The sequence below is a fragment of the Eleutherodactylus coqui genome, chromosome 1, assembly GCF_035609145.1.
Source record: "Eleutherodactylus coqui strain aEleCoq1 chromosome 1, aEleCoq1.hap1, whole genome shotgun sequence".
Taxonomy (NCBI): domain Eukaryota; kingdom Metazoa; phylum Chordata; class Amphibia; order Anura; family Eleutherodactylidae; genus Eleutherodactylus; species Eleutherodactylus coqui.
The window spans coordinates 329,979,497-330,123,675 of record NC_089837.1 but is presented as its reverse complement, the minus strand read 5'-3'; the positions used below and the strand labels follow the sequence as shown (position 1 = coordinate 330,123,675).

General features: G+C 46.0%; 3 protein-coding genes across 7 annotated transcripts; 1 reads left to right on the top strand and 2 right to left on the bottom strand.

The window, feature by feature from the left end:
* Positions 1 to 28,173: 28,173 nt before the first annotated feature.
* LOC136576168 (N-acyl-aromatic-L-amino acid amidohydrolase (carboxylate-forming)-like) lies at positions 28,174 to 65,979 on the bottom strand. Of its 3 annotated transcripts, none has more exons than XM_066575243.1 (7): positions 65,916 to 65,979; positions 50,508 to 50,749; positions 47,433 to 47,622; positions 44,777 to 44,876; positions 35,240 to 35,347; positions 33,792 to 33,901; positions 28,174 to 28,639 (listed from the first exon to the last, which is right to left on the bottom strand). In XM_066575243.1, the coding sequence occupies exons 1-7, from the start codon at positions 65,916 to 65,918 to the stop codon at positions 28,430 to 28,432; spliced, it is 963 nt and encodes a 320-aa protein (XP_066431340.1). In that variant the 5' UTR covers positions 65,919 to 65,979; the 3' UTR covers positions 28,174 to 28,429. The 3 variants fall into 3 exon arrangements, with proteins under 3 accessions (XP_066431340.1, XP_066431347.1, XP_066431356.1); XM_066575250.1 differs by lacking the exon at positions 65,916 to 65,979 and adding an exon at positions 60,414 to 60,530; XM_066575259.1 differs by lacking the exon at positions 65,916 to 65,979 and adding an exon at positions 56,337 to 56,434.
* A 1,078-nt stretch (positions 65,980 to 67,057) lies between these two features.
* Positions 67,058 to 78,634, bottom strand: MDH2 (malate dehydrogenase 2). The gene is made up of 9 exons (XM_066575199.1): positions 78,473 to 78,634; positions 77,163 to 77,331; positions 73,291 to 73,374; positions 72,678 to 72,787; positions 72,219 to 72,344; positions 71,525 to 71,602; positions 70,522 to 70,621; positions 68,994 to 69,145; positions 67,058 to 67,456 (listed from the first exon to the last, which is right to left on the bottom strand). The coding sequence occupies exons 1-9, from the start codon at positions 78,536 to 78,538 to the stop codon at positions 67,325 to 67,327; spliced, it is 1,017 nt and encodes a 338-aa protein (XP_066431296.1). The 5' UTR covers positions 78,539 to 78,634; the 3' UTR covers positions 67,058 to 67,324.
* A 108-nt stretch (positions 78,635 to 78,742) lies between these two features.
* Positions 78,743 to 104,586, top strand: STYXL1 (serine/threonine/tyrosine interacting like 1). 3 transcript variants are annotated; one of them, XM_066575224.1, is made up of 9 exons: positions 78,743 to 78,916; positions 90,634 to 90,740; positions 92,399 to 92,460; positions 95,741 to 95,840; positions 96,483 to 96,616; positions 97,524 to 97,669; positions 100,673 to 100,767; positions 104,087 to 104,199; positions 104,411 to 104,586. In XM_066575224.1, the coding sequence occupies exons 2-9, from the start codon at positions 90,638 to 90,640 to the stop codon at positions 104,540 to 104,542; spliced, it is 885 nt and encodes a 294-aa protein (XP_066431321.1). In that variant the 5' UTR covers positions 78,743 to 78,916; positions 90,634 to 90,637; the 3' UTR covers positions 104,543 to 104,586. The 3 variants fall into 3 exon arrangements, with proteins under 3 accessions (XP_066431321.1, XP_066431310.1, XP_066431329.1); XM_066575213.1 differs by having other exon boundaries at positions 78,743 to 78,926; XM_066575232.1 differs by lacking the exon at positions 78,743 to 78,916 and adding an exon at positions 79,147 to 79,163.
* The last annotated feature ends 39,593 nt before the right edge of the window (positions 104,587 to 144,179 follow it).

Below are 144,179 nucleotides of genomic sequence, written 5' to 3'. Positions count from 1 at the left end.
ATTTGCCTGTAATACCAAGCCAGGCCACTGCAGTGGAAATGGAGCTGTCCGCTTCCTGCAGAAATCAGCTCAATGCAGAAGCACACTGGCCAAAAGAGCAGTTGATTGGCAGGGATCCCAGGCAGCAAACCAATGCTGATCTCCAGCCTGCTCTGCCTTCATTTACTCATTGATGGCCGCTCCTCTGTGAAAGCACTGTAGCGACCATTGCTGGATAGCTATCGGGCACTGTAGTACCTGACACTTGTCTCATGTAATAGGGCTCTATTCACAACACATTTGCAGAAGTAATATATATTATTATATACTTAAAGTATTAACATGTATAGCAACTAGAGATGAGCGAGCATACTCGCTAAGGGCAATCACTCGATCGAGCATTGCCCTTAGCGAGTACCTGCCCGCTCTGAAGAAAAGATTCGTCCGCCGGCGGCGGGTGAGGAGTGGCAGGGGAGAGTGGGGAGGAACGGAGGGGAGATCTCTCTCTCCCTCTCTCCCCTCCAGCCCCCTCCTGCTCACTGCCGCAACTCACCTGTCACCCGTGCCGGCAGCCGAACCTTTTCTTCCGAGCGGGGAGTTACTCGGTAAGGACAATGCTCGATCGAGTAATTGTCCTTAGCGAGTATGCTCGCTCATCTCTAATAGCAACATATGTGTATCAATTTCTATCTGCTTTTGTAGATGCACAAAGGAAAAAGTTTGCTACCATGTTAGCCAGTTGAAAAAAGTGTTATTAAAGCGCCTGATGAAGAGACCCAAGTTGTCTTAAAAGCATGTTGTTTATGCATTTGCACTTTTAACGGTTAATAAAAATAAATTATGTTACACATTCATGCTCATCAACACCCTTTGACAAAATCCTTCATAAGCCCCATATCTTGCCAAGTTCATGGGTGGTTTCCGGTTTAAGACATTTATACCTTATCCACAGGATAGGGGATACATTTATGATATCTGGGGGTCCAACCAGGGGTACCCTCAGCGATCCTAAGACCAGCACATCACAATGTGCCATGTGAATGGATTGCGTGACCATATTCACTTTTGTGGGACAAGATGAGAGAAATCTGCTAGTAATCTTCCTCCATTAAAGTTTTTGCCTCAGACAAGAAAAATATGTTTGAAGTCATGCCCCCCCCAAAACTACACCCATCTTACCTCGGACAGAATTGTTTTGGTGAAAAAGATGGCAACCCTACAACTGTCAATGTAGAGGCATAGTACCAGTGCGCTGGCACGGTAGTGTAGAATTGGGAGGCATAACCAGTGTCTTTTCACATTAGAACAGGCTGGTTGCACAGATATTATTTATATATATAGCAATGTAGGACGTCCATTGACATGCATTATGGAAAAAGAAACTAGCTGTGAGAGGAGCATCTGCAAATTGGTGTCTAAGATGTGCTTCCTTTTACAATGTTAGACAACATTCTCCTCTGACAGATGTATTTCATTATCTTGCATTAGCTGATAACAAAGTCCCCCTGGGTGAAGCATTAACATAAAGTGATGAACACAGGGTATTCATTTAATGACTTTCCTTTTTTAGAAACTCAGAAGTCCATTAGTTTATAGGGAACTTTAACCCAATACTGCCAAATTCACAGTAAGAAACTCATTTTGTATTAAAAAATTGTCTTACAAACTAACAGGTGACAAGTGTAAGATGAAGTATTGTTCACAATCTATTTATGTACCAAGGAAACAATAAGCTAATAAGAAGAGCACAGGTTACATTGTGTGAAAATGATAAATATTCTTGACATGGCGTACTAAAGCTATGAGAAACTAAAGACTGCCATACACAACTAGCTTTATAGGGACATTTCTATAGGGCAGAATTAGGAGGCAGGACGCACTGCAAGACATAGTAAGCTTCTCCACCAAAATCCATAGGATACCTGATACGGATTTTGATGTGGAATTGAAAATAGCTTAAAACCTGTCTGCAATTTTGCATCAAAATACGAAGTTAGACCTGAGAGTAAAGTGGAGACAAGTCCAAAGTAATAACAACCTTTTTCATGGCCTGACCTTACTTGATGCTGAAGATAAAAGTAGTGCACAATGTGTTTTTAAAAAACAGTTATGAAAAACACACCCATGTAAATCAGGGTCTGGCTGGCAAATTTTATCCTGGGGGCAAACACTGGCTGGTGAGTAGTGGTCCACTCTAAATTTGGAAACACACGGTGCAACTTTCCTCACCCAGAAAAAACATGGCCATATAATTTATTGGCAGGTGGGCATGGTCTGGCTGTGTGCGATCAGCCATATAATGTCCTTTCATCCTTAAAGGGGTTGTCTCGCGGCAAACCTCAAAATTTTACCTTACCCCATTCCCCCTGTCACCCCCCTGGCATAAAATAGCAAATTAAAGCGGTTTTTAAACCGCTTGCTACTCACCGATCCGACGAAATAAGGACTTTAAAAAATCTTCTCCCAAAGATGGCCGGCGGTCCTTTCCCAGGGATGCACTGCGGTTTTCTCCCATGGTGCACCGCGGGTCTTCTCCCATGGTGCACCATGGGCTCTGTGCGTTCCATTGCCGATTCCAGCCTCCTGATTGGCTGGAATCGGCACACGTGACGGGGCGGAGCTACGATGACGACGCGGTGACCAGCTCTCCGGCACGAGCGGCCCCATTCACCAGGCAGGAGACCGCATAGCGCAAGCGCGTCTAAAAAAGCAAGAAGACATCAGAATTAGACGGATCCATGGCGACGGGGACGCTAGCAACGGAGCAGGTAAGTGAATAACTTCTGTATGGCTCATATTTAATGCACGATGTATATTACAAAGTGCATTAATATGGCCATACAGAAGTGTATAACCCCACTTGCTTTCGCGAGACAACCCCTTTAACTTTAGGCCTTATGTCCACAGGCGGGTCAGCTTCCGCATATGGGAGCCCGCAGCGGAACACTGACCCTGCCCGCGGCCGCAGTACAATTTTTTTTTTTTACTTTTGCATTTCCGTGGAATCCGTGGCCCATCCACAATGCTTCCCTATGGGCGGCTTGAATTGCTGATCTTCCGCGTGGGTGCCCCACGCGAATTCTGCAAATCAAATCCACCCGTCGACATGAGGCCTTATGTAGTTAACAAAATACAGCACCAGAGCAACTTTAACACATAAATACAGAAAGAGAACCAAGCTCATAACATAAATGCAGCACTAGAACCAAGCTCATAAAGTAAATACAATAGCAAAACCAAGCTCAGTATGCAGACATGGCACCACAACCAAACTCATAACATAAATACAACACCAGAACCAAGCTCAGTACAGAAATACAACATCGGAGCCAAGCTAATGCAATAAATACTGAACCAAAACCTGGAACTATATTTCAGATGAGTGTGTTAATGGCTCATTTTTCAGATGAGTGTCCCCAGAGCTCACAGCATGATCAAGATTTATCATAAGGCCTCACAGCAAAACTTAGAATTTGCTCTCCTCCCACATCGTCTGTTACAGCAATCGAATCAATCAGTGCCATAACATACATTTGCAATGTACAATAACTAGAGATGAGCGAACACCAAAATGTTCGGGTGTTCGTTATTCGGAACGAACTTCCCGTGATGCTCGAGGGTTCGTTTCGAACAACGAACCCCATTGAAGTCAATGGGCGACCAGAACATTTTTGTATTTCGCCGATGCTCGCTAAGGTTTTCATGTGTGAAAATCTGGGCAATTCAGGAAAGTGATGGGAATGACACAGTGACGGATAGGGCAGGCGAGGGGCTACATGTTGGGCTGCATCTCAAGTTCACAGGTCCCACTATTAAGCCACAATAGCGGCAAGAGTGGGCCCCCCCCCCCCCCCCAAAAACTTTTACTTCTGAAAAGCCCTCATTAGCATGGCATACCTTTGCTAAGCACCACACTACCTCCAACAAAGCACAATCACCGCCTGCATGACACTCCACTGCCACTTCTCCTGAGTTACATGCTGCCCAACCGCACCCCCTCCCCCCCACAGCGCACACCAAACTGTCCCTGCGCAGCCTTCAGCTGCCCTCATGCCACACCACCCTCATGTCTATTTAGAAGTGCGTCTGCCACGACGAGGGACCGCAGGCACACACTGCACAGGGTTGGCACGGCTAGGTAGCGACCCTCTTTAATAGGGGCGGGGCGATAGCCCACAATGCTGTACAGAAGCAATGAGAAATACAATCCTGTGCCACCGCCATCAGGAGCTGCACACGTGGGCATAGCAATGGGGAACCTATGTGCCACACACTATTCATTCTGTCAAGGTGTCTGCATGCCCCAGTCAGACTGGTTATATGCACCTTAACAGTAACCGCGTTGGTGGTAATGTGGTGGTGACTGCGGACCTAGTACCACGGTTGTATTTTGTTGGTTTTCGGAATGTGGCCAGGATTAAGTGGGCCGTGGCGGGGGGATGGTGGGGGGGCTCTCTTGTAGTGTCGGTAAAGGTGAAATTCTTGGACTGCCACCAGACGAACCAATGCAAAGGCATTTGCCAACAATGTTTTCCCTGTTGGAGGAGGAGGGGGATGTTTTTGAGGCACTACGTGTCCTCTCCACGTGTCCGTGGTTATATGCACCTTAACAGTAACCGCGTTGGTGGTAATGTGGTGGTGACTGCGGACCTAGTACCACGGTTGTATTTTGTTGGTTTTCGGAATGTGGCCAGGATTAAGTGGGCCGTGGCGGGGGGATGGTGGGGGGGCTCTCTTGTAGTGTCGGTAAAGGTGAAATTCTTGGACTGCCACCAGACGAACCAATGCAAAGGCATTTGCCAACAATGTTTTCCCTGTTGGAGGAGGAGGGGGATGTTTTTGAGGCACTACGTGTCCTCTCCACGTGTCCGTTCCATGTAAGCAATAGTAGCACTCAAGACAGGCCCCAGTAACAATTCTGAAGCAGCAGTATAGCGGGAGCGCAGTCTTCGTTCCATGTAAGCAATAGTAGCACTCAAGACAGGCCCCAGTAACAATTCTGAAGCAGCAGTATAGCGGGAGCGCAGTCTTCGTTCCATGTAAGCAATAGTAGCACTCAAGACAGGCCCCAGTAACAATTCTGAAGCAGCAGTATAGCGGGAGCGCAGTCTTCGTTCCATGTAAGCAATAGTAGCACTCAAGACAGGCCCCAGTAACAATTCTGAAGCAGCAGTATAGCGGGAGCGCAGTCTTAGTTCCATTTCAGTAGCCTTAGTATAGCCAAGGCACAAGTGACATTTATGTAGCTAAAGTGTAGGCCAACCCCACACACCTTTCTGTACCATGAGTGCAGGCGAAGAACATAGAAATTACTATGATTACACTGTAGGTGAGGGCCCCAAAAAATTGGTGTACCAACAGTACTAATGTACCTCAGTAAAAATTGGCCATGCCCAACCAAGATGGCAGGTGAATCGCTTTGGTTAATGTGGCTTAAGTGGTAACTAGGCCTGGAGGCAGCCCAGTGTAACGAAAAATTGGTTCAAGTTAAAGTTCCAACGCTTTTAAGCTAATTGAAACTTATAAAAATTGTTCTGAAAAATTATTTGAGTGAGCCTTGTGGCCCTAAGAAAAATTGCCCGTTCAGCGTGATTACGTGAGGTTTCAGGAGGAGGAGCAGGAGGAGGAGGAGGAGGAATATTAGACACAGATTGATGAAGCAGAAATGTCCCCGTTTTGGATGGTGAGAGAGAACGTAGCTTCCATCCGCGGGTGCAGCCTACGTATTGCTTAGGTATCGCTGCTGTCCGCTGGTGGAGAACAGAAGTCTGGGGAAATCCAGCCTTTGTTCATCTTGATGAGTGTTAGCCTGTCGGCACTGTCGGTTGACAAGCGGCTACGCTTATCTGTGATGATTCCCCCAGCCGCACTAAACACCCTTTCCGACAAGACGCTAGCCGCAGGACAAGCAAGCACCTCAAGGGCATACAGGGCTAGTTCAGGCCACGTGTCCAGCTTCGACACCCAGTAGTTGTAGGGGGCAGAGGCGTCACCAAGGATGGTCGTGCGATCCGCTACGTACTCCCTCACCATCCTTTTGCAGTGCTCCCGCCGACTCAGCCGTGACTGGGGAGCGGTGACACAGTCTTGGTGGGGAGCCATAAAGCTGGCCAGGCCCTTAAAGACTGTTGCACTGCCTGGGATGTACATGCTGCTCGATCTACGCACATCCCCTGCAACATGGCCCTCGGAACTGCGCCTTCTGCCACTAGCGCTGTCGGCTGGGAATTTTACCATCAGCTTGTCCGCAAGGGTCCTGTGGTATAGCAACACTCTCGAACCCCTTTCCTCTTCGGGAATCAGAGTGGGCAGGTTCTCCTTATACCGTGGATCGAGCAGTGTGTACACCCAGTAATCCGTCGTGGCCAGAATGCGTGCAACGCGAGGGTCACGAGAAAGGCATCCTAACATGAAGTCAGCCATGTGTGCCAGGGTACCAGTACGCAACACATGGCTGTCCTCACTAGGAAGATCACTTTCAGGATCCTCCTCCTCCTCCTCCTCCTCCTCAGGCCATACACGCTGAAAGGATGACAGGCAATCAGCCGGTGTACCGTCAGCAGCGGGCCAAGCTGTCTCTTCCCCCTCCTCCTCATCCTCCTCATGCTCCTCCTCCTCCTCCTGTACGCGCTGAGAAATAGACAGGAGGGTGCCCTGACTATCCAGCGGCATACTGTCTTCCCCCGCCCCCGTTTCCGAGCGCAAAGCAGCTGCCTTTATGGTTTGCAGGGAATGTCTCAAGATGCATAGCAGAGGAATGGTGACGCTAATGATTGTAGCATCGCCGCTCACCACCTGGGTAGACTCCTCAAAATTACCAAGGACATGGCAGATGTCTGCCAACCAGGCCCACTCTTCTGAAAGGAATTGAGGAGGCTGACTCCCACTGCGCCGCCCATGTTGGAGTTGGTATTCGACTATAGCTCTACGTTGTTCATAGAGCCTGGCCAACATGTGGAGCGTAGAGTTCCACCGTGTGGGCACGTCGCACAGCAGTCGGTGCACTGGCAGCTTAAAGTGATGTTGCAGGGTGCGCAGGGTGGCAGCGTCCGTGTGGGACTTGCGGAAATGTGCGCAGAGCCGGCGCGCCTTTACGAGCAGGTCTGACAAGCGTGGGTAGCTTTTCAGAAACCGCTGAACCACCAAATTAAAGACGTGGGCCAGGCATGGCACGTGCGTGAGGCTGCCAAGCTGCAGAGCCGCCACCAGGTTACGGCCGTTGTCACACACGACCATGCCCGGTTGGAGGCTCAGCGGCGCAAGCCAGCGGTCGGTCTGCTGTGTCAGACCCTGCAGCAGTTCGTGGGCCGTGTGCCTCTTATCGCCTAAGCTGAGTAGTTTCAGCACGGCCTGCTGACGCTTGCCCACCGCTGTGCTGCCACACCGCGCGACACCGACTGCTGGCGACATGCTGCTGCTAACACATCTTGATTGCGAGACAGAGGAGGAGGAGGAGGAGGGTGCTTTAGTGGAGGAAGCATACACCTCCGCAGATACCACCACCAAGCTGGGGCCCGCAATTCTGGGGGTGGGTAGGACGTGAGCGGTCCCAGGCTCTGACTCTGTCCCAGCCTCCACTAAATTCACCCAATGTGCCGTCAGGGAGATGTAGTGGCCCTGCCCGCCTGTGCTTGTCCACGTGTCCGTAGTTAAGTGGACCGTGGCAGTAACCGCGTTGGTGAGGGCGCGTACAATGTTGCGGGAGACGTGGTCGTGCAGGGCTGGGACGGCACATCGGGAAAAGTAGTGGCGACTGGGAACTGAGTAGCGCGGGGCCGCCGCCTCCATGATACTTTTGAAGGACTCCGTTTCCACAACCCTATACGGCAGCATCTCAAGGCTGATGAATTTTGCGATGCGGACGGTTAACGTTTGAGCGTGCGGGTGCGTGGCGGCATACTTGCGCTTGCGCTCCAACAGTTGCGCTAGCGACGGCTGGACTGTGCGGTGCGAGACATTGGTGGATGGGGCCGAGGACAGCGGAGGTGAGGGTGTGGGTGCAGGCCAGGAGACGGTCGTGCCTGTGTCCTGAGAGGGGGGTTGCATCTCAGTGGCAGGTTGGGGCACAGGGGGAGAGGCAGGGGTGCAAACCGGAGGCGGTGAACGGCCTTCGTCCCACCTTGTGGGGTGCTTGGCCATCATATGCCTGCGCATGGTGGTGGTGGTGAGGCTGTTGGTGTTGGCTCCCCGGCTGAGCTTTGCGCAACAAAGGTTGCACACCACTGTTCGTCGGTCCTCAGGCGTCTCTGTGAAAAACTGCCAGACCTTAGAGCACCTCGGCCTCTGCAGGGTGGCATGGCGCGAGGGGGCGCTTTGGGAAACACTTGGTGGATTATTCGGTCTGGCCCTGCCTCTACCCCTGGCCCTGGCCACCGCACTGCCTCTTGCAACCTGCCCTGCTGATGCCCTTGACTCCCCCTCTGAAGACCTGTCCTCCTGAGTAAGCGTTGCACACCAGGTGGGGTCAGTCACCTCATCGTCCTGCTGCTCTTCCTCCGAATCCTCTGTGCGCTGCTCCCTCGGACTTACTGCCCTTACTACTACCTCACTGCAAGACAACTGTGTATGATCGTCATCGTCCTCCTCACCCACAGAAAGTTGTTGAGACAGTTGGCGGAAGTCCCCAGCCTCATCCCCCGGACCCCGGGAACTTTCGAATGGTTGGGCATCAGTGACTATAAACTCCTCTGGTGGGAGAGGAACCGCTGCTGCCCAATCTGAGCAGGGGCCCGAGAACAGTTCCTGGGAGTGTTCCCGCTCCTGAGCAGGTGTCATTGTAGTGGAGTGAGGAGGCTGGGAGGAAGGAGGAGCAGCAGACAGAGGATTCGGATTTGCAGCAGTGGACGGCGCAGAACTGCGTGTTGACGATAGGTTGCTCGAAGCACTTTCTGCCATCCAGGACAGGACCTGCTCACACTGCTCATTTTCTAATAACCGTCTCCCGCGTGGACCCATTAATTGGGCGATGAATGTGGGGACGCCAGAAACGTGCCTCTCTCCTAATCGCGCAGCAGTCGGCTGCGACACACCGGGATCAGGAGCTCGGGCTGTGCCCACACCCTGACTTGGCCCTCCGCGTCCTCGGCCGCGTCCACGTCCTCTAGGCCTACCCCTACCCCTCAGCATGCTGTATTACCAGTGATTTGATTTAACAGGCAGGAAATAAATTGGCGCAAGACTGCAGGCCAAATATAATTTTTGCCCTTTTGGGAAAACGAAAGGCCCCACTGCCTCTAGTGAATGAATAATCTAAGTTTAATAACTGTGCTGTGTCCCTGCTTATGTGTCACAGAACGTGAGGGTAGCAGAGTTATTATAACTCTGGCAGAGCAGGTATTTTTTTTCCCAATTAAGGAAAGCAAATGGCGAAGCCAGCAGTAAAGCGTAGCTGGGTGCGTATGATTTAGCAATGTTTTTCACGCAGCTCACACGTGTCCACAGGCGTTAGGACGGACAGAGGCTGGACAAATAGATTTGTTTTCAGTTTTTTCCCACAAACAGGCAGCACTGCGTATATTCAATGAACATGAGAAGTTTAATAACTGTGCTGTGTCCCTGCTTATGTGTCACAGAACGTGAGGGTAGCAGAGTTATTATAACTCTGGCAGAGCAGGTATTTTTTTTCCCAATTAAGGAAAGCAAATGGCGAAGCCAGCAGTAAAGCGTAGCTGGGTGCGTATGATTTAGCAATGTTTTTCACGCAGCTCACACGTGTCCACAGGCGTTAGGACGGACAGAGGCTGGACAAATAGATTTGTTTTCAGTTTTTTCCCACCAACAGGCAGCACTGCGTATATTCTATGAATAATAACTGTGTTGTGGCCCTGCCTATACAATTCTTTCCCTGCAGTATCAATGGAGGGTGCAATGGTCTGCAGAGGCGATTTTGAGAAGCCCAAAAAAAATGCAGCACAGCTAACAGCAGCCTGGACAGTACTGCACACGGATAAATATGGCCCTAGAAAGGACCGTTGAGGTTCTTGAAGGCTACACTCACTCCTAACACTCTCCCTGCCTATGCAGCACTTCTGTCCCTAATGCCAGGTGCAACGGTCTGCAGAGGCGATTTTGAGAAAAAAAAAAATGCCACTGCTAACAGCAGCCAACACACAGCTATCAGTGGCCCTAATAAGGACCTTTGGGGGGTCTTGAAGCCTACACTAACTACAAATTCTTTCCCTACAGCAGCTCCGGTATAAACAGCACTGTCCCTCATCTAACTCACACCGCATCTGAGGCGAGCCGCGGGAGGGGCCGACTTTTATATTAGGCGAACACCTGATCTCGCCAGCCACTCACAGCAGGGGGGTGGTATAGGGCTTAAACGTTGCAGGGGGAAGTTGTAATGCCTTCCCTGTCTTTCAATTGGCCAGAAAAGCGCGCTAACGTCTCAGGGAAGGAAGTGAAAGTAACCAGAACACCGCATTATGTTCGTTACGAATAACGAACATCCCGAACACCCTAATATTCGCACGAATATCAAGCTCGGACGAACGCGTTCGCTCATCTCTAACAATAACCATCAGTCGCCATAGCATTTCTCCCATTAAACATCAGCCTTCCATATCATCTCTGCAATTATAGCATAAACCCAACTATACTAAGTTTGCGTTTTATCTTCCTAACACATATATATTATCAGCAATATCTGGAATATGTACACAAATTCTTCAGAAAACAATATGCTCTCAGGAATGGTTTGGGTAATATGAAGTTATCGACAAGTTCACATAGTACACTAAAATCTCCTCGAGCCAGATAAAAAAATCAGATCAAATAGAATCCATCAATAATATATAGAGTTCTCTCAGCAACATCAAGCAGCATGGGCTACACATCTGAGATATCTCCCGCACTTGTACGTCATAGTAAAAGCTTCTGAAATAAAACAATCTTACAAAGAAAATGAAAATATTGTTTGTCCTTGAAGAAATCAATACATCACATATTAATTATTACTACTGTATGCCCAAAAACCCTCAAATATATCTTGAATGATGGAGTTCTAAGTGTATACACCTCTTGTGTCACTGCTGTCTGTAAACTCTTGTGAACAGGGCCTTCACCACTATTGTTCAAATTGTATATTGGTTTAACCCCTTCAAGATCAGAGTGTTTCAGTCCTAAAGGACCGGACACTTTTTATCGATTTTACCCATGTGGTGGTTTTATGGCTTTAATATTTTTTCTAAGTGCAAAAGTAAATGACCCCATATGTTTTGTACCTAATCTAATTCTCTAACATCCCACTGTCATACAAACTTAAAATGTGCAGGTTCTAAATAGGAAAAGTAAAGGTGTCGCTACTTGATTATTCAATTCTAAACGTGAAATTAATTGACCCTCTATGTAATGTAACTAATAACACATATCTGTACCGCACAAACATGAAATTTGTCATGACTATTCTTTAAGGCTAAGAAGGGGCTGCAACCTCCAGTCTTGGAGTAAATTTGAATAAAAAGGGGCGTTATCTTTAAGAGTAAAAAGTGAGGAGAGTGGAAGGGGTGGCACATTCTGCAGAGGGACATCAGTACAGGCAGTCTGAGGAGAATCTAACACTCCTCTATGTGTATACATATTTTATTCCTCAGTTCCTCTGCTTCTTCCCAAGCAGATAGGTTGTGATCACCTAACCTCTTCCCATACAAGAGGAAGACAGGAATACATTTTTTTTATTATAGGGGTGGAAACATTTACAAAACATGGTATGAAAGAAGCTTAAAGTGGTTGGCCACTTCTTAACAATTGATAACCAGGATAGGCCATCAAAATATAATTGTCGGGAGTCTGCTGCTCTGGACCCCTGATGATCACCTATTTGTCAGGTCACTGTAACACTGTACAGAGCCAGAAGCTGACATCTTCATACACATTGCAGTGGCCTGGGTTGGTATTTCAGTCACTGTTTCTATTGAATTCAAAGGCGTTCATGTGTCAAAAGCTGTACACATGATGAGTGCCATGAGACCAAATGTCCTTCAGCCAAATACCTTGAAATGGTTCTGACAGACACAGGGGCTATAACAATAGTGCCACCTGTCTCTTGATACAAGACAACAAAACAGTTGGAGCTGCTCATGCTTGTCGGACAATCAGATGATCCTCTCCACTGGAGATCTGTTGAGGCTGTCCTGAGCCCGGTTGTCCTGTGTGTGTATCCTCATGCATCCTCTGATCCCAACACCTTCTAACTATCTGGTCAGAATGGCCCAGGTTGCAAGTAACTTGTCAATTTGACCATTCTGCTTCTGAAATTCCAATAATGTGCCCCCTCTCAAACTCTCTTAACATGGGCAAAATCTTTGATTGCATCATACAGGCATCTAGTGGTCAACGAGCTCTACACAAGCAAAAAAATAGGTATACTAGACACAAATAGTCTCTGAAAGCCTATTTATAGGCTAGGGGTAGAACCACTTATAGGGTCTTAGGTGGCAAAACCATTCATCTAATCACACCACAACTCTAATCAATTGTATATCTGCCTGAGATGTAACGGCATGAAAAGTTTTGCAGCAAAACAACATCTCCTTCTAGGTGCTTGATTGTGTTTACAAAGAGTAAGTAGTTATAAGGTAGAGCCTCCACTGATTGGACTCGGTCTGCAACAATGTTTACATAGGCGTTAAAATAAAACATAACCTGGAGCATCATATTGCTTCTGCCGGCTTGCCTTCTTCCTATAGTATATCCTGACACTTTTCTATCATAGCCAGCAATAAAGGTTTTTTTCAGGGAAATACTACCAATGAGCTATTCTCAAAATAAGTCATCAATAGTTGATCCACTGAGGACTGCCACTCAAGACACCGGTCAATCAGCTGATTGGGCACTCCCTGTCAGTGCCGCAACACACAAGGGTACAGAGCAGAAGCTGTTGCTTCGACCCTTGTGTAGTGGGTGGCACTTGTAACTGCAGGTGCAGCTCCCATTTATTTTAATCAGAGCTGCACTGGCAATTGCAAGCACCAGACACTAAACAAGGGTCAGAGCAACAGTTTCTGCTGTATACCCCTGTTTCTTGCGGTGCTAACAGCAGACACCTGATTAGCTGATTGGCCAGGGTCCCAAGTGATGGACCCCAGCCAATCCTGAAGATAGGTCATCAATAGTATTTCAATTGAAAACCTCTTTTTTCAGCAATTTATACTACAGTAGGTCTTCTGTGGAATGGGACTGGAAGGGCTAGCCTTCACTTCCCATAGGCATCAATGAGCCTTATGCACTCATGACCATGTCACTGGTTAACTAGTGAGACTTCCTTGGACCACTTTTGGTAGGTACTAACCATTGCTTACTGGAAAAACCCCAGAAGAATTGCTGTTATGGAGATAATTTAACCTAGTCGTCTAGCCATCCCAATTTGGCCCTTATCAAAGTCACTCAGATTCTTACTCTTGTAGCCTAATATATCCCAAGTGCCACTGTCACAAAATAATCAAGGTTATGGCTGAATGGTGAATATACTCGTATAGAGTCAGTCCTTTCCATCCATATTGACATTAGTCTTTCTAACTGAGGGAATGTTTTCTGAAAACATAGCTTCAGATAGGATTATGGGTAGTATCACATCTGCGTTGGGGGTTCCATCTTCTTGCTCCCCTATGGGAGCAGGAAAGGGGAATCCCCTGGCCAAATGGATCCATCTTATGACGAAACCAAACACCACTGAATAGACCGTATTAACTATAATAGGGTCCGCTTGGTTTCTGCTCAGTTGTCTGGCATTTTATCGGACAAAAAAGTCCTTGTTAGAGAAATCTAGTTGTTTCAAAAGGCTGATGCCTTGAAGACATCAGACAGGTTATTTTGACCTCTCCATGGGCCTTCAGTTAATTATAATCACGTTCTTTTCTCGAAATTGTGGAGACATATTGATTTGCCAACTTATAGTCAGAAATAGACCACAGAATGTCAAATATGTAGGAGCGATGTTCTCCATTGTCCAACTCTTATGAAATTTAGAATTGTTATCCGCAGCTGTTAACTTGTTTATACCAAATATGGTTTTATAAATGTAGAACATTCTTTTAGCCTGACAAAATTATTTTGTAGCCAAGAATGTATGTAATTATATACCTTGATTATGTATTTTGTGTAAGCCTTCCCATTTCTATATGTATTGTTACACATTCTTTTATTCATTATAAAAGATGATAAGGGGCAGTTCCCGTCCAAATCAGCTACCTTTGACTGCAATTCAGATCCGTTTTGTCTGAGTTCTTGTTAAGGATGTAGTCTCATGCGACTCCTAACTATTAATTTTACCTGATCTGGTGACTTCTTTAACATCCTGAATGTAGGACTTTTTCCTCCTGTATTTTGTACTAGATCTGCAATAGAACCTCCAAAGCAGGTTCCAGAGCAGGTGTGAAATCAGCCTTATGTCTTTAAAAAGCAATGATGGTTAAAGTTTAAAACTTTGCAGATGTGCCATTGGTTTCCCTCCAACTTCTCAGACAGCAGGGATTGAGCTGTGCTGCAGAAATATAACTTAAAGAGGTTGTACGACATAGGCAGAGAGGGGACGGGAGCTCAGAGCACTGCTCCCGGCTCTTCCAGCCTCCTCTCCCTCCAAAGAGAGATGCCGTATATCGGCTGGGCGTGAAAACCCAGCCAATATACGGTTGTCTGAATTCACCCTCAGGCTGGGTTTTGCAGCTGAATTGCTGCAGAATTTCCGTGCGGACATTCTGCACAAAAATTCCGCATGCATTCTTAAGCCTGGGACTAAGCAGCAAAGTGGATGAGATTTGCAAAAATCTCCTCCATGCGCTGCAGACAAGCTGCGTGGAAACTGACATGCGGCGTGGAATTCAAATCTGCAACATATTAATTGTACATGTCATTATTTGTGCTGTGGGCCATGTTCTCCCTACGGGAATAGGTTCCCGCAGCGCAATACAGGCAGAAAAGACGCTTCAAACCCACGCCATTTGAAGCAGCCTTTCCACTGCATCAATCTTGCAGAATTTCCATGCGGCCCCGCTGCAGATATTCCGCGAGATTTCCATAGGACCTTCATTCTGTGGGAACACAGCCTAAATGGAATCTAAGCAGTCCCTCAGTAAACAAGTATTTCATTTAAAGAAACAGTAAACTATAAAAGAATATAGTGAAGGCTATTAATCATGTCTTCTCCTGGGATCTTCCTGAACACACAGTAAAAATCACATTCCGTTGATTAATAACTGAAAGGAAAATGAACCATAGGGTGTTTAGTATACTAAGAAGTCATCAATAGAATACAGTTAGTTATGAGTGAGGATGTAATATACACAAGACTGGAAGATATAGAAAAAAGAGAGGGCGGGGGGATAAAATAGGAATAGTTTGCATATTTGTATGTATGCCCTATGTGGCTGGGTTAGGGCACATTCACACTTGCACTTGTGCCTCCACTTGATTGCCATTGTTAGACTCCATCATTGTGGATACAATACCATGCTGCTACTTTGTCAAGGACTTTATGCTGCATCTGTAGATGTGAACGTGCCCTTACCCACTGCAGCTCTCTGACAATGTTGCAGCCTCCTCTGTTTTATTATTTGGGTGAGAAGCACTTGAATACACTGCATGTTAAAACTTCATCTGGTCTACATCCATGGATGATGGATACTTTCAAGAAATTAGCCTGTGTATTCCAAAATCAAATCTCAATGAATATTTCAATAGAGCCAGAGTATTCATATGAATAAGACTAGTAAGCCTTGGATTCAATGTACATAACACTTGGTCACTGGTACTCTATGTGCCAGGCATATCTTCTGTAACTAAGCAACAGCCCAAGCATACTGAGTTCACTGTGGAAACTGAGTGTCCGTGAAAATATATATTTGAGAATCTTAACGGCAATAGGAAACTCTTAATAGTAGAAACATCTCATATTTGAGAGAAAAAAATATATGAAGGTATACATAAGGGTATATCTTTTGTGGCAAGCCGGGTTTCTTGCCTTTGGATCGCCACCTTTGTCAGACCAGAAAATGGGCACTACACGTGTATAAACAGGCTACAGGAGACTTGAATTGCCAGCATTTATGCAGCATCACAGCACAGCAAATACAGCATATGAAACAGTCCATAAGTTTAGGGTTCACAACCCACATAGCCACAGTCACTACCTCGCCGGGGACGTCTTCCTCCTCCGTCAGATGGGTGACGGTTCCCAAACAAATATGCCCAGGATCTCACTGGTCCCTACTGGACCTTTGGCTAGCAGCCCTACTAGCACCACTGAGCTATAGCTCTCCTCTGAGTCTGGCAGGAACTGCTCCTTTAATATCTCCTCCTGCCACAACCATAGCTTTTAACCCTTTCTATTCCTTTTTTTCCCCAGGTATCAGAATGCCTGTTTAGCACCTTCTGCAGGTCATTCTGATACTAATATATATATAACAATTAATTTCTTCTGTCTGTTCTTTATGCATGACCAAACAACTGGACTATTCTGCACAAAATTTGCCACATATGTAAATTAGGCACTTTGAAAGGTTTTAGCTGGGTTTCAGCTCTCTATGACCCACTGTTCTCAACATATTCACAAACAATCAGATGTTTAAGTGCCCCAGCGGTTTAGAGACTTTTTGTGCCTTGCTTGAAAAGTGGATATAGGTTAACAGGAAGGCAGCGTGACCTAAAATGCAACATGCACCAAAATTTTGTTGTCAACGTTGGTGTGAAGTTAAAAGATGCACCAAATTTATCATGCAGCATAAGTCACTGTGAAAAATTTGGGGCATTTTCAGACTGTTTAGTCTCAGTTTATACTGTCTAACTGTTAGGATTAATAAATCTGCCTCAATGTTTAATAATCTGGTTCAGAGGCGTAACTTGAAGCTCCCGGGCCCCAATGCAAAACCTGTAACAGGGCCCCCAACTATAATGCTTTATTCATAGTACTGGGCTCCCTATATGGAGAAGAGAGGCCTTATGGGCCCACTAAGGCTCCTGGGCCCGGGTGCAACCGCATCCTCTATAGTTACGCCCCTAATCTGGTTCCTGCAATACTCAGGGACCTTTGGGACCCCCTTTTCCTATGACTATAGGATCTCTACTTAACCCAAGAATCCTGTGCCCTAAACTAGTTGCCTTTTTGATTCCCTGCATAACATCTAGCAGAAGTGGAACCTGAACATATGGGAACAGGTTGATGGTATGTAGGTTAAGGGCAACGACAGCAGAAGCTCAGCATACCAGAAGTCCAAAACACTGGAGATAGAGGAGTAGACATAGTCAGACTGGCTGAGGTTGGTAATGGAGGTATAGTGGAATCAGGATGAAGTAGCTTACAGCAGATAGTAGCATAGCCAAAAAAGCCGGGAATGCAGTAATGTGGGAAGTCAAAATATAATTCAGGGGTGCCTTGTTATTATTCAGGAATCCCTTGCTATAACAGGTTGGGTCAAATTCGAGTTCACAGTACAGCAGATAATAGCACAAGGCACAACAGGGGTTGAATACCTATAATTGACGGGTAGGCAGACCAAGACTGACAATCTGTTGATTCTGTCAGTTTCTAGCAGGACTGCTCTAAGTAACTGTAGTAGTCTCTTGTTTTTGTCTCTTCTACAAATACAAATCAATAGGCCCAATGTAGCGATAAAAGGACATACAGTAAATCTGCTATGGATTAAAGGATGTGGTCATGACTCCTGAGACGTCTATCTACACGGCCTCTGAAGCTGCTGCAGCCACTAATGACTTTTAGCTCAGGGAAGGGCAATTCTCACACCTAGAAATAACTGACAAAGATAGAAATCTGCCCTTTCATTTCAATATTTTCTCTCTCCTGACTGAGGAATATAGGACTAGAGTGACAGTAGTCAGATATCATGTACTAATTCCTCAAAGCTAACAAGTGTAAGGGAAATATTGTAAAATTTGTGTAAGGCTGGGCTCACATGAGCATATCTTGCAATCCATGAAGGGCTGGCAGAAGACTGTAGACAAGTGCAGAGGTGATGAGACTCGTGTATTGGCCCAGAACATACTTTCCTGGCCCCCTCCATGATGTCATACATGTATGTCTTATGTAGATGCTCTGTGCAAAACTGTCTTGTCATTCTGTTATGTGTACTACACAGCTGCAGCAAATGAGAGGTTAATACCTACAAAGTGTGACCTAACTGTCTGGTAAATGTATCAATTTATGTCCTGTGGTATGAGTGAGGCTATAAATGCGAGTGTTTGAGAGCGGGAAAGGGCTTCCGTCATGTGTCCTATCTTCAGTTCCAGCTGGGAGAGCAGAACACAGAGACACAAGAGGGTACTTTCAACCCTCGCATGTTGAAGATGGAAGAAGAGGGGAGATTCCACTGAGTGTGTGTTCCTGGAATGAAGAGAAAGTGAGCCCCCAAAGAGAGAGAGAGTAAGCAGCAAGTGAGTGCATCATTCCAAGGCCTAGTGCAGAGGTACTCATCTATAATTCTTTTCACACCCAAGCATCCTGTAGTCTAGGACTGACGGGTGGAGGTACTCTATGTTCATTGTTCACACTCAAGGGTCCTGAAGTCTGAGTCTGCTGAGTGGAGGTACGCGTCTTTAATTAATCACACACAGGCATTCCAAAGTCTGGGCCTTCCGTGTGGAGGTACTCTAGCTTATCTATTGCCTGCACTTTCTCAGTCTGTAATTTGTGCCTTGTGTATTGCGGAAGTTTCCTTCAAGTAAAGTTATTTCAGGCGCTGACTGTTCCCGGGGCCCTGATGTAATACCTCACTGTCTGTGGCTCATTTATTTCCCCGACGATGTTCAACCACAATCCCTGTTCTACTATCTATTGGGCATCCCTATCCTAGGGGTGTCCAGAAGAGGCCCAGTGCTGCCCTGGCCTTGGCTGCCTGCATCCCTCTGGGAGGGAGTGTAGTAAGTGCCGCCGTAACAAGCCAGCATCTTGCCCTCCCAGCACCTCAGCATATTCCAAGTGTCCAGAGTCCCCCTACAGGATGCTGCAGCAGGACCCTACTTCTTCTTGGCGTCACTACGAACAGGATTGAAACTTTTGTGCCACACAGTCATGCCTGCAGTAATGCAGAGGTACTACCGAGAAAGAAGAAATGTTCAAATAATTTACAAATGTTTGCACTGTACGTTCCACCCGGAAATGCTCAAAATGGCACCCAAACTCTAACACTTTCTTCTCTTCAGCTCACTCCCGCTAAAACCGCCCCGCCAGATCATTGGCGCCAAAAAGACCATGCCTTGGCCAGGCACAAAGTAGGAGGGAGAACTATCCCCATCAAAAACATTTTACCTTTACTTCAAGACAACCCAAAAGAGGAGGAGTTACCTGCCACTGCAGACTCCTTATGCCGAACTCCCACAAACCTCCACCTGAACAAGATGGATCCAGTGTGCAGACACCTGAGACTACACCCTATCTCCAAGACTGCAGCTGGATCGTTCCTCAGGAGGCAGCCATTGTACTGGGAGGAGGATCCCCAACTAATCTGGCCATGGATATTGAGCAGGGGAACCTCAGGCCTTGCCCGGCACATCCATGCGACCACCTCTGAGGAGACTCGCTAGGTTTCCCTTACCATTGTGGGCACTTCATCCTCCAATGGGAGCTCCATGAAAGTCTTACCTTCCACCGCCAGTGCGGTAATATCAGATAGAGAGGAGGAAAGGGACCCAAGTCTGTGACGCGGACTGTCAGAAGGTTCTGTAGTGGAGGTGCCAGTAAGTACCCGATCCCTGTCCGTCATCTCAGTGTCAGACTCTGACAGCAAGGAGAGTCAGAGATTCCTGATCGGTAGACTGTTACTACACACCAACAACTTCCATTTTCCATTAAAAAAACTCTTTACATAAGAGACTGTGTTTTCCCCAGTTACGCCCCTCTACAACAAGGACTCTAAAGTTGTCCCTTTCCATAGTCCAATTCATGCTCTTCTTTTTTATATTGAAAAGTTTGATATTTTTGCAACATTATAATGCCTAAGTAGTGTGCAGGAGGAGGTTTAATACAGCGCTTATTGTTTGCTTCACTTGCTCATGCCTAATTTAAAGTAATATATTTCTTATAGATGTAATATACTAATTTAGAAATGCTTAGCTTGAAGCCGCGTGTAGGGTATGCATGATTTATATGTATGGCTGGAGGTTTCCTGTGTCCCCCATGCCGCGTCTCAGTGCTAGCTGTCCATCTGGTCTGTCCCAGGAGGTGGGGCCTTCCTTTCACCTAGTTCTACTTTTTCACAGAGAGTGATGGTCATTCCACTCGTCTCTTGTTTTTCCTGCCAGTCGCCCCTTCTAATTTTTGTGATGGTCACAGTGTGTTTCGTCCTCAATAGAGAAAGTGATGGTCATTCCACTTATCTCAGTTCTTTACTCTTTGGAGAGAAGATTTATGAATGTGTTCCATAGCAATATTAGTGTCCCTGAATTCTATTCAGCCTAGTAGAATTTCTAAATGTACTTGCAAGTCATATTCCTTACACGCTGTCATAAACAAAAAGCCATACACAGGAATGACACTTCTTGTAGTCTCAGTACACCTGGAGTGGGTTAATCCTTCATATAGGCAACCAGGGGTAGGTGATGTGTTTATAGGTTTCACCTTGCACACTCCATGTCTGCGCAGAGGCCTCTCAGATGAACTGGAAGTCACACATTGAAAATGACCCGACTCCAGATTCATACACTCTGTTTTGGAGGCACCGGGGTTGGCTTACTTTTAAATAGGGGGGAACTGTAGTGGCCCAGTACATGCTTTCCTGGTCCCCACCATAATGTCATACATGTATGTCTTATGTAGATGCTCCGTGCAAAATTGTATTGTCATTTTGTTATGTGTATTACACAGCTACAGCAAATGAGAGGTTAATGTCTGCAAATGTGAGCTGACTATCTGGTAAACCAAATCACAGTGGTATAGAGATCTATATAAATTTAACTGAAACCCTTCACAGATATAGATTAAAATATAATGACATTTATTGAAAATTTCTAAAATTGTGGGCTCACATATAACACTTATAGACAATACGTAAAAAGGACAGGTAACATATAAGCAAAGAATAGGCCCTTATGGATATATGTAAGACAACGTATCTCTCGGATAGATTTTTAGAGATAGCTGCCGCTCATACAAATGAGAGAGGATAGAGCTCCAGAAGGTGAAAGAGTGATATCCACGTCTAAGGATTATTTGCACTTAGATGTTGATATGGTACAGGAATTGGTGCCTGTACTAGGGCACAGTATTCTTATGTGTACTCTTGTTGCTAGAACACTTTTTTAATGACTTCCCATTGGTAGCACAGTTATTGTGTATACAGGTGTTAAACACATGGGCTCATTGTGTGTCAGTGATGCTGACCAGAACGTTTCGGAAAGCTCGCTCGACGCGTTTCCCTACCCATGTAGGGGGCAGTTCCTCAGGAGCGCGGGTAATTATTGCCCGAAAAGTACATAAAGATAATAGAGCAACAGGATTAGTGCGGCAGGATATAGTCCTGCTGCAGTTTGATACTGCTAAGGTGATGCCACCTGTTCGATAGTCACCTCTTCTTGCTTGTCACTTCCCGTGCGGTATCTGTGTTGGTACCGCTATCGGGCTCTCTATTTGAATATTCAGAGAGGGAGAGGGTCATTCATCCCATCTGGCATATAAGATGGTATGTGCCAGTATTTGAATGCCTCAGATAGCACTTCCGTGTAGCAGATGGCGCCCTTTAATCAGGCTTAGTCACCGGCTACTACGGCAAGGCCAGGTGATACCCTCCTAGAGAATTCCTGCAATATCCATTAGGGTACTTGCATTGGTCTGTAGATTTCTGTGACCAGTGTGGATTAATGCAATACCCAGATGGAAATTGTTCTGTCTCTCAGTGTTTTTTAAAGCGAATGCTTCTCCAGGATCTATGGCCGACCCTTCTCACACAGCTGGTAGTTATCCCGGCTGTGTGTGATGAGGGCACTGCCTACACAGATGAAGCTCAGGTAAGTAGCAATATAAGTCTCAGATAGAGTTAGCTTCAGAGAATATAGGGTTGTTTCGGCTAGACCTGGGGGATAATACCCCATTCAAAGTTCTTTCATAGAGACCAGGAAAGACAGAACCCCTACAGTGTCAGTCCTAGCTGGATTAGACAGGGGTAAGAGGCAGGGACAGAGCAAGAGAGGTAGCGCCTGCGGCTCTGATGGTGAGCGGCCGCCTACATGGGTAGGGAAACGCGTCGAGCGAGCTTTCCGAAACGTTCTGGTCAGCATCACTGACACACAATGAGCCCATGTGTTTAACACCTGTATACACAATAACTGTGCTACCAATGGGAAGTCATTAAAAAAGTGTTCTAGCAACAAGAGTACACATAAGAATACTGTGCCCTACTACAGGCACCAATTCCTGTACCATATCAACATCTAAGTGCAAATAATCCTTAGACGTGGATATCACTCTTTCACCTTCTGGAGTTCTATCCTCTCTCATTTGTATGAGCGGCAGCTATCTCTAAAAATCTATCCGAGAGATACGTTGTCTTACATATATCCATAAGGGCCTATTCTTTGCTTATATGTTACCTGTCCTTTTTACGTATTGTCTATAAGTGTTATATGTGAGCCCACAATTTTAGAAATTTTCAATAAATGTCATTATATTTTAATCTATATCTGTGAAGACTATCTGGTAAATGTATCAATTTATGTCTTGTCACGTGGTATGAGTGAGGCTATAAATGTGAGCGCTGCGGAATAAGTTGGCACTATACAAATAAAGATTATTATTGAGTGCTTGAGAGTGGGAAAGGGCTTCCATTGTGTGTCCAATCTTCAGTTCCAGATAAGAGAGCAAAGCACAGAGACACATGAGGGTACCTTCAACCCTCGTATGTTGATGATGGAAGAAGAGGGGAGATTCCACCGAGTGTGTGTTCCTGGAATGAAGAGAGAGTGAGCCCCCAAAGAGAGAAAGTAAGCAGCAAGTGAGTGCATCATTCCAAGGCCTAGTGCAGAGGTACTCATCTATAATTGTTTCCACACCCAAGCATCCTGTAGTCTGGGACTGCCGGGTGAAGGGACTCTATTATCATTGTTCACACTCAAGCATCCTGAAGTCTGGGTCTGCTGAGTGGAGGTACGCGTCTTTAATTCATCAAACACAGGCATCCCAAAGTCTGGGCCTTCCGTGTGGAAGTACTCTAGCTTATCTATTGTCTGCACTTTCTCAGTCTGTAATTTGTGCCTTGTGTATTGCGGAAGTTTCCTTCAAGTAAAGTTAATCCAGGCCCTGACCGTTCCGGGGGCCCTGAGGTACTACATCACTGTCTGTGGCTCATTTTATTTCCCCGACGATGTTCATGCCGGTGGGTACCGGAACGGTGGCATCATCCGTAACAACTACAATTCCTGTTCTACCATCTATTGGGCATCCCTATCCTGAGGGTGTCCGGAAACGGCCCAATGCTGCCATGTGCCTTGGTTGCGTGTGTCCCTCTGGGAGGGAGCGTGGTAAGTGCTGCCGTGATAAGCTAGCATCTTGTCTTCCCAGCTCCTCAGCGTATGCCATGTATCTAGGGTCACCGCAGCCACATGACGCTTCTTAGGTGTTGTTATATTTTTTGTATAAATGGTGCAGGCTTTCCGCGGCTGATCTGCTGCAGAATGCCTGCTGGGGACATTCCACTGCAAATCAGTCCTTGTGTGGACCCAGCATTAAGCTTAAATAACGGCCCCTCTGCATTTTGTAAGCAACGTTTTAGCCCAAAGTACATCATAGACACTTGTATAATATAGGCCCCCTGCACACGGGCGGAAATTCCGCGGTGGGATTTCCCGCAGAATTTTCGCCTGTGCCCGCCTGCATAGGATTGCATTACAAAATGCAATCCTATGCAGACAGCAGTGATTTGTCCGCGTGAAAATACACGCGGAAAACAAATCGTGGCATGTTCTGAGACCCGCACAGAAATGTCACTTCCGAAATGCCGGCTCCGCTCTGGGCATGCGCATGCTGGGCAGCAGCCGGCACATCACAGAGCCATAACCGCGGGAGCAGGTGAGAGCCGCACTGGTCCCTGCAGGGGTGCGGGTCCGGTCCCGCTGCGAAAATTCTCGCAGGGGATCCGACAAGGCCGTTTGCAGGCGGCCTACCTGTATAAATAATGTGAGCTGTTTTACAACGTCACTATTTAAAAGCAAGTAGTTGTCATAAATTGACGTTTTTGGAAGGGAATATGAAAATAAAAGTGCATTATCATGAAATGTTGGGGATCAAAATATGTGGACTGTACTGACAGAAAACAGTTAGTTGCTGCATTACTAAGTGGATACATTTATAAAATAAACAATAGTGACATCTTGTGGTTAAAATACAGAAGTGCAAGAATGCAGAATTCGGGCATAAAAAAAAAAAAAAAATCACAATCTGGTGGGAGATGCAAGTCCTCTGGGACCCCCTCTGAACATTTACAGCATCGTCTTCATGGTTTTTCCTGCACAGTGTTGCTCACTGGAAAAAACTGAGGATTTGGTGGAGTTCCCTACAGGCAAAACTCCAGCCATCGCAATGTGATGGCATATCCCAGCAATTTGCCTTCACTTTCTATGATCAAAAGTCAGAATTATGACTTTTTGTCTCAGAATTATCACTTTATTTGTGTAATTTTAGTTTTTAAAACATGACCCCAGGACTCTTCTGTATAAGGCCGCCTGCACATGGGCAAATTTGCAGTGCGACATCCGGAGCGGGCGTCCGCCTCCGGATTCTGCAGCAAATCCAGCTCATAGCATGCTATGACAACATGAGATTTCCTGCCCATGAGCCTGAAATTGATTGCAATGTTCTGCTCAGGTGGAAGAAATCGCGGCATGATGTGATTTTGTGCAGACTATGCATGGACGGCTTCCATTGAAGTCAATAGAAGCCTTCCGTCCCGCGGCCATTTTGCAAGTTGCGGGAGCCGTGTCATCACCACTGCGTGGCATCATCTCTACTGCTCATGTACGCCAGCACATCTGCAGCAGAAAAGAGAAGACGCCGGAGAGGCTGAGGTTGCCTGCCGGGCACCAGGTCAGATCCCGCTGCGAGGTCCAACCCACCCGTGTGCAGGCAGTCTTGATTTGAAACATTGCTCCTGTTTTTCAGCCAGCATGCAATATACAAATAACAATGATACATTTTCATTAGTTTGTGTGATTTATTGATCTGCTGTCTTATTCTGTGACATGAATGCCATTTCTTGTTTTATTGGTACTTATTGTGATCTTTGCTGTGCACTTTTTTCTTTTCTCTTCCAATAAACATTACTTTAAAATATGATTAAAGCAGTTATACTTCACTAAACATACACTATACACTATATGGACAAAAGTATTTGGACACTGCATGTTTTTCAGAACAAGTGCTTTATTATTGTATTAAGTAACGTGTCGGCCCTGCTATTGCTTGTATTGTAGCGGCAACACATCGAGGCAGACTTTCCACAAGTTCTCTGTAAGTCTGGGCAGGAATAGCTCGCCATTCCTGATGCAAGGCTGTGAGAAGAGATTGTTGCATAGATGGGCGTAGGTGGGTTTTGTCATACCCGTCGCTCCAGTTCATCCCAGAAGTGCTCGATGGGATGAATGGTTATTACAAAATGAGCAGCTTTTTATTTTACCCATGCCCTTCCCAGCATGTTGTTTGGGAAACTCAGTATTTGCCTATTTGCTGATTTTCTGCAGTATCCAAATAGCTTTGTCCATATAGTGTATAAGTAGACTTGATGGAAATCAGAGATGAGGATACATATGAATCCTGGTGGTGTGGTGACGTGGCAAATTGTCAGAAGTTCAACTCTTGTAGGCAGTCAAAGGACTCTTTCCTGAACAGACTATTTGCCTGAAAGGCTCAGCACACAACGCAATTATTTTATCATGCAAAGGACATTGTCTGATGGCCGGTAATATTTAGGAAGATTTAAAACAGACAATGTATTTATTAGGAGTCTAAAAAAGCAATGCAGTACAGAAATGAAATGCAAAATGTCCTAGAGGAATAATAATAATTTTCATAAATATCCCCTTAGTGATTGCTAGCAAGCATTCCAAAGCTTGGTCAACTGCATAGATAAAGAAATGTCAGTAAATACATCTGTGATATATATGGCTTTGGTGTGGAGGTAGGCTGTTTAAAACGGGGCAATCCACATGTGAACAAAGTTTGACATAAGTTTCCAGCACTCATCTTCATATTAAAAAGTAACCTTTTATTTATCCAAAAAACATGTTTTAAAAAGCCATATGCACCCCAAAACTGATGACGTGTTTTGAACAAAAAGTGTTCCAAGTATGCCAATTTTTTTCATAAAGGATTACTTTTTAATATGAAGATGAGTCCCGGAAACTTTTGTTGAACTTCGTTCACATTTCGATTGTCCTAGATAGTGCAGCAGGTTCCTCCCTTGCAACATCACTTCCCTTGTGAGGATCTGAACAGTTTCCAGGTGAGCTAAAATTGCCTTATCTGTGTTTCGTTGGCTGTTTATCCCCTTATCACCACAGTAATACATTTACATTCTGGGTATCTGGGGTTTATATGGAGTGGGATCACGAGCCAATCCGGCTCCATACAAGGCGGGTGCCAGCTGTCTATGACAGAAGACATCTGCCTGCAACAGCCATGATTCCTGCATCCTTAAGGGGTTAAAACACCTTTTTCAATTTATCCTTTTTAACATCTTTATCATTAAGAATTGCAAGACAGGATTTATGGAAAGTCAGGTGTTCTGAGTAGAAGGTAGATGCAACTGTTGGTCATATTACAATAAAGTGGTCCCTGAAGTTACAAAGAAAAACTTTATGGAAGACTAGTATTTTTTTTCTCAAAATGAGAAAAAAAAAGGTGTAAAGAAAAATAAGCAGATATTTACAGAGAAAATATGTTTTTACATATAAAAGTCAGAAATGACTGCTAGAAGCTGTAAATCACTTTCTATGATAACAGGAGCATATTCAGGGTAAGTACAGCACACAATATATCAAAAAGATAAAATGCTACATGGTGTCTAAAGGATCCTGACACAAGTAAAGAGTAATGCAGAACATGTAGTACCGCACTATACTGTAGATAGCCAATCAGTGATAGCACAGTAATACAAAGGTTTTACAAGTCAAAGGCTTATGCTGATTGGTTGGATCTTCTCTCCAAAAGCCAGGCAGCAGGGCGGACACCAGGCAGACCCCATTATAGTCGATAGGGGCCTCTCAGCGCTGTTTGGTTCTGTTCAGAGACAGAACCATTCAGCCGCAGGGATTCCCCTTTCCTGCTCCCCGAATGGAGCAGGAAAATCGAATCCCCAGCTGCACAAAAGTATCTATCCTTAAAAATAAAGCAAGACTTACTGCATGTAGCTGCTCATATTCATAATATACTTAATTAGTTCATTGCCTTTACTTCCTAAATTGTTTCAGCATGGACTACTTGTCCATTCTGTACATTGTCCATAGAATGCAGAAAAACAGACAGAGCAGTTCACGGACTACTAGACATCGCATGTTCAGTACAAGAGCCCTGGTGTATGGCTCCTAGTGAGTGAAAAATATAACTTAGTTTCCTGTATTGAGTTTTTTCAAATGAGAAATCGGCCAATTATATTTGAGAATATGTAACTGGGCAATTCCTGCTTTATTTCTGAATATAATGTGAGGTAGTTTTTACGCTGGAGTTGGACACATAAGAGGAATACACTGTAACTCATGCAAGATCAGTAAATCAAAATATGGCCAATTTTACGCAAAAGAATACTAAGATTTTAACTGTGAAACAGGGTAATTTTCTCCTTTCAGGAGTGATCATTCAGCTAAATATTAGGTCCATGCCGCCAGCACCGTAGAAAAAACAGAAGAGCCCTCCCTAAGGCTGCATTCACACGAACGTATATCGGCTCGGTTTTCATGCCGAGCTGATATACGTCGTCCTCATGTGCAGGGGGGGGATGGAAGAGCCAGGAGCAGGAACTGAGCTCCCGCCCCCTCTCTGCCTCCTCTCCGCCCCTCTGCACTATTTGCAATGGGGAGAGGCGGGGCTAATTCACGAAACTTAACCCCGCCCCTGTCCCACCTCCTTTCATTGCAAATAGTGCAGAGGGGCGGAGAGGAGGCAGAGAGGGGGCGGGAGCTCAGTTCCTGCTCCTGGCTCTTTCATCCTCCACCCCCTGCAGAAGAGAATGACATATATCGGCTCGGCGTGAAAACCGAGCCGATATACGGTCGTCTGAATGCAGCCCCCAGGAATAAATCAACGCATTCATCACTAAACTCAGCATTGAGAAAATTATAGTCTCAATGACCTGTTAAATGTAAAAAAAAAAAAAGGTAGCATAGAGCAATGCAGAATATGTAACTATATCTGTCAAGAAAATATTTCATCATTATCTTTGGCATGAATTCAGAATCTGGAATATTTTCGACATATTACAATGCTGACGCTCCAGTTAAACAATGGCACTTAATTTTGAGATCAAACATGGTGTTCTAGGGTTTCCAGTTTTAATGCAGGGACTTTCCGGCTGACTTTCTCTGTCAGTATGAATGCAACTTTTTTCTCATAATAAGCTGCTTCATTAATGAAGGTTGGATAGACAACAGTGTCTCCATTACAATGCAAAACTTCTCCATTTATAGTCGTGAAGATAGGATCTCCAGGCTTCAAAGGAACATAATCTTTGTCCTATTTTAGAAACACAATGTGAATATTTTTTTTATTGGATGTAAAAATACATTAAAAGCCCTTAAGATACACTAAATTTATATAACAAAATCTTCCCCATTTCTCTAGGATCATTTGTGCAGCAGCTGCTGCTCTCATGCTGACACGAGAAGGAAAGGACCAAATCTTTCAAGTACTACAGAGGTGGAAAAAGTAAGTGCACTGTTCAGAATTACTTGGATGATTGCAGTGATTACTCATAAAAATGTGGGCCGATTGTTATAGGAGTCACAATTATAGGCAAACACAGTCTAACTAGACTAATAACTCAAAAATAGTTGTTTATTCTTTTGTTGAGCACATTGAGCAAACATCCACAATGCAGTGGAAAAAGTAAATGAACCTCTGGGTAATAAAGTATACCTGCTTTTTCATTTAACTTCATAATAAGATGCTATGTAAGTACATGAGGAACAACACTATCTAGGGTCATTATATAACTTGAATTTAGTATTTATTACCACTCTTCCCCTTTGCAGCCTGTATCTATAATTCTCAGTTCTCTCTGAGCTGGTGAGAGGAGTCTACAGTAGCTGCTATCCTATCTTCTATACACTGTACATGGAAAAAAATAGGATTTCTTCTCCTATGACTCTCTGTAGCTGTCAGGTTTGTGCTGCTGAGATCTGTTGTTCTAGAGGTTTCCAGGAGCACAACTTCACAGGTGTGGAATAATTGTGTTGGCTGGGTGTGGACCTCTCCTGCCAGCCAATCTCCATGGGTCTGTTGCGTATATATATATATATATATATATATATATATACACACACACACACATATATACACACACACACACTAGTCCCTATGCAAGAGGAAGCTAGAATCCCTTCACTCTAGGATTTGGTTTTCTTGCATGCCTGTTATGTCTTGTGTGTGTATAGGTGTGAGCAGTGTCAAGGTCAATGTCTGTGCAAGTGGCCGGACATCAGGTTTGAACCGGCATGTTCAGTGTATATGTGTCGGTCGAGACAGCATCGTGGAATGGTGGCCTGGATGCAGGCCAAGACCTGTTGCCTTGTTATGCTAGTGCTGTCTCTCTTTGCTGCATGATGCATGCTAGATTAGTTATGTCTGGGAGAAGGTTGGAGGTGGGCTTCTCTAATTGCTATGCTTTATATTCTCACCCCTCCTTGTGCTCAATGCTGCTTATTCAGCTCCATAGAGGAGTATTGGAGTTTGGAGTTCCTCTGTGTTGGGTGTACTGCTATGTCCAGATAAGTTGCTGCTGTTTACTTTTCAGTTGTATTTCTGTTTTCATGTCTGTTATGCTTTGCTGTTCAGTTCATCTCTCCAGGGTCTTTCTAGGGAGAGTCAGGACTGTGGGGCTTCCTCTACTGAGGCGATTACTCTGCTTCTAGGCAGGGACCCTTCAGCCCCCCTCCCCCCTGCTAGGTTAGGGACAGGCTTCCTTCTCCCTGGAGTGGTGCTACTGCTCAGCATAGTGTGCTGCGCACTGTCTTATAGTGCATGGTATGTTTAATGCCAGTGGTTGTGAATGTCACCCTGCGTCCGTGCTGAGCGTGGTGTTTGTGTGCCGCATGGACCTGACAATGTGTGTGAACAGTGACGTGTTCTGCGTGTCTTCACAGGTGCCCCGACATTTGGTATGAACTGTCCTGTTCTGTGTTGCATGCTATCCCTAGTGTGTTGGTGTGAACTGTGTCTTGTCTTGCTGTGGATCGTTTACCATCTTTCGGCGAGTTAGGTCCTTAGGTTCCAGTGCAGGGCCATCTTTATCAGGATAATTGCTTTGCTTGCAGGCAGGTTTCCTGGGGGTAGTTGTCTCATTAGAGTAGGAACCCGCGAGACAACAAGGACCCTTGAAGTGGGCTTGCGGGCTTAAGTGACTTGGCCAATCCATAAAGTAATACCTTGCACTTATGATAGCTATTCCATCTGGTTATGAGTGCGGGTATGCAAGGTGAGTGCTTTGGATGTTCGACAGTCCTCATGTTATGTCTGTCCGTGAGTTATGCAGTTCACTGTCCCTTTGGTGTTCCATGTGTGCCAATGCGCAGTATTTCCGGTTGCAGAACTAGTGCGTCCGTGCTGTGGCGAGATGCGCCTGGCGGACGTAACAGTAGCACAAACACACAGATATAATACCATAAAGGAGGACAGTGTACAGCAGATGCGATTCTAGTAACTGTGATGCAGTAAAACTTACCATTAGCTGCAGCCAGACCTCTATATGGGTCTCTGCTTTTTTCCTGCATCCTCTTTCTTATCACTAGACTTCTAGGACCAGCAAGAGACATCAGGCTCCCTCACTTCCTGTTATTTTATTTTTTTTGCAATCTGTTGCTAAAAATGGGCATCACTTGACAACACACAGTGGGCAACAAATTAGAAGGAAGGCAGACCCCTGATGGCAAGCATTTTATAGTAATTTTTCAGTACAAAAATGATATTTTAGGTAAATAAAGTGATTTGCACTTTTGCTATTACTCACATTATTTACTGTATTAACATAAATTTGTTTGAAAAGTCAGTGACCATTTAATAATTTCTCCAATAGTTAACCCCTTAATGACACAGCATATAAATTAATATCCTGTGTGCTTGGGGTTTGCATGGAGGGGATTGAAAGCCAATGCTGCCCCATGCAACGTGGGAGCCGAGTGTTTCTTACATCTAGTACCAATCAACAACATCCATGATCAGTGTGAATGCTGTTTGGGGCTGTTAACCCTATGAATGCCACTGTTAGTTCTGACAGCAACATTTAAATTCCCTGATCAGTTTTGTGGGGTGCCATTCTGTTGCCATAGCAGCTTGGGGCTTTCTGGAGGCCCCCAGCCCTACCATGTCTTATTGCTTATCAAGCTATGCCTGTGGTGCTGTTTAATAGAATGCTGATTGCCTGGTAAACCCTGCCCCCCCCCCCCCCAACAGTAATTCAGGGACCATAAAACTTTCACTCCCTTATCAGTGTATAGTTAAAAATGTTTGTATTTCTGTTGCAGTATTCCTTTGAGTGCAAAGCAATCGCATCGATGTATGTGCCTTGTCATAAGCATGTATAAGTGTGTATAAATATTCATGCCTCTTTAAATCTATTTCATTTTATCCTGAAGAAGAACCCTGCGTTGGTTCAGAAGCTCGCTATAACATCGTGTATTTTTGTTAGCCATTAAAAGGTATCATATCTACAAGATTACTTGGTTTCTCTTGCTGGGAACAATCACATTTTGCTCTACTGGCTAACACCGTACCAAACCTTTTGTTTTACATGGGAACACAACAGACGTTTCTGAAAGGGATGAGAAAAACACTGAACACTGTACAAACTACCAAAACTATCTGAAGTTTTCCTAAGACCACCAGGATGTTCTACAGTGTTTCTGTGAAAATGTTCTATAGACAGATGAGAAGTGGAACTCTTTAGAATAAATGCACAACGTTTGGAGGAAAAAGAACACTGCACACAACATGAAAACCTCATCCCACGTTTGAAGTTTGGTAGTAGGAACATTGAGGTATGGGAGCTGCTTTGCTGCCTCAGGGTAAATGACAGCTTGCAATCACTGAGGAAACAATCTACAGTAGTCTAAGGTGTGATGAAAAAGCAACATAATGTTTATATTTGGCATCCACTGTGTTAACTTTGTTTGAAGAATGAAACTCATTGAACCTGCATCTCACATACTCATCCCCATGGTGCTGTCCTGGTTCCCTTCCTGGTTTCTGTTTCTAATCAGTATTCTGCATAAAAAAACAAAAACCATGATGGGACCAGCACTAGACTCACAAAGCGGTCTGAATTAAGCCTTAGACATTAAGAGAACACAACCCAAAAAGTTAGGAACTAGCAATAAATTCCTAGGCATTATTAGCTCCCTATCTCCCAGCCTTGAATAAGGTTAAAGGGGTTTTGGCATTAGCAAAAAAAAAATAAATAAATCAATACTTACCTATTCCTCCCCCCTCAGTCTTCTTACCTCATCTTCTCCTCACAGATCTTATCCTGGCTCCTGCAGACCCCTGGATCACGTCACCTCCAGCCAGCCGGATCCTCTTCCTCCTGTTTTGGAGCATCCATTCTCTGCATTCTTCTTCCGGCAGGTCAGTGCAGGTTACACTACTAGTAATGTAGCGTGCCTAGCAGGGAATGCTGAGCTATTGCCGCGAGTGATCTTATACTATTGTCCCGAGACAGTGCGCATGCACAGTCTCGGCAATAGCGTGGCATAGGAGTTGGCATTCCCTGCTAGGCAGTGAACACTATGTCACTAGTTTTCAATTTTAATGTGGAAAATTGGCAGCCATTCGGCATCCATTGTACAATGAAACATTGTGAGCCCTAGTGATCAGAGGACTTTATTTCTGAGGGTGAACAACAGTAATTTGTATTATAATGGATGGGTTATGTACTGCTTCTAAATTGCACATCCAACCTTAGGACTCTCACATGAGCATTTTCTGTGGACATATTTCCCATGCGGCGGAGAGCACACAGCAGTATGCAATGCCGGCAAATCCCCATACACCATCTTGATGTGTATGCGTGTGTAATACGTGTCAAGATAGAACATGTCACTTTTTTTTTGTGCGCTGTGTGTGTGTGTGTAAACGCATGTGCGTAATATGTGGTAAAAAACGCCTGTGTGAGAGAGCCCTTAGTTTGTAGAAGTTTGTTCTGGGATTGCATTATACAGTACTAGACATGTGCAAGTTGTGCTTAGCCCCTGCAGGGACCAGTGCAGCTCTCATCTGTTCCCGCAGCTCCGTCACTCTGATGTGCCGGCTGCTCTGATGTGCCGGCCTGGGAGTGACATTTCTGTGCGGGCCTCTGCGAGACCCACACAGAAATAGAGCACGCCGCGATTTGTTTTCCGTGTGTGATTTCACGCGGACAAATCGCGGCCGTCTGCCTAGGATTGCATTTTCTAATGCAATCCTATGGCAGCGGCCACGGGCGGAAATTCTGCGGGAAATCCCGCCGCTGAATTTCCGTCCATGTGCAGGGGACCTAATACTAGGCCTCCAGAATGGGTACTCACTACACACAGATATGCCGAAGATGTTCCTCACTGTTTAGTATTTTCTCTACTTTAAGTATTGACTTTTTTTTATAGATTTTAGAAATATTTAAGAAGCATAAGAATCCTACCTGTAGCCCACTGTGGATAAAAGCTGAAATTTCTCCACTATGATCTCGTGGATAGTCCACCCTGGTCAAAACTTTGTATATATCAGTTTCAAAACTTGGAAACTCCTTACCTTTAGGAGTCAACATGAAAAAAAACAACAGCTTATGATTATATTGTAACAAGAAATTAAGGGTTAATATTGGGGATTAAAAGAATGTGTCAATTAAGCATCCTCCTGCAGACTATAAATGTAATTTATGAGGCCTTAGTCACACGGGCGTTTTTTCACGCGATTTGCGCATCGCATGACGGATGCGCATGCGCAAATCGCGTGACCGGCGCCGAAAAATCGCCCGAAAATCTGCTCCTAGCCGCGTTTCATTAGAAACGGGCCGGAGCTGTCCAGCGCATTGCATTCAATGGAGCCGGCAATACAGCCGGCTCCATTGAATGCAAGCGCTGCGGGCGAGTGTGGGATGAATTGTCGGGAAGGGGTTAAATATATAACCCCTTCCCTGCAATGCATCCTGAAAAGTGAAAAAATAAAAAAAATGTATGTACTTACCTGCTCCCGGCAGCCGGAGATCCCCGCGGCCGTCCTGCAGTGGGTGTGAAGGGGGTGTGACTCAGGCTTGCCCCTGATTGGCTCAGCGCTGAGCCAATCAGAGGCAAGTCTCAGTCACACCCATTCATGAATTCATGAACGGGTGTGACTGAGATCAGCCTCTGATTGGCTCAGGCTGAGCCAATCAGGGGCAAGCCTGAGTCACACCCCCTTCACACCCACTGCAGGACAGCCGCGGGGATCTCAGGCTGCCGGGAGCAGGTGAGTACATCCTTTTTTTTAATTTTTTCACTTTTCAGGATGCATTGCAGGGAAGGGGTTATATATTTAACCCCTTCCCGACAATTCATCCCGCGCACGCCGGCAGCCCATTGCTTTCAATGGAGTCGGCTGTATTGCCGGCTCCATTGAATTCAATGGGCAAACAAATGATTTGCCTTCTATATGTTCTCAATGGGGTCGGCGCTGCTGCCGCCGGCCCCATTGAGCGCATATAGAGAAGAGAACAGGAATCGCAGATCGCAGATAGGTGCGATCTGCGATTTCTGTTCTCTAATTTATCGGACGAGCGCATAAAAAGCGCTCATGTGTCCGATACCATTGCAAAGCAATGGTTTTAAAAAAATCGCCGGACGTATGCGCATGCGCAAATCGCGGCAATAAATGCCCGTGTGACTGAGCCCTAAGGGTGCTTTTACTCATAGTGGAGCATTCTGCCACATGGAAGAAAAGGGACCAAAATCTGCATGTGCAATATGTGGTTTTTAACATGGATTCACAAATGTCTAAAATCTATAGTAAATCCATGTCAGAATCTGATTTTGGCATTGATCTCCACTGCAGAATATTCCACTGCTTATTGCGGATTATCTGGTAAATGTGAAAGTGTCCTTTATTTATTACCTTGATTAAAAAGGTCAAGGAAGTCTAGACCACAGTTAACAAGTTCTCTCATCCTAGTCAACACATCCGCTCTGATGACTCCTTGAGGCTGAGGTCCGAGTTCTAAACCTACAAAACAAAAAGAAGATGACATCTGTCAAAGCCTTAACCCCTTAATGACGGAGCTTTTTTGCTTTTTTCCCCATTTTCGTTTTTTCCTCCACCCTTTAAAAAAATCATAACTCCTTTATTTATCCATCGAAGTCACTGTATGAAGGCTTGTTTTTTGCAGAACGAGTTGCATTTTTCAGTGGTGCCATTTAAAGTACCATATAATGTACTGAAAAACTTTAAAAAAATCTAGGTGGAGAGAAATGGAAAAAAAACAACATTCCGCCATCTTTCAGTGCGTCTTGTTTCTAGGGCACAAAAACTGCAACAAAAATGACCTGATAACTTTATTCTATGGGTCAGTACAATTACTACGATACCAAAGTTATATTGTTTTGTTTTTTTTTTGCTGTACTACTTCTGAATAACTTCTTTATTTTTCTCTCGACGTAGTTGTGTGAGGGCTCATTTTTTGCGGTACGTGCTGTAGTTACTGTTGTTACCATTTTTAAATAGATACAACTTTTTGATCGCTTTTTATTAGCTTTTTTCTTGGAAACAGGGTGACCAAAAAAGCACATTTCTGTCGTTCTTTATATTTTTTTTTTTGGACATCGTTCACTGTGCGCGGTAATTAATGTATTACTTTGATAGATCGGACTTTTATGGACGCAGTGATATCAAATATGTATTTTTGTTTTATTATTAACATTTTGCTATTGTAAATATGGCAAAAGGGTTTTTTTTTTACTTTTATACCTTTTTTTTTTTAATAAAACTTTTTCTTCTGATTCGTACATTTTATTTTAGCCCCCAGGGGGCGCCACAACATGCAATGCTCTGCTTGCTCCTGCAGTATGATATAATGCTATAGCATTACATCATACTGCATTCTGCAGGCAGCTTATCAAGCCACCCCACATGGAAGGCTTGATAGGCCTTCTGCCATGACATCCCCGGGGCCATTCAGAAGACCCCTGACTGCCATGACATTCGCACGACTCCCCCGATCTCATCAGATTTGACAGCGGCATTTAAAGGATTAACAGTCCCAATTGGCAGCGCAGCTGAACGAAGCTGTTGCCCGCAGGAGTCAGCTGTAATAAACAGCTGACACCAGCAATGTATTGAGATAAACAGGATAGGGTGGTCACTAAGGGGTTAAATACTTACCTGCATGTGTATCAACAAAAGATAAAAGGGGAGTGCACCCTAAGGCCCCTAAGCGATGCGATATTGCTACAAAACGTATGTATGTGAAGCCCATAGTTTCTAATAGGTTCTTTCAGGCTACAAAAAATCTCTCATGTGAAAGAACCCATTGGAAACCATGGGCTTCACATACAAGCGTTTCGTAGCGATGTCACATCGCTACTAGAGATGAGCGAACGTGTTCTTCCGAGCTTGATATTCGTGCGAATATTAGGGTGTTCGTGATGTTCGTTATTCGTAACGAACACCATGCGGTGTTCGGGTTACTTTCACTTCCTTCCCTGAGACGTTAGCGCGCTTTTCTGGCCAATTGAAAGACAGGGAAGGCATTACAACTTCCCCCTGCAACGTTTAAGCCCTATACCACCCCCCTGCTGTGAGTGGCTGGCGAGATCAGGTGTTCGCCTAATATAAAAGTCGGCCCCTCCCACGGCTCGCCTCAGATGCCGTGTGAGTTAGATGAGGGACAGTGCTGTTTGTACCGGAGCTGCTGTAGGGAAAGAATTGGTAGTTAGTGTAGGCTTCAAGACCCCCCAAAGGTCCTTATTAGGGCCACTGATAGCTGTGTGTTGGCTGCTGTTAGCAGTGGCAATTTTTTTTTTCTCAAAATCGCCTCTGCAGAGCGTTGCACCCTGCATTAGGGACAGAAGTGCTGCATAGGCAGGGAGAGTGTTAGGAGTGAGTGTAGCCTTCAAGAACCTCAACGGTCCTTTCTAGGGCCATATTTAACCGTGTGCAGTACTGTCCAGACTGCTGTTAGCTGTGCTGCATTTTTTTTTACTTCTCAAAATCGCCTCTGCAGAGCATTGCACCCTCCATTGATACTGCAGGGAAAGAATTGTGTAGGCAGGGCCACAACACAGTTATTATTCATTGAATATACGCAGTGCTGCCTTTTGGTGCAAAAAAACGGAAAATAATTCTATTTGTCCTGCCTCTGTCCGTCCTAAGGGCGGTGGACACGTGTCGGCTGCGTGTGCAACCTTTAAAAATCAGACGCACCCAGCTACGTTTTACTCCTGGCTTCGCCATTTGCTTTCCTTAATTGGGAAAAAAAATACCTGCTCTGCCACAGTTAATAACTCTGCTACCCTCACGTTCTGTGACACATTAGCAGGAAAACAGCACAGTTATTAAACTTCTCATGTTCATTGAATATACGCAGTGCTGCCTTTTGGTGCAAAAAAACGGAAAATAATTCTATTTGTCCTGCCTCTGTCCGTCCTAAGGGCGGTGGACACGTGTCGGCTGCGTGTGCAACCTTTAAAAATCAGACGCACCCAGCTACGTTTTACTCCTGGCTTCGCCATTTGCTTTCCTTAATTGGGAAAAAAAATACCTGCTCTGCCACAGTTAATAACTCTGCTACCCTCATGTTCTGTGACACATTAGCAGGAAAACAGCACAGTTATTAAACTTAGATTATACATTCACTAGAGGCAGTGGGGCCTTTCGTTTTCAAAAAAGGGAAAAAATTATATTTGGCCTGCAGTCTTGCGCCAATTTATTTCCTGCCTGTGAAATCAAATCACTGGTAATACAGCATGCTGAGGGGTAGGGGTAGGCCTAGAGGACGTGGACGCGGCCGAGGACGCGGAGGGCCAAGTCAGGGTGTGGGCACAGGCCGAGCTCCTGATCCAGGTGTGTCGCAGCCGACTGCTGCGCGATTAGGAGAGAGGCACGTTTCTGGCGTCCCCACATTCATCGCCCAATTAATGGGTCCACGCGGGAGACGGTTATTAGAAAATGAGCAGTGTGAGCAGGTCCTGTCCTGGATGGCAGAAAGTGCTTCGAGCAACCTATCGTCAACCCGCAGTTCTGCGCCGTCCACTGCTGCAAATCCGAATCCTCTGTCTGCTGCTCCTCCTTCCTCCCAGCCTCCTCACTCCACTACAATGACACCTGCTCAGGAGCGGGAACACTCCCAGGAACTGTTCTCGGGCCCCTGCTTAGATTGGGCAGCAGCGGTTCCTCTCCCACCAGAGGAGTTTATCGTCACTGATGCCCAACCATTCGAAAGTTCCCGGGGTCCGGGGGAAAGAGGCTGGGGACTTCCGCCAACTGTCTCAACAACTTTCTGTGGGTGAGGAGGACGATGACGATCAGACACAGTTGTCTTGCAGTGAGGTAGTAGTAAGGGCAGTAAGTCCGAGGGAGCAGCGCACAGAGGATTCGGAGGAAGAGTAGCAGGACGATGAGGTGACTGACCCCACCTGGTGTGCAACGCTTACTCAGGAGGACAGGTCTTCAGAGGGGGAGTCAAGGGCATCAGCAGGGCAGGTTGCAAGAGGCAGTGCGGTGGCCAGGGGTAGAGGCAGGGCCAGACCGAATAATCCACCAAGTGTTTCCCAAAGCGCCCCCTCGCGCCATGCCACCCTGCAGAGGCCGAGGTGCTCTAAGGTCTGGCAGTTTTTCACAGAGACGCCTGACGACCGACGAACAGTGGTGTGCAACCTTTGTCGCGCAAAGCTCAGCCGGGGAGCCAACACCAACAGCCTCACCACCACCACCATGCGCAGACATATGATGGCCAAGCACCCCACAAGGTGGGACGAAGGCCGTTCAGCGCCTCCGGTTTGCACCCCTGCCTCTCCCCCTGTGCCCCAACCTGCCACTGAGATGCAACCCCCCTCTCAGGACACAGGCACTACTGTCTCCTGGCCTGCACCCACACCCTCACCTCCGCTGTCTTCGGCCCCATCCAGCAGTGTAGTTCAGCGCACCGTCCAGCCGTCGCTTGCGCAACTGTTGGAGCGCAAGCGCAAGTACGCCGCCACGCACCCGCACGCTCAAACGTTAACCGTCCGCATAGCAAAATTCATCAGCCTTGAGATGCTGCCGTATAGGGTTGTGGAAACGGAGTCCTTCAAAAGTATCATGGAGGCGGCGGCCCCGCGCTACTCAGTTCCCAGTCGCCACTACTTTTCCCGATGTGCCGTCCCAGCCCTGCACGACCACGTCTCCCGCAACATTGTACACGCCCTCACCAACGCGGTTACTGCCACGGTCCACTTAACTACGGACACGTGGACAAGCACAGGCGGGCAGGGCCACTACATATCCCTGACGGCACATTGGGTGAATTTAGTGGAGGCTGGGACAGAGTCAGAGCCCGGGACCGCTCACGTCCTACCCACCCCCAGAATTGCGTGCCCCAGCTCGGTGGTGGTATCTGCGGAGGTGTATGCTTCCTCCACTAAAGCACCCTCCTCCTCCTCCTCCTCCTCTGTCTCGCAATCAAGATGTGTTAGCAGCAGCATGTCGCCAGCAGTCGGTGTCGCGCGGTGTGGCAGCACAGCGGTGGGCAAGCGTCAGCAGGCCGTGCTGAAACTACTCAGCTTAGGCGATAAGAGGCACACGGCCCACGAACTGCTGCAGGGTCTGACAGAGCAGACCGACCGCTGGCTTGCGCCGCTGAGCCTCCAACCGGGCATGGTCGTGTGTGACAACGGCCGTAACCTGGTGGCGGCTCTGCAGCTCGGCAGCCTCACGCACGTGCCATGCCTGGCCCACGTCTTTAATTTGGTGGATCAGCGCTTTCTGAAAAGCTACCCACGCTTGTCAGACCTGCTCGTAAAGGCGCGCCGGCTCTGCGCACATTTTCGCAAGTCCCACACGGACGCTGCCACCCTGCGCACCCTGCAACATCACTTTAAGCTGCCAGTGCACCGACTGCTGTGCGACGTGCCCACACGGTGGAACTCTACGCTCCACATGTTGGCCAGGCTCTATGAACAGCGTAGAGCTATAGTCGAATACCAACTCCAACATGGGCGGCGCAGTGGGAGTCAGCCTCCTCAATTCCTTTCAGAAGAGTGGGCCTGGTTGGCAGACATCTGCCATGTCCTTGGTAATTTTGAGGAGTCTACCCAGGTGGTGAGCGGCGATGCTACAATCATTAGCGTCACCATTCCTCTGCTATGCATCTTGAGAAATTCCCTGCAAACCATAAAGGCAGCTGCTTTGCGCTCGGAAACGGGGGCGGGGGAAGACAGTATGCCGCTGGATAGTCAGGGCACCCTCCTGTCTATTTCTCAGCGCGTACAGGAGGAGGAGGAGGAGCATGAGGAGGATGAGGAGGAGGGGGAAGAGACAGATTGGCCCGCTGCTGACGGTATACCGGCTGATTGCCTGTCATCCTTTCAGCGTGTATGGCCTGAGGAGGAGGAGGATCCTGAAAGTGATCTTCCTAGTGAAGACAGCCATGTGTTGCGTACAGGTACCCTGGCACACATGGCTGACTTCATGTTAGGATGCCTTTCTCGTGACCCTCGCGTTGCACGCATTCTGGCCACGACGGATTACTGGGTGTACACACTGCTCGATCCACGGTATAAGGAGAACCTGCCCACTCTCATTCCCGAAGAGGAAAGGGGTTCGAGAGTGTTGCTATACCACAGGACCCTTGCGGACAAGCTGATGGTAAAATTCCCAGCCGACAGCGCTAGTGGCAGAAGGCGCAGTACCGAGGGCAAGGTAGCAGGGGATGTGCGTAGATCGAGCAGCATGTACATCCCAGGCAGTGCAACAGTCTTTAAGGGCCTGGCCAGCTTTATGGCTCCCCACCAAGACTGTGTCACCGCTCCCCAGTCACGGCTGAGTCGGCGGGAGCACTGAAAAAGGATGGTGAGGGAGTACGTAGCGGATCGCACGACCATCCTTGGTGACGCCTCTGCCCCCTACAACTACTGGGTGTCGAAGCTGGACACGTGGCCTGAACTAGCGCTGTATGCCCTGGAGGTGCTTGCTTGTCCTGCGGCTAGCGTCTTGTCGGAGAGGGTGTTTAGTGCGGCTGGGGGAATCATCACAGATAAGCGTAGCCGCTTGTCAACCGACAGTGCCGACAGGCTAACACTCATCAAGATGAACAAAGGCTGGATTTCCCCAGACTTCTGTTCTCCACCAGCGGACAGCAGCGATACGTAAGCAATACGTAGGCTGCACCCGCGGATGGAAGCTACGTTCTCTCTCACCATCCAAAACGGGGACATTTCTGCTTCATCAATCTGTGTCTAATATTCCTCCTACTCCTCCTGCTCCTCCTCCTGAAACCTCACGTAATCACGCTGAACGGGCAATTTTTCTTAGGGCCACAAGGCTCACTCAAATAATTTTTCTGAACAATTTTTATAAGTTTCAATGCGCTTAAAAGCGTTGGAACTTTAACTTGAACCAATTTTTCGTTACACTGGGCTGCCTCCAGGCCTAGTTACCACTTAAGCCACATTAACCAAAGCGATTCACCTGCCATCTTGGTTGGGCATGGCCAATTTTTACTGAGGTACATTAGTACTGTTGGTACACCAAATTTTTGGGGCCCTCACCTACAGTGTAATCATAGCAATTTGTATGTTCTTCGCCTGCACTCATGGTACAGAAAGGTGTGTGGGGTTGGCGTACACTTTAGCTACATAAATGTAACTTGGGCCTTGGCTATACTAAGGCTACTGAAATGGAACTAAGACTGCGCTCCCGCTATACTGCTGCTTCGGAATTGTTACTGGGGTCTGTCTTGAGTGCTACTATTGCTGACATGGAACGAAGACTGCGCTCCCGCTATACTGCTGCTTCGGAATTGTTACTGGGGCCTGTCTTGAGTGCTACTATTGCTGACATGGAACGAAGACTGCGCTCCTCCTATAATGCTGCTAGTGATATGTTAGTGGGGCCTGTCCTAATGCTACGGCTGAAATGTTACGAATTCTGGGCTCTGCCTATACCGCTGCTAATGGTATGTCTCTGGGGTGTGGAAACAGAGGCTTCCCAAAGACATGATGGCGGCGAGGCCATTTCCCACCAACGCGGTTACTGTAAAGGTGCATATAACCACGGACACGTGGAGAGGACACGTAGTGCCTCAAAAACATCCCCCTCCTCCTCCAACAGGGAAAACATTCTTGGCAAATGCCTTTGCATTGGTTCGTCTGGTGGCAGTCCAAGAATTTCACCTTTACCGACACAACAAGAGAGCCCCCACACCATCCCCCCGCCACGGCCCACTTAATCCTGGCCGCATTCCGAAAACCAACAAAATACAACCGTGCTACTAGGTCCGCAGTCACCACCACATTACCACCAACGCGGTTACTGTTAAGGTGCATATTACCAGTCTGACTGGGGCATGCAGACACCTTGACAGAATGAATAGTGTGTGGCACATAGGTTCCCCATTGCTATGCCTACGTGTGCAGCTCCTGATGGCGGTGGCACAGGATTCTATTTCTCATTGCTTCTGTACAGCATTGTGGGCTATCGCCCCGCCCCTTTTAAAGAGGGTCGCTGCCTAGCCATGCCAACCCTCTGCAGTGTGTGCCTGCGGTTCCTCCTCATGGCAGACGCACTTCTAAATAGACATGAGTGTGGCGTGGCATGAGGGCAGCTGAAGGCTGCGCAGGGACACTTTGGTGTGCGCTGTGGGGGGGAGGGGGGGCGGTTGGGCAGCATGTAACCCAGGAGAAGTGGCAGCGGAGTGTCATCCAGGCAGTGATTGTGCTTTGTTGTAGCTAGTGTGGTGCTTAGCAAAGGTATGCCATGCTAATGAGGGCTTTTCAGAAGTAAAAGTTGTTGGGAGGGGGCGGGGCCCACTCTTGGCGGTATTGTGGCTTAATAGTGGGACCTGTGAACTTGAGATGCAGCCCAACATGTAGCCCCTCGCCTGCCCTATCCGTTTCTGTGTCATTCCCATCACTTTCTTGAATTGCCCAGATTTTCACACATGAAAACCTTAGCGAGCATCGGCGAAATACAAAAATGCTCTGGTCGCCCATTGACTTCAATGGGGTTCGTTGTTCGAAACGAACCCTCGAACATCGCGGGAAGTTCGTTCCGAATAACGAACACCCGAACATTTTGGTGTTCGCTCATCTCTAATCGCTACTAAATCTAGCGATTTTGTAGTCTGTGTGAAAGAAGTCTTAGGGCATGTTCACACGGGTCGGGAATGATGCAGATTCTTCACAGTGGAAGTAATTGCGGAAAATGTACAGCATTTACAGTACAAGCATTGTGGGTGGAATTTTAAAAATCCCATCCATTTGCTACTTCAAATAAATCCAAGACAAAATATGCAAAATTTGGTGCACATTGCTGCTGCTGACATAGGGCTTACACAGGTGGGCGCATGCGCTAATACGCTCGCCACTACAGAGCATATTAGCGCATAAAACGGGTTTGGTGTTTTTTTGGCTATTCAAATTCTATGCTATTGCATGCGAGTTTGAAAAAAGAAAGTGGGAAGATAGAAAAATTATGTGCGAGAAAGATAGGGCAATCCCAATAGTGAAAACGAAGCCATTGAAATCAATGGTTTTATTTCGTCCCATTTTTTAGCCGTGATTTCCGTGGTCACAAAATGGGTAAAAAACACACCCCTGTGTTTATGTCCTTACTGTGGATTTTTCACAGTGGAAAATTGGTAGCATATCCACTTCTTAAAACCCATTAGGCTTGTCCCCAGGAATTTTCTATAAGTTAATAACTAGTTTAAAGTGTCAAAAGTGAAATCCTCCTGTGTTTAATACAAAGATCAGCTTAGAAATGTCTAGAATATAAAACACCCTACTGAGGTCATGCTGTTTTGAAGGCCGAATCACATAAAGTGTATGGATACCTTTGATTTTTACTTAAAGGGCTATTCTGGAGACTGGGCAAAATTTTTTACATTTCCCTAACATTTCCACTTACTGCCATTATTGTAAAGATCCATCTAAGTGCAGTTTCACACGTCCGAGAAAAACAGCATGAGATTTGTGCATTGAGAGATGCACAAATCTCGTGCGAATATGAACCCAATTCTTTTGAATAGAGTCATATACACAGACTTTTCTTGTTCCTTGTAACGCATCGCCCATTGATTTTTAAATGGGACCTTTAATGCCTCGCATGCGGTTTTCCTATTAAACTCAATGGGAAACACTTTTGATACTCTATCGCACTTGAAATGTGTGCAAGAATTGCACAGTACATCTATTTGCTTTTTTGTTTACATTTCCCGCGCTGTCACTTAGCTATGACATGTGTACCCGCAGTCCATAAGGGTATATACTCAACAGTAGAGAACAATGGGGGTCTATCTTGTGTATGTACACGGCAAAATAGAAAATACTGCGTTCTATTTTGCACTCGCAGATTATGCAATTCCTACACGCTAATGTGAGTGGAACTGCGTAAGGCAAGGTAATTGATTGCATGCGAACTACAGGATATAACGGTTTAGTATATAATAGTTATGCTTACACAATGAATGTTTTCCTATATTTTGGAGGTAAACATTATCCTTCTTTGGTATATCAATGAGGTAGTTATAGCATGGCATAGATTGATTCCCACTACTGCTCTGGAATAGAGGAGAGAGTTAAACATATGATTTATACGAATCAGCTTCACATCTTAGATCATGTTTACATATAAGATAAGATCATTGATGCAATAATAATATTCATATTGAAGTATTATTTGAAGTGACCCTCCAATTTCAGGACAAAATGCTGTCCCAGGACAGGAGAGAGAGAAGGGCATATTACCTCCAGTTGTTCTTCTCTGCCGTTCCCCCAATCTGCCAGTTCTACGCCCTGTTTTTGGTTGTCCAAGATAGTTGCAACAATTTTCTACCTATCTAATACTCAACTACCTAGTGCTTACTTGCGCTGTTCTCTGATTGGTCACTGCTGATCATATGGTCAGCTCTGGCCAATCATATCATATACAGGTATAGTGCCTTGGTAGTCTAACACTACTACTGCACTGTGGGGGACTAGGTAGTCTAAAGATTGTGTCTGCCATTTTGGAAAGCCAAAAACAGAACCTAGAACTGATGGATTGGAGGAATGATAGAGAAGAACAAGTGCAGGTAATATACCCCCCTTCCTCTTTTTGTCCCAGGACGGAATTTTGTCTCGAATATCAGAGGTTGCATGATGTATCTTCCTTACATCTCCCCAAGGCTAGCATACACATGCACAAACGTTTTCCATCAAAATGTGGCACATATCACTAAAAAAAAATGGGGCTTCAAAACTTCTCAGAACTGTTAGACATCATGTCCATGGCACATGCAAGTTTTTAATGCGGATATTCGCAGTGGATTCATGCTTGTGGGAGATCGCGGATTGCGTTTTTTTCCCGAGTTGATGTTCCGCAGTGAAAAAATCTGCAACCCCACCTCCCAATCTCTTCCCCACCTCCCTAATTGATTTCAATCTTCAAATCCACAGTGCATTTGCAATTGTATTTACATGTATTTGCGGATGCACTGTGGATCCTAAGCTACCATAGAGATGAATGGAGCCACATCCGCACGTGATCCGTGATAAAATGGAGCATGCTGCGGTTTATTATCCGCGTGTGGCATCCGCAAATCATTTAAAATCAAATCCGCCCATGAACATTAGGCCTTAAGGTAGCCATAGAGAAGTTTCAAAACAAAAAACAGAAGTCTTCCATTTTTCCCACACTATGTGTTACAATAGAAGTTTCTCCTGATGCGTAATACAAAATCTATAACAAGAAACCTAAAACCAATAATACTATTTATAATGCTGTCCTCTTATGTGGCAGAAAAGATGTTGGGCCTCTTATGCACAGGCATCCTGCCCCAGGTGCAATGTGGCACTACCAGTAGTGGTTATGCAGAGACCGAGGCGCAGGGCCCACAGCTGAGAAGATGGCGGGGTAGCTGTTAGGGATGTCACAATGGCACTACCGTCTCCACCCCTGAGGAGCACGTGCAACCCTTTCCAAGGTCTGACAGGCATCTCCAAACATACTGGTGGTACAGTTACCTGTATAAAAGTCTGCATTAAAACTTGGGTATTTGTCACGGGTGACACCACCATTCCATCCACTGTGGTGAACTCCGATGATGGTGCAATAAATAGTCCACACACAGGGCTGTACTTTAAATAGACTAAACCGGGAACGGTCGCTAAAGCCTTTCTTTACTAGAACATCCAGCAGGAATAATATACAACATTTCTTGCAATGGAGGATTGGCTTTAGGACAACTTCTATTTGTGAGGAGGCAGGGAAGCAACTCGGGGGATCTGGGTGCATACAGTCCTGGGTATCTGTAGGATCACTCTCTACTGGCCAAGACTCACTGTTTAGTTGTTTTTTAGGGCAGTCTCTCAATCCTTTCATGGTAGCTCCATTCTCAGTAGATGGAATATAGCTCTGCTTCTTCCATATTGGATAGGCCTAGGTGGGGCTTTCCTCTTTCTCTTACACTCCTCTTAAGGCTGCCTGCAGACGAGCGGGTCGGATCCGGCGGCGACAATTCTCGCCGCGGGACCCGACCCCAGCGCCTGCAGAGACGAGCGCGTACTCACCCGCGCCCGGCGGCCCCGGCTCTTTCATGTGCCGGCTGCCGGGCCGCCGGCGCATGCGCAGACCGGAGCCGGCGGCCGGGTGAGTGACGTTTCTGTGCGGGGCTCGCAAATAGGACATGCCGTGGTTTGTTTGCCGCGCGAGATTTCGCGCGGCCAAACCGCGACCGTCTGCATGGGAGTGCGTATTGTAATGCACTCCTATGCAGGCTTTCAGTGGCGGAAATCCCGCGGGAAATCCCGCCGCGGGATTTCCGCCCGTGTGCAGGCGGCATAAAGCAGATTGTAATCCACAGGTAGACTTGCAGACACACTCAATTACTGTAAAGACTGCCTGACTTGCACACCTTGCAAACAAATATATCTTTCATGAATACACACAAACTGTTACATTTCCCAGACATTAACCTCTTAGGTGCTGCAGCTGTGCAATCCACATTGAAGACATGACAAACATTTAGGGACACATCTATTGGACATTTATGAACAGTTATGAAGGGGCCAGATATGTATACTTCGGGCCACTACAGTTACACATACCTTTTGTTCATGGCATTTCTAGTGCTCACCTGTAAGTATTTTGCTAAATGCAGGGACAGAATATCATCCTCTGAGCAGCGTAAAAGTGTAGCCCCCATATTGGAAGTTGTGTTGTGCAGATCAAACACAAAATCAAATAGACCTGGTCCAGAGCCATATTTCTGATTCAGTTCTCTTGCTCGTTTAAACTCATATGGATCACTCTCAGATTCCGATGAGCTGAAAGAAGAACACATAAAAACTTGATCAGTATGTTTCTAAGGTACAAAAGGTTCTTAATAATGTTTTATGGTTCTATAAAGTGTGTTCAGTAGTTGAAAGTGCAAAGTTATGCCACTTACTTATCTGCATGTGAGGACATGCAGGTAACAAGGCAACACAAAGATCATGTTTTTTTCCTGCTACTGAACCCCACTAGTGTGAAGAAGGCATATTTAGCCAACTATGTGCAAACTATATAAAAAAGAACTACATAAAGAAAAGATGATAGCAAAGTTCTCTAAATTCATACATAGCAGTAGTAGACATATTCTGGGACAGAAACATCATGTACTCATGCAATAGTATGTTATGATCACACAAGATCATATGCTACCCCAATAGCGAAGCTACAATTAAAGTGCTTATCCAGGTCAAATAAATGTTTGCAAACCTGCTAATAATGGTGAAAAATCACAGTAGTCACCTCACCCGATCCCCCATAGCTCCTGTTCCAATAGTGCCTGGTGAGAAGGTCTCCAAACATATTTGCCTGGGTAACCCCTAAGGCTACCTTATCACATGATGTCTGAGCTGCGGAAATTCTGTTGCGTTTCTGCAAATGGCCAGAGCTAACAAGCCTTGTGGAATTTGCTACGGTTTATGTCACGGATTTTCTATATGCAATTGCTTTTTTTTATGTATGGATTTTCTATTGAAAAGGCATTGCTTTTTGTGGTATGGTAGCTCCTGTACAGAGTTCACACTGGCAAAGTTTATTCTTCAACATCAAAAAATGCAGATTTTTAAGCAGAATTTCTGTGTTTCTGCAGTAGAAATGCTTTAAAATTCGCAACAAAACTCTTTTTTTAAATTTTTGATGAAGATTTTATGTTTCCCATTGATCTCTGTTGAGAAAATCCACAGCAGATAAGTGCAGTTTTCATAACATGCTGCGGATTTCAAAGCTGCAGCATTTTTCAAATTTCATGCTTTTCCGCCACAGAAAAAAAATCTGAGGTGTCAAGGAGATTTATCAAATCTTATTCACTTGCCTTGTACTGTAAATGCTGTGAAATTTCTGCAGCGATTCCGCTAGTAGAAATTACGCAGCATTTACTACCTATTTGAAGAATGCGGCCCTATTTTTCATTTTATTTTTTTCCTACCCATTTTTAAAATATCTAAATAACTCTTTTTTTATCCATTGACATAGCTGTTTGACTGCTTGTTTTTTGTTGGGCAAGTCATATTTTTCAATGGTACTATTTAATCGACCATATAATGAAAAACTTTAAAAAAAATTCTAAGTGGAGTCTTGTGTACACACTGTAGCAAAAATGTTATGATAACTTTATTCCGTGGGTCGGTATGATTACAACAATATCAAATTCATAGGTTTTTTTGCTGTACTAGTTTTAAAAAACAAAATCTTTGGAAAAACCAACTTATTTTCTGCTGCCATCTTCTGACACAACTTTTTTATTTTTTTTTCGACATATTTGTCAAAGGACTAATTTGTTGCGGGACGTCCTGTAGTTTCTATTGGTAGCATTTTAGAGTACATATGATTTAGTGATCACTTTTATTACATTTTTTCTTGGAGATGGGGGGACTACAAGTATAACAATTCTGGTTTTGTGTAGGTTTGTTCCGGAGGACGGTCACCGTGTGGAATTAGTAATGTATTATGGCGCTTGGCCCTGGGTTTTAATCCTAGCTGATAGTAAATATACAGCACAGGATTAAAGCTCCTGCAATCTCGAAGGAGCAGGTCGGGTCCTTGGTTGTCAATGATAGCCGAGAATCTGGGAGAGAAGGCTGAAGTGTTTAACAGCCCATGCCTTCTCTTTTGTGGGCTACATAGCGCTCAATTAGTTAATTTGCTCCGCAATAATGAAAAATCACAGAGTGTCCTATTCCTGGGCGATTCTGTTCAGGAATCACCTATTATTTCCTATGGGAGCCCCACCCCCCCTAAAAAAAAAATCACATCACAGTTACATGTAAGTGTGATGTGCTCTTTCTATTTTTACTATGAAAACGACATGTAATTTTCATGCTCGTAAAAACCGCAAATAGTAACGCATTTTCCTTGCTAAACGCATGGCCATCACAGAAATAAAATCAAACATTTCTAGTGCGACATCTGTCTGAGTTTCTTGGAATGATATCGCTCTTGCCTGTGTAAATACATTCTTAGGCTGGGTTCACACAGGGCGGATTTGCTGCAAAATTTCCCTGTGGCCGCTAATCCGGGGTTTAGCCAGCCATGCGGACGAGATTAGTCAAAAATCAGCAGACAATCCGTCGCGACAAAGCTGGTGCTGCCGTGCGGATTCCCAGGACGCAGCATGTCAATTTTTTTTTTTATTTCCGTTACAGCAGCGCTCCTCTTTATGGGAGAGCCGGCTACAACGGAAAAGCATGCGCCAAAGCTGCTCCAAAACCCGCGGTTAAGTGCCGCAGGTTTTGAATCTGTGCTTTTCCAACAGAATTCTCACAGATTTTTCGATGCGGCCAAACCGCAGGAATTCCGCTGGAAATCCATCCTGTGTGAACCTAACCTTAATTTTACAGACGCAGACATTTCCGGCACGCTTAGGGCTCATGCACAATGGCACGGAGCCTGTATAGGTCCTTTTATTTGATGCCATACAGGCCATTCACTCCGATACAGGATACGGTACTACATCTACATGGAGATAGCTTTCCCTAGAACACATGCAAACTCAGAGGCAGGACCAACACCTAGCAGACTTTTTTGGGTTATCTTTCGGATATGCCATAAAAGTTCAGATAGTGATACCCCTTTAAACGTAATAGGTCCTAACAAGTCTATAATACAGACATGTACATGAGACCGGAAATGTTTGTTACAAGAAGATGTGATACAACAGCCTCACCTTAGTACTTCCTCAGAAAAGGAGCGATTAAGGTCACTGTCAATATACCGTACACATTTCTCTACAGCAAGTGGATTGGCAAGGCATGGTTCAGGCTCAAACGTTTTCCTATGTAGTTCAGAAGGATCCTTCAGCCAGTGTTTAACCAGAGTGACACCTGACATCTCATTTCCATGAGTACCTCCAAAAATTACCACACGGGAGACTGGTGGACACTGGATGGGCGAGCTCATCATTTCTTTCTGAAATGCAACAAAACACCATAATTATAAAGTATGCTAAAATGCTACATTGTGACTTCATTTATAATGTGATTGCTCTCAGTAAGAGAAACCAAGTCATCTTATAGGTATGATACCTTTTATGGCAAACAAAAATACATGTTACAGCAAGCTTTCGAACCTACTTAGAGTTCTTAAGTAAGTTCGAAAGCTCGCTATAACGTCATGTATTTTTGTTAGCCATTAAAAGGTATCATATCTACAAGATTACAAGTAGTCCCCTACTTGCGAACAGGTTCCGTTCCAGGAGCCTGTTCGCAAGTACATTTGTTCGTATGTCCGAACAAATGTTTGTATGTAGCAGGATCGCGAATGGATCCCACTCCATACAACGTCGGGTGCCGGCTGTTCTTACAGCAGACACCGGCGGCAGCAGTTCCAATGAGCCGCGCCGCTCATCGGAACTGTTAACACTTTAAATGCCGCTGTCAGAATAGACTGCGGTATTTAAAGTGTTAACAGTTCTGACGAGCAGCGCGGCTTGTCGGTACTGCTGCCGTGGGGTGTCCGCTGTAAGAACAGCCTGCACCCGACGTTCAGGGGTCCCGTACCCGTACAGTGTCCCGCGATGAGATCGTGGGACGCTTTGCGGTTGCGAGGCAGCCGAGGGCCTTCTGAAAGAAGCCTGTCCGGTGCCTGCACTGTATAGCATTACATCATTCTGTGCATGGCAGATTGTTCGCAACTTGCGGAGTTCGTAACTCTCTTGCTGGGAACAATCACATTCTGCTCTACTGGCTAACAGCGTACCAAACTTTTTTCATTTGTCAATTATAATAAAATGTTCTATTTATATGCGCTGTTTTTGCTGCCATTAATACAAATGATCACAGATAGAGTAAGGCCGGTTTCACAACTGCTTCGTAACCTCCCGAGGTTCTGTCACAGATCTAGTGCTTTTTCTTCCATGCCAAAGTCGAACAGCTTGACGGAAAGCCGACAGACTCCATGATAATCAATGGTGTTTGCCCGATGCTGTTCACTTCCGTCCACAGACAGAACCATTCAGCTCCAAGGATCCCACATTCCTTTCCAAACAGAGTAGGAAAGTGAAATCCCCAGCGCAAGTGTGAAAGCACCCTAAACAACTGTGCAACCACAGCTTTTCAACAAAACTCTGCACAAATGTGGAAAACAATAGCACAAAAGTCACATGTGAACATACCCTTAGGGCTCACGCACACAGCCCAGCCATGGGCAAGGAGCAGGAATATTGAGCCAAACAGCCTCCATCTCTATACATACAGAGAAGCAATGATTGTAGGGGAGTATGCCACCATTCAGTGGAGTCCAATGCAGAATGATAGAAGTTTTTTTCTGCTGCATTTGGATGGAAATTGGCAGAATAAAAATCTCCAGTAATTAGGCCTCCCTCACACAGGGCGTTTGCAGAAACGCAGCGTTTTGCAACGCTGCGTTTGCTGCAGATTCCGCCCCGTTTCAGCAGCGCTGGCATACTTTATGCCAGCGTTTTGGCTGCGTTTTCAGCTCGGCTGAAAACGCAGCCAAGAATGCTGAAAAGAAAAAAAAAGCAATACTCACCTAGCCGCTGCAGTCCGGGTCGCGGCCGCTGGTCTCTGCAGCTGATCCGGGTTTCCTCGGCACTCCCAAGTCTACTGCCGGAGGCCAGGTTTGAGAACCCCGGCTCCGACAATAGAGTGCTGTGATTGGTTGTCGGCGCTTGCTCGATGCCCAATCACAGCCCTTCATTGACTGTCTCAGCCAATCAGCGCCGGCAAGCTCTTCTACCTAGCCTAGCTGGGACTGATTTTCGGGGTAGGGCTTCTATTGCAAGCCCTCACCCCGAAAATCGGCGAGCGGTTAACGCTGCCAAAAACGCGGCACCAAGTGTTCCCGCGTTTTCAGCAGTGCTAAAACCGCTGCCCATTCATTTCAATGGGCGACGCAGGGCTGAAAACGCCCCAAAATAGAACATGCATCGCTGTCAAAGTGCAGCGTTTGGAGACGCTGCGTTTTCAGCCCTGTGTGAGCAGCCCCATTGAAATGAATAGGAGTGTTGTACAGCGTTTAGCGCTGGGCTGAAAAGGCAGCGCTAAACGCTGTATAAAACGCCCTTTGTGAGGGAGGCCTAAGGGTCCATACATTGGGAGCCATATTACAGATCCATATATCTCAAAGGCTGTACAGAGCAATAAAGCAGCTGTGTACGTTAGCCCTATGCAACAAACCTAGCAAATATGAATGATAGAATTTACAATTTATAATATACAGGAAATAGATTCAGCCGTTTTGTTCTAATTTTCTGCATCATTTGTTGCATTTTATAGTGACAAGGCTATGTTCACACATACAGGATGTGCTATAGGAAAATCCAACATGTATTTTTCAAAAAGTTCACTGCTAAAATCTGCGGCTAAAGGCTCATTCACATGGGCATAAGCATATTTCGGTCTGTGAATACGCAGTGTATTCACGAACAGAAAAAAAATGACTATTTCCTGCGTATTTCATCCCTTCTTTGGGTTTTTGTATGCGTAAATATGCAGCATATTTACATGTACAAAAAATACGCAGAATGGCCCATTGTTTTCATGCGCAAATACGCAGTAAATACAGGTTTCATGCGTTTTCACTGTGTATTTGCGTTGGCCCATTCATATCTATGGCCTATTTTGGTGCCTAATATGCACCAAAATAGGGCATGCTGCAAATTTTTTCACGCAACCAAAAATCACATGCAATACCTGCAGATGTGAATGGGTTCTATTCAGTGCACATTACACGCCTAAAAAATACGCATGCAATAAGCAGCATATTTACACCCGTGTGAATGAGTCCTAACACTCACATTTCTGACACGATGTCCCAACAGATACGCACAAAGATTAGCCCTATTGTAATGATACAGTTAATTCACAGCTGTTTGACAGATCTGCGGTAAGGCCTCAATCAGATGAGCGTGTTTTGTGCACGCAAAAAAATGCGCCATTCTCGTGTGCTAAAAAAAACGCGTGACCGAGCAATGTTTCATATGCACATCGCATGAAACATTGCCTATTCACTGGAGCTGCTGCGCTTGGAGAAGCGCATCTGCTCCAGGAAGAGAGAGAAGAAGCCCAGCAGGGCTTCAGGGTTTTCCCAAAGCAGGGAGAGTGAGCAGAACTATGAGGGGGTTTCCCCATAGCACGGAGAGACTGAGCGGGGTGAAGGGTTAATCCCCCATTGCTGCGCTCCATCCCTTGCTATGGGGAAATCTCCCATAGGTCTGCTCACTTTCCCTGCTCTGGGGAGATCCCTCATAGCTCCGCTAAATCTCCCTGCTATGGGGAAATCCCGAGGGATATCCCCATAGCGGAGAGTGAGTGGGCAGGGCTTGAAAGAGTTGGCGGAACTATAGGGATTCTCACAGAGCAAAACATAGGAGGTGGGGCTAGAGGGTGATCCATCTAGCCCTTCCCCATCCTCCCATGCTCTACGGGAAAGCCCTTTAACCCCACCCCTTCTTTCTCACCGCAATAGGAAAATCCCTTGCAGAGAAAGGTGAGGCGACTCCCCTCCTGCCCCCAGATGCTGGGGAATTTCCCAGCAGGTGTGCAGAAGGAATACCCCACTGCTTACAGCGTGACATTTAAAAGGTGCTTCTGGCCAGAAGCACCTTTTAAATGCCCTGCTGTAAGCAGCAGGGAAGCTATTCCGTGCGCAGAAGTTTCCATTAACTCCTGCTCCCATAGGAGTCAATGGAAACTCCTGCCGTCACGCATGTTCTATCTTTCTTAGGTGAGCAGTGTTTTGCGTCCCTAATTCTGTACATATGAACGCTTCTGTAGGAACTCATTGGTTCTTTTAGAAGCATTCACTTTGCACCCGCAAAAAGCACACTCATCTGACCGAGGCCTAATAATGAACATGCTACAGATTTTAAAATCCACAATGCTGTCATTATTCAGTAGGAGTTTTCCCCCTTCCGTGTGAGTAGGATATGCAATACAACCTTCACTTACACAAGCCATGGCATATTGGTCAATAAGAAAAGCATTTAAAGGGAGTCTGCCACCTATATGTAGCCCTATTAGCTAAGCTTATGGGCTGATAGTAGGTGACCCATGGAGTCTGGAGATGTAAGTGTTATACTTACCTTCCCCGCCGTTCCCCCAGTGTCAGCACTGGAAGCCTCCACTCAGTGCATTGAGCAGCACTGCTAAGTAGTCCATTATAAAGTTAGAACGGGTGGATTACTTAGTGCGCCATTGAATGAATGTCAGCTTTCATGGAGGGAACGTCGAGAAAGGTAAGCATAACACATCCTCTGACTCAGCGAGTCACCTACTTACAGCCCATAAATGAAGCTTATAAGGTTAAAAGTAGATGACAGAATCTATGCCTATATCAGTGGTGGCGAACCTATGGCACGCATGCCCGAGGCGGCACACAGAGCCCTCCCTGCTGGCACGCGTCACCATCGGCCGCTCACCACATTAGTGAATGCCTGCAGGGGCCGCGGCTCCCCTGCCGGCATTCACTTAGCGCTGCTATCTGCGCTGATCCCGACGCACACTGTGACATCAGTGTGCAGCCGGGATCCTCCTCCCCCGTCCCCTGACGTCTCCTACTTGGTTCTGCGAGAGCAGGGAGAGGAGGCATCCGGCAGCACACTGATGTCAGTGTGCACCAGCGATCAGACAGAAGAGGAGCGGCGCTTCCACGAGGAGGAGGGGTAAGTATGTGGGGCTGGGGGAAGGGCATTATTACTGCTGGGGGAGCCGCTGGGGTGAAGGGGGGCATTATTACTGCTGGTAAACCGCTGGGGGAGAGGGGGCATTATTGCTGCTGTGGGACTGCTTGGGGGGGCATTATTACTGCTGTGGGACCCCTGGGGGGCATTATTACTGCTGGGGGGATGTCCGCTGTGGGATGTCCCTATTATTGCTGGGGGTCACTATTATGGCTTTGGGGAGGGTCGCTATTATCGCTGGGGGGGGTCACTATTACCGCTTGGGTATGTTTACATGCGGCTGAAATGGACAGGGCTGTTTCAAAATGGACAGCGTGCAGATTTTGACTACTTATTGGATGCAGAAATGCTGCAGAATTTTCCACAGTATTTTCCGCTGAGGACATTCTGCAGTATTTCCGCATCCAAAAAGCAATTAAAATCTGCACCCTGTCTATTTTGAAGCGGCCCTGTCCTTTTTAGAATGACGGGGGTAAAATCATGTCGCGATAAGCCCCGCCCCCTTACGTGTTGGCACTTTGCGATAAATAAGTGGGTCTTGGGTTGCAGTTTGGGCACTGGATCTCTAAAAGGTTTGCCATCACTGGCCTATATCCTCAACAAATACCCAATATATGAATATTGCCTTAGTGATGATTGTCACTATGTCTTTCTAAAGAACTTGCACTGAAGGGAATTCAAAAAATATTTCTGATAGTTTACAAATTTCCCTGATTTTTTCTAATCATGTAACAGACAATACATTCAGCTTTATTTAATTTGGCATCAGTTAACATTTTAGATCACTTGACAACCATAAACAAGTAATTAAACTGTACTTCTCATGTTGCAGAACCTCCAGAAAATAAATATTACCTGCTACACCCTTGTTATTCTTGATAGAACTGCAATTGACTTTCCTCCTCTGCAGGCAGCACATAAAAAAAGTATGTAAAAATAAACAACTATATCTCTAAAGCGGCTTGCCGTAAAAATGGAAGTATTTACTTTAAAAAGTGTTCAAATGATTTTCCATGCTTCCAGTCTCAGGCATCACAAAGAAAATAAAGAGAATGGGATCTTCTGTGATCTAAGCTGCAAGTTCAAAGTTCAACATTTCAGTATCTTCCCTTAGTTAATCAGTAGAAGGAAATTGAAAAAACTGATTTCTGAACTTTCAACCTACTTTGCACACATCAGTAGTACAAGTGAATAGAAGAAACCTGGTAACATATTTTTCACTTGTGGAAATACTCTGCATGCGCAGATTAAGGCCCCTGCGCAGTGACGGAATTTGCATTGCGGAACCCAGAGCGGGCGTCCGCCTCCGGATTACGCAGCAAATACCTTTTTATGAAAAAGCATTTTTTTCTGTACATGAGCGGAAATCAATCGCGATTTTCGTTCTTGTCCAAAAAATCGCAGCATGTTCTATTTTAGTGTGAATTCCACACAGACAGCTTCTATTGAACTCAATGCACGCTGTCCGACCCACGGCACTTCCTCAATGACCTTGCACCTAGCGACAGAGTGGGACATTGGTTATACAGAAGGAAGAAAGAAATGACAGTTCCGCGCGGATGCCGGCTGGGCACAGGGTTGGATGCCGCTGTGAGGTCGGCCTTACCCCTCAATAGTGTTTAGTTTCTATTGAACACCTAAAACTAGTGGTATTGTGAATAGTTGCTTGCAAATTTCTCAAAGTTATTTCAGGTCATACTTTACACTGTCACTTTAATAAATATGACAAAATTGTAATGGTAAGCAAACAGAGTATGGCTGGGCTCACACGATCGGAGTCTGTGCGGGCATTGAAAAGCATGTACTTTCGCTTTTTGTTCATAGTTGCAGATATGAACTGCGTATTCCACGAGTGGAAGAAAAATCACAGCATGCTTTCTTTTGCCACGGCCTCTATTGAAGTCAATGTAGTCTGTCCAACCCGCAGCCCATATGCAATGAACATTGCGTATGGGCTGTGTATACCGGCGTCATCATGGAAAATACAGACATTGAGCAAAAATCTGTACTGCGCATCACCGCCGATGAGCCGCAGCGGTCATCCGAATTACAGAAAAAACAGGTACTCGTGGTGACCAGCCGGGCTCACAGCCAGAATCTGCTGCGAGCCTCCTGCATGCAGAATATGGTTCGTGTGAACCTGGCCTATTGCAGGGCGGCTGTGGATGTTGGGATTATGGTTATGTAGGTTAATGGGACCTTAAGCAGTGGGTTTCTACATAGAGAGATTGTTATTGTGCAGCGTCCGAGAAACGGGCCCACAGCCGAGCAGGGTAGATTTGGGCTTTGCTATCTCATCCCCCGGGGGGGTAGCACAAGACCCGTCCAAGAGCAGATGGTGTCTGTGCGGCTCACTCGCAGAACAGCACTCTCCTGTCCTCTCTATTGCAAGTCCGGAACACAAGCTTTCTTGCACACACATATATCAAACAAGGTCACATGACACACAACAAGATATATTTTTCAGACATAACGCAGACATTAACCCATTCAGTGCTGCAGCTATGCAATACACAGCATATTCATGCAACATATATAACACTGACAACACGTAGGCACAAGACAAATGCATTCACACTTATGGAGGGGCCCTGTTAACTCTGGGCCACTACAGTAGCAACAATGTTGAGACCTGTGACCCCAGCATGCTGGTATGGTATGTTGGCACAAGATGTGTTGCAGTTGAATTGGTACTCCCATTGTTCATGTTGTTGTGGAAGACGTTTTTAAAGTGGCCTGAAGTGTGCGCAGATATAGTCAGCATGGTGGAAAGATCCCTGTTTAGTGCCGAGCTGTTGCAAGTGTTAGCCTTAGCTCCATCGAATGAATAATGCCTGGTAGTGTGATTACTAAGAGACTGAAAAGAGCCAAGCCGGTATATAGCGCCATTGCCAGTTTCTGCTCCTGGCTCTTCCACCCCCCCCCCCCCCCCCCCCCCGCAGATGAGGACGACGTATATCGGCTCGGCGTGAAAACCGAGCCGATATACGTTCGTGTGAATCCAGCCTAATTGTCATACATGTATTGTCCTATGTAGATGCACTGTGCAAAGCTGTCATATCATTTTCTGTATGTGTGTTACACAGCTGCAGCGTCTAGGGTAACATACTGGAGGAGAACATAATCACGCTGTGGTGCATGCCCAGGGCAGTGACCTCATCTTCTGCACACTGCACCAGATGCCACCAGAGCGACTGGTAATGCCTTCTTGGAAGATTTACATAGAGCACACTCTGTATTATCAACAGTTTTTAAACATAATGCAAAAATAGTCACTTTTGACGGGCAAGTCCAAAACGCTATTCCCAAATGTTAGAGATAAACGGGGGCAGATATATGAACATAACACTCAGACGATTGCGATATTACTGCGGCAAAATCGTGGCAAAATCACGCCTTTTTCCAGCGATTTTTGAACGTCAGCGCTGCTCTTTCTCGCAAAAACATCGCTGCCGCTTGCAATTTTTTCACACGATTTTGCCACAATTTTCTTGCAGGAGACAGTAGGAGTTTCTAATGTTAAAAACACATCACACGAAAATCACAAGTTTGTGATTTGCGGTGTGATAAAAAAAAGAGACTCCAAACATGGGTGATATAAAAAAAAAAAACACAGAAAGATAGAACATGCTGTGATTTTTTTCACCCCACGTCGCATGAGTGAAAACATTGCAAATGGGAATGAAACCATTGAAAATTATTAATTTCATAATTCTGCGTTTTCCCTCACTCTCGCATCGCTCAAAAAAATGCGCAATTTTCTCGCAAGTGTGAAGGCACCCATTCAATTTTAACATTAGAAAGTTCTATTGACTGTTGGGATTTAAAAAACACGAGTTTTGCTCACGCAATTTTATCGCGGCCGACAGCAATGCGATGCCAGAGTATTCTTTAAAAAAAAAAGCATTGCTAACGCCCAAAAATCGCGGGAACAAAAATGCGACTTTGCTGCGATTTTCTGGCGGCAAAATAGCGACCGCCCGTGTGAAACTAGCCAAAGGGTGTGTTCACACATCGCTGATTTGCTGCAGCTTTGAGTGCAGTTCTACAGCAGTTTTGACCCTTCCAATTGAATTCAAATTAAGGGCTTATTTACATGAGTGTATATAGGCCGGCGTTTTCAAACTGGCCGATATACGCTTCCATCTGAGCATTCCCCCACCCCCACCCCACTCCGAGCGGTTTGCAATGGGAGTGGGCGGGATGGGGGGATGGGGGGGAGGAGCTAAGCGCCCCCTTCCCCTTGTCCGCAGCCAGCGATAAGAGTGGGCGGGACAGAGCACCGCTTAGCTCCGCCCCCACCCATTGCAAACGCCGGAGTGGAGGAGAGAGGCAGAGAACCGGTGCGGGGGAATGGGTGGGACTGCTCAGATGGAATGGAAGCGTATATCGGCCGGGCGTGAAAGCGCTGGCCGATATATGCTCATGTGAATAAGCCCTAAGGAGGAGAAATCTGCTGCAGATCTGCACCAAAATCTGCAACAGAATCTGCAGCAAATCAGCGACGTGTGAGCGCACCCTAGAAGAAAAACTGTCTTTGTTGTCCATAGTAACCAATCACAGCACAGATATCATTTTATCACAGCAGTATGAGAAATGACAGCTGTGCTGTGATTGGTTGCTGTGCTGTTTTATTTTAAATGGCAGCATAAATCTGTCCCATGGTGGTGGTTTAGTTTAAATCGCTGCCAAAGTCACATGCCAGTTTGGGGAAGTAGTGGGGAAATAAATGTTTGTTTGTCCATCCTCATATAGGCTCTTTCAAGTACATAAGAAATTGCTCGCCTCAATGTTAAAAAAGAACTCTGCTAAGTTACAGTTTTGCTTCACTGGGTAAATCATTGCTGCTAAGTGATGGCTTTAGGCAAGATTGTAAGTGATAGTTGTGTTGTCCATGGAGTAATGTAATGGCAAGCGCTGCTGACTACTTACTTGGTGTTTGTCATGCCTCACCCAGAGGTCAGTATTCTTTTTGGTTCATAAGGCAAATGAGGTTTCCGTGTGCATTGCTGGGTGGAAGAAATCAGAGTAACAGCTTCCTGCTTCTCTCGTCTTCATCCCTCCCCTTTAAACCATGAACACATTTCTTATTAGCTGGAGAATTGCTGCATCAGTGCTGCAGTTTATGTAACAGGCTTACTGGATCTAGTCATGTGGACCTCTAAGCATGCGGCTCACATTACTAATACATGTCCTGTGTATCTTCTGCCACTTAAATAGGACTGCAGCGATGCAGATCTGCATAACACTTCTACTGCCAGATGTTGCTGCCAAAAATTAAATAGTCACATTGTGAGTCATGCACTTTTTTTCTCGGTTCCTAACTCTATGGATACTAGATGACAGCCTGGGTCCTATGTCTTTATATATATCGTTGCTAGATCATCTGTTGTTCTTCATGTGTACTGCTTCCAGGATTGTACGATGCTGCAGAATACGTTGGTGCTATATAAAGGTGAGGCCTTGTTCACAATGCAAAATTTTGCTGCGGATTTCAAGGCAAATGCATCATTTTAGCATTTTCATTAAATGAGGTGTGTTCAAAAAATCCAATCTTAATTCATAAAAAATATTTGTATTCAGATGCAGCAATCTTCCACTAATCTCCTTCAAAGTAGTCACCTTGGGCAGCCGCACACTTCTCCCAACGCTTCTGCCACTGTCGGAAGCAGTGGTGAAACGCTTTTTTGGAGATGGCGCATAGCTGGTCCTTTGTATTCTGCATGATGTCTTCTCTGGACTGAAATCTGGCTCCTTTCAGGTCATTTTCAGCTTGGGGAAAAGCCAGAGGTCACATGGAGCCACTGGGAGAGTAGGGAGCCTGTGTTTGGCCAGGAAACTCTGCATCAAATCTGAACAATGGGCGCATTATCGTGATGTAGCTGCTAATCGCCCGCTGAACACAGCAGGATTTTTGCATCTCAACGAGTTATGAAGGCTGCGCAGAACCTCTTGGTAGTACTCCTTGGTGATGGTTGTGCCGTGTGGTCCGTACTTGTGATGAATCACGCCACTGGAGTCAAAGAAGACGGCAGCATGACTTCAACATTGCTGCACCTGCCTTGCTTTTTTTTTTTACCTCGGGGATGTTGGATGCTTCCATTGTGATGACTGCAACTTGGTTTCTGGGTCGTACCCATAACCCAGGATCAGTGATCACTGTGTTGAGGAATTTGGGATCACTGTTTACTATCTGCAGCATGTACGGTGTGATCTCTAAACGGAGTTGCTTCTACGCGATTGTTAGCAGCTTTGGAACGACGTTCGCTGAGATTCTTCTGAAGCCAAAATCCTCAGTCAAAATGGAATGAACAGATGCAATGCTGATGCTCGCCTCATCTGCGAGCTCTCTGATCGTGCTTCAATGATCCTGCATCACCAGGGTTCTCACTTGGTCAATGGCGATCTCATCTCTGGATGCTGAGGGCCTACCAGAACGTGCTTCACTCTCCTCTGATGTGTGCCCATTTTTGGACAGCTTGTATCACTTTCCTCTGGATCAACAACTTAGGAGGATAGACAGGCTGGACTAGATGGACATTGTCTTCATTCTGCCTTACAAACTGTGTTACTATGTTACTCCTTTATCTGTATGGTGCCTATTGCTTTGTCCCCAAAAGGTCCTTTGAATCTTGTGGATCATTTCCATTTGGGAATCGCCAAGCTTTACACAATGTGTAATGCAGTAACGTTGTTCAAGTTTTTCTGTCATTTTGTCAAAAAAGAAAATCAGACGGCGCTCACTTACACTTCCTCACTCATCGTCTGTCTGCCAGCGACTAACAGCTTCTGCAGGCAGGAAAAAAATCCAAACATGCGCATTAGGATCACCAAAATACGTATACCAAACTACGCCTCCCTAACTTCATTTGTTTACACACAAAAAATTTAAGATGGGATACATTCTGAACTCCCCTCGTATGCGCCATAGTTCATATAACACAGATTTTTTTTCACAAATAGATTTTGAAATCTGCATCATAAAAAAAAAATAATGAAGTAGCTGTCTATTCCTGACATGATTTCCACCCAAAAACCACATTGAGTGGCTGGATGTGGATTTGCTACATACCTGTGCAGATTCGGATGAAAGTCTGAGGCTCAGTCTTGGATTTCTGCCAGAAATTCAAATATCAGCTCTGTTTTGGAAAAATCTGATGTGGATTTCACTTAAAATCCCATATGATCCAGTCTTTATTATTATGTATATAATGGAGTGTCCACAAATGTATTTACTGCAAGAAACTGGAAGCTCTGTACATTACAGCAGAACCTGGCTTCACTTCAGTAGGACTCAACCTGCAGTACCACACTGGGCCACTGTGCAATGTACAGAGATGCCAGCATCTGGCAACAAAGCAGCTTTGTACATTAGACCACCAACCCTGGAGATCCACAGGGACCCCTGGCTGCAGACTACAGTGGATTAGGTATTTATGCTCTACTGAACCAAATTTAGATAACCATAAACTGAATATAGTGATCTAACAACACTTCAGTAAAAAAAAAAAAAAAAATAGATGCCAAAATTCGGCTATATTACAATCATTTGAACCCGTCTAACTTATTGTATGTGTTAGAAGACTCAAGTCTTTGCTCAAAGAACAGTGATAGGCAAACACGAGGTATATTCATTATTGCACTCTGAGCATGCAGAAACCATACTCTGCCTGTTCATCATTCCCAGGAGCATCTCTGGAGCACATTCCAAAGAGCATAACCAGAGTGTGCTAGATGTGCTCCATCCAAAAGTAGGTCATCGAGTAATCTAAGAATGCATATACCTATAGTATCTACTGCTTTGAGATGGTAGTATTTATGTATGTAGTGCCAACACATCCTGCAGCACTTTACTAATCAACATACAGGGTTGTTATTGTTAGAACAGTTCATACATCCACAGTACAGACACAATTCTTGACCCCAAAGCTGGGGCTAGCTTGCATCATTAGGCTGCGGTCACACAAGGCGCACATTCCACAGAAATCTCGCAGAATGACTGCAGTGGAACCGCATGGAAATTCCACAAGATTTCTTCAGTAGGAAGACCGCTTTAAAACCTGCACCATTTGGTTCGTGTTTTGAAGCGGCTTCACTGCCTGTATTCCTCTGCGGCCATCCTTCCACATAGAGAGGAGAGAGCCCACAGTGGAACCGGCCCTTGACATGCCGCAGCTTGGGGGCAACGGACTGTCCACACCGAGTGGACCATTTTCTTTTGCAAATTTCATCCACGTTGCCGCTTAGGTAAAACCCTGCGTTCACTATTCTGATACGATTTATTGGATAAGAATAGCAGCGCCGTAAAAGCTGAATAGTATCTATGTTACATTTTTTTCCCCCCCATACAGACATACCTTATGGCTCCCTAGCTTGAATTTACCTGTAAGGCCGCCTGCACACGGGCGGAAATCCCACAGCGGGACTTCCGCCACTGAACGCCTGCATAGGAGTGCATTACAATACGCACTCCTATGCAGACGGCCGCGCGAAATCTCGGGCGGCAAGCAAACCGCAGCATGTCCTATTTTTGTGCGGGGCTCGCAGAGCCTCGCACAGAAACGTCACTCACCTGGGCGCCGGCAGATGAAAGAGCTGGGGCTGCCGAGCGCGGGTGAGTACGCGCTCGTCTCTGCAGGCGCTCGCGTCGGGTCCCGCGGCGAGAATTCCCGTGGCAAGAACCCGCTCGTCTGCAGGCGGCCTAAGGGCTCCTGCACACTTGCATTTTCCTTGAGTGTTTTTTTTTCCCCCCACACAATTGTCAATGGAACTTTTTAATATTAAAACCGCATCACAAGTTTGTGCTTTGCATTTTTTGTGTGATGCATTTTTAGCATTAGAAAGTCCCATTGACAATCGCATTTAAAAAACACAGCGATATTGCAGCATTCAAAAACCACAAGTGGGTGTGAGCCCTAACAGGTCAGATTAAGAGTATAAAACATGGGTATATAGTCATTGTAGTCTATATACATCTAATAGATTGTAGGGGCTTTGCAAGTCAGTGGCCACCATGAGAGACCTACTCCTTCCCTTACGCAGGCCCGTTTGATGTTGCACCAGATCCTCCCCACGAAGAGAGGCAAAAGGAAATATTACACATTTCAAATTTTGGCTTAAAATGTAGTGTACACGTAACTTACCTTGCCCTAAGTAAGGCCTCATGTCTGAATGTGGGAGCCCACAGTGAACTCAGACACTGCCCACAGGCGAGGACTCTATACACACGTGCGGGCGGCAGCGTCCATGTGGACCTCTGTACTTCTAGGTTTTCTGCACTGCGGCTGGTTCGCATGGTGCCATTAGAACATACATACATTTTTTTTTTTTGTTTGTTTCTACATCTACTTTCAATGGCAGCCATCTGGCGCGTGCTGTGATTTGTTTTTCAGACCAAAAGGTCCATAAAACCAATCTGCATGCTTTAATTCATTTGCTGACGCCCATGCTTCTGCCCGTGGATATTGGGCCTTAGGTGTCTGTTCTAGCTAGACTAACGCCCTTACATATTAGTTTTTTCCCGCAAGTATATGCAGGAAGGTTCAATAAATATCATCTTGGTGACAGCGCATTAGTCACACAATTGGGTTAGTTACAAGACAAACTGATCAAAGAATGATTCCTTGGTTTTATACTACCTTCTTGTAAAGAGGCAAAGTAATTCATCCATATCTTAGCTGAAGTTTGATTAGGGAGTTAACTTTTTTCCCCCTCACATTTGGTTTACTTTTCTTCCAGAGACCTGTTTATTTTCTGATAAGGCCCTTGATTTCAGTTATTTGCATCAGACTTGGCAATAAAAGGGTGCAAAAAAATAAATTTAAAAACCCCACCATACAAAAAAATAAATAAAAAAAAAAAATAAAATAAAAAATAAAAAAAAAAATAAAAAAAATCACTGAACAAACATCTGGGTAGAAAGCATTTTCCACAAATACATACACTTATGTTCTATGGATTGCCCATACCATCTGTAGTGGGAGCCAGCTATGACAGGCACTGGTGAGAACAAACTCCCTACTATTAACCTATCACACAAGCAAGGTTGGTTGCAGCATGAAAAGGGTTCAGAGAGGGTGCTCCCTCTGTGATGTCATTGGTCCTCCAGCATGTAACCACAGAGGGCTGATATGATATAGCAGACCTGTCCACCACTGTAACCTATGATTGCTACGCAATAAAGCATTGCATTATAGAATTAATGAAATGTGTTAGCAAAGTAATCATGATTGCAGATTCCAGTCTCCTACAGGGGTAATCTATGTAAAAATAAAAAAAAAAGTATACCGGAACCAATAACTATAGCTCATCACACAAAAACAAGCCCACATATAGCCATGTTGACAGAAAAATAAAGTTAAGGCCTTTGAAAAGTAGGGATGAAAGGAGTGAACAAGCTGAGCAGTATACATGTAAATACACATCAGATCTTACCATGAGCTCCTGTAGCAGGAGTGTGTCCCTCTTCTCTGCATACGTTCATGGAGCAGGACAACTCCGCACCTACCTGAGATTCTCACACGAGGTTTGTTGCGAGATGCATGAATATAAAACACTTTTGCTAATAAAGTTTGTTCTATTAGTGTGCGCCTCTTGTACAGCCCAGCTTTCTCTTGATCTTTACAAGGCTCTATTTTGGGCCCACCGGGCTGCAGCTCTAGTATTACATTTGAAGCTGAGCCCTATAGCTATAATTGTACATGGCTAATCGGAACAGCAAGTAGGATCTTAAACTACCAACGCACAGTACACATTGGGTAGTCAGAAGTCCAGCAGCCCTCTTAAGAGGCCATAGGGTGGCTCAGCCACAAACAAAACACTAACAGCATTAGCCCCATAGACTTGCATTGGAATATGCAGACATGCTAATTTTTTCATATGTGTAAAATACATATGACCCATATCGGGGAACACAATCACCCATGCAAGTCTATGGGAGTGTTAAAGTAAGGAATACATATAACACACTAAAACACCACTGCAAGTAAATACGAGTAGATTTGATCTGCGAAAATGCTGCATATACCTGCGTGAATGAGCCCTTAATAGTATAGGCTAAGTGCCATACATTCAAGGGAAGAATTAAATATCCTTCCCAATTCCTATTGGCAATTCAAGCCTCTCCCTCAATGCAGCATCTGCTGTATACAGCAAGACCAAACAGAGGTTTGTGCAACTCTCTCCATTCACTTCTATGAGAGTTAGATAGCCGCCAGTAACCCTCATCCTCGAGAAAACTGTGATAGCTGGGAATCCCAATGTTGGCAATCGGACATATCTAGAGGTCTAGAGACACTTGAGTTTGATATACAGAAGGGCAAACAGCAGGTGTCACAACTGGAGGTACACTAACATACAGCCAGCTCTATAGACCGTTGACCATATCCAAGGTATAGCAGAAGTCCTCCATCAAAGCTGCCATAGAAGGCTGTAGTAACAATTTCCTCAAGGAGATCATGTCCATTTCTAGCAGCTGTCTGTAAAGCCTACCAGAAAAACAGAAGTGGCAACAATGTACTCCAAGCCAAATATATGAACAAAAGGAAGTCACACGGCAATAAAGTAGGAGACGTTACAAAGAAAAAATATGAGGTTTATTCCACAAATTAAATCTCAACAGCATTTGTTTTAGTTGGTAAGAGCATATGATGGAAGTGCCGTCACAGGAGTCCATAACATATGCTGCCAGGAAGTCCCTCCGCTACTGGAGCAAGTGTAATCATTGATGTGAGGCAGCCATTTTGAACATGAAAGACCTCTTTACAGCATATGATGTAGGCTTCTCTTCTAAAATGTCATGTTTCAATAAGTTAATGGATGCCAACTTCCTGCACAGTTAACATCTACTTGAAGTTCTTTGCAAAGTCCTCTCCCTTTTTAATAGAGCCTTTCAGCTCTCCTATAGCTTCTCCTACCATCTTCTCCTCGAAGGCAGACAGTTTCCCCATGCCCAAGTTCTTCTCAATGCCATTTTTCTGATAGATAAAAAGAAATATTAAAGTATAACTGAATTAAAAAGTACAATGATAAAACATTGGGGAAAGTTTATGAAGATTAAAGAAATCTGTCTGTTACCGATTGCAACTAATCATGGCTTTCCTTCCACAAGAGAATACAAAATGAATATCATGGGTTGCTAAGAGCAACAGATTTACTTTTGGACACCTTCATAAGACTTCCTTCTTTGGGGATGCCTTTTATTACTAGCTGTAGTGATATTATATTAGCGCACACATTGTCATTTGTCAGCTTTGACTTCAGCTGCAAACTTACCGTTCAACCTTAGAAAATACTTTGTTATTGGTCACACAGTATGGCCGGGGTTCACAAGGGGCGGATTCCCGTCGGAAATCTCGCAGTTTGGCCGCAGCAAAAACCGCGAGATTTCCACTGGGAGAACCGCTGCGGTTTAAGCCGCAGCGGCTCTGAAGCAGCCCGGCCGCATGCTTTTCCGCTGCGGCCGGCGCTCCCATAGAGGAGAGCGCGGCCGCGACGTAAACAAACAAAAAAACGGAAGTAAACAGACATGCTGCTTCTTTTGAAACCACGTCTGCGGCGGCCGCAGCTTCAACCGGATTAGCCGTCCTGTGTGGACGAGGTTTCTGAGAAACCTCGTCCACATGGCTGGCTAATCCCGAGATTAGCGGATCTGCTACGGCAAATCTGCCCTGTGCAAACCCAGCCTATATGTGAGAGGCTTATTAGGAAACAGCTGGAAAACTTCCTACACTGTCACACCTACCAAGCCCATGAAATCATCACGCATTACAAGTTGTGTAGGAAAGAGTTATTAAAAGGGTTGTCTGAGAAGTTAAAGCAGTCAGCACTTACCTCCTAATCACTTCTACTTCAGCGATACCGCTTTGGTTAACCCCTCTGATATTTGCTGCAGGGGTGACATGGCCATTTACCCATACAAAAAAAAAGGAACAGGTGCCAGCAGCACAATCCTAGCTACTGTCTCCAGCGAGGCAGGAAACATGCAGAGCTACATTAGACCTGAATCCAAGGTCCAAATTTGCACTGATAAGACAAAGATGTGGCAACAGCTAAGGTGCAGAATTGACAAAAGCACTTTATTCCTCCAAGACAAACAGCAACATTGCAAGCATGAAAGACTCCTTGGAGTCGAAACTTTGCTGTTTGTCTTAGAGGAGTAAAGGACGTTTGTCCATTTTGTACCTTGGATAGTGCTACATCTTGGTTTTATCATCGCCATTTACTCATGTGACCGCTGCAGCCAATAGAGTACAAGAGACATGCCCCAAGAACAGGGCGCCTTTCACATCCTGTATGCTGAGCAGTGGCCATTAGCCCCTGGGCCGTGCAGCTTATATACAGGACGTCAATGAGCCAGGAGGATGCGGTGATGTCACAAGTCAAGTGGCGCATTATCAGCCAAGAGATTGTACACATCATAGAACAGGTTATTCCATTTGAAAATTATGTACAGCAAGGGGGCGGTAAAAAATAAATAAATAAGATTTTGAATACTCCTAATGTTTTACATACCCCAAGCAACAGAGGAGTTGAGAAATAAGTGCACTCTGTTTCTTCAGATCTAACGAAGGAACATTCAATGACACCTTCCTTCCCATTCATGGCATCAAGCAGAGAAAATACAAAACGCGCTCCAGCATAGGCCATAGAAAGTGTTGCAGACCCTAAGAGAAAGGAGAACAGCAAGTTTGCACAGTTGTCATTCACTATAATACTCATCAGGTACAGTAAGCCCCCCTAACTGCACGTAAGTGATTCTGCAGTTTTTTCTAGGGCATCACATGACCCCTGTATCATATAGCATGTGACATATCACCCACCCCATTTGCAACAAGGCTGTTAGTCACTGGCTGGACTTTATTCTGAATCCCACAAAACCACACAAAACCATATAAAAAGCAGTCAGCCACCATCTGTTTTGCATCCTTGTCTGAGAGCAACATAACTGAGTCAGATTGACAGCAGTAATACGTCTGCTATATGCATCAATGCATTCGTTTGGGAGAAACTTGGGATTTTATTTGTAACAGCCACATAGTCCTCAATATTCATGAGCTGCAGCAAGCCGAGTCTTACTTCTGCCACTGACAACTGTCTCCCCTTGCACAGTAATAGGATAACAACTGTCACTCAATGGGAGGGAAGAGTAGGCATGGCTAGCTGCGGCTCAAAAAAAAAACCAAAAAAAACAAAACTGACTACTAGTCATCTATATGTGGCTGCTACTAAGTCAAAGCTTCCACCAGACTACTGCACAGATTACTGAAGTCCATGTCTTGCCACTACCTTTGCTATCCTAGTGAATCATGGCCTGACATTGCCCTTGCCAACCATGTGAAAGCCTCAGTGATGCAAGGAGTTTTCACATGAGAACAACCTCACATCACTGCAAGGCTGAAGGAAATGCCCATCGCGGCTGTCACAGGCATGGCAGAAGATCGGAGATCTCCCATGGCCTTCGATGGAGCCGGCACTGCCATGTGAAGTTGGCTTAAGAGGGCTGCAAGAAGTGACAGATTCACCTTAATCATTTTGCTACTTTGTGACTTTCCATAATAAATTCCCCAAATTGGAGGGAGAGAGACACACAGCATTAGACTAGCAATCACATCACTCATGCCAGTTTTAAGAAAAGATATAGCTTGTTAAGAGGGAGTGGGGCTGCCCAAATAAATTGGCATGAGTTATCTCACGGCTGGCATAGATCTCTTTTCAAGCACATGGACCTCGAGATTTGCCTGTAGAAGCCATATTAGGACCGACCTTAGAAAGTTCAGTCTTAATAGATTCCTCCCACCAGGTTTTTAAACATTAGTTGAAGCCGTTCCTACATGGGAAAGGAGAAAAGGCTAACATTTCTCAATACTGTATTACCAGTTGTGATTGCAAGGCATATATATTTTTGGAGATTTCGTGCATGGAAGCTTCACCACACCAAAAAATCCGGTAGTGGGATCAGTACAAAAGGCAATAGATTCCGGTAACAAACTTGCACAACTGTTCGGAAAACTGCAACCCAACATGTTCAATGCCAACTGACCTGCTCCTGCTTTAGCTTTGACAACCTCTGTGCCTGCCTCTTGGATTCTGCCGACAAGCGTCTCCAACTGAGGTTGGGGAAAGTCTACCTTAGGTGTGCACTGTTGGGAAACAAGTTATTTACTTAGAGAAAGAGAGGTTTTAAAACTACTTAGACTCTACAGTAACAGATGTGCTTTCCATTAGTTTCTTCATACCCACTTTAGGAACCTCCTCAATAGGTCCTTGAAGTTTCCATCAGTTTTTCAGGAGCATGTTAAGGACCTGCCAGCTCCCCCAGTAAGCCACTTTACTTCCCCATAAAGCCAGTTTCACACAGAAGTATAAAAGGATGCGTTTATGTATTCACAATATGGGTGAATGGCCCAGCCTGACCATGGCCATGACCTGTAATTAGAGTATCATAGATCCTACAATACTCTAAGTTTGGCTCAAGATTCTCGGTCAGGATGAGATAAGTCCTTCTTAAAGGAGTTGCCCCAGAGTCTTCAGTAATTCCATAGCGAGAGTGGAGCAGCAGTGTACATGCATAACATGGGGAGACTTATGATTGGTGGGTGTCCCAGAGACTAATCTCACGCGATTATCTCACCCATGTGAAGACTGCCTTTGTCAAGTGTTTATTATATTGAAGTACAATAGGCATTTCATAAGTTTTAAAGCTCTTATTGACAAATACATCACGGTAAGGCAAAGACTCAATATTTATAGTGCTAACCCTCATTTTTCAAGGCTTCTGCTATTTGCCCTGGCATGCTGGATATCAGCTTCCAGGCCAAATACTGACTGATGGCAACCCATTCTTGCCTAATCAGTTTTATTCCAATTTTTGTCCAAGAAGCTAAAACACTGAAGCAGCAAACTTTGTAAAAAAAAAATAAATAAAATAATTTGTTTGTCTCAATTTTTTGGCCACAACTGAGTATAATATTTAAATATGCCTGATGGGGAAATGGCAAAATACAGGTTTTCACAAACAGAAGGTTAGGACTTCAAACACATACCTGAGAGATCAGTGGAATAATTGTTTTGCCAGCATGTCCACCAACCACAGGAACATTTACACGAGCTGGATCCAGTCCCTGAAGGAAGAATACTCAGAATATCACACACAGCAAGATTGAACAACAACTTGTAGACTGATCTACCTGCTCATCACTAGTAATACTATGGAGCGGCTGCAGATTGTAATTGTGTCCTTTATGTAGGATGTTGGCCGACACTACAATTTAGCCTTTACACCTTTGATCTCAGAAAAGGTCTGACAGGGTTTTTTTGTTTTAGGCCCCCTGTCCACGAGCGTTGCGGTATCCCACGGCGAATCTCAGCCGCAGGAGCCGGCAGACGGTCCTCCGCAGGTCAGCCTATCTGACAGATAGGCTGACCGGAGAATCGCAATGATTCTCTGCTCGAGGACACGGGGCTGGCGCTTTCGATTGCAAGACTATGGAAAGCTTCAGCCGGCATGATTCGCCAGCGATTTTCCGCCGGCGAAATCACTGCCGTGGACAGGGGGCCTTAAGCTGCATTTGCTTGACTGCTCGGCTGTCGGAGCTTGTCCAATGTGTTACCTATTGTAGTACTGGCTTTAGCCAGCAAATACCGCTGGTTGTTTCTCGGCAGATGAGTATTTGAGTGGTAGAAAAACTGGATTGGAGTGGGTAACCAATAAAAATAGTAAGAAGGAAACTACTTTACCTTCAGTTCTGCGACAAAGGTGTTGGCTCTTACAATGTCAAGTGTAGTAACACCAAAAATATGGTTAGGATTGTAAACACCGTGCTTCTTAAATATTTCTGCAGTGATGGGAATTGTTGAGTTCACCTATAAAGAGAAAAAAAAATCTGAGTACCAGAGGAGACAAGACAAAAACAATGGAGTTGCCCACAGCATCTATATCCAAAACTAGCTTAAGGCTCATTTACACGCAAAGACAATCTATCAAAGGATTGAAAGACTGACAGTGCTAGTGATCATTTTGTATAAAGTGCTAATGGACACTAACGCTCATTAGCACTTTATTATCTTCATTTGCATGTAAATGAGCCTTCAGGTGCTGCTGGCAGAACGAATTTTGAGCGATAGTTGCGTGTAAATGGGGTTTTAGTTAACAGGTATTCCCACCTCAGTCATTTGTTACGCAGCAAGTGCACTTACTGGATTTGCAATTATGCAGATCATGGCTTCAGGACAAGTTTTCGCACAAGCTTCAGTGAGTGTAGCAACAATAGATGCATTTGTGTTGAAGAGATCATCACGGGTCATCCCTGGATTGAAAGGGGTTAAAAAAAAAGGGAAAATTGTTAAATCCCATCAGACAATTGCACACATCCTAACAGGCGTAAACCTACTGATTAAAGCAGATTTAGTTTGGGAAATGTCTGGGGGGGGGGGGGCATGATCTGGATCAGATGTGCATGCGAAGTCCCAGGTAGGAGTCTTCTAAGGGTGCCTTCACACGTACCATATTCACTGCAGGCTTTCTGTAGTGTAAAATCTGCAGCAAATACACAACTGCTTGCAGGTATCAACCTCTGAATTTCAGAGGCTGAAATCTGTAGCATAGATACACATGAAGGTGTGAAGTCTGCTGGACATCCATAGGATTAGAATTTAATGTGGATTTTGTAGGTATTGTTATTGAGCATTTATAATTTGCTGTTTAGACGTTTGGGGGTAGGGGCATCTAAGCATTTACCCCATACCCAGCCTCATTATTTAGGAATTGGTCTGTGACTATTACTAGAGATAAAAAGTTAGTGGAACTTACCAGGCTTTCTAGGAACACCAGCAGGAATGACTACTACATCAGCATCTTTCAAGCTTTCGGGTAGCTGCTCTGCTCCTATGTACCCTGTAACAAGCAGAGGGAGTGGTGAGGTTACTTATGCTTGTATTAGAATGCAGAAGAGCAGTGACCCAACAGAAAATAGGCTAGCAGGACGTTCCCCTTGGATCATATCCTCATGTCCATGGGCAGATCGGATCCCGTGTGCAGGAGCCTGCAGTGGAATCTGACCCTGCCGATGGCCGAAGACTGTGTGCCTGTGCGGGCAGGCGGCGGAGTCCACGCGGGCCTCTTCTTCCGGGACACCTGTACTGCGGATGGTCTGCATGGCTTACCATTGGACATGTGCAGTGCACTTTTTAAGAAGAGAACACAAAAACAACAACTGCTTTCCCACAGCCCGTCCACAGTGTCAGCTGCGGGCGGGCCATGGATCGGACAGCTTCCATTAAAGTCAATGGGAACATCTGCAAATTAAAGCATGCAGTTTTGTTTTGCAGACCATTTTGGTCCAGAAAACAAGTCACAGCATGTACCATTTCTGTGCGATTCTCGCACAGATGGCTTCTATTGCAGTCAATGGAAGCCATCCGATCTGCAGCACACGTGCAGCCGACATTGCAGACGAGCCAAGGATGCCATGGGAAAGCAGGAGATTTTAAAATGAAAATAAATCTCCACTGTGCATGTCCAACGGCGAGCTATGTGGACCATCTGCAGTACAGATGTCCCGGCAGAAGAAAGGTCAACGCGGACGCCGCCACCTGCCCGCACAAGTACCAGGGTCCTCAGCTGCGGACAGGGTGGGATTCTACTGCAGGCTCCCACACGTAGAATTTAACCCACCCATGGGCATGAGGCCTAAGGCGGTGTGCACGTTAATATCAGACTTCAAGAAATAACTACTAAGATGATTGGACACTTCAGAAGCCAGCTAACCTTTCTTAGCAGCTGAAGAGTTACAAAGATCAAAACCATTGAAGAATCAAAGATGGATTAGAGTATTGTACGAGTTCCAGCAGGAGCCGGCAGCTACTGCTGAGACTAATACAGTACCATACGGCAAGTATACAGAGAGTATACAGAGTGCAGACATCTCTGTGCAGTAGTCTCACTTCAAATGGGAAAGCTGTTTGCAGGCATGTGATGGGCATTACTTTCTGCCAGTGGCACCCTCCATACCCGCTTTATTGCATGTTGGTGTGGACATCTTGGTGCACCCGCTTGCATATATTCCTATTCCACACCACCTCTGCTCGAGCCAACCCAAACAACCAATCACCATGAATCAGCCAACCCAAATAACCAAGCAAGTTGTGAATGGTGTGGAATTTAGTAATACGCCACCTGCTTTTGTGTCAAAGGAAGAGAGAACAGTGGGGAGAAGGTCACAGGAAGTGGAAAGACGAATGGTACATGGTGATAGCAGGTGAGCGAGGAGAAGTGAAGACAGATTCTCTCCGCACACGCTCGCCGATGCTGAAGGCAGGGAAACTGCACATGCGCCATTTTCGTGCAAAGAGCAATGCATTGATCCCACTGAAAGAAAACCCATGCATGCTCAACCATCCGATGGGAGCACTGCTTTAACCCTTCAAACATTTAGGCCTGCTTCACATGCGAGATTGCTACAAAACACATGTATGTGAAGTTCATGGTTTCCAATGGGTTCTTTCAGGCTACAAAACATCTCATGTGAAAGAACCCATTGGAAACCATGGGCCTCACATACATGCATCTTGTAGCGATGTCACAAGTCTCGCAGTTTTGTAGCCCGTGTGAAAGAGGCCTTATGGTGATGTGCATTTAAAGGGTTTTGAAAGAATTAAATTAGGTTTTTTAAAATGTATTTATTTTTTATTAAAAACACGCAGACAGGCCTGCTTTCTCCCAGAATGGCGCCACACTTTCCATGGGTTGTATCTGGTCTTGCAGCTTATCCAATAGTGAATGTTGCTGAGCTGCCATATCGCACACAGCCTGGGAACAGGTGTGGCACTGTTTATGGAAGAAAGTTATTTTTTCTAACTCCATACAAGCCCTTTAGAAGGCCCAGTCAATGGTCAAACTAGCAGCAATCTAGTGCGCCACAAGAGTATCTGATCAAACTTTGTCCAGCTCTCAAAGGCTTAAAAAAAACAAAAAAAAACAAAAAAAAAACAAAAAAGCTAGGAACACATTTTACCATCACCTGTGTGATCAAGCGCACGCAGGAAAGTTACAACCAGACATGCACAACTATGCGTATTCTCGGGATCATGAGATGTCCACAGGTGGCTTCAATAGACACTTAGGCCTCATGTCCACGGGGAAAATCGGGCCCGCTACGGATTCTACATGTAGAATCTGCAGCGGGTCCCTCCTGCCCCGCGGACATGAGCGCTGAAAACAATAAAAAGGAATTTACCTATCCGTAGCGGGCGGCGAAGCTCTGCTCTTCCTCACGGCCGGATCTTCTTTTTCGGCCGGCGGATGAATTCCTTACGCCGGCGGCACGTCGCCGGCACGTCGTCGACGTGCCGCGCGCATGCGCCGAGCCGAAGCAAGGGAGATGCAGCCGTGAGGAAGAGAAGAGCTTCGCGGCCCGCTGCGGGTGAGTAAATCCTTGAAATTCCTATTTTAGGTCTCCCGCATGAAAATGGAGCATGGTCCAGATTTTTTCATGCTCCATTTTTTTTTAAATCCCTTTTATTGACGATCCGCGGGTATTTATCTACCCGCGGGTGGTCAATGCATCCCTATGGGGTGCGGATCCGCGCGCGGGAGATCCGCTGCGGATTTTAAATCTCATTTTGCCCGTGGACATGAGCCCTAAGGCCTCATGTCCACGGGGAAAATCAGATCCGCTGCAGATTCTCAATGGAGAATCTGCAGCGGGTCCCTCCTGCCCCGCGGACATGAGCGCCGAAAATAGCAATTTAAAAGCATTTACCTATCCGGCGCGGGCGGCGAAGGTCAGCTGTTCCTCACGGCCGGATCTTCATTTTCGGCCGGCGGATGAATTCCTGACGCCGGCGGCACGTCGTCGACGTGCCGCGCGCATGCGCCGGGCACATCCGCCGAGCCGAAGCAAGGGAGATGCGGCCGTGAGGAAGAGCAGAGCTTCGCGGCCCGCTGCGGGTGAGTAAATGCTTTAAATTCCTATTTTAGGTCTCCCGCGGATCCGGACGACTTCCATAGGCTTCAATAGAAGCCCGCAGGAGCCGTCCCCGCGGGAGACCCGCATGAAAATGGAGCATGGTCCAGATTTTTTCATGCTCCATTTTTTTAAAAATCACTTTTATTGACGATCCGCGGGTATTTATGTACCCGCGGGTGGTCAATGCATCCCTATGGGGTGCGGATCCGCATGCAGGAAATCCGCTGCGGATCCTAAATCCTATTTTCCCCGTGGACATGAGCCCTTAGAGTATCCAATTGATATGCCATAGCCCGCTGCAGACAGGTGGAAATTCCGCGGCGGGATTTCCACCGCTGGAAGCCTGCATAGGATTGCAAACAAACCGCATGTTCTATTTCTGTGCGGGGCTCTGCGAGCCCCGCACAGAAACGTCCCTCACCCGCCACTGGCTCTGGTCTGCGCATGCGCCGGCACATGAAAGATCCGGAGCTGCGGGGCTGCTCTCTGCAGGCGCTCGGGTCCCGCAGCGAGAATTCTCGCTGCCGGATCCGACCCGGCTGTCTGCAGGCGGCCACAAGATGGAAGACCCCTTCCAGCTGTAACTCAAAAGATGATAATCCTTATTTGTATAGCGCCAACTGATTCCGCAGCCCTTTGACAAGTGTCTGATGGTAGCCACTTCTTTATGTCCACGGGTCACACAGTGTAAGGAGGCAGCCTGCAGATACTTTACCTGTCACCTTCGCCCTGGTTTCAATGTGGCTCAAGTCCGCAGCAACCCCGGGCGTGTGGGCGATATCGTAGAGTGCCAGGTTGCTGATTAAGGGACTGTTCTTCAGTAAGAGCGAGAGGGGCTGCCCGATCCCCCCAGATGCACCGAGTACGGCCACTCGGGCATTACTCTGCGGAGAGAGAAGAAGCCGGCATTTAGTAAACACTACATGATGCTAAACTAACAGCCATCGCTCCAGTTATGGCCACGCAAGCTAATCATTAACTGGACAATCCCTCCTGAAAGCATCGCTACACCTGGTTATCATCTGCGCTCAGCTGGCACTCGTGGGTTGTCACTCACCACTTTTGGTAGTCGACCCATTTGATGCCATTTCCACTTTTATAAATATTAAAGTTTTGTAGAAATTCAAAAAAAAAAAAGTTTAGGAAATGTGAGATTAATAAGAAAAAAAAAAAAAAAAAAAAAAATTGTGAGATTAAAAAAAAAAGTGGTGACCGATAAGCCACAAGGACCTCAACGCCTCACTGATCCCTTCAGGGGGAGCTACACACATTCCCCTCCCCCCACTCGCTTCAATGGGAGAGAAGTGCAATACCAAACCAGGTCACTATGGACGGTGTTTGACAGGTCCAGCCATCCGATAATCGGCCAGGGGTCTCAGCAGCCCCCCACCAACCTGCTAGCGGTGAAATATCCTCTAACAGTTTTTTTTATGGAAAACCCCTTTAAGTTCCCAAGTTGCCCTTTCACCCAGTGTCTGGTAGAGCCGACTGACATCCAACACAATCAATGTCACCCAGCTTTCCTAGAGGCCTGTAGGTCACGTCGACCAATACCGGGGAGTGTGGACTGCATCACCCAACAACTAGATATCGGCATCCAGAGCCCCGGGGGCCAACATGACCGCCAGTCATAGAGCCATTCTAGGAACAGCCCAGACACTTCACATCTGACTAGATAGGAGCCACCCGCTGCCCCCACCCAAGGCCTCACGGTCAGGGGTAAGTGGCCGGCTTATGTAGTAAAAGGTATATCTACAAGATTACGGGGTTCCTCTGGCTGGGAACAGTCTAGGGTCAGCACTGCTGAACATGAAGGGGTTAATGGCAGGCCCCCTTACAAGTGCTGCTCAGAGTTAGGAAAGTGCAGGAGCCCATTAGGAGAGAATCTGTGGGCGAGCTAATGCTCCCTGCTATCAGCCATTTCCGGGTGGAGAGAGGCTGTCCGCGGAGCGCTGCAATGACATGACTGCCATGGACACAATGTGACTGCCGGGAGTCCTTGCCCAATGTCAGCCCGGCCGGTACCTGTGCGCTGGTGGAGAGGCCCCGCAGGAGGCCGGCGGCGGCGGGTCTGGTAATGCGAGAGAACATGGTGAGTAGAGGAGCGGACGAGCAGCAGCAGCACCGGTGACTCCAACGACCTCCAGCAGCAGCCTGTGACGTCAGCAAGAACCTTCCATCCGGCGGATAAAGGCGGACGTGAGCGAGCGCGCATGCGCAGTGTGCTTGTTCATGGCGGCTCGGCGGCATTCCGTCTAACTTTGTGTTAGCCGCTGCCGAGCGCTGACCGCGGGGTCTCCGGTATAAACTGTAACCTAACCATCACTGTGCTTTCTGCAGGCTCAATAAAACATTGCTGTAGAGTCAGTGTGAGGCTTCATGTCTGCCGCCCTTACTCCTCCCATAGCAACGGCCAGGGTGTTCCTAGCAACGATAGTCAGTGCTGGGATGTGTTTGAGCAGAGACTGGGTAAGCGGTGGTAAGTATATACAAGGGGTGAGGCGCTGTAGTAACGAGCGCCCCTCCGCATACACAATGCCGGGGGGCGATTTTCTGTAAAAGGTACAGAATCCGATATTTTGGCGCGCTCGGTGTGACCATTTGTGCAGGCGAGGCTCGTGGCCACCAATGCATCGGTGAGAGGCTGCCGCTCCTCCTGCAGGGTTTTTCCGATGTTTGTAAACACTGGATCAGCCTGCAGAGACCGCGTACGGCTGTGAGTGCACTGCGCGACGCCACGGATCTGGGGTGCAGACCTGCGCAGGGGGCTGTCTGTTTTTCTTTAAATGCCCTGCTGTGTTTCAGTGTGATTGCGTATGAAAACGGCACCCATACACAATGTATTACGTACGCACAGCGCCGTATATGCTGCCTGTACCAATATATAGGGCGGAGGGGCTCTATACCAATATATAGGGCGGAGGGGCTCTATACCAATATATAGGGCGGAGGAGCTCTATACCAATATATAGGGCGGAGGGGCTCTATACCAATATATAGGGCGGAGGAGCTCTATACCAATATATAGGGCGGAGGGGCTCAGGCTAGTGTCACACGGGCGATCGCAATTTTGCTGTGAGAAAATCGTGGCAAAATCACGTCTTTGTTCCCACAATTTTTGAGCGTCAACAATGCTTTTTTAAGAATAATCTCACATTGCTTTGCTGCTGCTCGCAATGAGGGTGCATTCAGACGACCGTATATCGGCTGGGTATTCACGCCCTGCCAATATACGGCATCCCTCTCTGCAGGGAGGGAGCCTGGAAGAGCCAGGAGCAGTGCTCTGAGCTCCCGCCCCCTCTCTGCCTCCTCTCCGCTCCTCTGCACTATTTGCAATGAGGGGAGCCGAGACAGGGGCAGCGCTAATTCCCAGAACTTAGTCCCGCCTCCTCTCATTGCAAATAGTGCAGAGGAGCGGAGAGGAGGCAGAGAGGGGGCGGGAGCTCAGTTCCTGCTCCCGGCTCTTCCAGCCTCCTCCCCCTGCAGAGAGAGACGCCGTATATCGGCTGGGCGTGAAAACCGAGCCGATATACGGTTGTCTGAATAAGCCCTGAAATAGCAGGATTTTTTATCAAAAAAAGCAATAGGACTTTCTAATGTTAAAATCGTATCTTTGTGCGTTGCAATGCGATAAAAAGAAGCCTCCATAGGGAGACTTTTTAAAAAAATCGCACATCGCAAAAACATAGAGCGTGCCTCGATTTTTTGTTCTCTCAACATTGCATCAGTGAAAACATCGCAGATGGGAAGGAAACCATTGTAAATCATTGGTTCCATCATCTGCTTTTTTACTGACTCTCGCGTCACACGAAAATTGCACGATTTTCTTGCCTGGGTGAAACCACTTTTGCCCTGAAGGCCAGGGGCTGATTGGGAATCTAAAGTAGCTCTAAAAAAAACACAAAATGGCCTGATATTTTTACTACCATATGCAGAACTACAGCTGCAAGTGAGACCCGAGCAATGGTAAGATGGGAGCTGTAGTTTTACAGACTAGAACGCCGCATACCTAACAAGTGAACACATTACTGATGTGTCCGAGAATATACAATGACACTGATTCACAACTGACGTCCTCTAGTCTGAAGCTTTTCTCCTCCATCTAGTCCAGACCTTCATGACTTCTTCCAGCTAATTCTTGCTGTTAATTATATTATGCACCGCACCTACTGAAATTAATCATATTGTATGTACCAGGCCCACTAAAATTAAGGTTGCATTCCTACGAACGTATATCGGCTCGGTTTCCACGCCGAGCTAATATACGTCATCCTCCTGTGCAGGGGGGGAGGATGGAAGAGCCAGGAGCAGGAACTGAGCTCCAGCCCCCTCTGTGCCTCCTCTCCGCCCCTCTGCACTATTTGCAATGGGGAGAGGTGGGCGAGGCTAATTCTCGGAACTTAGCTCCGCCCCCACCTCCTTTCATTGCAAATAGTGCAGAGGGGCAGAGAGGAGGCAGAGAGGGGGCGGGAGCTCAGTTCCTGCTCCTGGCTCTTCCATCCTCCCCCCCTTGCACATGAGGACAAGGTATATCGGCTCGGCGTGAAACTGAGCCGATATACGTTCATGGGAATGCAGCCTAAAGACGGTTTCTAGGACTTAAAAAAAAATTACTGGCTTAAGATGGTGTAAAATAAAGGTAAAAAGGGATATTCATTCACCTGCTCCTGTGGCTTCCTGTCCAAAGCCTTCCTTTAATTAGAAACCACACCAGACCCCCTGTAATTAATTGAAATACATACCTCTGAAATCAAGGCCCCTTGAAAATGATAGTCCCCACACTTCACCCTGTCTGCGCTGTCACCTAAAGATGGTGGTATGTCCGGTTCTGCAGTAGTCCCTGTTGCTGCAGCTCCTCTCATGTCCCCCACCAGAGGCCGGACTCCTCCTGCATGCCTGTCACCTACAAATACCAGTGGAGGCTGCGGAAGGAGCATTGCTGAGATACACACGGCTCACTTCTGTCCCTCACCCTCTCTAAATACTATCAGTTTATCTTTAATATCTCAAACTCATCAGTTTATATGCTCTTTCACTTGAACGTAGGCGTTGTTACGTTCACGCCATTTATTGGCATGATTGGACATTTTTCCGCAATCACGGTCAGCGTTTTCTCACCCATTCACATGACCGTGAGCAATGTTTTTAGTGAAAATATATGTTGCAAGCTGGAAATCCCTTGCTCTGCAAAAATCCTCGGGATGCCTTCCAATGCCTACATAGAGGCACCTGTAAGCTTTTCAGAGCGTTGAACGCTGCAAAAATGCCTCCCCCTCCCTTTCTTTGTCCAGCTCCCATAGGAGTCCCATGGGAGCCACCGCCGTGTATCGGGCAAAAGCTAGTTCCAGAACTATCTTTTTGCCCAGCATATATGCGTCGGCACGCATTTCGGTCACGTATGTTCCATTTTTGATGGTGCAAGGTTTTTATGCGCCATATATTCACCCATGTGAATGGATGCACTGGGAAGCAATTCCCTTAGATGGTCGCGTATGTATGGTCAGTCGGGAAAAAAACGCGCCGTTTATGAAAGAGCCCTATCTCTGATATCTCAAAGCACCTTCCCCAAATTTCTTCCAACTAAAGGTGCTTTTAGACGGAACGATTATCGTTCAAACAAGCGAAAGTAAACGCTAATAGTTCAGTCTAAATGCGGCAACTGACCAAACAACAAAGCACAGTTGTTCACTATTCACATTTTTAATAAAAATCATTGTTAGCTCATTAACTTATCATTCGGTTAAGACGGCGCTCGTTCAGTCCTCATTCTCTTATACAGGGACTGAACGAGACAACAATGTAGCTGCCTGCTAAACAGCAAGCGAGCCAGCGGTGACATCATTCGCTCATTCAAACGATAATCAGCTCGTCTAAACAGCCTCTTTTTTATATATTCCCCTCTCCAAAGATATAGCTCTCTATTAGATTAATTATTAAAATAAGAGTCGGAAATAATCCCGTGTTTCCTCCTTTCATCCCTCTCTCACATGCCGTAAGAGGGGGGCTACAACCTGTTATTTTAGGAGGAAATCTACCATTTAACCCACCCTATTCCTTTCCCCTCTCCTTTAACTGTTGCAGCAGGATTGCATGGAAATTCCGCAAGATTTCCGCAGTGGAAAGGCTGCCTCAAAGCCTGCGCCATTTGGTGTGAGTTTGGAGTGGCTTTTCCGCCTGTATTCCGCTGCCAAAATCTCTCCCCATAGAGAGAACAAAAGCCTGATTCAATTGACATGCCGGGGCTTTGAAGTTTCCGCGTGGCTTGTCCGCAGTGGACTGTCAGCTGCGTGTGAAGAAGATTTTTGCAAATCTTGGCCACTTCGCTGCTTAGTCTTGGGTTTAAAAATGCATACAGAATTTCCGTGCAGCAATTCCGCCCCGCCTGAATCCACCCTAAAAAGGACTAGTTATTACTGTTATATAAATATTGTTCATGTTTATCAATCCAGGAAGCAGCTTTCTTAGAATTAGGGCTCCTCTCCACGGATGAGCTTGCATTGTGTTACTCGTGGCGATAATCCGGTTGTGAGTAACGCAGGGCACACTTTCCATAGCGTTGCTATGGAAAGTGCAGCCCCTTGTCCACAAGCGGAGAATCACAGCGATTCTCCGCTCCCAGGACTCAAATCGCGTCTTGCTGCGACTTGCCGCGATTTTCCTCGGTGAGCCTATCTGTCAGTTCTCTCCCCGGCGATGTAATATCGCTAGCGATATTCCGCCTCACCCGTGGATTGGGGGGGGGGGGGGCTTGCACTGGTCAGCATGTTTTTTTCACAAGAATATTTAATGCAGATTCTACTAGCATTTCACATCCAGAATTCAAATATGTTGTTAGAATTTTTCCATCAGGTAGGGTTTTATGGTGACACTTATTTATTTTTTAACTTTAGACGTTCTTTATGGTTTGACAGTGGATGGATTACCTTTATATTTAGGGTCCTCTTCGGTATGTGATCAATACCTGTAGCACATACTGCTGATATGAAAGAGACATACGAAAATATGGAGCTACGAAAATCCGGTATGAAAACTCTAACTGGAATCTCTGTGGAGATTTGCAGGTCCTTGCTTTATTGCTTGGAAGGTAGCTCGGGTCAGTAAATTCTGCTGTTTCTTATGTGACTGGGACAGCAGGGACAGGAAGTCTCACTATATGCGACAACCATGGCCTAAACATGCAGCTCCTATTCTTGGACAAACAAATGCGTCAAATGTACCTTTAGCGAATCCTGAAGAAGTGTATCTGCCTCCACTGCATATCAAACTGCGAGTGAGGAAACAATTTGTAACAGCAATTGATAGGAATTAAAATCTAAATTCTCTAAAGTTAGTGATACAAAACTGAAAGAAGGAATTTTTATAGGGCTACAAATAAGATTAGTGATGGATGATGAAAAATGTCAGGAACTGTTAAATCCATTGCAAAAAGCAGCCTGGTTGTCATTCAAAAATGTATCTTTTTCCTGTCTTGGAAATCATAAGGCCTCATGTCCACTGGTTAAATAGAATTACCAAATCCGCGTGGGTATCCCGCAGGCGTGATCCGTGGCCATAGGGATTCATTGGACACCTGCAGGTAAGTAAATACCTGCAGATGTAATTTATCCCTGCCGCGCGGAGCACGCGTGTGGGAAAACACCCGCAGCATGCTCCATTTTCTGCAGGTCTCCCACATGGACGACTCCCGCAGGCTTCCATAGAAGCCTATGGAAGCTGTCCGTATCCTTGGCACACCCGCAGCTGCATTTCTGCTCTCCAGCGCGGGAGAGCAGGAGTTAAAAAAAAAAGTACATGGCGCATACACTCGGCACGCTTCCTGTGTGCCGAGCATATCCGGCATGCCGAAGAAAGAAGATCCGGACGGAGGGAAGATCCGCTGCGACTGGACAGGTGAGTAAATTCAATTTTTAGGCCTCATGGAGGGACCCGCTGCGGGATTCTGCATGGAGAATCCGCGCGGGCCCGAATTTCCTAGTGGACATGAGGCCTAAATCAGAAAAGTATTGTGATACAGTGAACGATCTTGTGAAATCATACCAAGCTATGAGATGCAATATGTCCTTAAAGCTTCACTTCTTGGACTCCCACCTGGACTTCTCCCCAAAAGATCTTGGGGCTGTCAGTGACCAGTATGGTGGGCGCTTCCATCAGCAGTTTTCTACGATGGAACAGAAGTACCAAGGCAAGTGGAGTCCCAGTATGCTGGCTGACTATTGCTGGACCATGAAGAGAGACGTCCCAGAAGCAAAATATTCCCATCAATCATCATCCAAATCTTTCTTGTTAACTGTATTTCACATAATGTTGACTTACATAAGTACTAATTTTATAAAACTTGAAATGCGTGTTACAAACAAAACTGATGGAAATAGTCTAACTTTGAATTCAGGAGGTGAAATATTACTAGAATCACTATTAAATATTCTTGTGAAAAGAAAAAAAATGTTTTGTATCATGAAACTGAATCCTTTTTTTCGTTTGTGAACTGAAAAATCTGGAATTGTCCATAATTAAGGCCTCATGCACACAGGCGGATTCCGCCTTCAGATTCTGTGGCAAATGCAGCCCACAGCATGCTATGAGAAAACACAATTTTCTGCTTGCGGTGAAAAAAATCGAAGCATGCTACAATTTTGTTCGGGCTATGCACGGCCGGCTTCCATTGAAGTCAATGGAAGCCGTCCGCCCCGCGACCATTCATTAGTCATCTTTGCAGAATGGCCGCAGGAGGTATCGCAACAGCGCGGCGTCCTCTCAATTGCGCATGTCCCGGCTAGCGCTCTGGCCAGCACATTCGCAGTAGAGGAGGCTGCTTCATTGCCATAAGCGACAATGCAGCATCATCTGTACTGCGCATGTGCCGGCCGGCACATTCACAGCAAAGGAGAAGACTGGCAGAGCGGTAAGCTGGGGTCACTGGCCTGGCATCGGGTCGAACTCCGCTGCGGGAGTGCAGACAGCCTAACTCTTTCATTGCTCTTTCTCTTTAAAATAATGTTCCGATCCTTATAATGCAGAACTCCAGGTATAGTTAGTTTAGCAGGAACTATTTCAGCCCTTTCCACAGCAAAGACAGATGACAAAGCATCTTTCCCAATAATTGATTTCAGCCATTCCTCAAAAAATGTTCTCAGATACAATCCTTCCACCTTTTCTGGAATCCCTACCAGGTGCAAATTTCTCCTTAGTTTATTTTCCAGATCATCTGCTTTTATATTGGAAAATATGGATAGACTGCTTGCATTTACTAATTGTATCCTGTGCAGGAAGGATGTCTGTCAGTGCTTTTCATCTGCTGCTTGGACGGCGCTAAACATCTTCTGATAGGACAGTCCAGAGGGCACAGCTGCACATGCCTCCCTGCCCTCTAGCCCAGTCTGCCCCTGGGTCACCTGATTACCTGATGAGTGCCTAGTGCTGGAGAAGCAAATTAATACTTAAAGGGGTTGTCCCGCGCCGAAACGGGTTTTTTTTTTTCAACCCCCCCCGTTCGCCGCGAGACAACCCCGATGCAGGGGTTAAAAAAGAACACCGGAGAGCGCTTACCTGAATCCCCGCGCTCCGGTGACTTCTTACTTACCTGATGAAGATGGCCGCGGGGATCTTCTCACTCGGTGGACCGCAGTGCTTCTGTGCGGTCCATTGCCGATTCCAGCCTCCTGATTGGCTGGAATCGGCACGTGACGGGGCGGAGCTACACGGAGTCGGCATCCAGCATGAGCAGCCCCATTGAAAAAAGAAGAAGACCGGGACTGCGCAAGCGCGGCTTTATTTGGCCATTAGACGGCGAAAATTAGTCGGCACCATGGAGACGAGGACGCCAGCAATGGAACAGGTAAGTGAAAAACTTTTTATAACTTCTGTATGGCTCATAATTAATGCACAATGTACATTACAAAGTGCATTAATATGGCCATACAGAAGTGTATAGACCCACTTGCTGCCGCGGGACAACCCCTTTAATGTAGAGCAGGCTGCTTCTAGCTCTCGGGCACTGCATGTAATCTCGTCACCAGCCCCAGGAACCAACTAGCCCACCAGGATTTTTGCCGGTGGAATAAATTGCCAGTTCACCACTGCCCACCTTCCATCAATACAAGAACATGGCGCACTTAGGCTGCATTCCCACGAACGTATATCGGCTCGGTTTTCATGCCGAGCCGATATATGTCATCCTCCTCTGCAGGGGGGGGGGGGGAGGATGGAAGAGCCAGGAGCAGGAACTGAGCTCCTGCCCCCTCTCTGCCTCCTCTCCGCTCTTCACTATTTGCAATGCGGAGAGGCGGAACCCCGCCTCCTTTCATTGCAAATAGTGCAGAGGGGCAGAGAGGGGGCGGGAGCTCAGTTCCTGCTCCTGGCTCTTCCATCCTCCCCCCCCCTGCAGATGTGTAGGACGTATATCGGCTCGGCGTGAAAACCGAGCCGATATACGTTCGTGGGAATGCAGCCCACGTTCCTGATGGTTCTTGCAGCGCTATCATCTTTCTATGTTTCTCAGATAATTCATATCTCAGTTAATCCCACAGAATTGCTAAATGAGAGCATCATTTGTGCTGTCGCAGCTCTCAGATAGGAACCATCTTATTAGCGGAGTTGTTCAGGACATTTTAAAATGGAGCAGCCAGCAAGGGCTAGCATAAAATTGCAAAATAAGCCGCACAGATCTGGAAAATCCACCGCCCCTTCACTCCACTGCTCCGGTGCAGCTCCCGGTCTCGTTTATAGTGCTGCAGTGAAGACGGTATTGCTGCTGCACAAGACTGCTGCAGCCAATCAGTCAACAGTGAAATCAATGGGCTGTCTGTGTAGTACACGGATATGCCTGCTTCTTTGTGGAGAGAGAACTCTTTGTAGCCGTTGTATACAGGTTCACAGCCATGAATATGACTTAATACATGCATGCTTACACAAATGCGTACAAACTATGACACATACACACTAATAAGCCATAAGGATATATTAACATTAAGCGGTCATGCTGTTTTTTCTGCATCCCAGCTGAGAACCACACAGTTTTGCCGCAGTTCCGCAGCTAGTTCGGGCAGGAGAGACCCAACCAGAACTTTGCATCAGGGCTCATAAGACTTTACCTATACCCATGTTTATAAGATAACTCCACTTCCTGCTTTGGTGGCAGGTAGGCCTCTGAATGAGAGGTGCAGGGGCTGGAATGTAAATGAGGAATGTTTTTCTCCCTTCCCTGGAGCAGGGCATGGCTGCCAGGGTGGTAGAAGCTATAGAACTGTCTGCCTGCTATCTATTGTGCCCAGGGCCAGACTCTGTCAAAAACCGGTCCTGCCCCTAAAAATAATAGTTACAAACAGATAGTGCCCCCACATACACTTTCATAATACTTTTTGTGTGGCACACAGTAATAGTGCCCACAGGGTGGTGATCCCCCTTTGTGCTCTCTGAGAGTAAGGCCTAATGCGGCAAGTAATGTGGCTGGCGGTAGGCGCGAAGCGTTTTCACGCTGTGTGACGGACGGCTTTCATTGATGGCAAATAAAACATGCCGCGGATGAGGACGTGTAATTTCACGGTCCGGAATTCCGCGGTGGAATTCTGCACCGTGAGCATTGCTCTATTAGGTTCAATAGAACCTAATAGCTGCGGGGCAACGCGGTGGATTTCCGCTGCGTAATACGCAGTGGAAATCCACCCATGAGAATTAGCCCTAATACTGCCTATTTAGCTTCTCACAATAATGATGCCACCTGTTGCTCTTCTCTGCTAGAGGAACCCAACACTAATGCTCCGGTCCGCAGAAGCTCTGCTTCTCACAGGACGTCCTTTCTTCTCGAAGTGCTCCATCCTCCATACTCCCGCCCAACAAGCCCTCCCTCCTTCCTGCATTTCTCTTGTTCTGACTTCATGCTTCACTGTCCTCTGTCTCCTGCCACTGGGAAAGAAGACCAGTATTGGTTTCTGCCAGGTCCATTACTCTGCTCAGCACTGCCCATAAATTGGTTACGTGGATATCTGATTCGAACCTCTCATTCCTGCCTCCAAGAGTTCTCCAGAGCAGCACCAGTCCTCTGGAATGTGCTACCAGAAAATATCTGGGCAATCACTGACAAACTAAACTTTAGGCGTGCACTAAAAACGCACCTCTTCAGGGAGGCATACAATATCCCCTAAACCAAACCCCTCTGTCCTCCATCTGATAACATGCTCCCTTTCCTACCGACTGCAGTTCTTGCTAGCTGTAATCAACCGGCACCTGCAGTCATACCGATTCCACCACTATACGGCCTAACCATTGTCTGTGTGTATAACATCCCACACGCTCCACCCCGCCATGCCATGCACATTTCCAGCCCCTTTACTTTCTGTATCACCCCACTATTTGTAGTATCTAAGCTCGTTGGAGCAGGACCCTCACCCCTACTGTTTCCATCAACTGATTACTTCATATAACAGTGGTCTTGTTTTATTTCCCCTGTATTGTAAGCGCTGCGGAATATGTTGGCGCTATATAAATAAAGATTATTATATCCCCTTCCACAATCTGCCTACAACAGGTCCACAAAATGAATGGTGAAGCAGGAAGCTAATGACCCCCTGCATCACCACTGTATCCAACTCTATATGCACCCTAAGTACACAGATACAGTTGAAATTGGGACATAAAGCAGGTCTTCCAGAAAAAATGTTCCAAATCCATGACTGTCCTGTTGGGTCCTAGACACTTGGGAGGAGATTTGTGAAACTGTATTAAATAAAAAATAAAGAAATCTTGTTATTTGTATAGCACCAACTTATTCCACAGCGCTTTTAGGTAACTTATTTATTACCCCCACCAAGCTAGGTACTCAGTTTACCGACCTTGGAAGGATGGAAGGTTGAGTCAACCTTGAGCTGGCTACCTGAACCATTTGAGGATTGAACTCACAACCTTCAGGTCGTGAGCAACAGCTTAGAATTGCATTTCTGCTGCCTTAATACTCTGCTGTCATAGCAACCAATCACAGCACAGATTTCATTTCTCATAGTGCTCTTGAACATTGAAAGCTTCACTTTGATTGGCTGCTATGGGAAACACATACAGTTTTTCTTTTAGACAGTTTCCTTTAATCTGCTCCTTGGTGTCTGTATGTGACCCACATACATACATTCACTCCCACGCACACACACTGTAACACACAAACTGCAGCGCTGTACAGAGATTGTTGTCACATCAATCCCTGTCCCCAATGAGGCGCACAATCTAAAATCCAACTGATATGTTCTAAGTATATTTTTGGAGTGTGGGAGGAGAACAAAGTATCCAAAAGAAACCCATGCAGTGGGGAAAACATACAAACCCCATGCAGATGAATACCTTGGTCGGAATTAAAACCCAGGACACCAGTGTGCAAGGCAACAGTTCTACCCACTGAGCCACTGTGCTGCTTCTCTGATGGCTTAATAGGACAGGTGGGAACAGCAGGAAAGGGCTATTTCATCCAGCAGCCACTGGTTATGGGACCTGTGAATCTTTCTCTCCTCGCTGACTGCATTACTGTTTGTAATGCAGTCCGCCATCTGCTCATGGAAGGTGACCATCTCTGATCTCCAGTAGATGACAAGCGTACAGCATGAATTACAGACCATACAGGCTGTCTAACCAGAAGGCAGAGGAATCCCACGGGGATGAGCCATGGAAGGAGTGAGGACATGACATTTCTCCCCCTAAGGGTGCCTACCCACTAGGGTTTTTTTTACCGCTGCAGATTCGCTGCGTTTTTTTTCCAATTGTAAATGGGACTTTCTAATGTTAAAAACGCAACGCAACTTGCATTTTTGGTGCGTTGCGTTTTTAACATTAGAAAGTCCCATTGACAATTGGAAAAAAAACGCAGCGAATTTGCAGCGGAAAAAAAACCACTAGTGGGTAGTCACCCTTATACGTGTTCCAAATCACATAGTGCACAATACATGACTGGTTGAGTATGCCAGAGCCACAGAAAAGGAAATCATTCTCTACTATTGTCCATTTACTGTATCGCTACATAGTCTGTGTTTCATAAAGACATGGCTGCAGAGATTTTTCCCATTAAAGCTTCAATGGTTTCTATGAATTGACTAATGACAGTATATCAAAGAACAGTACATAATACAAGTTTACCAATATTTATGACTTGCTAGGTCCCACATTTTTTTAGGCAGGTTGCAATTTAAAATAAAGCTTCTTTCTTGTTCTAGAAACATGGCTGAGTTGGTGTTATGCACAGCAACAGATCTCTACAACATTCTGAACCAATCCACTAAATTCTCTAAGCTTGCTGAACCAAACTACTTATGTCTTCTGGGTAAGTATTGGAATCGTTCATGGTGATAAAGCACACTGAGGATTTTGCATTTTAAGAACCAAAGAGTTTTCACTTTTTTATTTTCGTTTTTTTGGTCTCCACCTTTTAAGAATCATAACTTTCTTAATTTTTCCACTGACACGGTCAGTTTTTTGTGGGGCAATGATGTATTTTTAATGGTACTATTTACTGTGTCATATGATGTATTGAAAAACTTAAAAAAATGGTGCAATAGCTTTTTTTTTTATTATTTCTCTCCACTTACATTTTTTTTAGAGGTTTAGCGTTGAAAGCGTTCATGGCGCAATAAAAGTTGTATATGAACTTTGTTCAGTGGTTCAGTACGGTTACGATACCCAATGTAAAAAAAAAGTTTATTTACATATATATTTTTGAAAGCAAAACTTGCTTTTTTTCACCATATCTTAAGACTCGTACCTTTTTTATTTTTTTGTCAATTGGGCTGTGTGAGGGCTCATTTATTGCAGAGTGAGCTGTAATTTTTATTAGTACTATTTCAGGATATATACCGTACATCTTTTTTAGCACATTTTAATTCAAATTTTTCGGGAGTCAGAATAATAAAAATTCTGGTATTCCATTTTTTTTAGGATCTTCATCGCATGGGATAAATAATGTGATATTTTAACAGTTCAGACATTTACAAACGCAACAATACCAAATATTTGGGTTTTCTATGGGTAAAGGAGGGGGTTTTGAACTTTTAATATTTTAAAATATTTTCTATTGTTGAAAAAACTTTGTTAAACTGAATAGTACACTTTTATTTAGTCCTCACAGGGAGTTAAACTTGTGATCCTTTGACCACTTGTACTATAAATTTCAATACTTCAATATTGCAGTAGATAGTAATTTTGAACATTGCCTAGGAAGCTCTACCACAGGCAAGGCTTGATAGGCATTTATGCATGGGAGCCTTCAATAGGCTTTGTTTTGCCATGCTAGCCCATCAAGACCCCCCTAATCACATCACGGGGAGTGCCAATTGGGAACAGGAGGGGGATACCTCCTCCCACTAACTATTTAGGCACATGGTCAACTTTGACCATGCATGACTTTTCCTGGGTTTGTGCCATAAATGCCTATATTATAACATAACCAGACCTCCCAATTTAGGCAGGAGAGTCTCGCTTTGGGAACCTGGGGCCAATATATCTAGGTCATTATTACTACTAGGGCCAATATAGTGGACACTATTAGGCACTCTGCATGTGGCTGCATACCTCAAGCTGACTTAGGGTATATTTACGTGACTAAAATGCTGTGGAATATCCGCAGCGAAAATTTCTGCAGCAGATCCAAAAACAGTCAAAATCCGTATTATGGGTGTGGATTTTGTCTAGAAATCAGACGCATATCTGCAGCTGATTTCATACTATGTGGAGCTCCCCTCACTTGATCCGTAGACTTTCCCCTGTCAGTGCCTCCCGGCTTCTGGTTCCCAGCGGCCTATAGTGGCCTAAGCTGACCAACATCACCTGACCAGCGGCGCGTCACCTGACCAAGCCGCTGGGAACTGGAAGTCGGGGAGTGTTGACAGCGGAAAGCCTTATGGAGGAGGTGAGGGGGGCTATTATAAAAACATTGTGACTTGGCAGATGTCAGTCTTTTTCAACAGGCACTTTTATATCTTACAGATGCTCGTTCCAAGCGGGAGTATAATGAGAGTCACATCATTACTGCAAGGAGAGCGAAGCAGGTACCATTAAAAATTACAGTACTTATAATAGTAGAATGCATTCACTTACAACTTAGCTCACATCACATTTACAGTATGGCACAACTCATTAGGCATATTAGACACTTTCCATGGTTGGCACACATTTCTGCTGGTAAAAAAATTGCATACATCTAAAATTTGTTGCATTTTTTTACCCCTTGGATTGCACGTTCCTTAGTGCCTTTTTCTAGGCATTTTTCAAAACTGTTGAGGTAAGTGTTAAATGTATCTGCAACCCAAGTTCAGTCATTGCAATAAAGAGCTTTTCTGGTGCCAACTGCGGCACTGATAATGAACTCCTTGCGGCTAAGATCAAGATGAAATTCCGTAGCATTAAGAAAAGTGCTTCATTGAGAAAATTTGACACCTCTAAAACCCTCCAATCACACACTACTGAGGTAGCAAACATATTCAAACTGCTTGACACATCAGAAAAGCATCCAGAGGAACTGTGGTACAATATTCAGTCCACAGTTATGGAAACAGCCAGTAAGCATCTCACCTATAAGATGCAGGAAAAACGACACTATTGGTTGTCCGAACAAACCTTCAGAATAGACGATAAAAGAAGAGCAGCAAAGAGAAAGTTTGGCAACTAAATGCGGATTTTCAACAAGCGGCAAGGAAACAGACTGGAATGAGCGTTGCAAACAACTCAAAGCAGAAGCCATAAAAAAGCCATATCCGAGGCTTATTCTCACAGGTCATGATGGCTCGAAAACCTTTAATGGCACACAACGGCAGAATCAAATAAAAAATGGGAAGGAATTGAATGACCAACAGAGTATCAAGGATAGGTGGAGGAAATACTTAAAGGAACTATATGCCTGCAACCCCATACCTGGACCATTGCATGAGATGGAGCCTGTGGACTTGGAGCCCTCCATTTTGGAGTCAGAAGTGGTTATGGCAGTGAAACAAATAGCCAAAAAAAAAAAGCGCCAGGCATAGATAACATACCAGTAGAGCTATTGCTGCCAGTACCAGTGAAAACCATCACAGCTCTGTGCCAGGAAGTCTGGGTGTGGCGGCTTGTCGGTCACGACAGCCTCGTGGCATAGTGACCTCGACACAAGCCAAGACCTGTCGCCTGGTTGTGCAGGACAAGGGTTAATGCACCATGTGCAGAGACTGCTGGTGCTGTCTCTTTGCTGCATGGATGCATACTGGATTAGTCATGCCTGGGAGAAGGTTGAAGGTGTGTTCTCTAATTGCTCTGTCGCAACCGACAAGCCACAAAACTGGACATCTACATAAAGGCCACAGGAATGGAAAAGATCTGTCTTCATCTCTCTACCAAAGAAAGACAACTCCCAGAATTGCTCGAGCAACCGAACAATAGCCCTCATTTCCATGCAAGCAAGATCCTTCTCAAAAGTATACGAGAAAGACTGAGATCAATAATCGTAGAGGCACCCCCTGATTTCCAGGCAGGATTCCGGCGAGGACGCGGCACCCGCGACAATATTGCAAACCTGCAATGGACCATGGAAAAAGCTCGAGAATACCAAAAGAATATCTACATGTGCTGCATCAACTAAAACAAGGCCTTTGATTGCGTCGACCATGATAAGCTATGGCAGGCTCTACAAGAGCTGGGCGTATCGGCACATCTAGTCAAGCTGATAAAATCACTTTTAACCAATCAAGAAGCCACTGTGAGAACACAGTATGGGGACACAGTTTGGTTTGGGATTGGCAAAGGTGTCCAAAAGGGCTGCATCCTCTCACCCTTTTTGGTTAACCTATATGCGAAAGTGATCATGTGGAAAATTGACTAAAGAAGACTAAAATTATGACAACTGCAAAAAATGGCCAAAATCGACAGTGAAGCCATTCGTGCAAGAGTTCATCTTCCTTGGTTCGAAAATTGACCAAGCTGGAGAATCTATAGCAGAGATAAAACATAAGATAGCACTGGGGCGCAGTGTGATGCTAAATATGGACAAAATCTGGAAAAGTAGGAATTAGAGATGAGCGAGCACGCTCAGATAAGTCAGTTACTCAAGCGAGCCTCGCTCTTCTCGAGTAACTGCATTTTGGTCCGAGCGTGTTCCAGGGGGCAGCGGGGAGTAGTGGGGGAGAGAGTGAGAGAGATTTCTCTCTCTCCCTCCACTACCCCTCACCGCCCTCCGAGCATGCTCGGACACGAATGCAGTTACTCGAGAAGAGCGAGACTCACTTGAGTAACTGACTTATCCGAGCGTGCTCGCTCATCTCTAGTAGGGATATCGGTATAGCAACTAAACACAGGATAGTGCAAAACACCATTTTCCCCATAATAATGTATGGATGTGAAAGCTGGATTGTGAAAAAAGCAGCTAGAAGGAGGATTGATGCGTTGGAGCTGTGGTGCTGGTGAAAGCTGCTGTGTATGTCCTGAACGACGAGAGTAACATACAGAGAAGTCCTGAATCATATAAGACCCGATATATCGCTTGAAGGCAAGATGACCGGGCTCAGGCTCACGTATTTTGGTCATGTAATGCGAGCAGAGTTGCTAGAAAAATCTATAATGCTTGGACAGATTAGTGGAAAAGAAGACCTGGCCGCCAAAGAACATGATGGCTTGATACTGTCAAAGCTGATACTGGCATGGATATCACACAACTGAAAGAAGCAGCGCAAAACCGAAAAACATGGAGGGAGCCCACCTTCAGGGTCGCGAAGGGTCGTAAACAGCTAAACAGCTAACAACAAGGCTGAATTTGCACTACATCTGTGGTGTACAGTCAGCATATACATCATTAAAGCTCCCCGGGGAATAGCTATATATATATATATATATATATATATATATATACTGTATTTTCCGGCATATAAGATGACTTTTTAACCCATGAATATCTTCTCCAAAGTTGGGGGTCGTCTTATATGCTGGGAATACGCTGTAGAAAAAAAAAATCAATACTCACCTCCCGTGGCGCTGCGGCAGGCTGTCGCTCCCTCCTCCACATTGATAGAGGACTTGAATCCCTCGCCTCCAGAAAGCTAATGCTCTGATTGGCCATCTCAGCGCGGTGCTGGGTTAACCAATCACAGCTATTCAATGACATCAGGCGTCTTATACACCGGAAAATACGGTGTGTGTGTATATATATATATATATATAATTTCACCTGTATAGCATCACATATAGGACGGTCAGATACATACTAAGGACCTGTACAGCCTATGTGCACTGCATACAGGCTCTATACACACCACCTCATATCACTGCGAACATTACAAAACAAGCTTTCATTCTTTTCTTTTAAAGAATGAAGACAAGTGTTTCCTGTTACCAGAGTCTATAGAGCTGGACTGCATGCAGTACTGTGTGGTTTATGATAGTCGGACCGATGCATTAGATGGTGAAGGTAAAAGAATGATACTCAATACTGCCATAAGAAGCAGCAATTAACCCTTTGCAATCCAATTTTGGATTCAGAGTTTCCTAGGGGGCTCTCTCATTCTGCCAATATACAATGGCGCCATATGCTGGCTAGAGCCAGTACTGCTGTATGGGACATGCTGGAGAGGCCCCCGACAACAGAGTGGCCAGTAATCTACTGTAAGAATACCCTGCCGGACTTCTTCCGACATCAGAAGCTGTACAGCCTTCAATCAGAATGTCTTTAGACGTCAGACAGTGGATTGGAAAGGGTTAATTCATGTAGTCTAAAGGGATTCTGTCATCAGATTCTTGCTGCTCGAACCACGGGTGGCATGAACCTGAGACGGAGAAGCCTATTGCCCCTGTGAGTGCTTCATTCTGAAATGCTGCTATTCACAAACAGGGAGATGAGCTGTCACTCTTTATGCAGGGAGAGGCCTGAGCCGATCGTCACATGAGCTCCGAGTCAAACTTTAAAGTGCATTTATTCTGAAATTCTGCAGCGTTTCAGAATAAAACACTCATGAGGGCAATAGGCTTATCTGTCTCAGGTTCATGCTTCCTGTGGTTCGGGGTAGCATGAATCTGATGACAGAATCCCTATAATAATGAACTCCCTTCACAGGTCCAGCTATACAATGTGCCAAGGTCGTGTCACAAATCGCTCGTCTCCCAGTGCTAGTGCTGAAAGGGGGGTATGAAGAATTTTCTGGTTATTACCATTTCTTCAGGTCTCAGAAAGTGTTTTGGATGCCCCAGGTAAGTGCTAATTGAATGTTTTTTTAAGTAGCTACAACCTGCTATGTTTTTATGCACAGATAGGGAGGGGAATAGTTTTTTAAGAGCATTGCCCCTTTTGGCTGTGTTATCGGAACCCCAATGGATCCCTCTGACTTCACTGCCTGCTCCAAATTGTAATTGTGAAGGGTGTGCACGCCAATAAAGCCAAGGACACAGAACTGTATCGAAGACAATATACTTCTGTTCTTTATCAGGAAATAACATAGCTTTTTACCAACAAAGCACTGCATCACAAAAGAGGAGTGTACAGAGGAGTAATCGTAATTACATAGGTCATTTTGTGTACCCGCAGCTGATTTTATACTATGCGGCGCTACCCCTCATCTCCTCCGCAGGGTTCTTGCTGTTGGCATCCTAATCAGGTGCGGTGATGCTGGTCAGATGTGGCACCACTGGTCAGGTGAGGCCACTGCAGGCCCCTGGGAAGCGGAAGACGGGGAGCGCTGATAGCGGGAAGCCTTCGGAGCAGGTGAGGGGGAGCGCCGTATAGTATGAAATCAGCTGCACGTACGTGGCTGATTGACAGTCAAAATTCACACCAATGGTACAGATTTTGACTGTCTTTTGGATACAAAAATGTTGCAGAATTTGCTCCCTGTCTTTTTTAAACCGGCCTGGTACTTTTTATAACGACGGAGGTAAAAACATAAATTGTAGTAAGCCCCGCACCCTGATCACACTACTCTGTCTCGCTTTGACTTTCTTAAAATCTGGTCACGTTATGCATATCTTTTTATACGTGGCAAGCATGTTATGGACTAAGGTGGAAAGCTGAGTAGAAGCGGGCAGTGCAGTACTTATAAACTATGCATAGCGTGTAGAATCCGTTAGTTAAGGCATATTGTATTGTTTCTATTTCCTGTAGGAAATTGATGAATTTCAGCCTTATCCTATAGAAATTATACCAGGATTGTTATACATGGGTGATCTACGACAAGCAAATGACAAAAATATCAGAAAGGATTTAAAGATTAAATCTTATGTTAATGTCTCACTAGAGCCTACAAATCTGTAAGTATTAACTGTGAAAATGAGAATACAAAGGCTGGGGCTACACGATGACCACAGATCGCTGTGTGTGTAGCCTTGTAGTCACCATGTGAGTCGCAGGTTGCTACAATTGTGACTTGCAATTAGCAAAAAATCCAACCTCTTGTTGGAGTCGCGGCAACCTGACTTCAATGGCAGTGCAATTTCTTCAGTTTAGTAGTTTTAACCTGCTGTTCCAAATCTTTTTTAAAAAGTGTCAACTTCCACTTTCAATGCCTCAAGACCACCAGGATCAAGTAGTGAGTGTAACCGTTTACTAAGTATAGAAATCTCCATGTCCAGCTGTTCCAACTTTTATATGTAATTTACATGTAAACAATACAACCGAAGTGAAGTGTCATATATATACTGTTGTGAGCATGGGCCAGATTAAAGTAGATGGAAGCAACCTATCTCTGAAACCTACAACACACCACCTATATGCAGTCATATATAGGAGAAGAGCCCATACATGTCTGTGGCCCACTCCACTAGTCTATTAGAGTTCAGAAGCCAGCTGAACCCTAAGAGTCACATGCATGCATGGCCACCTCTCCACCTTTTCTTGGGCAGACAGACCCACCAAATGTTCAGTAAGGTGGGTATTGCAGGCTCCTAGGTTATGAGCATATTGCCCAGCGGCTTATTATTTAAAGTGCCACAAATATTAATATACTGTAATTGCTGATATAGAAGAAGGTCTTTCGATGCTAGATGTCAGTATTTTCTTGTAGCAATCGTACCACTTGCACTAACTTTGCCAGATTTTGTTTTATGTTTTATAGACACATTAGTTTTAGGCAGGTGGGAAAATGCTGCAAAGTAAGAATGCTTTTAAAAATAGAAGTTATTCTTGTCAATTAACAAAATGCTAATTGATTGAAGAAACGAGAAATATAAACAAGACCAATATTTGTCTTCTTGCCTTCAAAACAGCATAATTTCTTCGAGGCACACTTGTTCAAAATCAGGGATTTTGTAGGATTATAGTTAGGGGTATGATTAACCAATTATCTTAATTTTCATATGTTGGCTGCAATACAGTCATTAAACAAAACTAGCGGTGTAGGGGGGGTTAAAACTGCGTGAGGAATAGCCAGACTCCCCTACAAAGGTAAGATTGTTGAGGAGAGTTTCATATCACAGGTCATACTGCAGCGACAGAGAAGCAAGGCATACCACTGAGGAGATGGCGGGGTAGCTGTTAGGGTTGTCATGGTGGTACTACCAACTCCTCCCCTGAGGGATGCGCGTGACCCTTGGCCAAGGCACTGACAGGCCTCTCCAGGCAACACTAGGGTAGCGGTAACCTGAATAAATGGTGCAGTGGACTTGAGGTATTCTGTCACGGGTGATGCCACTGCTCCTTACTCCGCGGGATGTCCAACAGGAAATAAGAAAGTCCACACACGGTTAACTTGATAAACTCAGTTGCTGGGAATGGTCAACAACTGGAACTTTACTTGAAGATAGCTTGATACAGGCTCACACTTTTCTACAGTCGAGTTATCTGTATGACTCCGCTCCTGGACACACAAACTCCAGAAGAGGACAAGAAGACTCCGCTGAACACTCACTTTGGGAAGCTTCTAGACACTGCATGGCGTACTCACTCTCCTTCTCTTCTCCACACTCACTTTCTCTCTCTTTAGGGTAGGGGTCCTGGGCATAGACCTCCAGGGTACCGCTGCTCTGCTTCCATTCTTCACCAAATGAAGGTTGAAGGTACACCAATGTGGCTGGCACTCACTCTCTGACCCTCTCAGACTAGTGAAGCAGAATGGAAGACCACATTTGCACCTTGCAAAAACATATAGCACTCATGCTCACGTGACATCACAAATTGTTACATTTTCCAGACATATCCCATACATTCACAGACATTAACCTCTTACATGCTGCAGCTCTGCAATACACAAAACTAGTGACAAGGCAATTTGCACAGAACATTCACACTAAAGACTTGACATTTACAGCAGTTATAGACAATTATGGAGGGGCCAAATATATGTACTTCGGGCCACTACAATACACCATGGCAAGATTGACACTGCCAGAAGTTGTCCTCATGGAAGAATTGCGGCCAAAAAGCCATACCTTTGACATAGAAACAAAGCCAAGTGACTCAACTATGCATAAAAACATAGGAGCTGGGGTGCAGAAAAATGGTAGCAGGACTGAGGCGTTAAAATTTGAAACATCTGGCTGTAACAGAAAGCAGTTGGTTCTCAAAAGAGCTGGAGAGCGGTAGAATAATGGGTAGAATAATGAGTGTCTGCAGGTAACATTGAAGCATGCTGGAGGTTCCTTGTAAATCTAGGGCTACATTTCAGAAAATTGAGTTGATAATTTGGTCAGGATTAATGGTGTCCCCAATGCTGAGAAATCCAGGCAGATACTTATCCAACATGCAATATCATCAGGGAGGTGTCTGATTAGCTCCACATTTGTTCTGCAGCGGGACAACAACCCCAAACATACAGCCAATGTCATTAAGGACTATCTTCATTGTAAAGAAGAACATGGGGTACTGGTAGTGCTGATATGGCCTTCACAGAGCCCTGATCTTAACATCATCAAAACTGTCTGGGATTACATGAAGAGACAGAAGGATTTGAGCGATCCTACATCCACAGAAGATCTGTGGTTAGTTATCCAAGATGTTTGGAACATCCTCCCTGCCGAGTTCCTGCAAAAACTGTGTGCAAGTGTACCTAGAAGAACTGATGCTGTTTTATAGACAAAAGGACGGTCACACCAAATACTGATTTAATTTACATTTCTCTTTTGTTCACTCACTTTGCATTTTGTTGATTGACAAAAATAAACTATCACTTCTATTTTTGAAAGCATTCTTACTTTGGAACACTTTTCCACACCTGCCTAAAACGTTTCTACAGTACTGTATAGGTAGATATGATTTTTCTACATGCATATAAGAATTTTTTTTTCACATTTTGTCTTTGATTTACTTGTATTTCTCAGCTCTTTGCCAAGTGAAGACGCATTCCACATTCCACAGCCAGATTCCTGTGATTCAGATCTTCTCCAGTTTTTTCCAAGTGCTTGTCAATTTATAGGTAAATATGGCTGCAAATTTGAAAAACAAAAGGTTTGTTACTGCAGTCTCTTTTCCAAAGCTTTTCTTTACAATTCCACCATTCGCATCCATGCTCGACTCGGCCAAGAGTGCATGTCTTTTCGGGGGGGGGGGGGGGGGGCTGGAACAAGCTGTTGCCAGACATCTCCTGTAAGAAAAGGATCATCCATGGTGGGCAGAATCAAATAGCTTGTCTGTAGGAGCCCACTGCTCAGCGCAAGATTTCATCAAGATGCAAGGATGAGACCAACAATGTCATCCACGTGACCAGGGGCTGAGGAAACAGACTTTTGCTGAAAAAAATGCAGCTATGGTTGCGAGTCCAGCACACTCCTAACACTGCTCTGCTGCATTTACATATGACGCGGGAGATTTTAAAACATATCATACAGGCAGTACTATCTTAGGCCTCAGTCAGCCGGGCGTTTTTTCGCGCATAACGGATGCGCATCCACAAATCGCGTGACCGGGGCCGACGATTCGCTGAAAAATCTGCACATAGCAGCGTTTTCAGCGAAACGGGCCCGATCAAAGGAGCGCTGTCCGCCGTTCGCCCATTGAATCCAATGGAGCCGGCAATACAGCCGGCTCCATTGAAAGCAATGGGCTGCTGGCGAGCGCTGGATGAATGACAGCTGAGAGCTGCCCCGGATTGGTCCCTGCACTCAGCCAAGTAGAGGCAGCACTCACTCACCCATTCATGAATTTAAATCAATATTAGAAAAAAACCGGAAATGTTTCTGTTCGAATCTGTTACGTTTGACTTCTGTTTTTTACCAATAACGCTGCATACTGCATTTTTTCCCCATACAAAAAATAATAATGGAAACCTAGCAAAACAGAAGCAAATTGAAACCTTTCCGTTAGCTCTTCGTTTTTATCCATGTGATAACAGTTTGTCAGCGAAGGGATGTGGATCTGCTTTGCCACACACTGATTTGACGTTGGGCTAAATCTGGAGGCGGCAGCAGTTGGGGTATCTGTACACGCTGCAAATTGTGGTCTGACGCTCTTCAAAGCGTGGCATGGTTCCTAGGCTTTTACTGCAGAAGTAGTCTTCGTTATATAGCAGATGGAAGCTCGTACGGAACCTCAGGGTGTGAACACGGACATAACGAGGAGACTCGGCCAAGGTCAGGGCAAGCAACATAAGCGTTAGTATGGGACTCTGACAAGAGGTCGGGGCTGACAGAACAGGTGCAATATGATAAATGGTCAGAATCAGGGCTGACGGACAGAGTAGTCAAATAAATGTAGTCAGGGATCAGGAGAGCACACAAATCACTGATCAGGCTTTACCAGCATATGGAACCAAATTGCTTAGGCATCCATCCTTAGCTAAAAAGCCCCCCTAACACAGGCGCTTTTTACTGCAATTAACGTGGCACTTTCAGTACTGCGCTTATTGTGGTACAACACTCCCATTGTTTTCAATGGGACCGTTCACACAGCCGCAGACAGACACTCAATTTTCGAGCGGTTCATATTCATCAGTGATGAGGAGTACTAAATGCCGGTGTCGGCCGTAGCATCACTGCAGCCGAAAACTAAAGTAAAGCGTGTCAAAGTGCCACGATTTAAACCGTGGCGCTTTGCTGCATTCAAAAAGCAGTGTGTGTGAGGGAGGCCTTAGGGGGAGGATGCCCAATATAGCCAGGACTGTCGAGGGATAGGTTTTGGAAGCATTAACAGAGCGTGCAGTGGCTTATGGGCTGATGCAAAGGTCTGAGAACTGGGAAAGACATGGCATTTGTCTCATAGGAGACCAGAGTGTGAACAGTAGCCAACTGTAGTGGCAACAGGAGCCTGTAAGCAAAGATGGTAGCCGTGGTAGTACACAGTGACACAAATCACTTTCTTTACCTAATATTATGTTTTTATGCTGAAAAATCTTTCTAAAGTGCTAGCCACCAGGGGGTCTCCCTTCCTCCTAACTTGTTGTCCACTGCCTCTTTTAAAGTGACGTGAGATGGTATAACCACAGAACAGAAAATGAAAGAAGGAGATGAGTTATTGTGCTCATTGAGGTCTATGATAGCAGAGGGGAAGGGGGAAGATAAGAGAAGCAAAGACTCACAAGAGTGAGCAATTAACCGCTGTTTATTCACATACCCACTGCCCAAAACTGCTCTATACTGTCCTACATGTTTCTTTTATATCTTTTTTTGTGTGTGTGTTACAGGCAGCTAGAAAGCAAAATCTGCAGTTCTCTGTGCCCCAGTGTATAAAATACATCATAACAGAAAGGCTTCTCCCACTAGTCCTGAGAGAACTGAAAAGTCACATAATGGTCAGATATAGTGTTATTCCTCATGTACACACACAGCAGCTTGTTCTGAGAAGTTAAGTATTCATTAATGCATCACAGATACTGGCTGGTTTATGCAGCGTTATATACTCAGCAATTTATGCAGAAATGGTTGGTTCACAGGAAATAATCTATACTTTGTTCAACCTTTCACTTCTACATTTTCTTTAGGGCAGTTTCACATGAGTGTATGTACAAATATGCTTGCCTCAGCGCAATGTATTTGTATTAGAAACGAGATTGATGAGGTTGATTTGCGCACATGTCTGCACATAGTACTGTACTTTTAGTGCACATAGGACCAGTTCACACCTACGTGCGACACATCCCTCCCGTTGATTAAAAGGCTATTTAGACTAATGAAATCCAGATGTTATTTTTTTTTCAAAGAATTGCGCAGTGCATTGAGCATTTGCACACATATTGCGTGAGTATTTGACCACCTTTCATAGACTTCTATGGGGCCCGTGGTGCTTACCTGCATATTCCCGGCAGCTGCGTCTTCGCCGATCCCTCCACTTCCGGTTTCCACTTCACGGCTCGCCGTCGGACATGTGCAGAACAGTTTTTGTGTTTTAAATCTCCTGCTTTCCCGCTGATCTGCGGCACGTTCGCAGTGTCACCTGCAGGTGTGCCGCAGATTGGACGGCTTCCATTGACTTCATAGGAAGCAATATGTGCAGGAACCGCACAAAAATGGAGCATGCTGTGATTTGTTTTCTAGACCAAAAGGTCCGCAAATCAAATCCACGTTTTAAATCTATTTGCAGTCGCCCATGCATCTCTATGGGCAGCTTGATTTGCGAATCTCCTGCGCAGGTGTCCCGCACGGATTCCGGAAATTGAATTTGCATGTGGACATTGGGCGATACGTAAATACGGTTGTGTTAAAAAGCCCTTAGATTGTAGCAGAGGAAGAAATTATGAATAATGCCAGTACTGCATATCTGCATCAAGATTGCATCCTGACAGCTTTTATTTCTTTTCCTAGATTCTCACATGAGAGCAAATTGCGCAGTTCTTGTCTTTTCCAAGTTGGGGATCAGCCGCAGCAGTGTTGTAGTACTAGCATATGTCATCCATTACAGGAAATGCACACTCCAGGTAATGCATGGCTACTTACATATACAGATTACTAAAAAGATGCAAATTACCAAACTCAACAATCTAAGTACCTTGCATAGTGATATGTTTGTATATGTATTGACATGTATGTAGATGGTGAGTTCAATGAGTATATACTGTATAAAGAGAAACAGAGCAAAAACATGATCATGTCTCTCATCCAACATGATGTTTTGTTTTTTTTTTTCAGGAAGCTTGGAATCATGTTCTTAAGTGCAAAACAAATATGAGGCCAAACCAAGGATTCGTACAGCAGTTGTCCGAATGGGAGAAGATAATTTTAGGGCACCCACTTACTGACATATCCAACCCAAGATTTTAATGATCTTGCCGTTATCAAAATAAAATCATTTGTCTTTGGAGGCAGAGATTACCGTTTTTTCTAAATGCACTATTTTTACTGTTACGTTAGATGGACAATACATTCTAGATGAGTAATGTACAGTAAAAAGTAAACAAGATGAAATAGTTTACATTGTGTAACAGGAAAGAAGACCAATGTGCAAATGATTTGGAATATAATGACTAGGGGTGTACCTACAGTCTCAGGGGCCCCCCCTGCAAAAGTTCAGCTCGGGGCCCCCCCTCGTACCCATACCTAAATCGTGCTGCATACAGCTGCAAAACCAATTTTCATACATGATCTAGCCCCTTAGCATAATCTTTCCAAACATGACTCATTTCGTGCACTACATGAAAATTAGTTTGCAGTCCCATAGGCCACTCTCTCAAGCACACCACTTTTACCATTATACTTTTGAACCACAATAAAGAAAAGTACATTTAAAAAACTGCATGCGATATTCAAGGGCCACAAATGTTTTTAAGGAACTGCATATACTATTAAAACCCGCATGTGTTTTTTACGCGTTTTTTAATTGTGTATAAAGTGTGCAGTTACATACAAGGAGATGTATAACTTATACCAGCCATAGATAGATATGAGATAGATAGATATGAGAGAGATATATAGATATAAAATAGATAGATACAAGAGATGGATAGATATGAGATAGATATATAGATTGTGACAATCCATCAGGGGGTGGGGCGGCTAGTACACGCTGGATGAACAGGTAAATCAAACCAGTTTATTTTTCTTGAGGTGAATGCCAAACAAAGTCAAACAGAAAAAGTCCTTTCAAACTGAGAGGTGCACCACGCAGGGTGCTCAAGCAGCAGGTGGAATGCTGCTCCCCACAGGGAGCTCAGAGGGTTTCTTTCCTCATGCCATCAGCCCTGACTTCCTGGAGCTGCAGTCTTTTATGCTCCAGTACGGGGATTAGTGCCTGCAGCTGCACTTCCTGAGAGCTAGGGTGAAGTTGTGGACTGGACCGCCACCCTGTCCAGACTAAAAGCCTGGGAGGGAGATGCACTCCATCAACAACTTCACCCTTTAACCCTTTCCAATCCAGTTTGTATCCTGGTTTTCCTAGGCGGCTTACTCTTTTTCTGCCGTTATACAATGGCGCTATATGCTGGCTAAAGCCAGTACCTCATGCGGTGACACGTTGGATAGGTTCCGACAGCAGAGAGGCTGGCAATATACAGTAAGAGGACCCCCACTGACGTCTTCCAACATCGGAGCTGTACAGCCTTAAATCATAATGTCTTCAGACGTCAGACAGTGGATTGGAAAGGGTTAACTGACTACATATCCCCCCCCCCCCCCCCTCTTCTCCAGACCAGAGGCTGGGTCTCCTTGGTGATCAGACAATGCACCCTAGAGAGGGCATCAGCATTACCTTGTGACCTGTCTGGTCTATACTCGAGGGTGAACTTAAAGTTCTGAAGTGAAAGAAACCACCTCGTCACCCTCGCATTCTTTTCCTTATTTTGCTTCATCCAGGTCAAGGTGGCATGGTCTGACACCAACTTGAACTGTCTTCCCATTTTACTGCTAAACATTCACGTTTAACAATAGCATAATTCTTTTCTATCAGGAGATAGTTTCCGGCTTAAATACAGTACTGGATGTTCTTGCCCATTTACGGAATGGGACAACACTGCACCCAACCCTACACTAGAAGCATCTGTCTGCACAATAAACTCTTTCGAGAAGTCGGCTGTTATCAACACTGGCTGTTGGCAAAGGGCCGACTTTAAATTTTAAAAGGGCCTGCTCGGCTGCGGCTGTCCACGCCACCATTACCGACTTGCCCCCTTTCATCAAGTCTGTAAGTGGTGCAGCAATGGAGGCAAAATTAGGCACGAACCTACGGTAGCACACGGTCATTCATAAAAAAGCTCTGACATGTTTTTTGTCATAGGTCTAGGCCAGTGATGGCGAACCTTTTAGAGACCGAGCGCCCAAACTGCAATCCAAAACCCACTTATTTACTGCAAAGTGCCAACACGTCAGGGGGCAGGGCTTATCATGACGTACAATTTGACCCCCATCGTTCTAAAAAGGACAGGGCTGCTTCAAAATAGACAGCGTGCAGATTTTGACTGCTTTTTGGATGCGAAAATACTGTAGCATGTCTTCAGCAGAAATTTCTGTGGAAAATTTAGCAGCATTTCCGCATCCAAAAAGCAGCCAAAATCTGCAACCAGTCTATTTTGAAGCGGCCCTGCCATCCCACAGCGGCCCCCAGCAGTGATAGCGACAGCCCACAGCGGCCCCCAGCAGTGATAGCGACAGCCCACAGCGGCCACGGTGTCCCGGTTCTCCCAGCCTCGACGCTGTTCTGTATGCCTGGGCCGCTGGGCAGGCTCTGCGCTACCTGTGCAGCCGCTCTCAGCCTCCCCGGCCGGTGCTCCCAGCCTTGGGCCATCTGCTCTCAGCCTCGCCGCAGTCCTCTGCCCCTAGCCAATCAGAAGCTGGGGGCATGAATCAGTTAAGTGGCAGGTGTATTATGTCACCATCCCCTACTTGCGGTGGCAACATAATACACCAGTGAGGAGACGTGAGGGGGGGGGGGGAGGATCCCGGCTGCATACTGACATCACAGTGTGCGCCGGGATCGGCGCTGCTAGCAGCGCAGCTGAGTGAATGCTGGCAGGGGAGCCACGGCCCCTGACGGCATTCACAAGTTGTGGGCGGCCGATGGCGTCACGTGCCAGTAGGGAGGCCTCTGTGTGCCGCCTCTGGCACTCGTGCCATAGATTCGCCACCACTGGTCTAGGCCATGCCTGTATGGCTTCTACCTTGTTGACCTGGGGTTTAATGAGGCCGTGGCCAATAACATAGCCAAGGTACTTGGCTTCCTCCAGGGCTACTGCACATTTCCCAGGGTTTAAGGGTAAACGTGTGCCTTTTATGGCATCCATGACCACCTGTACCTTCCCAAGGTGACTCTCCAAGTCGGTTCTAAAGATTACGACATCGTCTAGGTATGCGACAGAATAGTTATGGTGAGACCTCAAAATCCGATTCATTAACCTTTGGAAGGTATCAGGCGTGCCATGTAACCCAGACCGCATGTCTTTGTACTGGAACAAGCCCTCTGGGGTTGAGAAGGCCGTTTTCTCTTTGGCCTTGTCAGTCAGAGGTATTTGCCAGTACCCTTTGGTAAGGTCAAGGGTGGTGATATATCTGGCATTACCCAATCTCTCAATTAATTCATCTACCCTGGGCATGGGATACGCATCAAATTTGGAGATTTGGTTTAATTTTCTGAAATCATTACAAAACCTCCAAGTATCGTCCGGTTTGGGAACTAACACAATGGGGCTTGACCACTCGTTTTTTGATTCCTCTATCACCCCCAGTTCCAGCATGCACTTAACTTCGGCAGAAACTGCTTCCATACGGGCTTCTGGAATCCTATACGGTTTTACGTTTACCTTCATTCCGGGTTCAGTTATGACATCATGTTTTATGACATGTGTACGACCTGGCAGGTCAGAGAACTTGTCTGTTTCTTTGCAGGAACTCTTTTGCCTCCTGCCGTTGGCATACCAAGAGGGTCTCACCTATTTTAATCTCGGGCAGGGAGGGCTGTGGCCCACCCCTCCTAATGCTTGAGGAAGCCAAAGCTTCTCTATCCTTCCAGAGTTTTATTAGATTAACATGGTACTACGGCTTCCTTTTCCCCGGCTGGTGCACTGTATAGTTTATGTCGTCTACCTTTTCAATGATTTCATAGGGGCCCTGCCACCTAGCGAGGAATTTACTCTCTACAGTAGGTACCAAGATGAGAACCTGGTCACCGGGACTAAAACTTCTCACCCTGACAGAACGATTGTACACTCTGCTTTGGGCCTCCTGTGCTAATGCGATCCTGCATCTGAGCCACGTGCTCTATGACGCTCCTATAGGGAGTCGACTCGGCCTCCCAGGTTTCTCCGGCTATATCCAGCAACCCTCTGGGGTGTCGACCATATAGCAACTCAAATGTCGAGAAACCTGTGGAAGCCTGTGGAACTTCCCGTATGAAGAACATGAGATAAGGTAACAGTCGGTCCCAGCCCCAACCATCTTTCTCTACTACCCACTTCAGCATTTGCTTCAGGGTCTTATTGAACCTCTCTACCAACCCATCCGTCTGAGGGTGGTATACTGAGGTTCGTATGTGATCAGTTTTAAAGAGGTGACACAATTCTTTTGTTACTTTGGACATGAACGGGGTGCCTTGGTCTGTGAGGACTTCCTTGGGAAGACCTATTCTGGAGAACATAAGAGGCAATTCTCGTGCAATGTTTTTGGCAGTAGGGCTTCTTAAAGGAATAGCCTCAGGGTACCGAGTGGCATAATCTAACATGACCAAAATGTATTGATGTCCTCTAGCCCAGGGGTCCCCAACTCCAGTCCTCAGGGACCACCAACAGGTCATGTTTTCAAGATATCCTCTAGTAAGAACACCCGTGGCAATGTCTGAGGCACCGACAATAATTACATCACCTGTGCAAGACTGATGAAATCCTAAAAACATGACCTGTTGGTGGTCCCTGAGGACTGGAGTTGGGGAACACTGCTCTAGCCGACTTGACTAGGGGACCCATTAAATCTATTCCAATTCCCTCAAAGGGAACCTTTATAATCGGGAGAGGCACTAAGGGACTGCGGAAGTGCGACACAGGAGCGGTGATCTGACAGGTGGGGCACGACTCACAGTATGCCTTTTTGTCCTTGTATACCCCTGGCCAGAAGAACCTTTGAAGAATTCTATCCTGCATGTTATCAGTTCCTAAATGTCTCCCTAATACATGATTATGTGCCAAGTCTAGCACCTTGCTCCTGTACGGCTTTGGCACGACCAATTGTTCCACAACTTTCTCGCCTATTTTTGTTACTCTATACAACAAGTTATTATTCGTGACAAAATAGGGGAACTGTTGGTCAGAACCTGGTTCCTGTAACACACCATTTATTATCATGACACTTTCTTTTGCATTAACAAGAGTGTGGTCCCTTAATTGGGCTGTCCCAAAGTTCTCAGGCGCATCCTCCAGATTGGACACATTCTGAACCGAGGGATGAACTTCCTCTTCAACATCATCTTCAGCTAAGACCTGTAAAGGAAACGGTTACATCTCCCGGTTCAATTTCCACATTTACCCTGCTATCGAGCAGAGGGGTAAGGTCAGCTGGGTTTGCGCCAGTCTCTTTAGAAGAGGTTATCTTCCCCCACAATTCCCAGAACACAGGAAAATCATGTCCCAAAATTACACTGTGCATTAACCCTTTGACCACACCTACATCGTAGGTCACAGTTCCAACATGGGTTTCAAAGTTACTACGTACCATAGGATATACCCTTGTGTCACCGTTTATACACACCACACTGATGTGCTTACCTGGTAGGAAGCCCTCTGCTACCAGACAACATGCGCTAAGGTGACCAGACTCCCCGAGTCCAATAGTGCCTCCACAGAATAGGGATTTACACTTAACAGACACAATTGCGGCTCAGTCTCTAGTCTCTGGGAGGCACCGCAACTAGGCCTTGCGAACAAGAACCGGTGCCAAGCACCGTCACACTCCCTAGGCTCATTGGTTACCGGGCACTGAGCCAACACATGTCCGAGCCCCTGGCACCTCCAGCACCTCAAAGGCCCTGGTTTCCTCGTTTAGAAGACTGGTTGGGGCTATCCAAGTCTTCCAACTCCAGTGGTGCCAACTCAGGGGTCCCGACCTCCTTCCCGCTAGGCCACTGCTTCCCTCCGGCATCCGCAATAATGAAATGTGAGAACCTGGATGGTCGTATTGATAAATTGCCCGCCACCTGGGCTCTTCTGACCAGACTTTTAGGAGGTGTTGGGACCAGGATGCCCTCGACAGATGACCAGTAGAGAGGATAGTTTGGTCATCCGACAAGCACGAGCAGCTCCAACTGTATGATTGTCTGCCATCTAGAGACAGGAGATACCATCATTGCAGGCCACTGTGTCTTTTGTCGAAACCTTTACCAGACACTTTCTGTGATTGTTTTTAATTTTTTATTTCCCCTTCTGTGATGCATTTACCAGACACTTGGTTGAAGGACTTTTGGTCTCATGGCACCCATTATATGTACTGACTTTGACACCCATCCACCATTTGCAGTGATGTAGTGCACGACTAAACTGGACTGCTACGGAATGGAACTGGGGTGTCTTCAACAAAAAATCCAAGTTTAGTTTGGGCACTGACGACGCCTTGTTCATGTCTGGAGACATAGGGGTGAACACCTGTCTTTGCTGTTGATTAGCACACTGTCCCACTGCTAGTGTGATGTTCTGGGGGGCCATTGCATATGGTATTCAGTCACCCTTAGTAGTGGTACAAGGGACAATGGCAGCTCAACGATATGTTCAGGACATCCTGCAGCCACATGTGTTCCTCTCATGGCGGCTTACAAGAGGCATTTTCCAGTAGGATAATGCTGGGCCGCACACAGCATGGGTGTCACAGGAATACCTCCACAACATTGCCACACTTCTGTGGCCTTCCCGGTCGCCATTTCTATCGCCAATTGATCATGTTTGGGAGCATCTGAGATACCAACTTTGACAGCCTACGGGTTTGCACGATCTAGAGACTCAGTTTTAGCAAATGTGGACTGATATACTGCAGGATACCATACGGAACCTGTATGCCTCCATGCCTGCCTATATCACATCTTGTATCCAAGGTAGAGGCGGCTCAACTGGGTACTAGAGCCCACAGAGAGGTGGAAAGGGGGGAAAACAGGACCCTCGTTCTTGGGAACAGTGGTAGCCTCAGCGATGAGACCCCCCCCCCCCCGAAGCTCTGTTAACTGGCCAAAATCGGTTTGATTGTAACGTAGAGGCGTCTAGTGGTCAACAAGTTCTTCACAAGCGGAAAAAGAGGTCCAATACACACAAGTAGCCTCTAGGAGCCTTTTTATAGGCCAAGGGTGGAGCCACTTTTAGGGTCTAAGGTAGCAAGACTGTTCATATAATCACATCACAACCCTAATTATTTGCATATGTGCCAGAGATGTAACTGCATGCCATTTAATTCTAGGTGCTTGATTATTTTTTTTGTGACAAATTGTTTATTATTTATCCCGCAAGAAACACCATCAGAAAAAATACATCATACCAAAATTGCACTTTTTTGTCACCTTATATCCAAGAAAAAATGTTATAAAAAGCAATTAAAAACATATACAAACCCCAAAGTAGTGTCAATAGAAACTGCAACTCCCCCCCTTCCCCCCCCCCCAAAAAAAGCCAAAAACTGAGCCTGCGCAATCTTATAGCATGAGCCGGCTGTTACTGATAGCCGGCCTCCCACTCCAACACCTCAGATCAATGAAAATATTGATCTTTGCTTTTAACCCTCTACATGCCGCAGTCCATGAAGATCGCGGCATGTAAAGGGTTCACAGACAGAGGGAGCTCTGTGTAATCGCGGGGGGGCCTGATGGGTTGCCATGGCAACAGGATGCCATAGCAATACGCGTCCCGGTTTGCCATTGCCTATGATCACTATTGTAAGTGATAAGGCATTGCAGTTCAGAAGTCTTGAAAATGGTAGAAAGAAAAATGACCCCAGCGCTCGCTGGAGAAAAATTCCAATATGTATGGAAATAACTAGTTTATTTTGCAACGCGTTTCAGCCACTGTACGTGGCCTTTTTCAAGCATAAAAGTCATTCATACACAAACAGTATATATAAGTAAAACAAAACTTACAATCAAGAAGTTCATAGGTGCCTGCTATAGCTGTGCATGTGTCCTCAGGCAGCGGCCATTTTGGAGGCGGGGACAGCTGTTAATTACACACCCCCTCATAAAACTTTTGTTCCATAAGCAGAGATTCATATATATATCCCCCTAGCGCTATGATGCATGATATAATGATGCCGGCGTCATGCACGCCGGAGATGCAGATCACATGACCTCTCCTCAGGGTCCATAGTAAAAGTGGAGTTTTTGTTATCTCAGAGGGTCGGCACACACTAGTGTGGTGACGTATAGTTTAATCATGTGTCCATATGTCACATGACACATGAATCCTTTGGCTATAGTGCTAATGTTTATTATATGATTATATTACAAACTTGCACCCTATGAGGGTATCTATGTTGGAGAGGGATCATCCTCTAGTGATAGGGGGATATATATATGAATCTCTGCTTATGGAACAAAAGTTTTATGAGGGGGTGTGTAATTCACAGCTGTCCCCGCCTCCAAAATGGCCGCTGCCTGAGGACACATGCACAGCTACAGCAGGCACCTATGAACTTCTTGATTGTAAGTTTTGTTTTACTTATATATACTGTTTGTGTATGAATGACTTTTATGCTTGAAAAAGGCCACGTACAGTGGCTGAAACGCGTTGCAAAATAAACTAGTTATTTCCATACATATTGGAATTTTTCTCCAGCGAGCGCTGGGGTCATTTTTCTTTCTACCATTTTCCTGAATTTATTGGGTCTCCTCCTTGGGGCACTCAAGGAACCCTGCAGCTCTACCAATCTGTGGATGTGGAGGAAGAATTTTCATCAAACATTTTAAGGCGATCTTGGACCGAGAGGTGCTGGCAGGGCCTGTCTTGGTATAAGACCCTGCGCAGTACCGGGTAAGTCCTCATTTAATATCTTATATCTCACTATATATGACCGCAGGAGCGCTACGCTGACCTCTGTATATTTCAGTTTAGAAGTCTTGCAATGATTTATCATAGTGATCATAGCTACTATGGTTTAAATCCCCTAGAGGGATATAAAAATGACAAGAAGACCCTTTTTTTGCGCTCATTTTCCTATTTGTATATATATATATATATTTTTTTCAATCCCACATATTTGGTATCGTCATATCGATAACAACCCGTGCAATAAATCCTTCATGGCAAAAAATCTAAAAGAAAACCTAAAAAAATGGAGGCAAAATGATTATTTTCTTCTTTTTGCCTCCTTAAGGGCTTATTAACTCCAGCGTATATATCACGGCTGGCCGATATAAGCCGCCTGTAGATGGCCGGGTCGGATCCCGCTGCGAGAATTCTTGCAGCGGGATCTGACCCACGCCCCTACAGTGACCAGTGTGGCTCATCTGCTTCCGCGTCTGCTCTGCTCTGTGATATGTCAGCTGCCACCCAGACGGCGCATACGCAGAGCAGAGCTGGCGCGTCAGGAGTGACATTTCTGTGCGAGTCTCTGTGAGACCCACACAGAAATAGTACATGAAAACACGCACAGAAAACAAATCGCGTCCGTCTGCATAGGATTGCGTTTTGTAATGCAATTCTATGCAGGCAGGCACGGGTCGAAATTCTGCGGAAAATCCCACCGCGGATGTGCAGGGGGCCATACTCTACCATGTGATGCATGGGCTTGGTGTACATGCCATTGCCCCTCGCCAGCTCACCTCCTCTCTCCTCCCCTCTATCTGTTTGCAATGGGAAGGGTGGGGGTGGAGCTAAGTACATGCCCCCCCCCCCTGTCCACAGCCAGCAATGGGATGTGGCAGAGTTAAGCTTCACTCACGCTCCCTCCTATTGCAAACAGAGGCAAGGGGCGGAGAGGAAAAGAGAAGTGGGACGGAGTTTATTACCTTCTCCGGCCGCTTTCATTGACTCCCATAGGAGTCTATGAAAGTGGCCGTAGTCCGGCCAGGAAGATAGTCCTAGGAGTATCCTTCCTGCCCGGTGTAACAGTGCCTGGCTGGGGGCTTTTACTCCATGGGAATACGCCTGTGTGATCTGATGCATTGGAATCCAATGCATCAGATGATAGAGTAAATCGGCCGGCTGTTAAAATACCAGCCGATATACGCTCGTGTGAATAAGCCCTCAAAACGCAAAAAAGCCATATGTAACCCAGAACAGAACCAATAAAAACTACAAGCCCTCACGGAGCTCAGTTCATGGAAAAATTAAAAAGTTATAGGACTTTGAATGCAACAACTTAGAAAAAAAAATAATTTCCAAGAAAAGGGGTTTTATTGCGGAAAAGTGAAAAACCTAAAAAAAAAATATATATATTTTGGTATCGTCATAAAGGAATGTATCATGTAATTTTTGAGGCATGATTAACGCTGTAAAAAAAATGGCAGAATTGGTGTGTTTTCTCTCCCTGCTCTCAAAACATTTTTTAAGTGTTTTAGAACATATTATATGTACCCAAAAGTCGTACCCTTAAAAACTGAGGTTCCCATGCAAAAAACAAGCCCTCATACGGCCATGTTACTATTGGGGTGACTACACAGGGTACCGTTACTATTGGGGCCACTAGGGGGGGTGGCACTGTTACTCTTGGTGATACTTAAGAGGGAATGACCACTCTGCAGAATTTGCTGAATTTTGGGCCTGAACAGAGTGGCCATTCCCCCTGGAGATAACGGATTGTCGGGTCCTGTCTCTTTATGCCTGATACATAAACAGAAGCAGGAAACTTGTTATATGGATGCACAAATTTCTTAATCTTTATGTAGGTGTCAGCTCTTGATCCAGAAAGTCAAATAAACACTTGCTGTGAGCAGACATAAAATCATACTATAATGCATGCTATATAATAAACCTGTCAGACTAAGGGCTCGTACACACGCAATGAATAGAACCCATTGATGTCAGATCTTGGTGCGTATTATGCACCCTAGGAGCCCATTGAAATCAATACAGGAAACCTGCATTTTTGCTCCATACTAGCACAGTATTTCATACAAATATGGGTCATATTTGCACAACAGAAATGCATTCTGAGGGTATATGCACATGGACTTAGTGCTCATGTCCATGGGCAGGTTTGAATTCCGATATCTGCGTGGGACACCAGCGCAGATGACCCGGAGTTCAAGCCGCCCATAGAAAATCATGGGCTTATGCAGCTTAATTAAAGCATGCAGATCTGTTTTGCGGACCTTCTGGTACAGAAAACAAATCGCAGCATGCACCATGTTGCCGCAGATCCCGCAGGGACGGCTTCCATTGAGGTCAATGGAAGCCGTCCGCCGTCTGATCTGTGACACACCCGGAACTGTCATTCCAGGTGTTCCGTGGATCCCGCGGGAAGGCAGGAGATTTTTAAAAAAAATCTCCACTCCGCGTGTGCGGGGGGCATGGTGTCTGGCGTGCCCGCCCACATGCATGGAGGGGAAGACGGATGACGGGACTCCCACGCACGGAACCCGACCCACTGGTGGAAATGAGGCCTTATAGTAAGTTGCAACTGAGATTCTGCAGCACAACTCAGACAAGCGGTGAGAAAAGATAAGTAGCAAATTCTTTGCACAAATATAGCCTGCACTAATATTTGTAACTTTTGGACTTTTTGCATCCAACTGCTCACTATTAGAAAAGTAGGTGGATCGACACCCACTATATTTAGTAGAATTTACAGCAGAGAACTGCTTCAGAGCTGGTAAAGATGTCTGGCACATGATCCGCCCAAGACACATGTATTAAGTTGCATACACATCTTATCCCCTTATCGCCACAGGACGTAAAGTTACATTACTGGCTACAGTTCCTAGTCTTAATAAATCAGCCCCATTGTGTTTGAACATAGAAGAAACTGTGTTCTGTCCCAGTCCAGCATGGAGAGGGTGCTGGAGCCGGGTGGGGAAGAGTTGGGAGGATCCCCAACCCTAAGTCCATCCCATGAACCTGCTGCTCTGACTGACCAGGTGAGAAGAGTTGACTCTTTCTATAGGAGTACTAGTGAGTGATGCATATAAGACTGGAGCAGACAAGAGGGGTAAGACCAGGGCAGAGATTGTTGATGGGTCTGTGCTACTAGTATGACACTGGTGTCATGGAGAAGTACTAGTGAGTGATGGCTGTAAGACTGGAGCAGACAAGAGGGGTAAGACCAGTGCAGAGATTGCTGATGGGTCTGTACTGCTAGTATGACCCTGGTGTCATGGAGGAGTACTAATAAGTGACTGGAGCAGACAAGAGGGATAAGAATAGGGCAGAGACTGCTGACGGATCTGTGCTGCTAGTATGACTCTGCTAGTATGGAGGAGGTTTTTGGGTTGCTGGGATGAGTTGGTTACTTATGTAGCTTTGAGCAATGTCCCCTCCATAGGCCACCTGCAGATGGCCGGGTCGCATCCCGCTGCGAGAATTCTCGCAGTGGGATGTGGTCCTGTGCCCCTAGAGAGGCCTGCAGCTTACCCGCTCCCCGCGTCTCCTCTCTGCGCTGTGTGCCGGCTGCCGACCAGCCGGTGCATGCACAGAGAGGAGCTGGCCCACCATCACTGACATTTCTGTGCGGGCCTCTGCGAGACCCAACCCGAAATAGAACATACCGCGATTGCACACGGACCAATTATGGCCGTCTGCCTAGCATTGCGTTATCTAATGCAATTCTATGTAGGCGGGCACGGGTGAAAATTCTGCGGGAAATCCTGCTGCAGAATTTCCGCCCGCATGCAGGGGGCCATACAGCCGGATAATATACTGTAACATAGAGGAACCTCTGTTGGACTGTATAACTTCTTACGATATGGGAACACTGTGGAAATGCTGTGGATTCCCCATTGCAGAGTTTGTGAAAACTCTGCAGCATTTTATAGAACCAGGAATGTGAATAAGACTTCAGGAATGAGACTAAAGGAAACCTATTTCATCCCCACAGCACCATAAACTGAGTTATGGTGCTGTAAGTAGTCGTGACACAGAGCTGGATGATGTATTTTTTAGACATTCCCATGATGCCCCCTCTAAAGACGATGCATGGCACTCTTTTTTTTTTAGAGTCCTGTGCATGCAAACTCCCATACAGGGGTGTAACTAAAGGCTCAGGGGCCAGGGTGCAAAAGTTCAGCTCATGACCCCCCCCCCCCCCCCCGCCTATACCCATACCCAAATTGTGCTGCCTGTTCTATATTTGGGGTTTCACATTTTTTTAATATACCTCCTCACCCATCACAATGATGGGGTGCATTAAAAAGCACTGTACCATGCATTCAAAAATGCTCCTCAAAATTGCAGTAAAAATGCCGGGATTTCAAGGTGCATTTTCTGAACGCATGTATAAAAGGGGGTTCATGTTTCTTGTTGTACTCTTGAACTACTATTCAGAAAAATGCACTAAAAAACTGCATGCGGTATTCAAAGACCACAAACCTTCTTAAGAAACTGCATACACTATTAAAACCCGAATGTGTGTTTAATGCATTTTTAATTGTGTGTAAAGTGTGCATATTTTGGTGATTTGAAAGCGTGGAATCTACTGTAGATCTGTACAAAAATCTGCAACAAAATTCGCAGCAAATCAGTCACATGTGAACGCACCCTCTAGGGTACATTCACATGTAGCCGAATTAGTACAGACTTTTCACAGCAGAAAATGCAAGTCAAATTCTGCACCACTGATGGCTTGTGATGCAGATCTGCAGCAGACTTAACCCCTGCAATTGAGACTTGGCAATCAACGGGTCAGCAGGGATCCCAAGTAGCAGATCCCTACCAATCAAGTATTGATAACCTATCTTGTGGATAGGCCATCAATAGTAAAAGTTTTGAACCACTTTCAAAAAATGGTATTCTCATCTGTGCTTTGCATGGCCAAGATGCGAAAACATAGAAGCTTTGTTCTAAGCACTAGTCAAAAAGAAGAACTGAGTGCAAGGCTGTTTTTGTAGATCTCATTGAAATAAATGGCGGCTAAGGAAACAGCACAGCCCAGCACACTACACTGTTATTAAAATTCTGGGAGTTAAGGGAACAGCATTGTACACTGTGTTATGCTGTTTCTGTAGTGAGAGCTACAGAAACAGCGCTGTGCTGAACTCTCAACACTATCTGTAGGATTTGGATGGGTGGCCGGTACCCATGGCAGTAGTTTTCCCCTTAAGGACTGGCCTAGCACTGAATGACAATATGCCTTCACATAGTCATTAGAGATGAGCGAACGTACTCGTTCGAGTATTAGCGTGTTCGAGATGCTCGTTACTCGTGACGATTACCACGCGATGTTCGGGTTACTTTCACTTTCATCTCTGAGACGTTAGCGCGCTTTTCTGGCCAATAGAAAGACAGGGAAGGCATTACAACTTCCCCCTGCGACGTTCAAGCCCTATACCACCCCCCTGCAGTTAGTGGCTGGCGACATCAGGTGTCACCCGAGTATAAAAATCGGCCCCTCCTGCGGCTCGCCACAGATGCATTCTGACATAGAGGAGGGAAAGTGCTATCTTGGTGGAGCTGCTATAGGGAGAGTGTTAGGAGTATTTTAGGCTTCAAGAACCCCAACGGTCCTTCTTAGGGCCACATCTAACCGTGTGCAGTACTGTGGAGGCTGCTTTTTGCAGTGTTGCACTTTTTTTTTTTTTTTGGTACATCGGCCGTGCAGAGCATTGCGCCCTGCAGTAATACTCCAGGGCCAGAAGTGGTGGTAAGGCAGGGACAGAAGACATATATTTATTGAATATAGGCAGTGGGCCTTTGCAAAAACATTTGGGGAAAAAAATCTATTTGGGTTGCCTGTAACTGTCCTCAGTGTTCTCGGTCTCTGCTGGGTGTAGTAGTTCTCCAAATTCATACGCAGCCAGCTAAGTGTTACAGCAGGCTTGCGCAAAATTATTTCCTGGCTCTGTCTGGGCTGTGAAATCACCGCTGTATTGCAGTTCACAGTGCAACACTCTGCAGTTCTTTGACATATTCCAGGGCCAGAAGCGCTTAGGCAGGGACAGAAGACATATTGATTGAATATAGGCAGTGGGCCTTTGCAAAAACATTTGGGGAAAAAAATATACTTGGGCTGCCTGTCACTGTCCTCAGTGTTCTGGGTCTCTATTGGGGGTAGTAGTTCTCCAAATTCATACGCAGCCAGCTAAGTGCTACAGCAGGCATGCGCAAAATTATTTCCTGGCGTTCCGTAAGCGAAGTCAGCCTCCAGCCACAGGCCAATAAGCGGCACATTTAATTACAGCGTTCTGTTTCTGCACTACTGGTAATACACCATGGTGAGGGGTAGGGGTAGGCCTAGAGGACATGGACGAGGACGCGGAGGCCCAAGTCAGGGTGTGGGCACTGGCTGAGCCAGTGCGGTGGCCAGGGGTAGAGGCAAAGCCAGACCGAATAATCCACCAACTGTTTCCCAAAGCGCCCCCTCGCGCCATGCCACCCTGCAGAGGTCAAGGTGCTCTACGGTGTGGCAGTTTTTCACAGACACGACTGACGAACAGTGGTGTGCAACCTTTGTCATGCCAAGATCAGCTGGGGAGGCACCACCACCAGCATGCGCAGGCATATGATGGCCAAGCACCCCACAAGGTGGGACGAAGGCCGTTCACCGCCTCCGGTTTGCACCACTGCCTCTCCCCCTGTGCCCCAACCTGCCACTGAGATCCAACCCCCCTCTGAGGACACAGGCACTACAGTCTCCTGGCCTGCACCCACACCCTCACCTCCGCTGTCCTCGGCCCCATCCAGCAATGTCTCTCAGCGCAGCGTCCAGACGTCGCTAGCGCCACTGTTTGAGTGCGAGCGCAAGTACGCCGCCACGCACCCGCACGCTCAAGCGTTAAACGTGCACATTGCCAAATTGATCAGCCTGGAGATGCTGCCGTATAGGCTTGTGGAAACGGAGGCTTTCAAAAGCATGATGGCGGCGGCGGCCCTGCGCTACTCGGTTCCCAGTTGCCACTACTTTTCCCGATGTGCCGTCCCAGGCCTGCACGACCACGTCTCCCGCAAAATTGTACGCGCCCTCACCAACGCGGTTACTGCCAAGGTCCACTTAACAACCGACACATGGACAAGCACAGGCGGGCAGGGCCACTATATCTCCCTGACGGCACATTGGGTGAATTTAGTGGAGGCTGGGACAGAGTCAGAGCCTGGGACCGCTCACGTCCTACCCACCCCCAGAATTGCGGGCCCCAGCTCGGTGCTGGTATATTTGGCGGTGTATGCTTCCTCCACCTAACCACCCTCCTCCTCCTCCTACGCAACCTCTGTCTCACAATCAAGATGTGTCAGCAGCAGCACGTCGCCAGCAGTCGGTGTCGCGCGGCATGGCAGCACAGCGGTGAACAAGCGTCAGCAGGCCGTGCTGAAACTACTCAGCTTAGGAGAGAAGAGGCAGATGGCCCACGAACTGCTGCAGGGTCTGACAGAGCAGACCGACCGCTGGCTTGCGCCGCTGAGCCTCCAACCGGGCATGGTCATGTGTGACAACGGCCGTAACCTGGTGGAGGCTCTGCAGCTCGGCAGCCTCACGCACGTGCCATGCCTGGCCCATGTCTTTAATTTGGTGGTTCAGCGCTATCTGAAAAGCTACCCAAACTTGTCATACCTGCTCGGAAAGGTGCGCCGGGTCAGCGCACATTTCCGCAACTCCAGGACGGACGCTGCCACCCTGCGGACCCTGCAACATCGGTTTCATCTGCCAGTGCACCGATTGCTGTGCGACATGCCCACACAGTGGAACTCTACGCTCCACATGTTGGCCAGGCTCTATGAGCAGCGTAGAGCTATTGCGGAATACCAACTCCAACGTGGGTGGTGTAGTGGGAGTCAGCCTCCTCAATTATTTACAGAAGAGTGGGCCTGGTTGGCAGACATCTGCCAGGTCCTTGGAAACTTAGTCTACCCAGATGTTGAGCGGGGATGAATCATTAGCGTCACCATTCCTCTGCTATGCATCTTGAGAAGTTCCCTGCAAAGCATAAAGGCAGACGCTTTGCACTGGGAAATGGAGGCGGGGGAAGACAGTATGTCGCTGGATAGTCAGAGTACCCTCATGTCTATATCTCAGCGCGTTGAGGAGGGGGAGGAGCATGAGGAGGAGGGGGAAGAGACAGCTTGGCCCACTGCTGAGGGTACACATGCTGCTTGCCTGTCATCCTTTCAGCGTGTATGGCCAGAGGAGGAGGAGGAGGAGGATCCTGAAAGTGATCTTCCGAGTGAGGACAGCCATGTGTTGCGTACAGGTACCCTGGCACACATGGCTGACTTCATGTTAGGATGCCTTTCTCATGACCCTCGCGTTACACGCATTCTGGCCACTAAGGATTACTGGGTGTACACACTGCTCGACCCACGCTATAAGGAGAACCTTTCCACTCTCATTACCGAAGAGGAAAGGGGTTCGAGAATGATGCTATACCACAGGGCGCTGGTGGACAAACTGATGGTAAACTTCCCATCCGACAGCGCTAGTGGCCGAAGGCGCATTTCCGCGGGCCAGGTAGCAGGGGAGGCGCAGAGATCAGGCAGCATGTACAGCGCAGGCAGGGGACCATTCTCCAAGGCCTTTGCCAGCTTTCTGGCTCCCCAGCAAGACTGTGTCACCGGTCCCCAGTCAAGGCTGAGTCGGCGGGAGCACTGTAAAAGGATGGTGAGGGAGTACGTAGCCGATCGCACGACCGTCCTCGGTGCCGCCTCTGCCCCCTACAACTACTGGGTGTCGAAGCTGGACACGTGGCCTGAACTCGCGCTGTATGCCCTGGAGGTGCTTGCTTGTCCTGCGGCTAGCGTCTTGTCAGAGAGTGTGTTTAGTGTGGCTGGGGGAATCATCACGGATAAGCGTACCCACCTGTCAACCGACAGTGCCGACAGGCTTGCACTCATCAAGATGAACAAAGCCTGGATTTCACCAGACTTCTCTTCTCCACCAGCGGACAGCAGCGATACCTAAACAATACGTAGGCTGCACCCGCGGATGGAGGCATCGTTCTCTATCACCATCCAAAATGGGGATCTTTTTGCTTCATCAATCTGTGTCTAATATTCCTCCTCCTCCTCCTGCTCCTCCTCCTGAAACCTCACATAATCACGCCGAACGGGCAATTTTTCTTAGGCCCACAAGGCTCAGTCATATAATTTTTCTAAACAATTTTTATACGTTTCAATGCTCATTAAAGCGTTGAAACTTTCACCTCAACCAATTTTTATTTTAACTGGGCTGCCTCCTGGCCTAGTTACCAATTAAGCCCCATTAACCAAAGCGATTAATGGGTTTCACCTGCCCTCTTGGTTGGGCATGGGCAATTTTTCTCAGGTACATTAGTACTGTTGGTACACCAATTTTTGGGGGCCCTCGCCTACAGTGTAATTAATTTTTAGCCCACCTGCATTACAGCTGACGTTACATCAGCTGTGTTGGGCACTGCAATGGGATATATTTATGTACCGCCGGTGAGTTCCAGGGAGCCACCTATGCTGTGGGTCCACAGGGAGTTGTAACTGCATGTGTCCACTTCTAAAGAACCCCAGTCTGACTGGGGCATGCAGTGTGGGCCGAAGCCCACCTGCATTAAACATGACATTACCTCAGCTGTGATGGGCAATGCAATGGGATATATTTATGTACCGCTGGTGGCTTCCTGGCACCCACCCATGCTGTCGGTCCACACGGAGTTGTAACTGCATGTGTCCACTTCTAAAGAACCCCAGTCTAACTGGGGCATGCAGTGTGGGCCGAAGCCCACCTGCATTTAATCGGACGTTACCTCAGCTGTGTTGGGCACTGCAATGGGATACATTTATGTACAGCCGGTGGGTTCCAGGGAGCCACCCATGCTGTGGGTGCACACGGAATTCCCATTGCGGAGTTGTACCTGCCTGTGACTATTTATAAAAAAACGCGGTCTGACTGGGACATGCAGACACCTTGACAGAATGAATAGTGTGTGGCACATAGGTTCCCCATTGCTATGCCCACGTGTGCAGCTCCAGATGGAGGTGGCACAGGATTGAATTTCTCATTGCTTCTGTACAGCATTGTGGACTATCGCCCCGCCTGCTTTTCCTCTGGCAGACGCACTTATAAATAGACATGAGGGTGGCGTGGCATGAGGGCAGCTGAAGGCTGGACAGGGACAGTTTGGTGTGCGCTGTGGACACTGGGTCGTGGAGGGGGGGTTGGGCAGCATGTAACCCAGGAGAAGTGGCAGCGGAGTGTCATGCAGGCAGTGATTGTGCTTTGTTGGAGGTAGTGTGGTGCTTAGCTAAGGTATGCATTGCTAATGAGGGCTTTTCAGAAGTAAAAGTTGTTGGGAGGGGGGGGCCCACTCTTGCCGCTATTGTGGCTTAATAGTGGGACCTGGGAACTTGAGATGCAGCCCAACATGTAGCCCCTCGCCTGCCCTATCCGCTGCTTTGTCGTTCCCATCACTTTCTTGAATTGCCCAGATTTTCACAAATGAAAACCTTAGCGAGCATCGGCGATATACAAAAATGCTCGGGTCGCCCATTGACTTCAATGGGGTCGTTACTCGAAACGAACCCTCGAGCATCGCGATAATTTCGTCCCGAGTAACGAGCACCCGAGCATTTTGGTGCTCGCTCATCTCTAATAGTCATTCATCTTGCAGAATCTTGCTTTGAGGTCTGCCAGCGTGTATGTCCTCAGCTCAGAACTTAGTGGGCTTGTAGTTCAAGGTAAGAACCAGGTCATAGACTACTACTAAAAGTATGTGTGGGTGGACTTAAAAACAGCACACATTGTAGTAAACAACAGGTCTTAATTTGTCAGTTAAATCAGCGATACAGTCACAAAACATGGCACAGTTTGAAATTATTTGGCAATGCTGGCTTTACTAAACAATACTGTCTCTGCCTGCCAACATTTGTAGGTAAAAATAGTCTCTTAAAGTATGGGATGGCCTCTGTGTTGGCTGGAGCGGGGCGGGCCTCTGTGTTGGCTGGAGCCGGGCGGGCCTCTGTCTTGGCCTCTGTGCTGGCTGGAGCCGGGCGGGCCTCTGTCTTGGCCTCTGTGCTGGCTGGAACCGGGCGGGCCTCTGTCTTGGCCTCTGTGCTGGCTGGAACCGGGCGGGCCTCTGTCTTGGCCTCTGTGCTGGCTGGAGCCGGGCGGGCCTCTGTCTTGGCCTCTGTGCTGGCTGGAGCCGGGCGGGCTTCTTCTGCCTTGGCCTCTGTGTTGGCTGGAGCGGGCGGGCCTCTGTGTTGTCCTCTCTGTGGGGCATGGTTGCCAATCCTGTCCCTGGAAAGAAAAAGAAAGAAGTGAGTATAGCAATCAATTTTATTAAACGGCCGGTCTGTCCCGCGTAGGGCCTCTCGGCCGGTCTGTCCCGCGTAGGGCCTCTCGGCCGGTCTGTCCCGCGTAGGGCCTCTCGGCCGGTCTGTCCCGCGTAGGGCCTCTCGGCCGGTCTGTCCCGCGTAGGGCCTCTCGGCCGGTCTGTCCCGCGTAGGGCCTCTCGGCCGGTCTGTCCCGCGTAGGGCCTCTCGGCCGGTCTGTCCCGCGTAGGGCCTCTCGGCCGGTCTGTCCCGCGTAGGGCCTCTCGGCCGGTCTGTCCCGCGTAGGGCCTCTCGGCCGGTCTGTCCCGCGTAGGGCCTCTCGGCCGGTCTGTCCCGCGTAGGGCCTCTCGGCCGGTCTGTCCCGCGTAGGGCCTCTCGGCCGGTCTGTCCCGCGTAGGGCCTCTCGGCCGGTCTGTCCCGCGTAGGGCCTCTCGGCCGGTCTGTCCCGCGTAGGGCCTCTCGGCCGGTCTGTCCCGCGTAGGGCCTCTCGGCCGGTCTGTCCCGCGTAGGGCCTCTCGGCCGGTCTGTCCCGCGTAGGGCCTCTCGGCCGGTCTGTCCCGCGTAGGGCCTCTCGGCCGGTCTGTCCCGCGTAGGGCCTCTCGGCCGGTCTGTCCCGCGTAGGGCCTCTCGGCCGGTCTGTCCCGCGTAGGGCCTCTCGGCCGGTCTGTCCCGCGTAGGGCCTCTCGGCCGGTCTGTCCCGCGTAGGGCCTCTCGGCCGGTCTGTCCCGCGTAGGGCCTCTCGGCCGGTCTGTCCCGCGTAGGGCCTCTCGGCCGGTCTGTCCCGCGTAGGGCCTCTCGGCCGGTCTGTCCCGCGTAGGGCCTCTCGGCCGGTCTGTCCCGCGTAGGGCCTCTCGGCCGGTCTGTCCCGCGTAGGGCCTCTCGGCCGGTCTGTCCCGCGTAGGGCCTCTCGGCCGGTCTGTCCCGCGTAGGGCCTCTCGGCCGGTCTGTCCCGCGTAGGGCCTCTCGGCCGGTCTGTCCCGCGTAGGGCCTCTCGGCCGGTCTGTCCCGCGTAGGGCCTCTCGGCCGGTCTGTCCCGCGTAGGGCCTCTCGGCCGGTCTGTCCCGCGTAGGGCCTCTCGGCCGGTCTGTCCCGCGTAGGGCCTCTCGGCCGGTCTGTCCCGCGTAGGGCCTCTCGGCCGGTCTGTCCCGCGTAGGGCCTCTCGGCCGGTCTGTCCCGCGTAGGGCCTCTCGGCCGGTCTGTCCCGCGTAGGGCCTCTCGGCCGGTCTGTCCCGCGTAGGGCCTCTCGGCCGGTCTGTCCCGCGTAGGGCCTCTCGGCCGGTCTGTCCCGCGTAGGGCCTCTCGGCCGGTCTGTCCCGCGTAGGGCCTCTCGGCCGGTCTGTCCCGCGTAGGGCCTCTCGGCCGGTCTGTCCCGCGTAGGGCCTCTCGGCCGGTCTGTCCCGCGTAGGGCCTCTCGGCCGGTCTGTCCCGCGTAGGGCCTCTCGGCCGGTCTGTCCCGCGTAGGGCCTCTCGGCCGGTCTGTCCCGCGTAGGGCCTCTCGGCCGGTCTGTCCCGCGTAGGGCCTCTCGGCCGGTCTGTCCCGCGTAGGGCCTCTCGGCCGGTCTGTCCCGCGTAGGGCCTCTCGGCCGGTCTGTCCCGCGTAGGGCCTCTCGGCCGGTCTGTCCCGCGTAGGGCCTCTCGGCCGGTCTGTCCCGCGTAGGGCCTCTCGGCCGGTCTGTCCCGCGTAGGGCCTCTCGGCCGGTCTGTCCCGCGTAGGGCCTCTCGGCCGGTCTGTCCCGCGTAGGGCCTCTCGGCCGGTCTGTCCCGCGTAGGGCCTCTCGGCCGGTCTGTCCCGCGTAGGGCCTCTCGGCCGGTCTGTCCCGCGTAGGGCCTCTCGGCCGGTCTGTCCCGCGTAGGGCCTCTCGGCCGGTCTGTCCCGCGTAGGGCCTCTCGGCCGGTCTGTCCCGCGTAGGGCCTCTCGGCCGGTCTGTCCCGCGTAGGGCCTCTCGGCCGGTCTGTCCCGCGTAGGGCCTCTCGGCCGGTCTGTCCCGCGTAGGGCCTCTCGGCCGGTCTGTCCCGCGTAGGGCCTCTCGGCCGGTCTGTCCCGCGTAGGGCCTCTCGGCCGGTCTGTCCCGCGTAGGGCCTCTCGGCCGGTCTGTCCCGCGTAGGGCCTCTCGGCCGGTCTGTCCCGCGTAGGGCCTCTCGGCCGGTCTGTCCCGCGTAGGGCCTCTCGGCCGGTCTGTCCCGCGTAGGGCCTCTCGGCCGGTCTGTCCCGCGTAGGGCCTCTCGGCCGGTCTGTCCCGCGTAGGGCCTCTCGGCCGGTCTGTCCCGCGTAGGGCCTCTCGGCCGGTCTGTCCCGCGTAGGGCCTCTCGGCCGGTCTGTCCCGCGTAGGGCCTCTCGGCCGGTCTGTCCCGCGTAGGGCCTCTCGGCCGGTCTGTCCCGCGTAGGGCCTCTCGGCCGGTCTGTCCCGCGTAGGGCCTCTCGGCCGGTCTGTCCCGCGTAGGGCCTCTCGGCCGGTCTGTCCCGCGTAGGGCCTCTCGGCCGGTCTGTCCCGCGTAGGGCCTCTCGGCCGGTCTGTCCCGCGTAGGGCCTCTCGGCCGGTCTGTCCCGCGTAGGGCCTCTCGGCCGGTCTGTCCCGCGTAGGGCCTCTCGGCCGGTCTGTCCCGCGTAGGGCCTCTCGGCCGGTCTGTCCCGCGTAGGGCCTCTCGGCCGGTCTGTCCCGCGTAGGGCCTCTCGGCCGGTCTGTCCCGCGTAGGGCCTCTCGGCCGGTCTGTCCCGCGTAGGGCCTCTCGGCCGGTCTGTCCCGCGTAGGGCCTCTCGGCCGGTCTGTCCCGCGTAGGGCCTCTCGGCCGGTCTGTCCCGCGTAGGGCCTCTCGGCCGGTCTGTCCCGCGTAGGGCCTCTCGGCCGGTCTGTCCCGCGTAGGGCCTCTCGGCCGGTCTGTCCCGCGTAGGGCCTCTCGGCCGGTCTGTCCCGCGTAGGGCCTCTCGGCCGGTCTGTCCCGCGTAGGGCCTCTCGGCCGGTCTGTCCCGCGTAGGGCCTCTCGGCCGGTCTGTCCCGCGTAGGGCCTCTCGGCCGGTCTGTCCCGCGTAGGGCCTCTCGGCCGGTCTGTCCCGCGTAGGGCCTCTCGGCCGGTCTGTCCCGCGTAGGGCCTCTCGGCCGGTCTGTCCCGCGTAGGGCCTCTCGGCCGGTCTGTCCCGCGTAGGGCCTCTCGGCCGGTCTGTCCCGCGTAGGGCCTCTCGGCCGGTCTGTCCCGCGTAGGGCCTCTCGGCCGGTCTGTCCCGCGTAGGGCCTCTCGGCCGGTCTGTCCCGCGTAGGGCCTCTCGGCCGGTCTGTCCCGCGTAGGGCCTCTCGGCCGGTCTGTCCCGCGTAGGGCCTCTCGGCCGGTCTGTCCCGCGTAGGGCCTCTCGGCCGGTCTGTCCCGCGTAGGGCCTCTCGGATTTTTTTTAACAAATGAATGGGTATTAAGATTTATAGCAGGTGAGAGGTGAAGGTGTCCATTAACTTTTCTGTTACTTGGCAAATACTTAAATTTCACATTTTTACACTATACCCATACATAACTCCTCCCCATCCTTCACTATGACTAGACAATACCCAGTATACTGACCTGTCCAGATAGCGAGGTAATGACATGCTTCTCCAACTTGTGTAGGACAGTGTCCTGGGGGCAGTTCTTTTAATATACTTTAACCCCTTAACGCTATATAACGTCAGTTTACATCATGGCATCGTGGTTCTTAATGCACCAGGATGTATACTTAATGTCATGTGGATGGAGCGGGTTTAGGAGCTGAGCCCATGCAATCTTGCAGTGGGAGTTGGCTGTTACCGATAGCCAGCCTCCTGCTGTAACACCCGAGATCAGTGAACATTGGTCTGCGCTTTTAACCATTTGCATGCTGCCATCTATGTAGATGGCGGAATGTAAACGGTTCACAGAGGGAGGATGCTCCCTCGTGACATAATCAGACACTCATGATGTAATCATGGAGGGTTGCAATGACAACAGAATGCCAGGCATTCAAGTGATAAAGTGATAAATATATTATGTAGCATAAGTACCCAGGAATTGTACCAATAAAAACTTCAGTTCACCTCATTAAAAACAAGCCCTCATACAGCCAAGTCAACTGAAAAATTATAAAGTTATGACTTTTGAAAAGCGGAGATGAAAAACTCCCAAAAATCGAGTCCTCGTGCCCAAAATATGTCCTTAAGGGCTTAGTATGTCCTGGCGGCTGCAGTAGTGGAACCATGTTGGCACATGCACACTGTGCAAATTCAGAATGAAAGCTTAAATAATGAACTGTTTTTTTTGATGGACAATACAGAAGTCAGAAAAATGGCACCCAGTTTTTGCAAACTATACATGACTCTATGGACTGTTGGCAGCCCTGAATTTGGGTGACTTGACAGGTTTATTGTAATAGGGCACAGTATTCTGCATACCATATGGGAAGGATGAGTAAATAACGTGATTCTTATACATACAGCGCCATGAACTCCAGACAGGAAAGAAATGTTCATTTTGGCAGGTTGCCTTATTTTTTTGCCATTTTCTACTTCGGACTTCTTCTATTGAAATACTATGTAGGAATGTACACTATATGAACAACCTCTATAAAGAAGAGAGGTCTTTATGGCCCCCTAAGGTTCCTGGGCCCGGGAGCAACCACATGCCCTATATAGTTACGCCAGTGGTCATGGGAGGAGGGGAGGGATGGACCCAGGTGCAAAAGTTTATCTTCGGGCCCCCAAACTTAACCCTTTAGCAAAGGCATAATTTGAAGCTTCTGGGCTCCAATGCAAAATCCAATAATAGCTGATTCATTTTACTGGGCTCCCTCTATAGAGAAGAAAGGCCTTAATGGCCCCCTAAGGCTCCTGGGCCTGGGAGCAACCGCATGCCCTATATAGTTAAGCCAGTGGTCATGGGAGGAGGGGAGGGGTGAAGGGATTTCCTCTAACTGCTTAGATGCCACATTCAGCATTGAGTGTGAAATTTAAGATAAATCAGCTGGCATCTGTTCCCTGAAGATGAAGGTAGATGTCTGCTATGTAACACATTTGGCACTCTCCGTGTTTGGAGTAGGCGTGGCTCCTATAGATGTACAACCTTTGTTATGAAGAGGTTAATGAAATAACCAGCATTTTAGTTTTATAATTTCCAGGGATGCAATTTTTACCAATATCCATGAAAAAGTCCCAATGAACCCGTATGTCATCACTACAAGCGCTTCAGTCATTGAAGAATAACAGAACCGTTTCCTTAGATAAACATAAAATAGATAAGTGTCCTCAATGAATACCATATAGGCCAAATATCTCAGTAGGAAATCATCTATCGTATCTCGGCCCATTTCAGGAAAACGCAACACTGTCATATTTCTATATTTCAAGGTTTTCTGCTTAGGTGACGTTTTTCATGATTTTTTTCATTCTGCCCTCTGAATAGGTGATAACGGATAGATCGGTGAGGGTCCGACTGCCGGCATCCCCGCCAATCGCCGAATGGTAGTCCTGAAGTTTGCAGAATAAATGGAGCCGTACATAAATGCTGCTGCTCCATTTATTGCAGTAGGACTGCTAAAGGTGGCCATTTGAAGTTCATTGAGCCACCACTCCATTTATTTGGGAAACCTCAGCACCCCTATTCTGGCAATTATTAATGGGGGTCCCAGCAGTTGGACCCCCACCGATCTATCAGTTTTCAAAACATTTTACCAAATCAGAAAACCCCTTTTTAACTCTATTCCTTCACATCTCAATGGCTATTCAGTGTGTGTGTATACATATATTAGTGTTCTGTATATAATAGTCACACCAATATATTACATGTAGAATAATCGTCCGGCTACTCCTGTAGCATTAGTGTACATCACATGGGGCAAGAATAATTTTCGGTGTGGACTTTCTGCAAGGTGAATCAGCAGCATTTACAATGTAAACCATGTGGATGAGTGTTTAACAAATCTCCCCCACAGAGTGCAGACGATCTCCCCGAGGGATACGCTGTGGACTTTATATCCGCAGCAGGTTAACTATGTGCTGCTGATTTCACCTTTATGAATCCAAAGTGTGAAATCTGCAGCAAGTCCACCCAAAATGCAAGACAAAATCCACAACATTAAACTGTGAATTAAATGACTGCTAATCTTTGTGTGACTTGGTTGCTTACGATTCCAGGTGACCCCCTCGCTGGCGCTCCTTGAGGCTGACGCTGCGGCCGGCACTGGCTTCCCCGCGGACAGCTGCAGATCACTGGTCCCATCAGGTAATAATCCAGTCCTTAATGTCTGTTCCTTCTGTCCTCCAATCCAACGTATTTGGCCCCTAGATGGGTCTCCACTGCTCTTTGTCTGCCTGGACTTTGCTGTCAGGATAGATCTCCTTGGACTCTCCGAAGGACTTGCTGTTGCCTCTTCTTTCTTCTTCATCTGCCACTGTCACCATTTCTCCTCTTCTGGTTTCTCCAGCTGTTCCTGGCAAAATCTAATCCAGTTGGGTTAGCATCTTGTCAGCAAGAGCAACAATTCTCATCTGGCTTCAAGATGGCGTCTGACTGACCAACTGCCACTTTTCTTCCAGGAAGCTCCGCCCACTTCAGGCTCCACCCACTTCACTGCACTGCACAGAGGATAACTGTTATGTCTGGTCTCACAAGAACTAAATTAAAGGGCCCATATCACTCCATTACAATAATAAAAATATAGATATAAAACATATATAGGAATGTAAATGATGATGATCCGAGGACTCTTGGTAGGCTGGCCTCACGCAGCGCATTTTTCATGCATTTTATACATATGATCAATGATGATTATCACTGGTTATACTTGTACAATGCACATATGTTATAAAAACATGTTTTAAATCTGTTTTTTCAGATCTTTTTTTTCACTCACGCAAAAAAAGGCCCAACTGATGTCCGCTTTTCTTCACACTGACTTCTCTCATAAACGCAGTGAATACACATGTAACAGCCGCTGCGTACCTTTTTGACGCTTCTGTAGATTTTAATGTGCAGTTTTGTTCTGTAAATACGAACCAAAATAAGATGGGCTGCAATTTTTATTCTGTAAAAAGCAAAACCATAAACCATTGCACGTCTGAATACACCAATGCAAATCAATGGGGTGATATGTTTGCTTTATGTCTGTAAAATGTACGTACTGACAATACGCCCGTGTAAAAAAAAAAAAAAGCTACTGTACGTTTAACTTCTTCAGGGTACATCGATAATAATTATCATCTGAGCAGTTATATTCCTGTACATAGGAGGCAGTACTATAGCAGTAATACTCTTGTATATAGGAGACAGTATTCTAGTAGTTATATTCTTGTATACAGGAGACAGTATTCTAGGGGTTATATTCTTGTACATAGGGGGCAGTATTATAGTAGTTATATTCTTGTACATAGGAGACAGTATTCTAGTAGCTATATTCTTGTACATAAGGTACGGTATTATAGTAGGTATATTCTTGTACATAGGAGACAGTATTCTAGTATTTATATTCTTGTACATAGGGGACAGTATTGTAGTAGTTGAATTCTTGTACATAGAAGACAGAACTATAGTAGTTATATTCTTGTACATAGGGGGTAGTATTATAGTAGTTATATTCTTCTACATAAGGTACGGTATTATAGTAGGTATATTCTTGTACATAGGAGACAGTATTCTAGTAGTTATATTCCTGTACATAGGGGGCAGTATTCTAGTAGATATATTCTTGTACATAGGAGATAGTATTCTAGTAGTTATATTCCTATACATAGGGGGCAGTATTCTAGTAGTTATATTCCTGTACATAGGGGGCAGTATTCTAGTAGATATATTCTTGTACATAGGAGATAGTATTCTAGTAGTTATATTCCTGTACATAGGGGGCAGTATTCTAGTAGGTATATTCTTGTACATAGGGGACAGTATTCTAGTAGTTATATTCCTGTACATAGGAGGCAGTACTATAGCAGTAATACTCTTGTATATAGGAGCCAGTATTCTAGTAGTTATATTCTTGTATATAGGAGACAGTATTCTAGTAGTTATATTCCTGTACATAGGGGGCAGTATTCTAGTAGTTATATTCTTGTATATAGGAGACAGTATTCTAGTAGTTATATTCTTGTATATAGGATACAGTATTCTAGTAGTTATATTCTTGTATATAGGAGACAGTATTCTAGTAGTTATATTCTTGTATATAGGAGACAGTACTCTAGTAGTTATATTCTTGTATATAGGAGACAGTAGTCTAGTAGTTATATCTATATATATAAAATTGAATGTATGTCTGTATGCGTGCGTGTCTGTCTGTCTGTTTGTCCTTTATGCGCTACTACACCATTCATCCGATCGCCATGAAACTTTGGGAAGTTGTTGAGTACACTCCTGGGAAGATTATAGGCATAGTACAACTATCCTACGATAAATGGTGCGCGCGAGCGTCGTCGAAAGTTACCACCCCCCCACGTAGATCGAATAAGTAAGCCACCTGCTATTGTGATGTCATCACTGATGTCATCAACATCGGACGCCCTTGAACATGCCCCAACATGTTCTATAAAGCTGCATTGTGATGTCATTAAGGCTCTATTATGACACGTACAGCTTGGAACCACTAGAGCACGCCAGCCAATTACCATTGGAGTTGGAAGTCCGTAAACAAGTACTAGGATATCTTCCTAAGAAGCCACAGTAGCCGGATAAATTGTATGTTCCACCCAACGGCTATTTTATTCAGCCCGCAAGGGGGAAGCAGCGGCCTACAAAATCTCATTCAGGTAGGTAGGTTCAGTTCTTGGAGGTTGGGGAATGCTTATGGGCAAGGCCTTATGTCTCATCCCAACTCGATTATTCAATTCTAAGCGCAAAAGAATTAGCGTCCAAATTTTATGTACGGAATTTAATTCTCTCACTTCCCAATGTCATAGAAACTTGAAATTTGGCACGAGCATTGATTATGTCATAAATAGGAAAAGTTAATGGGTCCCAACTCGATTATTCAATTCTAAGCGCAAAAGAATTAGCGTTCAAATTTTACGTACGGAATCTAATTCTCTCATTTCCTGATGTCATAGATAGATAGATAGATAGACTGTATGCAATAACCCTGATAGATAGATAGATAGATAGATAGATAGACTGTATGCAATAACCCAGATAGATAGATAGATAGATAGACTGTATGCAATAACACGTACAGCTTGAAACCATAAATACTAGAGCACGCCAGCCATTTACAGTCAGTCTCCATTGGAGTTGGAAGTGGGCAAACATGTACTAGGCTATCTTCCCAAGAAGCCACAGCAGCCGGATAAATTGGATGTTCCACACAACGGCTATTTTATTCAGCCTGCAAGGGGGAAGCAGCGGCCTACAAAACCTCAGTGGTCGCTGCTGCCGTCATCTAGATATATAAAAACGAATGTATGTATGTATGTCTGTCTTCGCAGCAACGCGCGACGGGTACGCTAGTTCTTGTATATAGGAGACAGTATTATAGTAGTTTTATTCTTGTATAAAGGAGACAGTATTCTAGTAGTTATATTCTTGTACATAGGGGGCAGTATTCTAGTAGTTATATTCTTGTATATAGGAGACAGTATTCTAGTAGTTATATTCTTGTACATAGGAGACAGTATTCTAGTAGTTATATTCTTGTATATAGGAGACAGTATTCTAGTAGTTATATTCTTGTATATAGGAGACAGTATTCTAGTAGCTATATTCTTGTATATAGGAGACAGTATTCTAGTAGTTATATTCTTGTACATAGGGGGCAGTATTCTAGTAGCGTACCCATCGCGCGTTGCTGCGAAGACAGACATACATACATACATTCGTTTTTATATATCTAGATGACGGCAGCAGCGACCACTGAGATTTTGTAGGCCGCCGCTTCCCCCTTGCAGGCTGAATAAAATAGCCGTTGTGTGGAACATCCAATTTATCCGGCTGCTGTGGCTTCTTGGGAAGATAGCCTAGTACATGTTTGCCCACTTCCAACTCCAATGGAGACTGACTGTAAATGGCTGGCATGCTCTAGTATTTATGGTTCCAAGCTGTACGTGTCATTGCATACAGTCTATCTATCTATCTATCTATCTATCAGGGTTATTGCATACAGTCTATCTATCTATCTATCTATGACATCAGGAAATGAGAGAATTAGATTCCGTACGTAAAATTTGAACGCTAATTCTTTTGCGCTTAGAATTGAATAATCGAGTTGGGACCCATTAACTTTTCCTATTTATGACATAATCAATGCTCGTGCCAAATTTCAAGTTTCTATGACATTGGGAAATGAGAGAATTAAATTCCGTACATAAAATTTGGACGCTAATTCTTTTGCGCTTAGAATTGAATAATCGAGTTGGGATGAGACATAAGGCCTTGCCCATAAGCATTCCCCAACCTCCAAGAACTGAACCTACCTACCTGAATGAGATTTTGTAGGCCGCTGCTTCCCCCTTGCGGGCTGAATAAAATAGCCGTTGGGTGGAACATACAATTTATCCGGCTGCTGTGGCTTCTTAGGAAGATATCCTAGTACTTGTTTACCCACTTCCAACTCCAATGGTAATTGGCTGGCGTGCTCTAGTGGTTCCAAGCTGTACGTGTCATAATAGAGCCTTAATGACATCACAATGCAGCTTTACAGAACATGTTGGGGCATGTTCAAGGGCGTCCGATGTTGATGACATCAGTGATGACATCACAATAGCAGGTGGCTTACTTATTCGATCTACGTGGGGGGGTGGTAACTTTCGACGACGCTCGCGCGCACCATTTATCGTAGGATAGTTGTACTATGCCTATAATCTTCCCAGGAGTGTACTCAACAACTTCCCAAAGTTTCATGGCGATCGGATGAATGGTGTAGTAGCGCATAAAGGACAAACAGACAGACAGACAGACAGACAGACACGCACGCATACAGACATACATTCAATTTTATATATATAGATATAGGAGACAGTATTCTAGTAGTTATATTCTTGTATATAGGAGACAGTATTCTAGTAGTTATATTCTTGTATATAAGAGACAGTAGTCTAGTAGTTATATTCTTGTACATAGGGGGCAGTATTATAGTAGTTATATTCTTGTATATAGGAGACAGTATTCTAGTAGTTATATTCTTGTACATAGGAGACAGTATTATAGTAGTTATATTCTTTTACATAAGGTACGGTATTATAGTAGCTATATTCTTGTACATAGGGGACAGTATTCTAGTAGTTATATTCCTGTACATAGGAGGCAGTATTCTAGTAGGTATATTCTTGTACATAGGGGACAGTATTCTAGTAGATATATTCCTGTACATAGGGGGCAGCATTATAGTAGTTATATTCTTGTACATAGGGGCAGTATTCTAGTAGTTATATTCTTGTACATAAGGTACGGTATTATAGTAGGTATATTCTTGTACATAGGGGACAGTATTATAGTAGTTATATTCTTATACGTAGGAGACAGTATTCTAGTAGTTATATTCCTGTACATAGGGGGCAGTATTCTAGTAGTTATATTCCTGTACATAGGGGGCAGTATTCTAGTAGATATATTCTTGTACATAGGAGATAGTATTCTAGTAGTTATATTCCTGTACATAGGGGGCAGTATTCTAGTAGTTATATTCCTGTACATAGGGGGCAGTATTCTAGTAGGTATATTCTTGTACATAGGGGACAGTATTCTAGTAGTTATATTCCTGTACATAGGAGGCAGTACTATAGCAGTAATACTCTTGTATATAGGAGACAGTATTCTAGTAGTTATATTCTTGTATATAGGAGACAGTATTCTAGTAGTTATATTCTTGTACATAGGAGACAGTATTCTAGTAGTTATATTCTTGTACATAGGAGACAGTATTCTAGTAGTTATATTCTTGTACATAAGGTACGGTATTATAGTAGCTATATTCTTGTACATAGGGGACAGTATTCTAGTAGTTATATTCCTGTACATAGGAGGCAGTACTATAGCAGAAATACTCTTGTATATAGGAGCCAGTATTCTAGTAGTTCTATTCTTGTATATAGGAGACAGTATTCTAGTAGTTATATTCCTGTACATAGGGGGCAGTATTCTAGTAGTTATATTCTTGTATATAGGAGACAGTATTCTAGTAGTTATATTCTTGTATATAGGATACAGTATTCTAGTAGTTATATTCTTGTATATAGGAGACAGTAGTCTAGTAGTTATATTCTTGTATATAGGAGACAGTATTATAGTAGTTTTATTCTTGTATATAGGAGACAGTATTCTAGTAGTTATATTCTTGTACATAGGGGACAGTATTCTAGTAGATATGTTCTTGTACATAGGGGCAGTATTCTAGTAGGTATATTCTTGTACATAAGGTACGGTATTATAGTAGGTATATTCTTGTACATAGGAGACAGTATTCTAGTAGTTATATTCCTGTACATAGGGGGCAGTATTCTAGTAGGTATATTCTTGTACATAGGGGACAGTATTCTAGTAGTTATATTCCTGTACATAGGGGGCAGCATTATAGTAGTTATATTCTTGTACATAGGGGCAGTATTCTAGTAGTTATATTCTTGTACATAAGGTACGGTATTATAGTAGGTATATTCTTGTACATAGGAGACAGTATTCTAGTAGTTATATTCCTGTACATAGGGGGCAGTATTCTAGTAGGTATATTCTTGTACATAGGGGACAGTATTCTAGTAGATATATTCTTGTACATTGGGGACAGTATTATAGTAGTTATATTCCTGTACATAGGAGGCAGTATTCTAGTATATATATTATTGTACATAGGAGATAGTATTCTAGTAGTTATATTCCTGTACATAGGGGGCAGTATTCTAGTAGGTATATTCTTGTACATAGGGGACAGTATTCTAGTAGTTATATTCCTGTACATAGGAGGCAGTACTATAGCAGTAATACTCTTGTGTATATAGGAGACAGTATTCTAGTAGTTATATTCCTGTACATAGGAGGCAGTACTATAGCAGTAATACTCTTGTGTATATAGGAGACAGTATTCTAGTAGTTATATTCTTGTATATAGGAGACAGTATTCTAGTAGTTATATTCTTGTATATAGGAGACAGTATTCTAGTAGTTATATTCCTGTACATAGGGGGCAGTATTCTAGTAGATATATTCTTGTACATAGGAGATAGTATTCTAGTAGTTATATTCCTGAACATAGGGGGCAGTATTCTAGTAGGTATATTCTTGTACATAGGGGACAGTATTCTAGTAGTTATATTCCTGTACATAGGAGGCAGTACTATAGCAGTAATACTCTTGTGTATATAGGAGACAGTATTCTAGTAGTTATATTCCTGTACATAGGAGGCAGTACTATAGCAGTAATACTCTTGTGTATATAGGAGACAGTATTCTAGTAGTTATATTCTTGTATATTGGAGACAGTATTCTAGTAGTTATATTCTTGTACATAGGGGGCAGTATTCTAGTAGTTATATTCTTGTATATAGGAGACAGTATTCTAGTAGTTATATTCCTGTACATAGGGGGCAGTATTCTAGTAGTTATATTCTTGTATATAGGATACAGTATTCTAGTAGTTATATTCTTGTATATAGGAGACGGTATTCTAGTAGTTATATTCTTGTACATAGGAGACAGTATTCTAGTAGTTATATTCTTGTATATAGGAGACAGTATTCTAGTAGTTATATTCCTGTACATAGGGGGCAGTATTCTAGTAGTTATATTCTTGTATATAGGATACAGTATTCTAGTAGTTATATTCTTGTATATAGGAGACAGTATTCTAGTAGTTATATTCTTGTACATAGGAGACAGTATTCTAGTAGTTATATTCTTGTATATAGGAGACAGTATTCTAGTAGTTATATTCCTGTACATAGGGGGCAGTATTCTAGTAGTTATATTCTTGCATATAGGAGACAGTATTGTAGTAGTTGAATTCTTGTACATAGAAGACAGAACTATAGAAGTTATATTCTTGTATATAGGAGACAGTATTCTAGTAATTATATTCTTGTGCATAGAAGACAGTACTATAGTAGTTATATTCCTGTACATAGGGGGCAGTATTCTAGTAGGTATATTCTTGTACATAAGTTACGGTATTATAGTAGGTCTATTCTTGTACATAGGAGACAGTATTCTAGTAGTTATATTCTTGTACATAAGGTACGGTATTATAGTAGCTATATTCTTGTACATAGGGGACAGTATTCTAGTAGTTATATTCTTGTACATAGGGGACAGTATTCTAGTAGTTATATTCCTGTACATAGGGGGCAGTACACTAGTAGTTATATTCCTGTACATTGGAGACAGCATTATAGGAGTTATATTCTTGTATATAGGAGACAGTATTCTAGTAGTTATATTCTTGTATATAGGAGACAGTATTCTAGTAGTTATATTCCTGTACATAGGGGGACAGTATTCTAGTAGATATATTCTTGTACATAGGAGATAGTATTCTAGTAGTTATATTCCTGTACATAGGGGGCAGTATTCTAGTAGATATATTCTTGTACATAGGAGATAGTATTCTAGTAGATATATTCTTGTACATAGGAGACAGTATTCTAGTAGTTATATTCTTGTACATAGGAGACAGTATTCTAGTAGTTATATTCTTGTACATAGGAGAAGTATTCTAGTAGTTATATTCCTGTACATAGGGGGCAGTATTCTAGTAGATATATTCTTGTACATAGGGGGCAGTATTCTAGTAGTTATATTCGTGTACATAGGGGGCAGTATTCTAGTACAGTAGTTATATTCTTGCCTATAGAAGACAGTATTCTAGTAGTTTTATTCTTCTACATATGGGACAGTATTCTAGTAGTTATATTCCTGTGCATAGAGGACAATATACTAGTAGTTAAATTCTGGCACATAGAGGACAGTATTATAGTAGTTATATTCCTATACATTCACGGCAGTATTGTAGTTGTTATATTCTTGTACATAGGATACAGTATTTTACTTATATTCTTGTACATAGGAGGCAGTATTTTACTTATATTCTTGTACATAGGAGACAATATTTTAGTAGTTTTATTCTTGTACATAGGAGACAGTATTCTAGTAGTTACATTCTTGTACATAGAGTACAGTATTATAATAGTTATATTCCTATACATGCATGGCAGTATTCTAGTAGTTATATTCTTGTATATAGGATACAGTATTCTAGTTGTTATATTCCTGTACATAGGAGACAATATTATAGCAGTTATATTCCTGTACATAGAGGGCAGTACTATGTTATTTATATTCTTGGATACTGGTGCATCTTTTCTCCACCATAAAAATGGGTGGAGACCTGGGATTGTGCTGTGGGAGGTATTGGGTACGCCTATAGCTGCTGATTGGCTGGGCTCCTGTCGAGGCTGTGCTATGCCCTCCTTTCTCAGCTTCAAGTGGCTTCCCCGCTGGCCACCTTGCAATCCCCCAGCTGTGACAGCATGGGACGGCTGCCGCTGTGTTCAGCAAGGGCAGCATCAGCACCATGGAGCAGAACGGGCATGGAGCAGCGTAATAAATACCTTATTTGACAGCAGCACTCCACAAAGCCCCTGAAATAGTGTGGATGTACAGCGAGTGGGTTCGGATGCATGCTCCAGATAGGATGGAGACTATTATCCATGAAGATCCACACCAACTTTTAGAGATGGAGCCGCATTCGGGGTGCAAAAAATCCAATGGACGTTTACTCTAAAAGGACATTTTTGTTTATTCAATGCATAAACACAACAACGTTTCGACCTTTTGATGAAGACTGCAAATATCAGTCGAAACGTTGTCATGTCTATGGATTGAATAAAGGAATATGTCCTTTTACAAAAAATGTCAATTGAACGTTTTTGCAACCCGAATGCTGTGCCATCTTTAAAAGTTGGCCCGAGCCTTCCTGATGTTTCATACACCACCAGGCATAAGGCCTTGCCCATAAGCATTCCCCAACTGACAAGAACTGAACCAACCTACCTGCCTGCATACCTATGCCTCTCCATGGAAGAAGTGAGCCTACCTTTTTTTTAAATGCAACAGCAGCGGCCAGTTAGATTTTTGTAGGCCTCTGTCTCCCCCTTGTGGGCCAAATTAAAAAGACGACCCCTTAAAAATAAAAATTATTCAGCTCCTGTGGCTTCACGGGGGAGATACAGGATGACACATCTGCCCACTTCCATCTGCAACAGAGACTGCCTTAAGATGGCCGCCAAGCTCTGACATTTATAGTTCTATACACAATAGACTGATGACATCACAATGTAGTCTCAACTGCTAGACAGCTGGGCTCATTAGCATACAGTGTGTATGCATGTCTGTGTATCTATCTATCGATTATCTATATATATAAAATTGAATGTATGTCTGTCTGCGTGCGTGTCTGCGTGCGTGCGTGTCTGTTTGTCCTTTATGCGCTACTACACCATTCATCCGATCGCCATGAAACTTTGGGAAGTTGTTAAGTACACTCCTGGGAAGATTATAGGCATAGTACAAATATCCTACGATAAATGGCGCGCGAGCGTCGTCGAAAGTTACGCCCCCCCCCCCACGTAGATCGAATAAGTAAGCCACCTGCTATTGTGATGTCATCACTGATGTCATCAACATCGGACGCCCTTGAACATGCCCCAACATGTTCTATAAAGCTGCATTGTGATGTCATTAAGGCTGTATTATGACACGTACAGCTTGGAACCACTAGAGCACGCCAGCCAATTACCATTGGAGTTGGAAGTGGGTAAACAAGTACTAGGATATCTTCCTAAGAAGCCACAGCAGCCGGATAAATTGTATGTTCCACCCAACGGCTATTTTATTCAGCCCGCAAGGGGGAAGCAGCGGCCTACAAAATCTCATTCAGGTAGGTAGGTTCAGTTCTTGGAGGTTGGGGAATGCTTATGGGCAAGGCCTTATGTCTCATCCCAACTTAATTCTCTCACTTCCCAATGTCATAGAAACTTAAAATTTGGCACGAGCATTGATTATGTCATAAATAGGAAAAGTTAATGGGTCCCAACTCGATTATTCAATTCAAAGCGCCAAAGAATTAGCGTTCAAATTTTACGTACGGAATCTAATTCTCTCATTTCCTGATGTCATAGATAGATAGATAGATAGACTGTATGCAATAACCCTGATAGATAGATAGACATGTACTAGGCTATCTTCCCAAGAAGCCACAGCAGCCGGATAAATTGGATGTTCCACACAACGGCTATTTTATTCAGCCTGCAAGGGGGAAGCAGCGGCCTACAAAACCTCAGTGGTCGCTGCTGCCGTCATCTAGATATATAAAAACGAATGTATGTATGTATGTCTGTCTTCGCAGCAACGCGCGACGGGTACGCTAGTCTATATATATAAAATTGAATGTATGTCTGTCTGCGTGCGTGTCTGCGTGCGTGCGTGCGTGTCTGTTTGTCCTTTATGCGCTACTACACCATTCATCCGATCGCCATGAAACTTTGGGAAGTTGTTAAGTACACTCCTGGGAAGATTATAGGCATAGTACAAATATCCTACGATAAATGGCGCGCGAGCGTCGTCGAAAGTTACGCCCCCCCCCACGTAGATCGAATAAGTAAGCCACCTGCTATTGTGATGTCATCACTGATGTCATCAACATCGGACGCCCTTGAACATGCCCCAACATGTTCTATAAAGCTGCATTGTGATGTCATTAAGGCTGTATTATGACACGTACAGCTTGGAACCACTAGAGCACGCCAGCCAATTACCATTGGAGTTGGAAGTGGGTAAACAAGTACTAGGATATCTTCCTAAGAAGCCACAGCAGCCGGATAAATTGTATGTTCCACCCAACGGCTATTTTATTCAGCCCGCAAGGGGGAAGCAGCGGCCTACAAAATCTCATTCAGGTAGGTAGGTTCAGTTCTTGGAGGTTGGGGAATGCTTATGGGCAAGGCCTTATGTCTCATCCCAACTTAATTCTCTCACTTCCCAATGTCATAGAAACTTAAAATTTGGCACGAGCATTGATTATGTCATAAATAGGAAAAGTTAATGGGTCCCAACTCGATTATTCAATTCAAAGCGCCAAAGAATTAGCGTTCAAATTTTACGTACGGAATCTAATTCTCTCATTTCCTGATGTCATAGATAGATAGATAGATAGACTGTATGCAATAACCCTGATAGATAGATAGACATGTACTAGGCTATCTTCCCAAGAAGCCACAGCAGCCGGATAAATTGGATGTTCCACACAACGGCTATTTTATTCAGCCTGCAAGGGGGAAGCAGCGGCCTACAAAACCTCAGTGGTCGCTGCTGCCGTCATCTAGATATATAAAAACGAATGTATGTATGTATGTCTGTCTTCGCAGCAACGCGCGACGGGTACGCTAGTATTATATAATCTATCATAAAAACTATTATTATTAATCAATATAGAGGTTAGAAACTAAATATATAATAAGTATATATGTATGTCAATATATATATATATATAATATATTTAAAATCTATAATCTAGATATAATCCATAGCTATAGCTTTCCATCCTTCTGAGGTTGGTACAATGAGCACCCTGCTTGCTGGGATGTGGGGTGATAAATTATGTGAAAGCGCTGCAGAATAAATTGGCGCTATACAATAGCAAAATTTATTTATACATATAATCCATATCTATAGGTATGTATGGTGGAAAAAAGGCCTGCTGTACTTTTAAATCCTTCAGCCTTTGTTGAGGGTGATGACGATGATAATCTATCACTATTCTTACTAGTTCTATTAATGTCAACCCAGGGGTAGGCAATAAACCCCCATGGGGTCGAAGCCAATTTTCCTCGTTTTAGGAAAAAAGTTCCGTCCGTCCCCACTCAAAATGCGGTCAGCCAAAGAGATTCCTCGGAGAGACGTACCTTCAGAGGGAAACTAGTGATTGCAAAGTAATCACCCGCTGAACCATCCTGCAAAAGGAGGGAGGGGAAGAGTGCTGCAGGCACTACAAGCCTAGGATGCATGAGCGAGCCTGGAGCAAGAGGAATAAGGATAAGGGTTGGGGCGGTTCACAAGGCGATGCTATGCAAAAGATTTTAAATCCACCGCAGTGTGTTGTGGATACTGTCAGAAGGTTGCCTGTCCTTGTGCCGTAGAAGGCAGTCCATTGCTCAGCATCCACTGGGCAGCTGCGTCTGGCAGAGTGTGTGTGGTAATGTTTGAAGCAAAACCGCAGACCAGCTAATATGCCAACTGCACTCCATATTTTGTAATGTGTTATTAGCCAAGATGGAAACATTGGTCAGGCACAGCGTCATTGCACTGTTCAGTTACAGCGTATCCTGGGACCCCCAATTACACAGGCCCAAGCCTTCGTATACAACACAAAATACCTTATTTGATAGCAGCACTCCACGATGCCCCTGAAATAGAGGGGAAGCACAGCACGTGGGCTGAGATGCACGTTCCACATAGGGTGTGGCGTATTCATCCATGAAGATCCAGACCAACCTTTAGAGATGGAGCACCATTCGGGGTGCAAAAAAACTCCAATGGACTTTTACTTTAAAAGGACATATTTGTTTATTCAATGCATGGACACAACACCGTTCTGCCCGCTTGATAAAGACCGCAGATAGCGGTCAAAACGCTGTCGTGTCTATGGATTGAATGAAGAAATATGTCCTTTTAAAGGA

What these genes read in the sequence shown, in the direction of transcription:
- STYXL1 (XM_066575224.1), top strand. Translation starts at nt 90,638, where the DNA reads ATGGCTGAGTTGGTGTTATGCACAGCAACAGATCTCTACAACATTCTG. An exon ending in AAACTACTTATGTCTTCTGG is followed by an intron (nt 90,741 to 92,398) that starts GTAAGTATTGGA and finishes TATATCTTACAG; the next exon opens with ATGCTCGTTCCAAGCGGGAG. An exon ending in TCACTAGAGCCTACAAATCT is followed by an intron (nt 97,670 to 100,672) that starts GTAAGTATTAAC and finishes TGTATTTCTCAG; the next exon opens with CTCTTTGCCAAGTGAAGACG.
- MDH2 (XM_066575199.1), bottom strand. Translation starts at nt 78,538, where the DNA reads ATGTTCTCTCGCATTACCAGACCCGCCGCCGCCGGCCTCCTGCGGGGC. An exon ending in GCCTCTCCACCAGCGCACAG is followed by an intron (nt 77,332 to 78,472) that starts GTACCGGCCGGG and finishes CTCTCTCCGCAG; the next exon opens with AGTAATGCCCGAGTGGCCGT. An exon ending in TTATTCCACTGATCTCTCAG is followed by an intron (nt 70,622 to 71,524) that starts GTATGTGTTTGA and finishes GTTTCCCAACAG; the next exon opens with TGCACACCTAAGGTAGACTT.
- LOC136576168 (XM_066575243.1), bottom strand. An exon ending in TTTTCTGAGGAAGTACTAAG is followed by an intron (nt 47,623 to 50,507) that starts GTGAGGCTGTTG and finishes TTCTTCTTTCAG; the next exon opens with CTCATCGGAATCTGAGAGTG. An exon ending in TATAGGAAAACATTCATTGT is followed by an intron (nt 35,348 to 44,776) that starts GTAAGCATAACT and finishes TTTGTTTTGTAG; the next exon opens with GTTTAGAACTCGGACCTCAG.